This window comes from Pseudophryne corroboree, chromosome 1 (genome assembly GCF_028390025.1).
Source record: "Pseudophryne corroboree isolate aPseCor3 chromosome 1, aPseCor3.hap2, whole genome shotgun sequence".
NCBI classification, from domain to species: Eukaryota; Metazoa; Chordata; class Amphibia; order Anura; family Myobatrachidae; genus Pseudophryne; species Pseudophryne corroboree.
Window position 1 is genome coordinate 640,455,037 of NC_086444.1, and position 144,179 is coordinate 640,599,215.

Below are 144,179 nucleotides of genomic sequence, written 5' to 3' on the forward strand. Positions count from 1 at the left end.
AGATGATGCTTCAACTCCGGGTCCAGGGGGTCAATGTGGTACCTTATCTGGACGATCTTCTGATAAAGGCAAGATCCAGGGAGCTTTTGTTGCTCCATATCGACCACACCATCCATCTTCTGTCAGACCATGGGTGGATCCTCAACTTACAGAAGTCCCACCTGGAGCCAACTCAGAGGCTCCCATTCCTGGGGATGTTGCTGGATACTGTGGCCCAGAAGGTGTTTCTGCCAGAGGAAAAGGCAAAAACACTTCAGGAGATGGTCCGCATGATGCTCCAACCTACTCAAGTGTCCGTACATCTTTGCATAAGATTGTTAGGAAAGATGGTTGCCTCATACGAGGCGATCCAGTATGGGAGGTTCCATGCAGAACGTTTCAGTTGGATCTCCTGAGCAAGTAGTCTGGCTCACATCTACAGATGCACCGGATGATTCAGCTGTCACCTTAGGCCACGATTTCCCTCATGTGGTGGCTACAGTCCTCCAGTCTCCTGGAAGGCCGGAGTTTTGGGATCCAAGATTGGACCCTCCTCACGACGGATTAAAGTCAGAGGATGGGGAGCTGTCATCCAAGGGGCGCAGTACCAGGGCAGGTGGTCAGCCCACGAAAGGTTCCTTCCTATCAACATTATGGATCTTCTGGCGATCTACAATACTCTGCGTGAAACCTCTCCTCTGCTCAAGGATTACGCAATCCAGGTACAGTTGGACAATGCCACGGCAGTGGCGTATATCAATCGACAAGGAGGGACAAAAAGCAAAGCCTGCATGCATGAGGTGTCAAAGATACTCCTCTGGGTGGAAAGAAATGCAAGAGCCATATCAGCAATCTTCATTCTGGGCGTGGACAACTGGGAGACGGACTTCCTGAGTCATCAAAATCTCCACCCAGGGGAGTGGGGGCTCCACCATCTGGTGTTCCAACAGATCATCGACCGGTGGGGTTTCCACAAATAGACATGATTGCTACTTGCCTCAACAAGAAACTTCCCTGGTATTGCTAACGAACCAGGGACCCTCAGGCGAGGGCAGTAGACGCACTGGCATCGCCTTGGCAATACCGGCTAGTCTACCTGTTTCCTCCAATCCCATTGCTCCCAAGGGTGTTAAAGCGAATCAGGAATCAAGGTGTCCAGGCAATTCTGATTACCCCGGATTGGCCTTTTAGGGCATGGTAAGCGGAGCTTCTGGACCTGTCCGTCGAAGACCCTTGGTCTCTACCACTCAGAAGAGATCTTCTTCAACAAGGACCGTTCATATACACGGACTTACTAGACATGCTACCATGGCTTAGGCCAGGAAACCTGTGACGTCAAAACACTATCATCATACTGTATCTGGAGGAGATATGTTTCTTGGTGCGAGGAATGCATGTATCCACCTGCAGAGTTTCACTTGGAACGTTTCTTACATTTTCTGCAGGCTGGTGTGGGTAAGGGCTTACGTCTGGGTTCCATTAAGGTACAGATTTCAGCTCTCTCAATTTTCTTTTAGAAGAAATTGGCAGTGTTGCCAGAAGTTCAGACCTTCTTGCAAGGGGTACTCCACATACAACCTCCTATTGTGCCGCCTATGGCACCTTGAGATTTGGATGTAGTATTGGAATTTCTACAGTCCTCCTGGTTTGAACCTCTGATGACGGTAGAAGACAAGTACCACATGTGGAAGACTGTGATGTTACTGGCCCTGGCTTCTGCTCGACGTGTCTCGGAATTGGGGGCCTTATCGTGTAAAAGTCCGTACTTCGTCTTTTACGAGGACAGAGCGGAGCTCCAGACTAGACAGCAATTCCTGCTGAAGGTTGTCTCCATGTTTCACCTGAATCAACCTATTGTAATTCCATCCAGTTCTGATGCTTCTGCTCCTCCGGAATCATTGGATGCTGTGCGTGCCTTGAGGATCTATCTCCAGCACACGGCTTGGGTCAGAAAAATGGATTCCTCGTTCATGCTCTATGATGCGCAGAAAAAGGGTTGCCCAGCTTCAAAGCAGTCCATTGCTCGTTGGATTAGGCTTACTATCCAACAGGCCTATGTGTCTGCAGCCTTACCTGTTCCTAAGTCTCTGAAGGCCCACTCTAAAAGATCAGTGGGCTCTTCCTGGGCGGCTGCCCATTGAGTCTCGGCCTTGCAACTATGCCGAGCTGCCACCTGGTCGGGGAAGACCACCTTTGTGAAGTTCTACAAGTTTGATACCCTGGCCAAAGAGGATACCCAGTTTGGGCAGTCTCCGCACATTCCCGCCCGTTCTGGAAGCTTTGGGACATCCCGATTGTACCAATTTCCCCCAATATCCCTTATGGATGCTAGAGAAAATAGGATTTTCATACCTACCAGTAAATCCTTTTCTCATAGTCCATAAGGGATATTAGGTACCCGCCTCAGTGCATTGACTTTTCTGCAGGTTCTTGTTGTATAGTTCAGCTGTTGCTGTTGTTGATGCCAGCCGTTGCTGGTTGTTCTATATTAGTGGTGTGCTGGTATGTAAATCTCACCACCTTTTGTTATCATGTTCCTTCTCTCATATATGTCCTTTCTCCTTCGGGCACGTTTTTACCTATAACTTCCTGTGGGAGGGGGCATAGAGGAGCCAGCACACCCAGTTGAAGAAATTTAAAGTGCACTGGCTCCTTTGGTCCCCATCTATACCCCACTGTACTAGTTTCCCCAAATATCCCTTATGGACTATGAGAGAATTTTAATACCTACCGGTAAATCCTTTTATTTTTTTTAGGGGAGCTGTTTTTGATCCTTACAAGAATACTTTATTATTCCCTCATCTAAAATGTAAGTTTGATTGGGAAAGTTATAAATAGGATAAGTATCTGTTATTTGTATTAAGGATAATACATTGTAGATATAAATTTTGTTTAACCTACCAAGCACACATAATAACCTTTTAGACTAATTAATTGTCTTATTTTTTATGTTACATAGACGCCTATGTGATATAAACCAGCACTTCTTAACACACATATGTTTCTGTTTTTTGCAGTGGCACTTATAAATGACAGACTTATTGGGTGAAAAAGAAAGTGATGATAGAATTATATCACAACACATTTACATAACTTTGTCACTTTCTACTGGATCATACTGTATATAAAACTTTCTAAATAAAACGATACACACAACACTAGCTCTTTAATATACATTATCACAACATTATTATTACAGTAACTTGTAGTTATATTTTCAGATTTATTTTTATTTCTCTGTCTTTATTATATATATATATATATATATATATATATATATATAAATCTCGAAATCTTCCGGCACTCCAGACAGAATAACTTGCTCCGGTGCCCTCCTCTGGGGCTATAGACCCTGGTATGTAGAAATCCAAATGGAGTAGGTGGCACTCGGAGACTGATAACCACAGGTAAGCGTGAAAAAAAGCCCCTTGGGGCCTGCTTTATTGTGACGTTTCGGGGATGCTACCCCTTCTTCAGACAAAGTGTGAGTGAACAGTGAAACAATTTAAATACCTAAAGAGGACTTACCCCTCCCCGTCCGGGTGCACACCGTGACGGACGGGGAGGGGTAAGTCCATTTTAGGTATTTAAATTGTTTCACTATTCACTCACACTTTGTCTGAAGAAGGGGTAGCATCCCCGAAACGTCACAATAAAGCAGGCCCCAAGGGGCTTTTTTTCACGCTTACCTGTGGTTATCAGTCTCCGAGTGCCGCCTACTCCATTTGGAGTTCTATATATATATATATATATAATATATATATATTTTAATATCCATGCATGTGATAGTGGCACTCACTGTCCCTTTAGCGACCACCGGGGTGCCCTCCTTCCAAGGTATAGCCAATTCAGGTTCTCTGGGGCGGATTGCTGCTCCACTCCTCCATGCAAAAAGAACCAGGCGGCACTCCGTGGAGTGCCGCCTGGTTCTTTTTGCATGGAGGAGTGGAGCAGCAATCCGCCCCAGAGAACCTGAATTGGCTATATATTTTAATAATTATCTATTTTTTTACTATTAGCTCATGTATTACACAGCTACACGTATACATATTTAGTTTAATGTCACATTCATTCACATCACTTAATGTTTAGAACTCATTTCATATATAGATACAAAATTTAATATATGGTTACAATTTATATACAATTAATATTTCCATTTATAATACACATCTCACACTATTCATGACTCTAACAAGGGATAAATCTAGAAATCGAAAATAATAAGAAATGTATTGACATCAGAATAATACAAACACTTTAGAACATGCAGATGTACAAAATAGTAACAATAATGTGACTAATTAAAGTTACATAGTGAAGACGCACAGAATTGTTAAAGAACAGACTGCTATTGCCGGGAGCTAGTCGGCTTTCTGGTAGTCAGCAAAGGATCAGTAAGCAAGGCGGCCACCGTATTAACACAGCCAATTAAGGTGTGACGATCCTCATATAAATCAATGTAAGCTGGCCCAATGGACATTGGCACTGATTTGGATTTGAATAGTCTGCGGGAGAAGATGATTGGAAGCGGACCATATAAATAGATTCCACATCCTCCGCCTCGGGTTACCTAGAAACATCTATTTGCGAAACGTACATAGGACCCGCTGGGCGTCCCACATGTCTGTCTTTATACCTGAACACATGTATACTATAATGTTTGTGGTCATGCTGCACATGACAAAATAGACATTGGAATATATGATATTTTGACATTAAGCGGTACTTACATACCCTGATTAGGTGATACTAATTTAAATCAGTACAATATAGCCGTGGATACACGGTATATCCTCATTATAAAATCTCCTATATATGCACATAATAGCACTGACGCTTCCTTCTATCTGGATGCAATTAACTGCGCCAAGATATAGGTAGTAGTGCACTGATAATTATATGATCTTATAAATGTGGATTTAGAGATACTGATTAACTTATAATTTATGCTTTACCCACAATCATAAACTTATTTTAAGGCCACAGACTATATCATGGCAATTTGTGTGGGTTGATAATACATAATATAAACCACATGGATATAAATTTATTGGTACTCATTAGTGTGGTCTGACATGATTTTGTTTAAAGCACTAGATGAAATTTCGTGTTCAAAGTATCTACGCAATTACTGTATACTGTATATAACAGACGAGATTCTGGTACATATTGTCGTGTATACAGAATAAAAAATATAGTTTGTGTATTCCATAAACAGTAAAACAGCTATACAGATAGATTATTGATATTTGGATACTCTAGATTTGTTTATTAGATCATATTATTTCATAAACTACTTGCTGTAATTAACGCAAATAACAGCCCATTTGCTGAACACCTATTCACTATTTTGAGTACTTAGGCAACAAATTCATTAGTACTGAGTATCAAATACACCAATCTCATCAAATATAATAACAAGTAATGATATTTTTATATATATATATATATATATATATATATATACCAGGTATCCGAGACCAAAGAGATCTCAAAAGAGGGCACTCACGGGGGCGTGGCTTGGACGCTGTGCTTTGCAGTCACCTCGGGCTAGAGCTCCTGCAAATAAGGAACTCAAAACACCCACAAAGCATCTAATATACCCTCTATTGGCCCCTGACTTATACCCCAGGGAGCTGCTGACAGCGTTGGGCTCTCTGGAGAGAAGTCCCGCACCGCTGAGAGTCTATTTCCGCCGCTACGAGCTTGCGGCCTATACCACTTCCAGAAGCCGGGGCCTCGAGTTAGGAAGCATCCCGGCGACGAGCTCCGGGACCCGTTCGTGGCCGCGGCGGGACCCGGCGGACCTACTGCGGGCGCTCCACACATCCCCTGGCCAGCGGAGACACTCCCCAGACCCCCAGGTACCTGCAGGGGGCTGAAGGCTCCTCTCCTGTGCCTGGATTAGCAGGTAGAAGGAGAGACTCCTTGCTGGCACTTCTGGCGGTGGCCATCTTGAAAAGCATCCCACAGATTTTGTCACCACAAGCAGCATAACACAGGGACACTGCACAGCAGCTCTGTAGCAGCATTTCCATTCACAAACCCTGCCTGCTATATATATACAAGTGGCCTAAACCTATTGAAGACATATAATACACTGCTGGCTGCAGTACGTTTGGCTATCTAATCGTGCCCTCTCATACTAATCTGAGACTGCTCTCAAGTGCTGTCTAGTGCTTCCATACCATCACTATCGGGTTTGAGATGACCCTCGCCTCTACACTCCTACAGCCCGTCGCGATGTGACCTCTAATATGTGACCTCCCCACCCAGAGTCTTACCGTTTAACATGGAATTACGTTTGAAAACCAGTATCCTGTCTACTTTATAACGCACCAGCCTAGAGGGATCAGTCTGCTGCAACACTCTCAGATCATTCATTTATTTTTTCTCCATTGTGTCTTCTATCTCATTATGGCGCCTAAAAAAGCAAAAGGCACACTACCTCCTCAGGTATCTCTCCCGATCCGGAAACAACATCAGGCGTCCCCGCCATCTCGAGGAGTGTCAGCCCCTTCTACGAAAAGCCCCTCTTCATCTGTTCTGACCAGCTCGCTTTCAGTATCGGGCGTGGATCCGAATTCTGATGCTCCCCTTACTGTGAAGACCCTTTGCCAGGTCTTGACGGCCTTTAAATCGGACTTAACTCATGACCTCACAGCTGCCATACGTGAAGTCAAGGTCGAGCTGACAGCCGTTGGGGATAGAACCGACACCCTGGAGCGCAAATTGGAAGAACTGGTGACGTCACATAATGATCTCATTACAGCTCATGACCAACAACAAAACGAGTTGGACACATTTAAAAACAAAATGGCAGATATGGAGGATCGTTCCAGACGGAACAATATTAAAATACGAGGAATACCCGATTCAGTCGATAACTCGGATCTGACGGAATATGCCATGGCCCTGTTCCGTAAACTGCTACCTGGAGTACCCGATGCGGAACTGTTAATTGACCGAATCCATCGCATTCCTAAACCTCGGTTTCTCTCCAACTCCTCACCTAGAGATACGTTACTCCGGGTACATTTCTTCACCGTCAAAGAACGTATTCTCCAAGCTACTCGAGATGCAGAGAACTCTGATACTCTAGGAGGATTGCAATTGTTCCCGGACTTTTCCGCACTCACTCTCTCTAAGAGACGCAGTTTAGCTCCGATCACCTCCGCCCTCCGGGCCCAAGATATCCGATATAGGTGGGGCTTTCCAGTGAAGCTGATTGTATTTTATGACGGCTCTTCATTTACTATATCGGAGCTGGAAGCCGGAGTGAAGCTACTCGAAGACTGGGACATCTCAGTGAAACTGCCATCTTCTCACGAAAGACGTCCTCCACCTCGTTCGGAATGGTCCACTGAGTGAACGCACTACGTAATTAATGAATGTTCTAACATGCCTTTCTATATTTCGTTAGAGATATTAACTTTACTATAATTCTGTTTATTGCTGCTCTTATGGTTATTGAATCCCTCTAGGTCCGTTACATTTTCTCCTTGCTGGATTTCATACTGCATACTCTCCTACTTAAAAGTGGCTGTTCAGTTCATGCCCCAGTTTACCTGTTTATCTGTTTAAATGGCCTATCTTTACAGTACACGCTGATTACAGCAGTCGGATGTATTTCCGCTAGTAAGATATGCCATACCATTTTGTGCTGCATTTGTGTTTCTTTAATAGATGTTTGTTCCCCATGTGCCACTTTTGTTTGGAGGGAGATGTGCATTTATTCTCCCTACACTTTAGCTATCTGTTTTCTCAATGACTCTGGGTGGATTGAAGAGTCCGCCTGCCCCTCGTTTATCTGCTGCATTCATTTTCCCCTGCAGTAGCTATGCAGACCCGATGTACTGGGTCAGTTTACTTTTCCTTCCCCTTTGTTTTATTGCTTTTGAATCTATCGCCCCTTCTCCGTGTTTTTTATATCCCTCCCCCCCCCCCCCCCCCCATCCGGATGGGATGTCGTCACTTGCATTGTATTTTTACTAAATAAGTATGGTTGGTATTCTCTCATTAAATGTTAAGGGTTTAAACTCCCCCAACAAACGTAGATTAGCTTTATCCTCGTTTCATAAATACAAAGCTGATATAGTCGCCTTACAAGAAACTCACTTTTCTTCCCATAATCCCCCTGTGTTGAAAGACCACAGGTTCCCTATAGGATATTTCGCTAACGGCCCCTTTAAAAGAAATGGAGTAGCTCTGTTGTTTAGAGATAATGTTCCTTTTACTCTCCACTCACAAATTGCAGATAAAGCAGGCCGATACTTGATCCTCACGGGTGTTTTGGAAAGTAAACCTGTTACTATAGTCTCTCTATACGCACCTAACTCAAACCAGGTTGCCTTTATTCGGAAGCTCTTATCCAAAAGGTCCGGGTCGGCTCCCTAATCCTCCTAGGAGACTTTAACTTAGTATTAGATCCCAAACTAGATAAATCGTCCCAACCCTCTTCAACTACATCTAAATCCCGCCCTGACCCCTCATTAGCGCTACGTAATGTGTTAGCAGAGTTCGACTTATATGACATCTGGCGCATTCACAACCCCTCAGGTAGAGACTACACGTTCTTTTCACCGGTTCACAATTCATATTCACGAATTGACCTTGTGTTATGTGATAAATGGACCTTACAGGATTCTGGTGCGGTCGATATCCTACCTATCACCTGGTCCGACCACGCACCGCTATATTGGAAATGGCACATTAACTCTGCTCCCGTGCCCCCCAGACCATGGCGATTATCTCCCCACCTATTGCACGACCCGCTGGCCAAAAAAATTATCTCCGATTGCATGTCCCTGTATACAGACACTAATTCCCCTTCGGACACCTCCTTGCCAAATTACTGGTGTGCGTTAAAAGTGGTTGTCCGCGGTTCTGCTATCCAGGCTGGAGCTACGCTTAAAAAGCAAGCCAAACAACTCCAACTAGACCTAGAACAGAGACTTAACATAGCTGAAGATAAGAATAAGAAACACCCCACCCGGCTCTTGCGTAAGGAACTATCTGACATTCGCAGCCAACTACAAAAACTGTTGGTTTTTAGGACCCAAGCAGCCCTCAATAGATTACGACAGAAATTCTATTTAGTAGGTAATAGACCCGGCAAAATGCTTGCTCGCAGACTTCGTGTTCATCGAGCTCGCAATAGAATTAAACTTATTCTCTCCTCTACAGGCTCTAAGCTTGCAAACCCTCTAGATATTGCTAACCAATTCGCAGACTACTATACTAAATTGTACAATTTACACTCTGACCCACTCACATTCCAGCCTACTCCTGACTCTATACAAGCGTTTCTTTCTTCTGTCAACCTTCCTACCTTAACCCCTGGTCAGTTAGATGCCTTAATTGACCCTTGGACCGCACTAGAGGTCGAATCTACGATTAAATCCCTCCCTAAGGACAAGGCCCCTGGCCCCGATGGGTTTATTAACGACTTTTATGCTTCCTTTACGGACCGTCTCTCCCCCATTTTGACTGCTCTGTTTAATGATATAACCAGTACTGGTACCATCCCTAAGGAAATGCTGGAGGCCCAGGTGGTAGCTATCCCCAAACCTGGGAAAGACCCTACCCATTGCCACAATTACAGACCAATCGCATTGCTTAATAGTGATGTTAAGCTCTATGCTAAAATGATAGCATCCCGACTTAGTGCCTATTTACCATTGTTGATTCACCCTGACCAGGTTGGATTTGTATCTGGAAGACAGGCCTCGGACAACACCCGTAGGGTCTTCAACTTGATAGACAGGGCCCCCGGCACCGAGGGATTTTTATTACTCTCATTGGATGCTGAGAAGGCGTTCGACAGATTAAATTGGCTGTATATGCGTACTGTTTTAGTTAAATTTGGCTTTTCAGCCCAGATCCTGACGTCAATCTTAGCATTATACACTCTACCGTCAGCAAGAGTATTTAGCAATGGATTCTTGTCGGACGCCTTCCCAATCACTAATGGAACACGCCAAGGTTGCCCTCTCTCACCTTTGATATATGCCCTTGGCATTGAACCCCTGGCGGCTAAAATCAGAGCGGATGCTGCATTCCCCGGCCTGACCCATGGGAGACTCTCCCATAAGTTGTGTCTTTGCCGACGACGTTCTTCTCTTTGTATCTCGACCCTCCTCCTCTCTCCCGCATCTACATTCGATACTACATAGCTTCAGTGAGGCCTCATACTACAAACTGAACACAACCAAAACTGACGCTTTACCCGTCCACTTACCCGATACACTCACGGCGGCTTTACGATCTCAATACCCATACAACTGGAAACTCGACTCACTTACATACCTCGGGATACATATTCCTCCTATCTCCTCTACTGTTTTTGATTTAAATCTCCCTCCCCTGATACTCACTCTCCAGACCCTGACATCCTCGTGGCTTTTGTATGAGATATCCTGGCTGGGTCGTTTATCTGCCTTTAAAATGTCCCTTTTACCCAAACTTATGTATTTATTTCGCACTATACCTTATACTTTCCCCAAACCATATCTTGATAAATGCAGAATTGTCCTGACGAAATATTTGTGGAAATCGCACCCCCCAAAATTGGCACATGCTAGAATGATACTTCCTCGACACAGAGGAGGTCTCGTGTTACCTGACCTGAGTATGTATCAGGAGGCATGTGTACTTGCCCAACTGAAATCCTGGAACCCCTCCAATCCTGTATCCTTGTGGGCCCATATCGAAGATGTTAGTTGCATAGGATACCCCTTAGCAGATCTGCTGTGGACTCCCAAAGCCCTACGTCCCAACGACTTGACCATCCTTCCATCTACGGCTTCTTCTTTACGAATATGGGATAGTTTGATGAGTAGGCTCCCTGGCATTACTACCCCCTACAAGGCCCTTTCACTTAAAGCAGTGAGTAAGTTAATTCCCAACCTACATATCTCTGCGTGGAATGCTTGTAATATTCATACCATTGGAGACTTACTAGAGGGAACCGCCTTTCTTTCATTCGCCCAATTGCACGATAAATTCTCCCTCCCGAGTACTGAACTATTTCACTACTTTCAAATCAGACATTGGTTTAAGGGTCTACCCATCGTACAAACTCCCCCCAACTCTCTAGTTCAGTCTATCCTATCCCGCATGGTATTACCTACATCAACTAAAGATATTACTTATTGGTACAATGCGCTCATCTCATTGGTCCCATACCACAAGTCAAATGCTCAGCGGCGATGGGAGGGGGACTTGGGTATTCCCATAGCAGAGTCACAATGGCAGAAACTATACTGTTTAACATTCCGCATGTCACGCTGTTTAAACCATTCAGAAATGCATGTTAAATTACTGAATAGATTATACCTGACCCCGGACAGACTGCACACATTCTGGCCTTCCTGCTCACCACTCTGTTGGAGAAACTGCGGAGAAACAGGACATCTGTACCACATTTTCTGGTCATGTCCCCTTCTCCATGCTTTCTGGGCAGAAGTATTTACGCTGATAAATAAAGTTTTATGTCTATCTTTAACCCCATCCCCAGCTTTAGCTCTCCTACATATGTATCCCCTAGAGGTCTCGGCCTCCCAAAGGTACTTATTGGGACACATTTGTATAGCAGCAAGGGCAACCTTGGCCCAAGCTTGGAAACAAGCGGTAGTCCCTCCTGTTCTAAAAGTGTTTCATAAAGTTCACTTCCATTATACCATGGAAACTGAGTATGTGCCTTATTCCTCCTCTGCTTCTTCTCCCATTGTAAAATGGTTCCAATGGCATGAATACGTCACGGAGGGGGAAGGATCTGCTCTCATAACACACCCAGCGAAGACTTCCCCATTACAATTTAGCCTAAATGAGGAATCTACCACTTCTTAAGTGCTTCATCTCCCAAGCTTTCCCTTTTCGTTTATACTAGCCGTTACGTCTATAATGCTATCAAGTGCTTACACCCTATTGCTGGGGGCGGAGTAGATAAACCCTATTGAACTAGATCTGCACACTTCCCTCTGTTAATTTGACTAGGATACCTGAATACCTGCTTAGTGCTATGTTATCTGTCTTATATGTATGTTGTATTATATTGATGTGTACATCCCTCCCCACCCTGTTTTCTTTTTTTTCTGTACCCCCCCCCCTTTTTCTTTTTGCATTTGACATAAAATCCAATAAAAACTATTGATGTTAAAAGAGGGCACTCACCAATCCAATAAATTAAAAGGCTTTTATTAGTTCATCGCAGTCATCAATAAATAGTCGACGTTTCGACCTATAAGGTCTTTTTCAAGACAGTCACCGCAGACATCCAGTCAGCATGCCAGCTAACAGTATGCTGTGCATAGGAACAATTATTCTGGGCACTATGCCAAGTGCCTTGGATCAAGCTTAATGGCAACATTTAGATTAGATTTCAGGTATAATTGAAACACTGTTTGAAATAAGATATTTTGTATTATATATATATATATATATATATATATATTTATAAAACACAGTGACACTCAAATGTTTAAAAACAGCTATTATATTCTTTATTCTTTTCCCTCTACTATTCACAGTATTGTCATCTCTTACACTCTTTCATGTGTGTGTTTTTTTTATATTTTGCATAGAGTTTATTCCTAAGATTTGTGACAATTAATGGATAGTTTCTATTAATAAATAAATAAAAGTTATATTTTAAGCTTAGTGCATCGGAAACAGATCCTTTTTTCTCTCTTGTTTTTTCTCTACAACAATATGATCTGTGGTAGCACCCCCAATAGTTGAATTTATATTTGATACATCAGTTTGTTAAAGCAGATTATTTATCTTATATAATACCCTTTATGAGGTCTAAGAACACTGTACGCTATCTACGTATGAAGTACCGTAAGGGTACGCTAGTTGCGTAACAATCGCTTTGCCGTGATCGAGACGCTCAAGCGTCAAGTTCACTCACGGCCAAGAGATCACAGGCAGGCACGTTATTGGCTGTTGACTAACGTAATGATTCGCTATAGCGTAGCGGACGCTCGGGACCACGAGGAGATCACCAGCGGCGCTGACGCTCACTATATTAAACCTTTGTATCTAAACCATAAACAGTGTATTGTACAGTAAAACCTTAGTGTAATGTTAGAGTGTAAATGCAACACAGTATAACCTTATTACCTTAAAAGCTGTTTGAGCGTCACCGACGCTCTGAGAATACTTAATACTATAAGAAACACACAGATACCGTGCTCAGGGTCCAACGCCTAAAATATATATATTTTGAATGATATACTTGCAAAAGAATTAATACAAATACAAATCATACACTACAATATAACATAGACTACCTAACCAGGTAACTACACAGTAAATACAATACAATTAAGTTTAAGAGAAAAATTAGAGAAAGAGAAGAGAGAGAAAGATATGGCCCATAATAACAAGAGAGAAACAGTATGATTACGGAGAAAAACTTACGCACAAAGGAAACGATCGCATGCGCCTCTGGACATCCAGCTCCCGATTTTCAGCAATGATAACCGTTGAAGAGTGAGAGCTGGATGTGATCGGCCTTCCTATGTATGCCCCACACACAATACAATTCAATGGTCCCTACAATCTCATTGTTCATTGGACACAGGAATTCGGCTTCGCATTATAACAAAAGGTCATAGGTTGATTCATACAGGTGGGCTGTGACTGCTTCCAACTGTTCAGGTGGGTGGGATACTGAGTTTCCCGCCGCATGACTAAATAAGAACAAATAATAGTAAATGGACATAAACTTCTTATGTCCATAACTATTCGCACGAGCGATTAATCCGCTCCAAACCAACACCGGAATATTGCTATTTAAATACTCTTCCGATGGGTACCAAACACCACTGTATGACCCCTGTTAGACCCTTCGTACAATACAAAGAGGGATCTCTCTGTTCAGGAACATGCTATGTTAACTAAACTTTCAGAATCTATCAAAGGGACCATGATCTACAAAATACATTATTACTGAAAATATGTAACGATTGAGTCGCACGCTACGATCACATAAACTCTACCGTAAATACGCATACCGTGCGCCTGCGGGTGCCCGCGACTGTGAGTATGCGCACGCACGGGAGAGCGCACGCATGCGCAGCGTGGACCAGAATGAGGTGCAAATATGGCAGTGTGTATAGAGATATTTTTCTGACTTTGACAGTCCACCCTTTGGCAGTCAATAATAACTGCCACCTTTAAAACATTTCAAAAGAGAAAAATATGTCAGGGGTTAATACATTTACATGGTTGGGTAGGGGAGGAGAGGAGAAGGTAGGAAAAGGGTATGACCTAGTGAGATAGCAGAAGCATGTGTGTATGAATCCGTGCTTGGGGGTCATGTATCATCGTGCCGTACGTGTTTTAAATCAAGCTTCGAGGTATTGCGAAGTATACATTTGAATTCCTTCTTATCCCGTGGTACGGGTCTGTGGATTGGCTGTCAAACTTTACCGAGCTCTTTTCGGCTTTGGTTGTAACAAAATGGGGGAGCACATTTTAGTTGATGATACATGAATGGGGGAGATATGTGATTGCTGATATCTGTGCCTGTATTCCCTATCGACTATGTGTGTCATTACCTGAGGGTTGTAGAAATGAAGAAAAGACATAATTACGGTAAATGCGGTGGTATTCTATGTCAGGTAAATGTACATTCGTCGATTGAGGTCTTGTTTGGTGTCTGTTGAATGCAGTCTTCTTTGTGCTTTTGCTCATAAGGTGCGAGCAAAAGCTGTCAATGTCCATAGATTTACAAAAGTGTTGGGCTAGCGTAATTTTAAAATTTCTAGGGAAACTGGGGATCCATGGCATAGTTCATCAAAATCTGTGTATCAGGTTGTCAAAACTTCTTCTTTAATCTCTCTGTTGTCTGTATATCGGCTCATCAAATTCCTCGTCCAAGTGGGTCTTTTTACCTTGGAGGAAACGGAAAAACAGGTGAAAGAAACGGACCGTAGAAATCGCATTTTCATCACATCATTGTTTCTACATTTGGGTCATAAATCAAGTCCATTGGAATTACAGTTTCCTCACTCCTTAAACTCATTACCCTTGTACGATGTTTGCACTTCATTAAAGCCTGACCGCATCTAAATATCAATCCAATCGATATGACAACACCTAAGATACATAGGAGAAACTTCCCAACATCCATTATAACTCCTTGGGCCCATTCTCCTAAACCGGAGAACCAATTTCGCGGGTTCAACCATGACACCCAACCAGTCAGCTCATTACTCACAGCAGCAAGGGTGAGATTGTGTCTTCTGCGAAATTCCCACTTCAGTTGGAGAATATCGTCCATCTTTTGGTCTATGACCTCGACCGGGTCCTCGGTGCTATTCGTAATATATGTGCAACATTTCACGCCGTATTGTGTTGCCAGTGTGACACAATATCCGCCTGTTACTGCTGTGAGGTAATTAAGAACCATTCTATGCTGGACTAGTTCTGTTTTGTAAGCCTGAAGTTCCCTTCCAGTATACCTAAATGTGTCATCATACATTTCAGTGATATTATCTAACAAATTGGCGAGCGCAGATATGTATTTATAATTCAGCACTCCTCTAGCGGTGCGGGTGAAATCTAACGCGATTAAGAATTGAATCCCGGTGGATTCACTTATCAGATCAGAGGCCGGATGCTCTGTCTTCTCTATCAGGTGCCTCTTAACAACGTGCTCGTAATGGGTGTGAGTATAAGGAGCTTGGGCACCACGGTGTATGTCTTTCATTTTGTCATGTGATACAGTCATTACTTCAGGCAGTACTTTTCCAATATAACACAATCCTTCAGAGTTTGGGGCAAGCCACTTGTACGCCTTTCTCCCGCATATGAAATATGCATCATCGGGGAGAACATATGGGACGGAGTAGGACATAACCATATTACACACCTTCCATGTGAAATCTCCTAACCCTAATTCTTCCATCTGCTTAGTACACGTATCAGGTTGTACGATATGTGCACAGTATCCTGGTGATACCTCTCCAACTCTAGTAATCCTATTTCCTAAGGTATACCTATACCGGAAAGATTTTCCTCTACTGGCTATGTGGCGTACAAGCTCTGTATCTGTAGGCATTCTATCTGCTCTATGCGAAAAGGTCATGGTTTGGTTACTCCATGACACTTCCCAATTTCCCGGCTTTCGGGGATTGGAGATGTTGAAACATAATAGGGACCTATCCACATGGTATTGGTGGAGCTTCAAACTAGGAGGACTGGAGATATTAAACCTTCTGTCCACCGGTCTCCCACCACTTAACTCAAGTACCTCCCCTATCGTTAAAGGAAATGGTACTAGCCCTGATTTGCTATGACCTTGAGGTACTTGAGAGCATACCCAACAATCTGTTTTATTTAACACACTACCCACTAAAGAGTGATAGTCACTCAAGGGATGCCGGTCCATATGGATATTAAAACTGGATTGGCATTTCTTTATGCACCCATCCTCAATGACATTGTTACAAAGCCGACAGATACAGTTTTCTTCAGCTAACAATCCTTCACAATTCCTTCTATGGTCAATGCTATCGGATCGTTTTCTGATACTCGCCTTTACTTGTTGGTTAAGTTGTTCTTGGAAAACTACGCCTCCATCTTTATCATCAGAACCCATTCCAGAACCTCTCTCGACCTCCATGGTACTCTCGCCGGAACAGACTGCTCTGGTCAACATCATGGTCAACAGGAAAATCCGGATCACAGTCTCTTGGGGCAAGTCCATCTTGTAGGAGGAAACGGAGAAGAATGAGAAGGGGGAAAAAAAATAATTTGGGGGAGAGGGGATGGGAAGTTGGAGAAAAACAATAAAAGGGAACAGGGGATCGACAACTGCTTTTGGTCTTGTGATTTTCAATGCTCAGGTGCCGCCTCAATCTTCCTGGAACAGACACTCCAGTGATACAACCTCTACCGTCTGTTCCTTATCACGGGACCTCTCAACCTTTTTACAGTGGGACGAATGAACCCAAGTCTCTCTCTCAGCAACCTTCAATGCTGTAGTGCTAGTCAATAAGACCTGGTATGGTCCTTCCCATCTGTCAATAAGGCAACCTGAGCGTAGAAAATTCCGTATCATTACATAATCCCCAGGTTCAATGTCATGACAATTACTATCTGGTAAGTCAGGAATCACTAACTTCAGATTATCATTTTGATTCCTTAACTGTTTACTCATGTTAATCAAGTATTTTACAGTCACTTCATTGTTACACTTCAAATCATCCTGAGGGTTAATCATAACATGCGGTTGTCGACCAAACAAGATTTCAAAGGGAGACAGATTAAGAGGGGACCTGGGAGTGGTTCTGATGCTGTACAGTACAATGGGTAAAGCTTCTGGCCATGTCAATCCTGTCTCTGCCATCACTTTACTCAGTTTATTTTTAATAGTGCTGTTCACTCTTTCCACTTTCGCACTCGCCTGTGGACGGTATGGAGTGTGCAGCTTGCTATCAATTCCCATCAATTTACACATTCCTTGAAAGACATCACCTGTAAAATGGGTACCCCTATCACTTTCGATAATTCTAGGGATACCATATCTACATACAAATTCCTGCACAATTTTCTTAGCAGTAAACATAGCGGTATTTGTGGCCGCCGGAAATGCTTCGACCCAATTTGAGAAAACATCTATACAAACAAGTACATATTTCAAATTTCGACAAGGGGGTAATTGAATGAAGTCAATCTGTATTACCTGGAAAGGGCCGCCGGCAGGTGGGATATGGGATGGTTCTGTAGGTATTGCCTTTCCAATATTCTTTCTCAAACAGGTAAGGCATGACATGGCTCTTTTACTCGCATGAGAGGAGAATCCTGGGGCGCACCAATATGCTCTTACCAACTTGCACATCCCTTCCTTGCCTAGATGAGTCAGCCCGTGAGCTGCTTCAGCCAAACATGGAAGATATGCTCTGGGGGCCACTGGTTTACCATGTCCATCCGTCCAGAGTCCTGAGGACTCCTGGCCATATCCCTTTGCCTTCCAGACTGCCTTTTCCTGTGTGGAACACAAATTTTGCATTTCACACAACTTCTGTGTGTTGATGGTATTAAATACCATCAGTTGTGTGGTGTCTGTCTGTCTGGGGGTAGCAGCTGCTAATTTAGCAGCTTCGTCTGCTCGGCTGTTACCAAGTGATACTGGGTCTTGGCTATATGTATGTGCTTTACATTTGATAACAGCCACTCTGTCGGGTTCCTGTATCGCTGTTAGAAGCCTTTTTATGTGAGCTGCATGCGCTACCGGTGTACCAGCTGCCGTCATGAAATTTCTAAGGCGCCATAGGGCTCCGAAATCATGGACTACCCCGAATGCGTATCTAGAATCGGTGTAGATATTGGCTGATTTGCCCTTAGCCAATTCACATGCTCTGGTTAGGGCGACCAGTTCAGCAACCTGGGCTGAGTGAGGTGGGCCTAGCGGTTCCGCTTCTATGGTGCCTTGGTCATCTACGACTGCGTATCCAGTACACAAGTCTCCCGAGTCTGACTGTCTATGACAACTACCGTCCGTGTAGAACGTAAGTTCTACATCTTCTAGTGGGTTGTCACTGATGTCAGGCCTTGCGGTAAAATTTTGGGTCAAATATTCCATACAATCATGAGTGTCTTCCTTTGTATTAAATCCTCCTTCCCCAGTACTCTCATCCTCCACCCTTTGGGTCTGTCCAGACACACCTGGGAGATATGTTGCAGGATTTAATGCACTGCATCTCCTTATGGTGATGTTTACGGGGGCCATTAGTGCCAATTCCCATCTTGTAAACCGCGCTGATGAGACGTGCCTGGTTTGGGCAGAATTTAACAAGGCTGACACTGCATGTGGTGTATGAATTGTGAGGTTGTGACCTAGCACGACGTCTTCGCTTTTCGTTACTAGCAATGCTATCGCAGCAACGCTTCGCAAGCATGTGGGGAGGGATCGCGCTACCGTGTCTAGCTGAGCGCTGTAATATGCTACTGGCCTGCTGGCATCACCGTGCTTTTGGGTTAGTACGCCTGCCGCGCAACCAGCACTTTCTGTTCCGTATAGTTCAAAGGGTTTCCCATAGTCCGGCATACCTAATGCTGGTGCCTGCGTTAGGCACTGTTTAAGTCTCTCAAATGCTGCCTCAGACTCGTCTGTATGCGAAATCCGATCAGGTTTGTTTGAGGAGACCATCTCCTGCAAAGGTAACGCTAAAATGGAAAACCCTGGGATCCAATTACGGCAATACCCACACATTCCTAAAAATGTTCTGATCTGTTGCTGGGTTTGTGGCAGAGTTATGTCTCTAATTGCTTGAATTCTATCAGCAGTCAGGTGTCTCAGTCCTTGTGTTAAACAGTGTCCCAAATATTTTACCTTAGTTTGGCATAATTGCAACTTGTCTTTGGAAACCTTGTATCCTGTGTCTGAAAGATGAAACAGGAGCTGTTTCGTATCCTTCAGGGATGCTTCCAATGAATCAGAACACAGTAGTAGATCATCCACGTACTGTATTAATACTGATCCACTCACTGGTTGGAAAGACTGTAAACAATCATGCAAAGCCTGAGAAAATATACTTGGACTATCTATGAATCCTTGTGGTAATCGAGTCCATGTGTATTGGACTCCTCTGTATGTGAATGCAAACAAATATTGACTGTCAGGGTGCAGAGGTACCGAAAAGAAAGCGGAGCAGAGGTCAATAACAGTGAAAAATTTCGCAGTGGGAGGGATTTGCATTAGGATGACAGCTGGATTTGGCACTACGGGAACTGACTCTCAACTATTTTGTTAATCCCCCTTAGATCCTGCACTAGCCTGTAACCCCTCCCCCCACTCTTTTTCACAGGGAAGATGGGACTATTAGCAGTGCTGGACGTTCTTACCAGAATGCCCTGTTGTAGCAAACGCTCTATTACTGGGTAAACTCCTAACTCCACCTCTGGCTTCAGAGGGTACTGTGGGATTTTTGGAGCTATTCTACCATCTTTTACTTGTACAACTACCGGAGCTACGTTTGCCATTAATCCAGTGTCCTGTCCATCTTTAGTCCAAAGTGACTCTGGTATCTGAGATGTCATTTCTTCTACTTGGGAGGGAGTCCTATTTGTCATAATGGTATGTGACATTAATTTTGACGGGGAGTCTAACATGTCTCGCACTTCCTGAGCGTGATTCTCAGGTATGTCCAAGAATACACCTTCAGGAGTACAATAAATGACGCACCCCATTTTACACAGTAAGTCTCTACCCAGGAGATTGGTCGGTGCCGATGCAGCCAGCAGAAAGGAATGCTTGGTATGTAAAGGCCCTATTGTAATCTCTGCTGGTTTGCTAACAGGGTAATGCTGGACTACTCCTGTTACTCCCACGGCTGGAATTGTCCTACCAGTGGTCCTCATGCCCACTGTCGAATTGATCACTGATTTGGCCGCCCCCGTATCTACAAGAAAGTTTAATGATTTACCAGCTACATTGATTGCAATTTCTGGTTCACTTCCAAGACTTGCAATCAATTTTACTGGCTGCAGATTACAGGTATGGCCACACCCCTATTGGGTATGGTGACCTCCCTGAATCCCGCTGGCAGCAACTACTTGTGATGGAGTTAATTGGGAGCTACCAGAGGCTTGCCAGTCTCTGTTCGGGGGGTATCTTTTTGTTTCCCCTGTATGTGGCTCATAACTCCGTTTCTGCGGACCCTGATCCCAATGTCGTGTGTCGTGTCGTTGTCTAGGGGGTTGGTATAAGTTTCGTGAATTCTTCATTCTACAATCTCGTGCCATGTGTCCCTGTTTATGACAAGAATAACAAGTAACCACACTTGACTTACCCACAGGGTTTGGTGATACAAACAAAGGCTGCCTTGTGGTCAGGGCCTGTATACTTACTGCCATTAACTTATCACTTTGTTGTTCCCTGTGTCTGGTGATGTTCCTATCGTGATCAATAGCAGCCTCTCTCAAAGTAGCCACAGACAGACCTCGCCAACATGGTTGTGTGGTCTGTACCCTAGTCTTTAATGATTCTTTTAAACCATCCATCAGTACCGATACTGCTACTTCTCGATGGTTTGTGTTTGTTTTAATGTCCTCTATGCCTGTGTATTTTGCCATTTCTGATAATGCTCTGTGAAAATACTCTGCAGCTGTCTCTGACTCCTTCTGTTTAATGGAGAATATCTTGTTCCATCTGACTACCGCTGGGAAATACTCTTTTAACTGTAAGCTTATTCTTTTTACATTATCTTTGTTGTACACATCTGTAAGAGGTACATCCTGATCTAATCCGCAATCAGCTAAAAATTGAGTTGCGTCAACATTGGAGGGTAAACATGCTCTCAGCAATATCTGCCAGTCTTTATTGTTGGGCTCTACAGTGTTACCTAAGTCTCTGATGTATTTTTGACTGGCAACTAAGTCTTTTCTAGGGTCAGGGAATTCAGACACTATGGTCCTTAATTCCATTCGGGAAAATGGGGTGTACATGGCAATGTTTCTAATGGGAGTGGCTCCTGATGTGTCTGTTTTCCCATTTGGCACTGCTATTACTCTAACGGGATTAATTCTAACAACCTCATTCTGTGTAGATTCTACAGGCTGTGGTGAAATAGTTTCAGCATAGTGTATGGTGCCGTACTTACCTGTTGATACGACCTCACCTATCCCTCCGCTAAGGGCTTTCGTTACTAATCTCGGGGGTGGAGCTGTGCCTACAGTGGTCTCTGCTATGGTGGCTGCTAGAGAGAGCGCTGAAATTGTTGCCGATTCGTCCTCTTGATCACACTCCTGAGGAAAGTTCAAAACAGGGTACAACTTGCACGGGTTAATACTTGCATTGGTTAATTGGTTAACATTATCTTTAACATTTACACAGTTGCTAAGTGTTTGTGTGTTACACCTTAGTGCGTCATTCTCCGCAACCAATTTCTCTCCCGATATATATGGTGGCGGTGGGGCCGTGGCTATCAGTTTTCTGATTGAGCCAGATCCCGCCGCCTGAGCCAATCCTCTCTGTATGTCACCCTCCTGTTGCCACAACTGCAAATAATCATAATGCTTGATTCGTCTCTTGGCTGATTTAATGAGACATATCCTTCTCCTTAAATTTTGTAACACTTCTGAGCTGAAGCTACCTACTCTTGGGAATTTCTCCCCGTCATGTACTGTCATTCTCTCCCATTCATCACATAAAGCTTCTGTGTGACTTCCGTATTTCTCACACATTACATACCTTGCCGACCCAATTGGTCGGTTCACTGAATCAACCCGAACCGAGGTTGATCGCCCCCTACCTGAACAAGTGGCCCCCATAGTTCGAAAGTGTTGCTTTATCCAGCCAACCCTTACGCAAACCAAATGTCCAAAATAGGCTGACGGTGGCGGTTTACCGAGTACCCCACTCACTCGCCCACGCCGACCAATACGACCTGATCACACCGATATGGTGCTGGCGTACTCGACCTAGGGCCCCTGCGACCTGAACCTCTATTTACTGGAACCTGTGAGGGTGCTCCGAAGAACACTTACTCTTTCCAGTAACTATTGGTTGCTGGATAGTTCCTGAGTGAGCAGCGAACCTCCCTTAAAATAAAAAAATTTACACAAATCACGTTAGAATGTACAAATAGCGTTTATGACCTTCGTACACAAATAGTACCGGTCAGGTTTACTAATGCACACAATTACGTGCGGTACAATCGTTTAGTACACAAGCAACTAATCTTATGTACTGAGCGACCAACGGAATCGAAAATTTCGGCTGCGAATTCCTTCAGCCAGAGCTTATATGGCCTATATGGGTGTTGCACCAACCCTTTCTTGGTGTTGTGCCTGTGGACTGTATAGCGGACTTCCTTGTCTGCTGTACCTGAACCTGCTGGTCTGTTATGACCTCCTGGTCTGTTACAGTATGACCTCCTGGTCTGCTACACTCTAATGCTCAAATTGTATATTTAACCAGGGATGCCTCCCTAGCCACCGTGTACGTCACTTACACGCATGTACCTCACGAGTACTCGACTTTTCTTGTGGTTCAACCTTTAAAATTGTAAAAACAAACACTCATTCACCGCATATACACTTTTGTTTCTATTTCTATTTCTGCGCAGAAATTTTTCTTTAGACCAGATGTGTTACCAATTAGGAGAAGGATCTGTTAATTTAAATTTGGAATGTAAAAAAAAATTTGCGCGATTTATCGCCTGGCGTTATTTACCGCGTGGCGCTACTTATCGCGTTGAGAGGAGAGAAAAAAAAAACTTGTGATTTGAGTTACGTGGGCGTACCCGTACGCTCCGTTGCGTAATATACGCTGCGTGCGTCGGCCCTTGGATTGCGTACGCAAGTCTCAGTCTTTTGTTAGAGACACGTGTACGCAAAGCAAAGATCCACCGTAACACAATTTATATGTTTATCAATGTAGATGATCCTTGATCATCTACCGCACACCACACTGACTTCGCCTTATCTCCCAGGCAAAACTGTGTGTTTGTCTATACTTTAACTATGTTATCTTTACTCTTAAACTATGAAATAGTGACAAATCTCTCTAAGCACGTTTATCAACTATAGAACTGGCAAACAGGAGAGTGACATACGAAAATACACCAATGAAAAGGAAATGCAGATATATATGTGTGCGTGCGTGTGTACGCAAGACAGAAAAATAAACAGTTTTAAAAAGACACTATTGTTTTGTTCTTACCTCCGGTTCCCGGATTCCTTCAGCACCCTTTACTAAGAGAAGCAGACGCTTATCCCGACAGCACCACGAGGAATACAACCTCCCGCCCTTTGCTGATGGATAATGTCTGCTGTATCTACCTAGTGCAGATATGTGAAGGACAGGACGAGCCCGCAATTGTTAAAGCAGATTATTTATCTTATATAATACCCTTTATGAGGTCTAAGAACACTGTACGCTATCTACGTATGAAGTACCGTAAGGGTACGCTAGTTGCGTAACAATCGCTTTGCCGTGATCGAGACGCTCAAGCGTCAAGTTCACTCACGGCCAAGAGATCACAGGCAGGCACGTTATTGGCTGTTGACTAACGTAATGATTCGCTATAGCGTAGCGGACGCTCGGGACCACGAGGAGATCACCAGCGGCGCTGACGCTCACTATATTAAACCTTTGTATCTAAACCATAAACAGTGTATTGTACAGTAAAACCTTAGTGTAATGTTAGAGTGTAAATGCAACACAGTATAACCTTATTACCTTAAAAGCTGTTTGAGCGTCACCGACGCTCTGAGAATACTTAATACTATAAGAAACACACAGATACCGTGCTCAGGGTCCAACGCCTAAAATATATATATTTTGAATGATATACTTGCAAAAGAATTAATACAAATACAAATCATACACTACAATATAACATAGACTACCTAACCAGGTAACTACACAGTAAATACAATACAATTAAGTTTAAGAGAAAAATGAGAGAAAGAGGAGAGAAAGATATGGCCCATAATAACAAGAGAGAAACAGTATGATTACGGAGAAAAACTTACGCACAAAGGAAACGATCGCATGCGCCTCTGGACATCCAGCTCCCGATTTTCAGCAATGATAACCGTTGAAGAGTGAGAGCTGGATGTGATCGGCCTTCCTATTTATGCCCCACACACAATACAATTCAATGGTCCCTACAATCTCATTGTTCATTGGACACAGGAATTCGGCTTCGCATTATAACAAAAGGTCATAGGTTGATTCATACAGGTGGGCTGTGACTGCTTCCAACTGTTCAGGTGGGTGGGATACTGAGTTTCCCGCCGCATGACTAAATAAGAACAAATAATAGTAAATGGACATAAACTTCTTATGTCCATAACTATTCGCACGAGCGATTAATCCGCTCCAAACCAACACCGGAATATTGCTATTTAAATACTCTTCCGATGGGTACCAAACACCACTGTATGACCCCTGTTAGACCCTTCGTACAATACAAAGAGGGATCTCTCTGTTCAGGAACATGCTATGTTAACTAAACTTTCAGAATCTATCAAAGGGACCATGATCTACAAAATACATTATTACTGAAAATATGTAACGATTGAGTCGCACGCTACGATCACATAAACTCTACCGTAAATACGCATACCGTGCGCCTGCGGGTGCCCGCGACTGTGAGTATGCGCACGCACGGGAGAGCGCACGCATGCGCAGCGCGGACCAGAATGAGGTGCAAATATGGCAGTGTGTATAGAGATATTTTTCTGACTTTGACAAGTTACATTAGGAACCTATATCAAACATTTCATTTCATAATAAAGTTAGAATTTCCTGTGCAACAGCTATCCCTTTTTCCCTTTATTGCAATCATCCCAGTATACATCCAGGGACTGCAGCTGCGAGGAAAGGGATCTAGGAGTCACTATTTCAGGTGACTTAAAGGCAGGTAAGCAATGTAACAAAGCAATGAGGAAGGCTAGTCAGATGCTTGGCTGCATTGGGAGAGGACTCAGCAGCAGAAAGAAAGAAGTAATAATTAGTGATGAGCGGGTTCGGTTCCTCGGAAACCGAACCCCCCCGAACTTCACCCATTTTACACGGGTCCGAGGCATACTCGGACTCTCCCGTATGGCTCGGTTAACCCGAGCGCGCCCGAACGTCATCATCCCGCTGTCGGATTCTCGCGAGATTCGGATTCTATATAAGCAGCCGCGCGTCGCCGCCATTTTCACTCGTGCATTGGAAATGTTAGGGAGAGGACGTGGCTGGCGTCCTCTCCGTTTATTGTTGAACTTGATTGTGCTTTATTGCTTAATTGTGGGGAGGACTGGGGAGCAGCTGTATAATATAGGAGGAGTACAGTGCAGAGTTTTGCTGATCAGTGACCACCAGTTTTATCCGTTCTCTGCCTGAAAAAAATGCTCCTTATCTGTGCTCAGTGTGCTGCATATATCTGTGCTCACACTGCTTAATTGTGGGGAGTAGGGAGCAGCTGTATTATATAGGAGGAGTACAGTGCAGAGTTTTGCTGACAGTGACCACCAGTATACGTTGTCTGCCTGAAAAAAACGCTCCTTATCTGTGCTCAGTGTGCTGCATATATCTGTGCTCACACTGCTTTATTGTGGGCACTGGGGACCACAAGTATATTATATAGGAGGAGTACAGTGCAGAGTTTTGCTGACCAGTGACCACCAGTATACGTTGTCTGCCTGAAAAACACTCCATATCTCTGCTGCATTGTAGTATATAGTAGGAGTACTGTGCATAATTTTGCTGACCACCAGTATATAATATATAGGAGTATGGTACAGAAGGCCACTGCTGTACCTACCTCTGTGTCGTCAAGTATACTATCCATCCATACCTGTGGTGCATTTCAGTTTTGCACAGTTTGCTGACCACCAGCATATAATATATATAGCAGTACGGTACAGTAGGCCACTGCTGTACCTACCTCTGTGTCGTCAAGTATACTATCCATCCATACCTGTGGTGCATTTCAGTTTTGCACAGTTTGCTGACCACCAGTATATAATATATATAGCAGTACGGTACAGTAGGCCACGGCTGTACCTACCTCTGTGTCGTCAAGTATACTATCCATCCATACCTGTGGTGCATTTCAGTTTTGCACAGTTTGCTGACCACCAGTATATAATATATATAGCAGTACGGTACAGTAGGCCACTGCTGTACCTACCTCTGTGTCGTCAAGTATACTATCCATCCATACCTGTGGTGCATTTCAGTTTTGCACAGTTTGCTGACCACCAATATATAATATATATAGCAGTACGGTACAGTAGGCCACTGCTGTACCTACCTCTGTGTCGTCAAGTATACTATCCATCCATACCTGTGGTGCATTTCAGTTTTGCACAGTTTGCTGACCACCAGTATATAATATATATAGCAGTACAGTACAGTAGGCCACTGCTGTACCTACCCCTGTGTCGTCAAGTATACTATCCATCCATACCTGTGGTGCATTTCAGTTTTGCACAGTTTGCTGACCACCAGTTTATAATATATATAGCAGTACGGTACAGTAGGCCACTGCTGTACCTACCTCTGTGTCGTCAAGTATACTATCCATCCATACCTGTGGTGCATTTCAGTTTTGCACAGTTTGCTGACCACCAGTATATAATATATATAGCAGTACGGTACAGTAGGCCACGGCTGTACCTACCTCTGTGTCGTCAAGTATACTATCCATCCATACCTGTGGTGCATTTCAGTTTTGCACAGTTTGCTGACCACCAGTATATAATATATATATAGCAGTACAGTACAGTAGGCCACTGCTGTACCTATCTCTGTGTCGTCAAGTATACTATCCATCCATACCTGTGGTGCATTTCAGTTTTGCACAGTTTGCTGACCACCAGTATATAATATATATAGCAGTACGGTACAGTAGGCCACTGCTGTACCTACCTTTGTGTCGTCAAGTATACTATCCATCCATACCTGTGGTGCATTTCAGTTGTGCGCAGTATATATAGTAGTAGGCCATTGCTATTGATACTGGCATATAATTCCACACATTAAAAAATGGAGAACAAAAATGTGGAGGATAAAATAGGGAAAGATCAAGATCCACTTCCACCTCGTGCTGAAGCTGCTGCCACTAGTCATGGCCGAGACGATGAAATGCCATCAACGTCGTCTGCCAAGGCCAATGCCCAATGTCATAGTAGAGAGCATGTAAAATCCAAAAAACAAAAGTTCAGTAAAATGACCCAAAAATCAAAATTGAAAGCGTCTGATGAGAAGCGTAAACTTGCCAATATGCCATTTACGACACGGAGTGGCAAGGAACGGCTGAGGCCCTGGCCTATGTTCATAGCTAGTGGTTCAGATTCACATGAGGATGGAAGCACCCATCCTCTCGCTAGAAAAATGAAAAGACTTAAGCTGGCAAAAGCACAGCAAAGAACTGTGCGTTCTTCTAAATCACAAATCCCCAAGGAGAGTCCAATTGTGTCGGTTGCGGTGCCTGACCTTCCCAACACTGGACGGGAAGAGCTTGCGCCTTCCACCATTTGCACGCCCCCTGCAAGTGCTGGAAGGAGCACCTGCAGTCCAGTTCCTGATAGTCAAATTGAAGATGTCACTGTTGAAGTACACCAGGATGAGGATATGGGTGTTGCTGGCGCTGGGGAGGAAATTGACAAGGAGGATTCTGATGGTGAGGTGGTTTGTTTAAGTCAGGCACCCGGGGAGACACCTGTTGTCCGTGGGACGAATATGGCCATTGACATGCCTGGTCAAAATACAAAAAAAATCAGCTCTTCGGTGTGGAATTATTTCAACACAAATGCGGACAACAGATGTCAAGCCGTGTGTTGCCTTTGTCAAGCTGTAATAAGTAGGGGTAAGGACGTTAAACACCTAGGAACATCCTCCCTTATACGTCACCTGGACCGCATTCATCAGAAGTCAGTGACAAGTTCAAAAACTTTGGGTGACAGCGGAAGGAGTCCACTGACAACTAAATCCCTTCCTCTTGTGCTCCTGCAAACCACACCACCAACTCCCTCAGTGTCAATTTCCTCCTTACCCAGGAAAGCCAATAGTCCTGCAGGCCATGTCACTGTCAAGTCTGACGAGTCCTCTCCTGCCTGGGATTCCTCCAATGCATCCTTGAGTGTAACGCCTACTGCTGCTGGCGCTGCTGTTGTTGCTGCTGGGAGTCGATCGTCATCCCAGAGGGGAAGTCGGAAGACCACTTGTACTACTTCCAGTAAGCAATTGACTGTCCAACAGTCCTTTGCGAGGAAGATGAAATATCACAGCAGTCATCCTGCTGCAAAGCAGATAACTCAGGCCTTGGCAGCCTGGGCGGTGAGAAACGTGGTTCCGGTATCCACCGTTAATTCAGAGGCAACTAGAGACTTGATTGAGGTACTGTGTCCCCGGTACCAAATACCATCTAGGTTCCATTTCTCTAGGCAGGCGATACCGAAAATGTACACAGACCTCAGAAAAAGAGTCATCAGTGTCCTAAAAAATGCAGTTGTACCCAATGTCCACTTAACCATGGACATGTGGACAAGTGGAGCAGGGCAGACTCAGGACTATATGACTGTGACAGACCACTGGGTAGATGTATTGCCTCCCGCAGCAAGAACAGCAGCGGCGGCACCAGTAGCAGCATCTCGCAAACGCCAACTCGTTCCTAGGCAGGCTACGCTTTGCATCACCGCTTTCCAGAAGAGGCACACAGCTGACAACCTCTTACGGAAACTGAGGAACATCATCGCAGAATGGCTTACCCCAAATGGACTCTCCTGGGGATTTGTGACATCGGACAACGCCAGCAATATTGTGCGTGCATTACATCTGGGCAAATTCCAGCACGTCCCATGTTTTGCACATACATTGAATTTGGTGGTGCAGAATTATTTAAAAAACGACAGGGGCGTGAAAGAGATGCTGTCGGTGGCCCGAAGAATTGCGGGCCACTTTCGGCATTCAGCCACCGCGTGCCGAAGACTGGAGCACCACCAAACATTCCTGAACCTGCCCTGCCATCAACTGAAGCAAGAGGTGGTAACGAGGTGGAATTCAACCCTCTATACATCTGCCCACGATATAGGCAAAGGAGGGGGAATGCACCTGACTCAAGCGCAGTGGAGAATGATTTCAACGTTGTGCAAGGTTCTGCAACCCTTTGAACTTGCCACACGTGAAGTCAGTTCAGACACTGCCAGCCTGAGTCAGGTCATTCCCCTCATCAGGCTTTTGCAGAAGAAGCTGGAGACATTGAAGGAGGAGCTAAAACAGAGCGATTCCGCTAGGCATGTGGGACTTGTGGATGGAGCCCTTAATTCGCTTAACCAGGATTCACGGGTGGTCAATCTGTTGAAATCAGAGCACTACATTTTGGCCACCGTGCTCGATCCTAGATTTAAAACCTACGTTGTATCTCTCTTTCCGGCAGACACAAGTCTGCAGAGGTTCAAAGACCTGCTGGTGAGAAAATTGTCAAGTCAAGCGGAACGTGACCCGTCAACAGCTGCTCCTTCACATTCTCCCGCAACTGGGGGTGCGAGGAAAAGGCTAAGAATACCGAGCCCACCCGCTGGCGGTGATGCAGGGCAGTCTGGAGCGAGTGCTGACATCTGGTCCGGACTGAAGGACCTGCCAACGATTACTGACATGTCGTCTACTGTCACTGCATATGATTCTCTCACCATTGAAAGAATGGTGGAGGATTATATGAGTGACCGCATCCAAGTAGGCACGTATACTGGCAGGAAAAAGAGGCAATTTGGAGGCCCTTGCACAAACTGGCTTTATTCTACCTAAGTTGCCCTCCCTCCAGTGTGTACTCCGAAAGAGTGTTTAGTGCAGCCGCTCACCTTGTCAGCAATCGGCGTACGAGGTTACTTCCAGAAAATGTGGAGAAGATGATGTTCATCAAAATGAATTATAATCAATTCCTCCGTGGAGACATTCACCAGCAGCAATTGCCTCCAGAAAGTACACAGGGACCTGAGATGGTGGATTCCAGTGGGGACGAATTAATAATCTGTGAGGAGGGGGATGTACACAGTGAAAGGGGTGAGGAATCGGAGGATGATGATGAGGTGGACATCTTGCCTCTGTAGAGTCAGTTTGTGCAAGGAGAGATTGATTGCTTCTTTTTTTGGTGGGGGCCCAAACCAACCAGTCATTTCAGTCACAGTCGTGTGGCAGACCCTGTCGCTGAAATGATGGGTTCGTTAAAGTGTGCATGTCCTGTTTATACAACATAAGGCTGGGTGGGAGGGCCCAAGGACAATTCCATCTTGCACCTCTTTTTTCTTTCATTTTTCTTTGCATCATGTACTGTTTGGGGACAATTTTTTTGAAGTGCCATCCTGCCTGACACTGCAGTGCCACTCCTAGATGGGCCAGGTGTTTGTGTCGGCCACTTGTGTCGCTTAGCTTAGTCACACAGCGACCTTGGTGCGCCTCTTTCATTTTTCTTTGCATCATGTGCTGTTTGGGGACAATTTTTTTGAAGTGCCATCCTGCCTGACACTGCAGTGCCACTCCTAGATGGGCCAGGTGTTTGTGTCGGCCACTTGGGTCGCTTAGCTTAGCCATCCAGCGACCTCGGTGCAAATTTTAGGACTAAAAATAATATTGTGAGGTGTGAGGTGTTCAGAATAGACTGAAAATGAGTGGAAATTATGGTTATTGAGGTTAATAATACTATGTGATCAAAATGACCCCCAAATTCTATGATTTAAGCTGTTTTTGAGGTTTTTTTGTAAAAAAAAAAAACGAATCCAAAACGCACCCGAATCCGACAAAAAATTTTCAGGGAGGTTTTGCCAAAACGCGTCCGAATCCAAAACACGGCCGCGGAACCGAATCCAAAACCAAAACTTGAAAAATGTCCGGTGCACATTACTAGTAATAATGCCACTGTATAGGTCATTGGTACGGCCTCATCTAGAATACTGCGTTCAATTCTGGAGGCCATATCTTCAAAAGGATATTAATACACATTAGAGACTGTACAAAGAAGGGCAACTAAAATGGTGCATGGCCTACATCACAAAACATACCCAGAAAGACTAAAAAATCTCAATATGTATAGTTTGGAGCAGAGAAGGGAAAGGGGGGACATGATAGAAACTTTCAAATACATCAAGGGTTTTAACAAAGTCCAGGAGGGAAAAATTCTCCATATGACGAGAAGACATAGGACACGAGGACATGCACTGGAGAAATATGAGGAAAAATTACTTCTCAGAAAGGGTAGTGGACAAGTGGAATAGCCTCCCATCAGAGGTGGTAGAGGCTAAGACAGTAGAGCAATTTAAACATGCGAGGGTTAGACATAAGGATATCCTTACAAGGAAATAAGGATCAAATAATTTTTAAGATAAAAATATGGTTAAAAAAAGGGCAGACTAGATGGCCCAAGTGGTTCTTATCTGCCGACAAATTCTATGTATCTATGTTTCTATGTCCATCTAGGGGTGTTCTGTCAGTCCACCCAAAATACAAGACATCTTTTTTTTATATTTTGTGCTTTATCCTCCCAGAATACATCCAGGCGTGCTCTGTCCATTTCAGTGTGTGGTGTCTATAGCTCCTATTCTTATTATAACTTATTGTCCTATTATCATAACTCTTCTTATCACTACATTGTAATTAATTAAAATTAATATCATTAATAATAAATTAGATTAATTTAAATTAAATGAATATAAATAAACTCTCCACACTCATATAGTGAACTTTCTGCATATCGAAGATATCGTTGAGGAAATTTGCCATAATTATCTTTCTGTGAGCTGAAATCTTGAGCCTTGCCTAATGCATCTTTTCTTAAATATATTCTTTTTTTTTTATATTTTGTCCTCCAAGTATATACATCCAAGGGCTGCTGCTGCTCCATCCAGCTACCTTGGTGCAACCTTTTGGCCTAAACTGGATAAAAAATATTGTGATCTGTGAGGTGTTCAGAATAGTCTTGAAATGAATGTTATTGGGATTAATAATACTGTAGGAACAAAAACACCACCAAATTCTGTTATTTTAGATGTTTTGATAATTTTTTCGAAAAAAAATCCAGATCCAAAACCCACAAGTGTGGTTTTGGCAAAACCAGTCCAGATCCAAAATTAAAACCCCAAACCCCAAAAATGGCCCAGTGCACACCCCTATAAAATGGCCACTAATTTGATAGCCCCAGCGTTAAACCCAAGACAAGCACCCTTTTTCACCTGCATTAAATTACCATATCTAATTGAATTCCCCCCTTAATCTGCAACCCAAACTAAAAAAGTGTATAATTTCACTGGTACCCTGCACATTTTAGTCTGTATATTGGGGCTAATTCAGTTGTATTGCAAATTGCGATCCAACTGGAATTATTACAATCGCCCTGCGGGCGCATGCGCAGTGCCCATACTGCACATGCGCCCATCCTTTCTGCTTGGGGGTGTCACAGAAAATGCGATCGCCTTTACCTGTCAATCAGACGGGGGGGGGGGCGGGGGGCAACGCTCCATTACCAGGGCAGAGATGGAGCATGACGGGGGCAGTTTGGAACAAACGGGCGGCGGAGGCATGTCGCGGACATGATCATGGCAGCTGTATGATGCCACACAGCCGCAGCGATTGAGAACATGGTAGCAGGCCTCCTGCGGGCGCAGCTGAGCTGCACCAGCAGGAGCCATCCTCAGTTTCTGCTAACAAGCAGAAATAGCGATGAGTTCACTATTTCTGTTTGTTAAACTGGGGGAGGCGCCGTCAGCATGCTGGGTGGCCTTGCCCTGTGATGGGTGGCCTCCAGCATGCGATCCAAAGGATTGCAAATTCTGCTTACTGAAATAGGCCCATTATCTTTATTTCTAAATCAAATGTAAGGCTGCTGAACTGCATTGTAAGGCATATACAGAACATAGGAAAAAGACACCTTGCAAAAGCCAAATGTCGGATGCACATGGAACAGCAAGTTATGTAACTCTAACTTTGTTGACTATGCTGTCATTTTTTGGTACTGAAAATTAAACAATGTCTTCTTTCTCTTCACAGAAATGTGTCCTGAAAGATTAAAGCCAAGCCAGCATGGGGTAATTCAGTTGTCAAACTGCAGGTCAAAAAAATAAAATAGTCTCCCCAATAGAGATGATGCGTTGGTTGCCAAGGCTGAACTGACAGCTCAGGTGAAGAATGGTCTGAATTCCTCATAAATGAGAGAACAACGAATCAGCAGATAGGAAACTCTGGATTAATACAGATGTGGCCCCTTTATGTTTATTCAACTGCTTCAAAAATAACCAATTTATCCACCATTTCCACCATAAATAACTGGAATCCAAAAGCCTTTGGAGAAACCAGCCTAGAGACATGACTAGGATAGCACGTGTCAGAGTCTTCCTCAGCAAATACACCATATAATGTACTGTACATTCATATTTATATGAGTGAGCTGATCTGCACCCATACGGCATGTTAAAGGTATGGACAGTCTTGGGACAAGTTCTTTAAAGTCCAGGGTACAAAAATAACATAATTGGCACTGAAATACTTAATCATAATGCCAAATGGCGAGACCCCCAATACTTTGATGGGCCTGTTAATGGCATTAATATTTTAAAAATGGTAACCATTATATTAGCTAAAGTCAAAAAGGCATACACAGTCATGGAAGGCTTATTGTATTATTAATGATCAAGTATGATTATTACTCATAATTAACATCTCTGTATAGATTCCAGGCAGACATTGAGCAGAGCATCTATGTAATAGTGAAGAAATAAAACGGAGTTCTCTACCCCAAGACAAGGCTTGCCAAATCATCTGAGATATCATGCCAGACATGGTCAGAGACAGGATTGGCGTCAGTACCCTACAAACAACAGTAGAGAGAGGGAAATCGTATGTGGTGCACATAGGGTGATAACATAAAATATACATTTTATTCTTTCCTTTTAATATAATGATAAAACCAGCGCAAATAAAATTCAAAGTGTGTGCAAAAAGAAAAGGTGGTAAATGCTGTACACAGTCTGCCTGCTACTGTATTTCTATATTAAATATACTCTTGTAGAAAACAGTGTCCTGCGTGGTTTTTATATAAATAATGATGTTATAATGGGGAAACTCATTTTGTTTCTCCAAAGGAAATAATAGTTCTAGTTAATATAATGGTGAGCTTTTCTCAAACAATATAACAGTCAGACAAAAGAGGTCCAATAATGCCTCAGCTGGAGGGTCTATGCGGGGGTAAAGGAATAAAGAAGTTATTATTGGGGTTATGCTACAGGCCGCCTGGTATTAATGTGTCTGAAGAGAAATTGTTACTGAATCAAATTGAAAGAGTAGCATGAGTAGGAGACATAGTAGTGATGGGAGACTTTAACTATCCCGAGATAAACTGGAAAAACGATTCATGTGATACTGCTAGGGGCAATATGTTTTTAAACATGCTAAATGATAACTACTTAGTTCAATTAATCAAGGAGCCCACCAGGTACAATGCAATGTTAGGATACAAAGAATGGAAGAAATCCTACCGCGCCCTCTGGATTGATGCGATGGGTGTGTAGAGGGGGATGTCACACAATCTCCAAAAGGACATGTACAAGAGAGAAAGTACTACCACCAATACGCGCTATCCAACACAATACATGAATTATGCAGTGAAAGATGTACAAACAATGTAATGTCAATGGTAAATATCCCAAATGGTGTGAAAATATACTATGTAATCCTGTGGGATGGGTAATCCAAAGGAGAATGTCCTTGAGAGCAAGAAAAAGTTCCACGGGGTACACACCGTACTCACGTTGGCACAAGATGATCAATGCTCATAAGGGTTTCTTTTTCAGTCGAGATTTCGTTTGATAGATGTCCGTTGAATGGGGCCTCTTCAAACTGGTATACAAAGTCTCTGGACTTTGAAACAAAATGGTTTCATTAAAGTACAAATTTCCTAAATACACCATCTACCCTCCATAGCTTAGGCCCCTATTCTTTGCCTTTAAGGTTCAGCCATCACTGTGTCCACTCAGGCTTGCCAATACTCTCTTGGTTTAAACATTCTTTATCCGTTTTTACACCATGAAATATAGGTGAAACAATATACTTCACGCTCCAGTTTATGTTTCTCGGTGCATCCTCATTACACTGATATCAAGGTTAATATATCACAAACAGTTTATTTATTTTTTATATTTTATATTTTATTTTTTACAAATTCATTGCTTGTATACTTCTTTAATAACACCCCTTGTTCTATGTCAATGTTAATTAACCCTATATCTCCTCCATGGACACTCCTGTTTCATTGTGTAATGCAAGCACCATCACTACAGGGTGCCCATGTAATATGTATATAACTCTTCCTCCGGACATAACGTAACTTCAATTTTTTTATAAAAAGTTTTTGCATATATTCCTCCATAAATCCCCTGCTGTGCATTCATCATATTTTTTTATTGTCTTTGTTCATATGTTTGGAATGCTAGTAATATTTGTATTGCGGGACATCCGGGCTTTTGGAACGCACCCTCTAGTCTTTGCGGAACTTCCGGGTCTTTGCAACGCACACGTCACCTCGTCCTGGAGTGCGCTGTACGTCACATGTACAGAACGCGCGGGACGTATCACCGAGCACGGCCCCCTCCCACTCTCCTCCTCCATTCACGTCACGTGTTGGTGTCGTAAACGATAACCCTTCTGTTGTCTTCCTGAAACGCAGGCTTCTTCCTGCCTTTTTGACCCATGTCCAGGGACTTCCGGGACCTTATAAGGTCAGGACCGGATATCCACCGGAAGTAGTTTGCGTTCCAAAGGGCCGGAAATTGAAATTATCAATTAATGTTTTTAATGTGTTTTAACAATACTGTACAGTTTAATATTTAGTATTATATGTATAAGTATACAGCATCACCTTCATTATTAATATGTATATCTACACCATTGATATCCCAGCACAAGGGATATTTATATCTTTTTTTGGAATTAATAATCCCAGTCCATCCCCATTAAGGGGCGGAGGAGGGTAATTAAGGTATATAAGGACAGTATTTACAATAGACACTTACCTTGACAAAGACTGCATGTCGAAACGCGTTGGTTTTATTTGGAAGACACTTGTTTACATGGGGTTTAAGTCCCTAGGAGCATGACAGTCCGGACATCATCACTATCCAGGTTCTGTTTCATTTCATCTGGCCCCCAAGTCACTTGTGTTTCCTTTTATATATATATCACTCTGGATGTATTTTTAATGTTTCAACATTAAAACTTATTTTATGTACATTTTTGGGTCACCCCCTCCTGATTCTCTCAACTGAGATTTAAAGTGTACATTTAATAAGGAGGGAGTATATCCTCCATATACCTTGAAACCTGATACTGGCCAGTGAACACCGACCATTGGTTCTTTGTTTCTGCTTGCTTTTGTGGTTATCGTGAGAAAAAGCGGAAAAGAGGGGACCACTGGAGGAAGATACCCTGCTGGAGAACCAGGCTGGTTCCGGAAGTACAGAATCTTTGAGGGAAAAACCATTAAAAGATACCTTTACGAGTATGAGTATCCATCATTTTCGTAACGTGAGTTGGGTACGCTTTACCTAAAGTTACCTCCTTTTTCCCTTTTCATCTCCTTCACCTGTTAAAGATACCTTTATATACATACGTGCTTACATAAGTCCGGTATGTTGGGAATTTTCCAACTACTCATATAGGGGTATATGCAATTAGCTGCGAATCGCGGCAAATTATCGCCGTTTTTTAATTCGACACAATTCGACAGGTGAATTCCGGCAGGTGGCTTCCGGAATTCACCATATTCAATGAAAAACGGATTCGACAGTCCTGCGGGCGAAAAACGGACGATTTGCCGGATTTTGCCGCGATTTTAAAAAACGGGAAAAACCCGGAAAAAAATGGCGTGGGGTCCCCCCTCCAAAGCATAACCAGCCTCGGGCTCTTCGAGCTGGTCCTGGTTCTAAAAATGCGGGGAAAAAATTGACATGGGATCCCCCGTATTTTTAAAACCAGCACCGGGCTCTGCGCCTGATGCTGGTGCAAAAAATACGGGGGACAAAAAGAGTAGGGGTCCCCCGTATTTTATACACCAGCATCGGGCTCCACTAGCTGGACAGATAATGCCACAGCCGGGGTTCACTTTTATACAGCGCCCTGCGGCCGTGGCATTAAATATCCAACTAGTCACCCCTGGCCGGGGTACCCTGGGGGAGTGGGGACCCCTTCAATCAAGGGGTCCCCCCCCAGCCACCCAAGGGCCAGGAGTGAAGCCCGAGGCTGTCCCCCCCCATCCATTGGCTGCGGATGGGAGGCTGATAGCCTTGAGTAAAATGACAGAATATTGTTTTTTCCAATAGTACTACAAGTCCCAGCAAGCCTCCCCCGCAAGCTGGTACTTGGAGAACCACAAGTACCAGCATTCGGGTGAAAAACGGGCCCGCTGGTACCTGTAGTACTACTGGAAAAAAAATACCCAAATAAAAACAGGAGACACACACCGTGACAAGTACAACTTTATTACACACTGCCAACACACACATACTTACCTATGTTGACACGCCAACTGCCACAGTCTCCGACGATCCGAGGGTACCTGTGAAAAAAATTATACTCACCTGCCAGTATCCAGAGATAAATCCACGTCCAGAGATCAAATCCTCGTACTTGGCAAAATAAAAACACGCACACCCGTACCAACGGACTGAAAGGGGTCCCATGTTGACACATGGGATCCCTTTCCACGAATGCCGGGACCCCACGTGACTCCTGTCACTGAGGTCCCTTCAGCCAATCAGGAAGCGCTACTTCGTGGCGCTCACCTGATTGGCTGTCTCGCGTCTGAGGTCAGACAGCGCATCGCAAAGCCTCTCCATTACTTTCAATGGTGGGAACTTTGCCGTCAGCGGTGGGGTTACCCGCGGTCAGCTGCTGACCGCGGGTGACCCCACCACTAGCCGCAAAGTTCCCACCATTGAATATAATGGAGAGGCTTTGCGAGGCGCTGTCTGACAGCTCTCAAGCGCAGCCAATCAGCAGAGTGCAAGGACGTTGCGCTCGCTGATTGGCAAAAGAGACCTTTCAGTGAAAGCAGTCACGGGGGGGGTCTCTCTGCATTCGTGGAAAGGGGTCCCATGTGTCAACATGGGACCCCTTTCAGTCCGCTGGTACGGGTGTGCGTGTTTTTATTTTGCCAAGTACGAGGATTTGATCTCTGGACGTGGATTTATCTCTGGACACTGGCAGGTGAGTACAATTTTTTTCACAGGTACCCTCGGATCGTCGGAGACTGTGGCAGTCGGCGTGTCAACATAGGTAAGTATGTGTGTGTCGGCAGTGTGTAATAAAGTTGTACTTGTCACGGTGTGTGTCTCCTGTTTTTATTTGGGTATTTTTTTTCCAGTAGTACTACAGGTACCAGCGGGCCCGTTTTTCTCCCGCATGCTGGTACTTGTGGTTCTCCAAGTACCAGCTTGCGGGGGAGGCTTGCTGGGACTTGTAGTACTACTGGAAAAAACAATATTCTGTCATTTTCCTCAAGGCTATCAGCCTCCCATCCGCAGCCCTTGGATGGGGGGGACAGCCTCGGGCTTCACCCCTGGCCCTTGGGTGGCTGGGGGGGGGACCTCTTGATTGAAGGGGTCCCCACTCCCCCAGGGTACCCCGGCCAGGGGTGACTAGTTGGATATTTAATGCCACGGCCGCAAGGCACTGTATAAAAGTGACCCCCGGCTGTGGCATTATCTGTCCAGCTAGTGGAGCCCGATGCTGGTGTATAAAATACGGGGGACCCCTACTCTTTTTGTCCCCCGTATTTTTTGCACCAGCATCAGGCGCAGAGCCCGGTGCTGGTTTTAAAAATACGGGGGATCCCATGTCAATTTTCCCCCCGCATTTTTAGAACCAGGACCAGCTCGATGAGCCCGAGGCTGGTTATGCTTTGGAGGGGGGACCCCACGCCATTTTTTCCCGGGACTTTAACATTCCATTTAAAAAAATATATATATATATTATTTTTAAAATATATAAATAATACTTGTGCCTCCAAAAAAGACAAACCAAGTACCTAATCCCTTCTAATATAAATAGATATGCTATTATCAATAAAAAAAACACAAAAAAAAACATGTTTTAAATTTTTTTTATTAGTTTCACCCACCAAAGTGTGGCGGATTGAAAAAGTCGAATTTACTGTCTAAAAGCACTGTTGTCGAATTTCCAAACTTCAATTGAATATACTTTGGTCGAATTGCAGCACTTGTATCATTGCAGAAAAGTCGAATTTGACAAAAGTCGAATTTCGAAAAGTCGAATTTTGAAAGTCCGTTTTTTGGACGGAAAGTACTGAATTGCATTGACGATTTTTTTTTTTTGGGCGAAAAAGTCCCGAAATTCAACAATTTCGGGAATTCGACCGCAATTGCATATACCCCATAATCTCTATTTCCTCTCGCCACCCATCTTTCATACACTGGTTGAGATATAAGCAGTAAAGAGACCAATAGTGTAGTATATTTCCGGTTTCACATGGGAGAGTATATACCAGTATGAAGAGGTCCCACCCAAGGGATATCAACTAGATGAACTCTCGACTGGAAAAAGAAACCTTTATGAGCTTCAATCATTCTGCATCAACGTGAGTACGGTGTGTACCCCATGGAAACTTTTTCTTGCTCCTAAGGATATTCCCTTTTGATTATCTACTCTTTTCACCTGTTAAAGATGCCTTTATTTAAGGATCCACATACGTGCCTACGTAAATTTGGTACGTTGGGAATTTTCCAACTGCTCAGAATATTTTAGTTTCCCTCACCACCTATTTCTTACACACTGGTTGAGACATACTACACTATTTGGTCTCTTTACTGTTTGTATTTCCGGGAGATGTATACCAGTTTGAAGAGGCCCCATTCAACGGACATCTATCAAACGAAATCTTGACTGAAAAAGAAACCCTTATGAGCATTGATCATCTTGTGTCAACGTGAGTACCCCGTGTAACTTTTTCTTGCTCTCAAGGACATTCTCCTTTGGATTACCCATCCCACAGGATTACATAGTATATTTTCACACCATTTGGGATATTTACCATTGACATTACATTGTTTGTACATCTTCACTGCATAATTCATGTATTGTGTTGAATAGCGTGTATTGGTAGTAGTACTTTCTCTCTTGTACAATGCAATCTTAGTCCTGGTATTAACTAACAATGGGGAATGGTATCAAATATTATAGTACGGGAGCCCATAGGAAACAGTGACCACAATATGGTCACTTTCAATATAAGTTTTCAGAAACAATCCTATACTGGCTCAACTTGAACTCTAAACTTTAGCAAAGCCAACTTTGACATGATGAGGGAAGCGTTAAGGGATATTGAATGGGAAATTCTGTTTCAGGAAAAAAATACTACAGAGAAATGGGATGTATTAAAATCACTGCTAGTTAAAAATACTCTCAAATGTATTCCCACAAGTAGCAAAAAAAGGAATAAAAATCCCAAACCAATGTGGCTTAACAAAAATATAAAGGAACTAATGGGCACAAAAAGATAAGCATTTAAAAAATACAAATCTGAGGGGGGATGCAGAGTCATTTCAGCACTATGATGATTGTAACAAAATATGCAAAAAAGGAATAAGCGCGGCTAAAGTAGAAACTAAAAAAAAATTGGGATTTGCTTTGCTTTCCTTTGCCACTAGTTTTTCAAACACATCAACAGCAAGAAATTAAATAAGGAGAGTATAGGTCCTTTAGAATACAAGTTGGGAGTCTTAATCAAAAATGATAATGGCATAGCGAACAAACTAAATGAGTTTTTTTCAACTGTATTTACCAGAGAGGGTCTAACACACAATCTCAACAAAGATAATGTCCCACCGCTAAATACTTATTTTAGTGAGGAGGTAGTCTGTGACCGATTAAAAAAATTAAAGATTAATAAGTCACCTGGTTCCAGTGGAATTCACCCAAGGGTTCTTATGGAGCTGCACGCTGAACTAGCAAGACCACTATTTTTGATCTTCATGGATTCAGTTAAATCAGGTATGGTTTCCAAAGACTGGCGTATAGCAGAGGTAGTGCCGATATTCAAAAAGGGGAGCAAAGCTGAACCGGGTAATTATAGACCAGTTAGTCTTACATCTATAGTGGGGAAAGTATTGGAAGGTATTCTAAGGGATAGTATTCAGAAGTTCCTTGAAGCCAATAAGGTCATTAAAAGGAACCAACATGGATTTGTGAAGGACAGATCATGTCAAACCAACTTACTAGGCTTTTGTGAAACAGTAAGTGCGAACCTTGATCAGGGTAAGGAGGTGGATGTAATTTTTTTAGACTTTGCCAAAGCTTTCGACACAGTACCACACATGCGACTTATCTATAAGCTACAAGAAATAGGGCTAGGGAGCACAATATGCACTTGGGTCAGTAATTGGTTAGATAATAGGGAGCAGCGTTGTGGTTAATGGATCATTTTCAAATTGGACTCAAAATTGGACTAAAGTGCTAAGTGGTGTGTCACAAGGGTCTGTACTTGGACCACTATTGTTCAACATCTTCATTAACGACCTAACAGAAGGTCTAGAGAGCATGGTGTTAATTTTTGCTGACGATACCAAATTGTGTAAGGTTATAAATATGGATGGGGATGCTGAGTCTCTTCAGAATGACTTTGTATTGAATCTCATTCTCCATTTTGCTGCCCATGCTTCTAGTTTAACAGACAAGTGTAAGGTAATGCACTGTGGTAGCAAGACCAAAAATAACACCTACATACTAAATGGAGTAATATTAGGGGATTCTGTACTTGAAAAAGACTTAGGTGTTCACATAGATAACAAACTAAGCAGCAGTACCCAAAGTAGAATGGCAGCAAAAAAGGCTAATAAGATATTAGCATGCATAAAACGGGTAATTGATGCAAGGGACGAGAGTGTTATACTCCCAATATATAAATCACTAGTGAGGCCACATCTTGAATACTATGTGCAATTTTGGACACCATATTACAAAAAGGATATCCTGGAGCTAGAAAAGGTTCAGAGGCAGGCAACCAAACTAATTAAGGGCATGGAGATGCTGGAATACGAGGAAAGGCTTGCAAGGCTAGGCATGGTTACATTGGAAAAGAGGAGACTAAGAGGGGACATGATCAACATCTACAAATATATAAGGGGACAATACACAGAGCTTGGGAGGGACCTGTTTTCTATAAGATCAGCACAGAGGACACGTGGTCGCTCGCTTAGGTTAGAGGAGAAGAGTTTCCACACAATGGGCCTAATTCTGAGTTGATCGCAGCATCAAATTTGTTAGCTAATGGGCAAAACCATGTGCACTGCAGGGGGGGCAGATGTAACATGTGCAGAGAGAGTTAGATTTGGGTGGGGTGGCAGAAGTGACTCATGGGGAGCTTGCTGGAGTGACATAGGGAGCTGGCTGGAGTGACACAGCAGGGTGCTGGCTGGAGTGAAAGGAGGATGTTGGCTGGAGTGACACATGGGGGAGCTGAAGTGTATTATGTGAATCTGGCATTTTCAATGTATTTTATACCAGGGGTATGGTCTAGCAGGCACAAGGCCACACCCCATTTTTGCATGCACGCCTTCACCTCGATGTCGGCTCTTTGATGTACCCAACTAGATTTTTTGGCTCTTTGTCTGTAACTAGTTGGCCACCCCTGCTCTAGGAAGCCGTGATTTTAAAAAAGTTTGGGAACCACTGGTCTATGAGTTCGTGTCTTATATTCCACACTGTTTAATGGTGTCTGGGTAACCTAAATAGAATAGAATAGTTATAGGTTGACAGTCATTAATCTAATAATGATGATACTCATCCATATGTGAGTTTCTGCAATGACTCATCCATATATGAGTTTCTGCAATGGTTCAGAGTTTCAGTTGCAACTCATTATTGCAAATATCACCATCATTAATAAATTACCCGATGATAACATCATCAATGATCAAGTCATTCATCACTGCTAGTAGCTATGAGTAAGGAGAGATGTAAAAATTATTCTACTTATTGTTATTGTTACCCTATGTGCACCACATATGACTACTCTTTCCCTCTCTATACTTTAATCATTTACAGTTACCATGTAAGCATCCACTATTGATATTGATCAGTAAGAAAGAAAAAACTTTATGCAGAAAGGATTTCTTTTGGATACTATTCCGTGAACATATATTCTATGCAATTGGTTGGAATTTGTATATATATATATATATATATATATATACCTAATTTTACCACAAAGACCTGGGAAAACTTATTGACTCGAGTATAAGCCGAGGGTGGGAAATGCAGCTCTAGCCGTACACAGTGCCAGATATGCCCCACAGTGCCAGATATGCCCCACAGTGCCAGATGTGCCAGATATGCCCCACAGTGCCAGATTTGCCAGATATGCCCCACAGTGCCAGATATGCCCCACAGTGCCAGATGTGCCAGATATGCCCCACAGTGCCAGATGTGCCAGATATGCCCCACAATGCCAGATGTGCCCCACAGTGTCAGATGTGCCCCACAGTGCCAGATGTGCCAGATATGCCCCACAGTACCAGATGTGCCAGATATGCCCCACAGTGCCAGATGTGCCAGATATGCCCTACAGTGCCAGATGTGCCCCACAGTGCCAGATGTGCCCCACAGTGCCAGATGTGCCAGATATGCCCCACAGTACCAGATGTGCCAGATATGCCCCACAGTGCCAGATGTGCCAGATATGCCCCACAGTGCCAGATATGCCCCACAGTGCCAGATGTGCCCCACAGTGCCAGATGTGCCATATATGCCCCACAGTGCCAGATATGCCCCACAGTGCCAGATGTGCCAGATATGCCCCACAGTGCCAGATGTGCCCCACAGTGCCAGATATGCCCCACAGTGCCAGATATGCCCCACAGTGCCAGATGTGCCAGATATGCCCCACAGTGCCAGATATGCCCCACAGGGCCAGATGTGCCCCACAGGGCCAGATGTGCCCCACAGTGCCAGATATGCCCCACAGTGCCAGATGTGACAGATATGCCCCACAGTGCCAGATGTGCCAGATATGCCCCACAGTGCCAGATGTGCCCCAAAGTGCCAGATATGCCCCACAGTGCCAGATATGCCCCACAGTGCCAGATATGCCCCACAGTGCCCCACAGTGCTAGATACTTACCCTCCATCGCTCCCGCGCTGTCTTCTGAAGGAGGGACACGGAGAGCGCAGCGCGCGGCTCTCCTGTATCCCTCCTGCGTCTCCGGTGGCAGCGGCGTGTGTTAAAGGAAGTGCTGGTTCGTGCACTTCCTTTAACACACACACGCCGCTGCCACCGGAGATGCAGGAGGGACACAGGAGAGCCGCGTGCTGTGCTCTCCGTGTCCCTCCTAACGCTGACTTAAGTATAAGCCGAGGTGGCTTTTTCAGCACAAAAAAAAGTGCTGAAAAAGTCTGCTTATACTCGAGTATATACGGTATATATATATATATATATATATATATATATATATATAGTAAAGCAAGGAGATATTCGGCACTCCAATATAGTAAATAGAAAATCAACTTGCTCCGGTGCCCTGCTAGCCAGATAGCATATAGTAAAAAAGGAACGGCCGGCACTCGTGGAGACTGAGAAATAACTTGACACAGCACAGCAGCTACAGTCAACGTTTCAGGACAGAATCCTTTTATCAAGACCAACTGCATAATGAAAATACAAACATATAAATACGTTACCAAACACCACGTGAAGACGCCGTCCTCCGCTCTCCGGGACTCTCAGTGACGTCATTGGCGCACGCCGGCGCCGGCGACCTGCATCCACGGGGGGCGGAACCATTGTGAAGTGTACCCATCACCATGGAAACCCGGCTGTAGAATGCCTAATAATAAGAATGCATTGTGTGTTAATCTAACATCTAGGCGGGTACATGAGACAACTAGTACAGGAACAAACTGGATAAATTGGTCAACATGTATAATGTAAATGTACTAGGGAGATGTAAGAAGAAACTAGCATAAACCACTAAACCGGGGATGTAAAAACATGTATCCAAAAGACTATGGGCAATCCCGGGCACCGAAAGGAGCGCTCGGAGACCTGATAGATACAGCCTGTCACTATAATTATAGCAGCATAAAAGGTGTAGTCAGACGTCACAAAAAACAAGAATATGAGAGAATCTCATTCAAACCCAAAGGTTTGACAGTTTGTAGGGTGTAGATCCAGCGTGCTTCTTTCTGTAATAAGATTTTGCCCCGATCTCCGCACCTTATGGATTCTGGCACACCATCAATAATTTTGTAGCGAATTGATGCAAGATTGTGGTGGCAGTCCTTAAAGTGGCGAGCCACTGGTTGATCGGAACCTTTACCTTCCAAAGCAGCTCTAATGCTAGAGCGATGGAGGGCTATCCTCTCCTTAAACTGGCGGATAGTTTTCCCAACATAAAAGAGTCCGCATGGGCATTTAATATAATAAATAACAAAACGGCTAGAGCACGTGTAGGGCGCTTTGATGGTGAATTTCTTGCCCGATCTCGGGTGATAAAAAAACTGGCCCGTTTCCAGGCAACTGCAGGTGGTGCAGCCCAAACACCTATAGTTACCGGGTTTTCGTGTAAGGAAGTGTGTTGAAATTGTTCTCTCCATGAACCGCAATGACCTCCTTCAAAAAAGAACACCTACGGCTTCTATGGATCGTATAGTGTGGCCGCAAGACTTTTCCACTAACAGTGTGCATACGGTCAGCTTAGCCAAGCGCATTTGGCCTATTATATCTACTGATAAAGCGCTACCGATGTTCAAAGAAGCGTCCATCCTCCCATCCTTCCGTCGGGGCAGAAATATCAAGGACACTATTGTACACAATGACATCTCCAACTTTAACAAGACGATTTCAACACACTTCCTTACACGAAAACCCGGTAACTATAGGTGTTTGGGCTGCACCACCTGCAGTTGCCTGGAAACGGGCCAGTTTTTTTTATCACCCGAGATCGGGCAAGAAATTCACCATCAAAGCGCCCTACACGTGCTCTAGCCGTTTTGTTATTTATTATATTAAATGCCCATGCGGACTCTTTTATGTTGGGAAAACTATCCGCCAGTTTAAGGAGAGGATAGCCCTCCATCGCTCTAGCATTAGAGCTGCTTTGGAAGGTAAAGGTTCCGATCAACCAGTGGCTCGCCACTTTAAGGACTGCCACCACAATCTTGCATCAATTTACTATAAATATATATATATATATATATATATAAATAAATAAAAATCAGCCCTACAAACAACAGGCTGTTACAGCTAAATGCAACCTCCACTGTGGAATCAAAACGGGACTGACCACAGCTGTATGTAGAGATGGTGCTGGGGATAGAGAGATGAGCAGTAACCCAATGGATCCAGGCAAAGACTAGTATACCTCTAGAGTCCTCGTTTCTCTTACAATACAGCTGAGCAAATCAGTGGTGCATCATCTACAAAATATTTTACCCTCATGGGTATTCTGGGGTAAAAGCGTTTGACACCCACCTCACTTGTTGTCATATCAGCTGATGTGGAAAGCTAGCATCTAAATTTTGCCATGGGAGAAGTCAGAACCATTGAAGTATACAAGAGTGCATTGGTAGCAACCAGAAGCCCTCAAAACAGGAACTGGAGCAGAAGGGAAACCAAACATTCTGCTTGGCACAATCCCACAGAACAACTTCTCCTGAAGTGAGGAGGATAAACAGATCACACTATAGTAACCACACTCACTTCTTTGAACAGGGTGGTCCATAAGTGTGGAAATACCTTTAAAAAAATAGAGTTGCATCCAAGATGGCGGACTTCAAGATGGCCACCATACTGGTGACATGACATAAAAAGTTTTTCCCCACTCCCATATCATATGTGTAGACACTGGATTAATATTTCTTTACTCATTTCCTTTTTATAAGGGCGTTTCCACACTTATGGACCACCCTGTATGTTGTGTGAGTATGCATAGTCGGCAGTGCAATTGATAAACTTAAAGATAGGAGCTGAATCTCGTCAATAGCCCGGGTAAACATCTTACTTCTGCACTATTATTTCCAGAAGTAGAATAATAAGTAGTAAAGTATGCCATTAATCAGAATATAAGGGAAAGTTAAGTATAATTTGCATCAGATATAGGGTAATATTTATCACAATTCACATTTTAAATATGATTTTAATGTTTTACTATCTAATAGCACTGCATTGAGATATTCATTATTATCACTTGGATGAACTATTGATAAGGTGCTGGGACACACACTGCACATGCCCAGTAAGGTAATACAGAGTGTGGAGATGGAGCTGTGTCTGATAGAACACTGGTTTCATGCATAAAGAAAATAAACAGTTATAAAAGAAAATAAATAGAAATAAACTTACCTCCACCCAAGGATCTCTGATTGGTGATCCGCTTCAGTAACCTGATCAGCTGGTACTTTTACTGCACCTCAGCTGGCCACCAATTTCAGCTGATCGGGTTACAATAGCAGCCCATTGACCAGAGATCCCTGATTGCGGTAACTTTTATTTATTTTGTATTATAACTATTTTCTTTCTTATGCATGCTCAGCCTGTCTATTAGACACAGGCTGATCAGAATGGTCATCTCTGTGCATGCTGACAGGCAGAGCACAGCCCTAAGGGCAAAGCAGTTGTAGGGGAAACTTATCAAAGCCTCTAATAATGCCAACTGAAGATGGCGTTATTTTGTGACCCCCCCAGAATTTTTTTTTTCACAATTTGAACTTAGTGTTTCCCATATCTGTAATGTGGAATGCGATCAGCTCAAATTTACTATCAGGATTGTAATTATATGCTAGTTTTAGGGCATGGAGATATGTGAAATCTCCAAAAGCCCTTTAATACATTTCAGTGAAACTAAACTAATATGTAAAATGTGTGAAAACACTTGTTCACATTTTTTTAGCAAAAAAAATTGATACATACAGTAGGTCCCATTGTAACATAATGAAGGAGAGTACATATTTGAATTTGATCACTATGGGGTATATTAATTTTCTGTTAGATCCTTTCCGACGGAAAGGATACGACAGGTCAGTATTCAATGACTCGGCCAAACTCGACAGGTTTTGGCTGTTCCGACAATGTCAATCCGCTTGTTTTTTAAAGTCGGATTGACATTGTCGGAAATGGGGCTAAAACGTGTCGAGATTGGCCGCGCTTCTGACAAGATATGGGGATTTCGACAATCCACATGTTTTCTGACAAGTCGGAAATTCCCAACTTGTCGGAAAAAAGGAGCCGGCATTGAATGGGTCGGAACCCTTTCCGACCTAAAACAGTCAGAAACTGCCGTCTTTCCAACAAGTCGGCAGTTTCCGACTTCAATTGAATACCCCCCTATGGATCACGTAGAACCATGGCTAATGGTCAAGTTTTTTAAGTATTTTAGAACAGCCAATTAAAGGAGAAGAGATCATACACAGAATTAAAATAGATAAATGTTCACATAACATAAAGCTTGCCTGACACATACAGTATGTGCTGACCATGATATTTGATCATTGCAATATTGACCAGACATATAGAATTATTTGTAAAACTTAAATAAAGTCTAATATTGTTTTATACTGTAATTATAATGCACTTTGGTGAGATATATTTTTGTACAGACTACAATACATCACATGTGATATGTAAAACCTGCATTACACACAAGCTTACACTATCTATGAAGCAGCTGCATGATGCTGATAGTGGTGGATCCTTCATGCCAATAGGCCCTGCCCATCGCAACATAATAAATTGATTCATGGCATATTAGCCCTCTCCATAGACCTGCAAATCACACTGAGGGGCGTGGCTTTGCTCATCATATCATGGGCATGCCTCCATTGTGAAAAAAAAATAGTGTCAGGGCAGGGGTTTCTACTGTAGGTCCTCATGAAATCCCTCCTGTGTACACCACTGCTATCCGCATTTTCACTTTGGGTGTCATTCCGAGTTGATCGTAGCTGTGCTAAATTTAGCACAGCTACGATCATCTTCCCAGACATGCGTGGGGACGCCCCACATGTCAGTCTGGCGCCCCCCTGCACAAGTACAAAAAGCATCGCACAGCGGCGATTATTTTGTACTTGAAGAGTAACTCCCGGCCAGCACAGCTCCTGCGGCTGGCCGGGAGTTACTCGTTGCTGCCCCGGGTCGCAGCGGCTGCATGTGACATCACGCAGCCACTGCGGCCTGCCCCCGCACGGTTTGGCCACGCCTGCATTCGCCGGACCGTGCCCCAAAAACGGCGGCTAAATGCAACCGTGCCGCCTCCTCTTGCCCAGCGAATGTCACTGACTGTCAATCAGGCAGAGGTGATCGCTGGATAATAACGGCCTTCGGCTGTCTGGCATGCGCCGGCGCATGCACAGTTCCGATCTGATCGCTGCGCTGTGAACAACTGCAGCGTGTGATTGGGTTGGAATGACCCCCTTTATTAACAAGCTATTTACTGCACTCAGCCACATTTCCCTTATTACATTCATGCTACTTTTAGGAATATATCCACAAGGGAATTGCACTATATTTCCCAGTTTGTAAACTTTAAATGGTGCTTTCAATTTAATTAGCCTTCTAGCTTTTAGTACTTAGTACATGTCACAGTCATAATACTTTGTCAAACACAGAGTTAATGTGTTAATCTTCTAGTCACTGAGATAACAGCTTGTTTTACTAATTATATACATGGCAGGCAGGGGTGAGATTGGCTCCTGGCCCTGTTACTTGGCAGCACATCTCCTTCTGTAGTTTTTTTCTATTCTCTGTTTTGATGATATTGCCTGATGGGGATATATTGCATCCTGAGATGATTTTCAATTTAGATTTGGATGGGTCTGTTTTACCTGGTTTCTTAATGCCTCAACTTCATTTTTTATTTAATTATCTTCTGTTGGACAAGTTAAACAAAAATAAAAGTCTATATACATTTTAAGCTAAGATAATTTCCCTATTTATTACTGTGCCTAGTGAGATGACATGAGAGAAACTGAATAAAAGAGAATAATATTTTGTGGGCAAATATATTATGTATGAAGTGTTTAATGTTAGTTTTTTTGTAGGTATTGTACACACTAGCGCTTTCCATATGCCAAAGGGTACAGTTACTTTTACTGATAAGTGGCACTGCAAGTAAGGATCATTGAGCTTGAAGGATTAGCTCAAAAAATAAGTGAACATGTTGCATAAATGCCCAGCTTTTACTAGGTGCACTATCTAGAATAAAAGCTAAAAATAGCATTTCACTGAAAGTGTTGGCAATACACCTTTGGGCTACCATTGGTTCATTTATACTGTGACTCAATATGCCTTTTTAATATCCAGTTTTTACCTGGAGAAGTAGACCCAAATACTCTGAACTTATTATTTTGGAACCAACTCCATTTGAGTCTCCATTCACAATCAGTCTTTACTTACCCCTGAAGAAGTCCTATGGATGAAATGCGTAGGGTTTTTCAAATCGTTACAAATTGTCCGGTTTTGTGAGGACCCCCCCTTTTTGAGCTCACACCTGAATAAGGTAAAGGTGGGGTTTTATAACATCTCTCCTATATGGGCATTGGTTGATTAACTTTATGCATTTGGATACAATCTGTGTATTTTACTGTTTAATGTATTTTTAATTGATAATTAAATATTATATCATTTTACTAATTTTTATTTTGTTAATAACATATATAATGATTTGCAGTTTCCGGCACTCCCATATTCAGTCATGCAACAGCTTACTCCGGTGCCAGACTTGGAAACATGTAACTTGCATACAGCTGGACTGCACTTCAGCTGTATGCAAGTATATATATATATATATATATATATATATATACACAGAGGGAGAGAAAAAAGAACCGGCACTCCGCGCAGTATAAATCTTCAGATGGGTGCCTTCAGTGAGTTAGCATACAAAAACAAAGAAGAACTGCGGCACACCAGTATGGTGAAAGAGGTTATTATTAAGTTACGTACATGTACAAAAATGCACTCAGGGCCAACGTTTCGGTGCCTAAAGCACCGTTTTCAAGGCTGGCATAAAAGACATAAAACAATCTGAGACAAGGTCACCAACTTACCTAAATAGGTAGAAGACATCACACTGTGGGAGAGCCAGGTCCGGATCGCTCTTCTGCCTGCCGGGGCTTGCAGGGCGTCACATCTGGTTGCATCTAACAACTTCCGCCGGGATATCCATGGCAACGCATCATACATGCCTCGTTGCCTGGTAACTCCCGTGGAGATCCCGACGGAAGTTGTCAGATGCGACGCCCCTCAAGCCCCGGCAGGCAAAAGCGCGATCTGGACCCGGCTCTCCCGCGGTGTGATGTCTCCTACCTATTTAGGTAAGTTGGTGACCTCGTCTCAGATTGTTTTATATCCTTTATGCCAGCCTTGAAAACGGTGCTTTAGGCACTGAAACGTCGGCCTTGAGTGCATTTTTGTACATGCATGCAACTTAATAATAACTTATTTCACCATACTGGAGTGCCGCAGTTCTTCTTTGTTTATATATATATATATATATATATACAGTATATATATATATATATATACATACACAAAAAAATTCTTTAAACTTGCGCTCAAATCACCAGCAGCAATTAGGAGAGAGCCCCTGTTAGTGGATCCCCGCAAAACAAATCATACAAACAGAAACCAATTGCGCTCAGTGTATAGCCTTATGGAAATGCTTGAATTTTATTTTCCATCCTCATATATGTTCAATGAATGTTCCTTCACGGTGTGGGTTCTTACATATAATGTCACCTGTAAGCAAACCCTCACACCAAAATACATCCAAAAAATGGCCAAATAGCCTAGAGATGATGCCAAAATGTTTTTATTTAAAAGAAACCATGATAAAATTGTGAGCTTAATAGGGTGTGATAGTTATGGTCTCTTGATCAGTTCACCAATTTAACCCAATGCATTTAGTCAGAATGACCTCCTCAGGGTTTATATATGGTATAACTATAAAATAAAAATAAAACAAGTGATCAAATAATTAATTAGGATTTCGTAATCTAAAGAAGTTCTTATAGAAGAGGTAAACATCCATATTCCATATATAGTAGAGACCTTTATTAGAGATTAAATGGTCCACCAAAAATTATTATAGCATAGTGGAACCTATAAATATTAATATTAAAAATAGCTCCCAGTAAAAATATGTTCTGTTACTATCAGATACGGTGTCTTTTGAATAGTTTTATACAGGGCCGGCTCCAGCGGGTTTCTGGGTGCTCGGAAATCCCCCCTGGGTGCGCCACTGACCCTGAGCGAGAAAATTTCAAAGCGCCCCCTCCCATCCTCTATGTGCGTGCTCCTGGAAAAGTGGGTGTGGCCTCCTGGGAAAGTGGGCATGGCCTCGCAACTTCATACTATCAAACTATAAATAAATATATTTTCACACCCCCTCTACGCACACAATTAGCAGCGTTACACATAACAGCCACAGTAGTGTTCCTTACACACAATGTCTCCAGTGTAGTGCCAGCTAAACATAATGTCTACAGTAGTGCAGTGCCAGATAGACATGATATGCCCCCCAGCAGTGCCAGATAGACATGACATGCCCCGCAGCAGTGCCAGCTACACATGACATGCCCCGAGCAGTGCCAGCTACACATGACATGCCCCCTCAGCAGTGCCAGCTACACATGATATGCCCCCCAGCAGTGCCAGCTACACATGATAGTGTTCACTCTAGGTGTTTTTTTTTGGGCAGGGTGCTGATCACAGGGAGGGCACATTTTGCATTCGAGAGGGCACATTTTTAAGTTAGAAGGGCAAAATTTTGTACATACCGTAATGCTTGGTGCTACCCTGGCGAAATTATGGACAGTGCGTGCCGAAGGCGCACAGCAAAAATATAGGGGCGTTGCTTCGTGGGGAAGGGGCGTGGCCACATAATAGTGGCAATTCGCATTACACCACACAGTAGTGCAGCTAATACACATTGCACCAGGTAGAACCTCCTATACACACTGCGACAGGTAGAGCACATTATACACTTTGCACCAGGCAGAGAACGTTATACACTTTGCGCCAGGTAGAGCATTGCGACACATTGCACCAGGTATTGCACTGAGACACAGGAACACTACATGATATGCCCCCCAGCCGTGCCAGCTACACATGATATGCCCCCCAGAAGTGCCAGATAGACATGATATGCCCCCCAGCAGTCCAGCTACACATGATATGCCCCCAGCAGTGCCAGATGCACGACATCCCCCCCAGTAGTGCCAGATACACATGACATGCCCCCAGCAGTGCCAGATGCACATGACATGCCCCCCAGCAGTGCCAGATACATAAATGCCCCCAAAGTGCCAGATACATAAATGCCCCCACAGTGCCAGATAGATAAATGCCCCCACAGTTCCAGATAAATAAATGCCCACACAGTGCCAGATATGCCCCCACAGTACCAGATACATTAATGCCCCCCACAGTGCCAGATACATTAATGCACCCAGTTCCAGATATGCCCCCACAGTGACAAATGCATTAATGCCCCCCACAGTGCCAAATACATTAATGCCCCCCAGTGCCAGATATGCCCCCACAGTGCCAGATAGATAAATGACCCCACAGTGCCAGATATGCCCCCAAAGTGCCAAATACATTAATGCCCCGCACAGTGCCAAATACATTAATGCCCCGCACAGTGCCAGATACATTAATGCCCCCCACAGTTCCAGATACATTAATGCCCCCCACAGTGCCAGATACTGTATGCCCCCACAGTGCCAGATACATTAATACCCCCCACAGTGCCAGATACATTAATGCCCCCACAGTACCAGATATGCCCCCACAGTGCCAGATACATAAATGCCCCCAGTGCCAGATACATAAATAGCCCCACAGTGCCAGATACATTAATGCCCCACACAGTGCCAGATACATTAATGCCCCCAGTGCCAGATATGCCCCCACAGTGCCCGATACATTAATGCCCCCCACAGTGCCAGATATGCCCACACAGTGCCAGATACATAAATGCCCCCAGTGCCAGATACATAAATGCCCCCAGTGCCAGATACATAAATAGCCCCACAGTGCCAGATACATTAATGCCCCACACAGTGCCAGATACATTAATGCCCCCACAGTACCAGATATGCCCCACAGTACCAGATATGCCCCACAGTGCCAGATACATTAATGCCCCTGACAGTGCCAGATATGTTAATGCCCCCACAGTGCCACATATGCCCCCAGTGTACCTGCTGTGCCGGCGATGAGGGAGGGGGAGTGCTGTGGTAGGCAGTTCTATGCTAAAGTGATCTGTGCGTGCTGTGTGGCACCGGTGCCTGTAAGTGATCTGTGCGTGCTGTGCGGCGCCGGTGTCTGACATCAGACGCCGGCGCCACACAGCACGCACAGATCACTTTAGCATAGGACAGGGCCGACTCCAGGCTCCAACATGGCAGCGCCAGCGTGCGACGCCCTGCAAGGGCGCTCGAGTTGAGCATGCCTGGAGCCAGCCCGGTTTTATACATACCAAGCATAACAAAACTTTCTTTATTCAACTCTTTACACTGGGCTGATCATAATTTCTGCAATCACAGAAATCCTTTCTGGACAAGATCCTTATACTGAGCCCTAAATGAGTATTCAACAAATTTTGCTCTTATTATACATCAACTATTATACATACAGTCACAACATAATAGAATACTGTATTTGTTATTATCATAGTATGAGATCTAAATTCAGCTTATAGTGCATCATTTTAAATTAGTGCAGTTCTAAATATCAAATTTGACTAAATATTTGTAATATCTTTCACACATAGTGATTAATAGTATTTTATAATACAAAAAGAGTGAAATATACAAAAAAGTGCTTATAACCCCAGTCTAAACATTATGTATTTTAACATGATTACCATGATACACTTTTAATTTAAAGTGAATTTTAAGCCATGCATTCAAAGTCAAAAAAATGTACTTACTGTAGCAATCAGAAAAAACACATACAGCAACCAGGTTCAGAGTACTCAAACAAGAACCTGGAGCTGATATTTATTCATCCAAGTCTTGACCTCACTTACTGTAATTAGGAGTCTATTTACAATACTCCCCTACAGAAAATATTCTTAATGGGACCTATCTCGATTTCCAAAGAACACATTTGATATTTACTTATTAAAATAAAAGTCTACTTTAAAGTAATGGACCATTTTACTAAACAGAACCTCTTAAATATCCCTTAAATAATCCACAGGTGTGTGGAAACCTGTTTCCTGTAAGCATTCCATGTGGAATCTGGAATGTAATTAAAGCTGCAATTTCAAGAATTGTTCTCTTCAAATTAACTTACCATATAGATTGCAATAAGTGGTCCATTACATCTTGAGTGTGGGAGGCAGTGTATCCTAGCACTGCAGCAGAGCCTCCTGCAGCCCATTCATTTCTATGGGCAGCGTGCTGCAGCACTCACATCTATGTGTAGCAGGAGCATAGCTTGGCCTCTGGTCTATATGTACAGGTACCGGGAGCATCGGTCCCTGCGATGGCTGTGTGGTGTCCTAAGCTCGGGGTACTATATGTTATGCCGCAACTTGTAGCTCACGATGCAAACGCATCCTGGGCCACAAAGTCAGAAGAGAACACATCTGTATACCCAGTATGAAAACTACTAAGGATTCATTAGTGCTCAATATTTATTTTCCCAGAGTACAGGAATACCATTTTATTGGCTAACAGTTGTTACCTAGAATCACTTAAACATGTATTACTATTTCATCATTCATTTGATTAAATGAGTTGGAACATTGCTGTCTACCATGGACAGCATTCTATTGTAATACTTAACTGCTACTTTCTACTCCTAGGAGTAAATTTACTAAAGATCAATTTAAAATTGATCAACATTGAGGTTATGTTTCAGAGTTTTTAATTATGTTTTATTATATAATCTCCACATGTACAAAATTGATTGAGTTATAATAGATACCGGTGGAGGTAGATAAAGACACTAAAATTGATACTGTATGTGTATTTAAAGCAAATGTTAGGTAGATGCTCATAAAAGCATTGTACCAGTTGGGTCACTACATTTTAGCTGGTTTAACTGGTTTTAAATTATATACTTGTGCCTTTTTCACATATCATTCATATTTTAGTTGCTGTTGAGTGACGGATCACCAGAGGATCCAAAGATAGATGAGCATACTTTGATTTACTCTTTGGAACTAAGATTTAGATTTTTTAATGCACCATTGTTAATTGTATGTTTTCACCTTAAGGGAGGTCTTTGGCACTATTTTATGATAGGTTGATACTGTACGTACAGTATATATATATATTTTACATAAAGTAGTGGAAGGTTTTCTCAGGACTTCAAAAGCTTTGATAAAATATATGTATGTAATATTCTAAGTCCTATGAGTGCCTTTCATTATTTTGCACATTTTCAGCATCTTCTCTGTAGTTTTGATACTGTAGTGCACCTGAGGCATATGTAATTGAGTCCAAATTTACTAGAGGTGCGGGATACCGGGCGATCTCTGATTATTTATTTTTAAGCGGCAATCATTTACAAGGCAAAAACATGCCTTGTAAATGATTGCAGCTTTAAAAAAAAGCCTAATATCGGCCGGCATCCCGCACCTCCGGCAATCTCGGACCCTATTACATATGCCCCATGGTCAGTATTTCTTTTAATTGTATTACTGGTCTCTATCTAATCTATCTAATCTATCTATCTATCTATCTATCTATCTATCTATCTATCTATCTATCTATCCATCCATCCATCCATCCATCCATCCATCCATCCATCCCAGTATGCAACTGAGCAAACAAGACACCAAATAATATGTAGTATTTTTTAGAGGAATTTAGTGCTGAGTGCAAGTGAACAAACCTATAGAATAATCTTGTACCAAATGTAAACTGAAAACATGCTTATCTTTGTATCTGGAACTTCAGTAGCAAAGTAACTGTTTTTAATCTTTCAATCTGTGCCTTTCATCCTAATGGAGTTGTGTAAAACATTAAGCCAAGCCAATAGCTTTATATGCAAAACACAGGCTTATTTAGGCAAAACATTCTAATATAAATTAGAACAGTTCATTTAGTGGTGAACCAAGCGATGGATCAAAGATAAATTCCAAGGAAAATCTCCACAGACCCCAACATGTGTTAAGGGGGGTACTCACGGGAGAGATGTGTGCTGAGCGATCTTAACACAGACCGCTCAGCACACATCTCTCACCCCGCTTAGCACAGCGCGATGTGCTGAGCGAAGGGGAAAGCCGACGGGGGGGGGGGGCGCTCACTTCACACAACGGTGAAGTGAGCGACCCGCTAGATTGAGCCTGCATGCAGGCTCAATCTAGCATCGGCGATAGCGATGCGCGGGGCCGCGCATCGCTACTGCTGGAGGGCATACACACGGCAGATCCGTGCTTAAAATCTAAGCAATCTAGCAAGATTGCTTAAATTTTAAGCATGGATCTCTCCGTGTGTACCCCCCTTAAGTTTAGAAGGTAAAGAGATCACTGGCTTTCCATTTAATAGTTTAGTTGGATAAGAGATGTCCAACCAGCACTATCTCACATGAAACTTTATTTAGTGTTAGATATTAGCTCTATGTTGTACATATTAGCTCTAAGCATTTAACACTAGAATGCCCAAGAGAGTCATTTTAACTCTGCATGAACCTTTTTAGTCATCTAATTTATTTTCTAATTTGTTTTGTGGAATGCCTTCTGGTGACTTTTATTTATTTTTATGACTTAACAGAACGAGAGCACTGGAATTAGTGTTTGTCTAATTTTATGCTGTATTTTTCATTATCACCTTCAATGCCCAAGGAAATACTATTGTCTCTTTGTTATACAGTATCATCACACATCTCTCAGTCATTTGAATGAATTACAGTATGCCAGTGTACATTGTCAAAGATATACACAAACCAATAAATAAAATTAACTCTGCCATAACACTAGTAAAATAAAGAAATAATAATCATGATAAGCAATGAGTGACCCGTAATCCCACTCTAGTCTACACACTGCGTAGGTTGGGGGAAGGATGGTTTTTCTTTCCATTTCCGATACTGTGGCATAAATGCTATTAAATGTATGTTGCTTTGTGTGTGATAGAATTGACTATGAATAAAAAGAGCTGTGATTGTTGTTGTAGCAATATTGGTTGAATAGTTTTTATTAAGGCAGTAGACTAACAGATATAACAACATGTTCAAACGACAAGAAACAATTGCAGTATAAGCATACGAATACTTTTTATTTTTATTTTCCTTTTTGTCTTATGATAATATCCAAAAATACAATTGATCTATTTTGACAACTATACAAATATACAGCCAAAAAACATAGTATCAAAACAGTTGAAAAAGAGATATGGAGAGAAAGGAAGAAGAGAAGAATAAGAGAAATAGAAGAAGAAAGAAAGAAAGAAAGGATATCCCTAGTGAAAGACAGGACAGTGAGCATCGTAAACAATTGTTCTTTTTATAAATTGTATTTTTCATGTGAATTTGGAGCAATTTCTGTGATTTTCCCATGGAAAGAAAGAATTGAAGATTCCACGTGGACATATGTGATGTATAAATTTTATTTGTTTATTTTAGCTATCAGTTCTTTTTGAATTTGTGGCGCCTTTGATCTAGTCTCAATTCATCCATATCTCATTGTTTTCTAATATCTGAATTTTGGGCAGATATTCTGAGACTTTAGATTGGGCAGACATCTAATTGTGCCAGAATATACACTATTTTGTTATATTGTTCAACTTTAAGGAGAGTAGGTAGCCAGGGGATAATTTCAATATAATGTGGGAGGCAGCCCTCTTCCAATAACACCCATTGTTTGCAGTCTTTAGCACGCAACAATTCCAAAATTCTATTTAGTAGCACTGCATTGTAATAGCTAGGAATGTGTGGAAGTTGTTGGCCTCCTTGATGTTTTCTCATAAATAAAATATCATGTTTAAAACGTGGTGTGTTGCGACCCGATACAAATGTCAGAATTAGATTCTGAATGGAACGAAACCACGAGAGAGGGATATGTATAGGGAGAGTTTGTAGAAAAAACAATATTCTGGGCAGGGAGTTCATTTTGACCAATTTTTTTCTACCAAACCATGATAAACGTAGTCGCCTCCACCTCTGAAAATCTAAGTGGAGTGTTTTCAGTAATGGGGTAACATTTAAGGCAAACAGTTTAGTCAAATCATTGGAGATCTGAACACATAGATTTTTCAAATTATAATCATGCCATGTAAAAGGGAATGAGTATTTCAAACTAGCAATTATGGTGGGAGGGGTAGTTAAGTTCATAGCGATGGATTTGGAGTAATTTATCTTATATTTGGAGCTCTCTCCAACTTTATTAAATTCCTAAATCAAATTTGTAAGGCAAATCGTCTGGTTTGAGATTAGGGCAAGCAGATCATCAGCGTAGAGAGCCAATTTATATTCCTTTCCTTTAACAAACAGACCGGAAATATTTTGATTGGCTCTAATGCCTCTAGCCAAAGCTTCTATGCATAGTACAAATAACAGGGGGGAAAGAGGGCACCCTTGTCTCAGGCCATTAGAAATTGTAAAAGGTTCAGACAAGGAGCCATTGATTTTAATTCGAGCGAACGGAGAGGTATAGAGGGATAGGATTCTATAGAGACAGGCATTACCCAGTCCTAGATGTCTTAGGATGCCAGGCATAAAACCCCAATCCACCCTATCAAATGCTTTTTCAGCATCTGTCAATATTACAATAGAGGAGTATGGGGATAGGGTTGCATAATGGATCATATTGATCACTTTGGAGGTATTGTCCCTAGCATCTAGACCCAAGACAAAGCCCACCTGGTCTCCATGAATCAAATTTGGCAACAATAATTTAAAGGGATTTGCAATCAATTTAGCAAACATTTTAATATCTATATTCAGGAGTGAAATCGGTCAGTAACTTGAACATAAACTGGGGTCTTTACCTTCTTTTGACAGCACCATGATATGTGCCTCGAGATTGTACCGAAAATAGGACTCATCCGAAATGGCATAAAGTGCCCTTGGGAGAAGAGGGGCCAGTTTCCCTTTAAAGGCTTTATAATAGGCAATAGAGAACCCATCAGGGCCTGGGCTTTTACCATTGGGTGAGGAGTCAATAACTTTCATAACCTCCTCAGTAGAGAAGGGGTCATCTAAAGAGTCTGCGTCTTCTTTCGACAAGGTAGGGAAATTTAAAGATTTTAGATAATCAGATACAGCGGCCTGATGGGATATAGTATCCACCCTCCCATTTGGGCCTGAGAGGTTATATAAATTAGAGTAATAGGCCTGAAAGGCCTTGGCAATATTTAGTGTTTTGTGATGTGTTTGATCATGATCATCCTTTATAGTATGAATAAAGGTGATTGCTCTTTGTTCCCTAAGGGTCTTTATTACCCCATTGGTAGTATCGGCCGCGGCACTTACGATATGAAAATGTAACATTATCAGAGATGAGTTTATTCAAAGCGGCTCAAGCCTTTTCAAGGTCAGAGTAATGTTGAGGGGACTGAGATTTCTTATGTATGGTTTCTAGGATTTGTATCTTGGTTAGTCATTCCTCTGCTTCATCTTTTGCTTTTTCTGGTAAGAACCTATCTGGATGCAAACACCCCGCAAGACGCACTTACGTGCCTACCTTATCAAAATCTTAGAAGTGTCAACATGGTCATTATCGCTAATATAGGAGTCTATGGCGGAATCTAATTGGGCACTACAGGATGTGTCTTGGTGGAGGGTATCATTGTAATGCCACAACCACTGCCCTCGCGTTTGTTTGGGAAGGCGTATTGTAAGATTGACAGGGGCGTGATCAGACCAAATAATTTGCCCTATTGAAGTGTCAGATGGAGGTGCCGGTGACTTAAAAACAAACAGTCTATTCTGGAGTATGTATGATGGGGATGTGAAAAATAAGAATAATCAGTGTCTGAGGGGTGAGATAATCTTCAAGTGTCGATCAGCTGGTAGTTAAGCAAGGTGCACCTCGCCCTCCTATACTCTTTCTCTGGTCTTTAGAAAGCTTTTTTTGTGGTATCATGGAGAGGATCAAGAGTCCAACTTAAGTCACCAGCTAGCACCACTACCCCTTCAAGGAGAGGCTCAACTTTTTCTAAGACAGAAGATAGAAAAGAAGGCTGCTTCATGTTGGGAGCATAAACATTTAAAAAGGAAAAACGTTGGTTATCAATATCACATTTAACTAATAAGCCTCTGCCCTCCAATATTCTATGAGAAGTGACATTGAGAATTATGTGTTGTGCTAATAAAATTGCCACTCCTAACATCTTCCTAGAGGGGTTATTTGCTGTAAAAACATGAGGATAATGGTGACATTTAAGCAACAGCACATTACCGATCCTAAAATGCATTTCCTGAATGAAGGCAACATCCACTTTCTCATCTCTAAGCCACTTAAGGAGTTTGGATTGCTTCTCAGGAATATTTAGGCCTTTTACATTAAGGGTAGTTACATGCAAATCCTCAAATCCCATTAGAGGTCTAACCAGAGAGAATTCTTATTTGTCACTGAACCCATAAAACAGCAGCGAAATGGAGGCCTCTGATCAAAATGTCTAACATGAAGAGCTGAGAAAGGGAGTTCAGAAGAGGTACCAGGGATAAACAGTAGAAGTGAAAAGAAATTAGAGAAAGAGAGAGAGAGAAGACTGTTGTACAAAGAGATGTACAACAGAGTACATGGATGTAGTATAAAGCAAACAACATAAAAGAAAGGACAGCTGCAAATGGATCAGGAGTGGAAACCTGCCGACTCTCATCCCAAAGAAACAGTGTATGCAGCTTAATGGTGGCTCTAACAGGGGGCCAAGGACAGCGACCACCCGCGCTATGAGATCAACAACTGTAAAAGTTACCAAGAAGTAGAAACTAGCAAAGTATGGCGTGAATGAAGTTGACTATGAAAAAATAAGTGGTTGTATTTGGAAAATGGACTTCATTGTAAACGAACAAGAGAATCATTCTAACAATAGCAAGCTACACCTAAAATGTGTAATATAAACCGACATTATACAACCAATAGCAAAGTTAGGAAGAGAATGAAAATCGGAGCATATGTCAGCAAAAACAGGAATTATCTCACCAACATGATGTATAACATAGTAATCAAGGCGGCTCAGAGGATTGCGAGCCTGTAGGATGTTTCCCCCGCTTCCGTGGGGACCGTACTTGTTGCCACATATCATCATGAAGATCAACGGAGGGAAGTTCAGGTAGGCGGTGGAATAAGTCCCAATCTGGTAGCAGTAGAGGCTGTATACCGAGGGCGGTGAAAAAAGCTGGTAGATCCGACGGTTTGGAGAGTGTAGCTGATTTGCTGTTATGAGAAACCTTAAGAGAGAATGGAAAGCCCCAACAATATTTCGGTTCATGTTTCCGAAGGGCATCAGTAAGGGGCTTCAGAGCCCTGCACTGCTGTAGAGTCGACCAGGCCAAATCTGGAAACATTTGTATCTTGTCTCCTTGGAAATCAGTTCCGTCCAGCTGATGAGCCTTCCGCAGTGTCTCCCCTTTTTGGGTATAATAATGTAGCCTGCAGATCACATCTCGTGGATGGTCCGATGGCAAACCTCTAGGTCTGAGGCCTCGATGTGCCCTATCAAATACAATGTCACTGTTGGGATCTAGATCAATAATTTTCCCAAATATTTTTATAAGAGTGTCCATTGGGTCAGCATGCTGGACATCCTCAGGCAGGCCTCTGACCCTAATATTGTTCCATGATTATCCATATCCTCGATGCGGGATTTAAGGAAGGAAATGTCGGTCGTCTGTTTGCGAAAACACCTCTCTAAATTTAGCTAGAGTGTCCACAGCAGTTGTTTCATGATGTTCCAGCGTGTCGATTCAAGTCGCAAGTTGAGACATGTCCTTTTGGATGATGGACACCTCATGTTTAATAGTGGATAACAAGCGAGTCTCTAAAACCAGAAAGTCCTGTTTTGTGGGCAGTGATTTAACATGTGACAGAATCTTGCTTATTTCCGTGGTTAGGGAAGAGTCCGTCTGAGGCTGTGTGTCACCAGATGAGTGTTAGGCGCGGCGGTGCTCGCCCGCTCTCTGACAGAGCAGCGGTCACGGCCGCCGCGCCTCTCTCCCTGTCTGTCTCCGCACGGCGCCTAGCAACGCCGGGCGCGCCATAGCCGCCTGCTCCCTGGCAACGCTAGGACGCTGTGCGTTCAGGGCCGTCGGGTCCATAGCAACGGGGACGCCACAGGCGGACCGCGTTCCCCATTGCATTAATGAAGCATTCACACCTGTGTTTCCCCTGCTCGTGCAGCAAGGCAGCTGCACGACATTTGTTAATTAGGCTCTGTATTCCTATTGGAGGGTTCCCTGTTATATGCCTCCTCAGTGCCTCACACAAACGCCGGTGATAGCTTCCTGTTTGCTGTTTATGTCTGGTGAATGTCTGTTCCTGGTCTGCTGTATCCGGTCCGTCCTGCTCCCTGTGTCCTTGTATCCAGGAATTCTTTAGCCGGTCCCGGGAATCCTTCTGGTCCTCGTGAACCTGTGACTGTCGTTTGGGGTTCTCGCCCGGTTTCGTGAGTGGCGGCTTTGCCGCGTGTTGCGGCCTAGCCCGCTTTAGTATTGCATTATTTTGTACTGGTGCATTTGCGGAGGGGTTTCCGCTTCCACTGTTCCCCCCGGAACTCGGCGGTGCCGTGTAGGGGAGTGGACAGTGGTATCTTTTTGGTTGTTCTTTTCCTTTGGCGGCAAGCCGCGCATACATTTAGTTTTAGGCTAGTCAGTAGCCCCTGGCTTTGGTTGTTTCAGTTAGAGGGCCCCTTGTTATTACCCTGTCTCAGTTCATGCTTTGTCTCTCTTTAAGACCTGAGGGGGCATCGGAGTTGGGCAGACCTAATCCGCCCTTCAAACGTGGCTGCCATGGGCCCAAGAAACCATAGTCCTGCAAGAGTGAATTGACAACACGGGTAAAACAACGGAGGTAGGGTGCCAGGGGCTATTCCCGTTCTATTTCACCAAATCCAGCATTGCGTCCTGGTGCTCTGAACTCACTTCATAACATCTTCCGTGTTCCGAGCGCCAGGGATCGTAACAATGAGGACATTCCGTCGGACGATGTAGACAAAGTGGGGGAAACAGGGACTACTGTGGCAGAAGACGGATCCACATTGGGTGTTATTAAGAACTGACGTAGATCAGACGAATGACGGTCCGCAGATCTCGGACTCCCATCTGGCTTGTTTTTTTTTATTGCCTCTCACCATGAGATCGATCGTTAGAAGATCCGCTTAGTGGCCGAATGGCAGGACAGACTTCACTTTGCTAGCTTCGGTATTATGAAAATGCGTGGGTCATCACTGTGCGGTGGCCCCCCATGTGGCTCTATGTGGCCATCAGCAGTTAGATTTTGGCATTATGGGAGCAGGGAGTAGGGCTCTTCCCATTTGCAATGGGAGGTTATGTGATTTGAGGGTACGATGCGGCTGCACACTTCAGATAATATATGCAAAACATGTGTCGCAAAGGCTGGAAATGGAGTAGGTGGAGAATCAGTGCAGCAGGGTAGAGCAGATCACAAACAGTACCAGTTACCTTGGGTTGCTAATCTGGTCACATGGAATGGTATCTGCAGGTAGAAATCCGGCTAGATAATGTGTCCACCTTGTCAAAGTTGCAGGCTACTTGCTGGGGTTCAGTATACAGGTGAATGTCTGCCCAGGGAAAAGTATATCTCTAGCCAGGGACAGAGACAATTCAGCTGGAGGGTCTAGATGATAAAAAGCCCCAGGCACACCGTCTCACCTAGCCTGTTGTGCAGCCCCTGCAGTGACCAGAGTAAAGATGGCTGCCGCTGCTCTCCCAGCCAGGCCTTCAAGCTGCTCCCTACACTCTCACCTCTGTTAAGCTGCTCTGCCCTTTACTGCACAGCTCCGCATTTGCTGCATGCGCTGGGGAGAGCTGGCGTCTGCTCCCGGTCACCTCCTGCCCGCTGCCGGACCTCCGGCTCGGTGGATGTGGACAGGCCGCAATCTGCAGGAGAGCATGGACACGCTCCCCGATTCCGTGGACCCGCTCCACAGTTGCAGGACAGGGGACAGTGCAGGCAATGCAGGGAGGGCTCCAAAGGGGCTAATTCTGGGTTAAATTGCTCCAAAATCCCGGAGCTCAGAACAGGCACTGCTACTCAGTATGGTGTCCAAGCCACGCCCCCGGTTAAATAGTTTTGACTCTGAAGCAAATACTTGCAGCTTTGCAAGATACCTAAAATGAACCAGTCTTTTAGGGACTATGAACAAAGTAAGACGAGATGTTCCTGCGCAATTAAAACCTATGAAAGAACCGCTATATTCGACAAAAGTATATAAAATTATGACATGACTTGCTGTCTATCAGGGCAAAGCAAAGAAAGATGTTGTTATTCTGAGTACCATTCATTCAGATGTACAGGTATGACATTATTGATCAGATGGCATGGAAATATATGGTTCTGACAAGCATTAGGTGATGGCCTATTCAGTCTTTTTAAACACAAATAATCAAGGTGTTTATACCAGATAAGTAAAGTATGTAATATCAGAGAGAATTTCTTATAGAGTTTTCCTGCAATGGTTAGCTGAAGAACTTGCAGAATATGAGGTCTAGAAATGTGCTTCTATCTCCAGAGTCTAATCAAGAATCTGGTCAGGAACCTACACAGATTTCTATATACTGTCAGGTCAAGGTACAGTGCAAACAAAAAAAACAGAACAGTGGGAACATGTATTACCTGTAAAAAGTATGCATGTGGCACTTGCACAGGTAAAACTGAATGATATTGCAGGAACTGTACAGAAATACAGTATAAGACAAAATAATATAGTATTACAGTTTTTTTAAATAAATATGTTGAATAATATTATCGCAGTATTTTTTTGTTAATAAATGTGTTTAACACTAGGGAGGCCAATCCCGTGCCATTTTTTCAATCCCGGGTATCGGGATTAAAAAATGGTCAATCCCCAGGATCCCTGGGATTGGCGTTTCCCTGTGTGGTCACCCCCCTCACCCTGCCTGCCCCGCAAACATAACTCACCATACACCAGGGGCGGGCGGGTGGCAATCATCAGCTGCTCTCTCCCGGCAGCTCTCAGCGGCATGTGACGACGCAGCGTGACCTCTCACTGCACGTCATGCTGCGCTGGGGAGCCGGGAAGAGGAAGTCGGGACTGGAGCTTCATTTTTGGGCCTAAATCCCGGGATTCCACTGATCCCAGGATTGGCCTCCCTATTTAACACTGTTTTGCGTTATCATTTCATATAAACCAATACAAATATATCATTATTTTAGGCAAGTACTATGGGAGTCTATTTGTCTCTTTGCCCAATACTAACAACCCCCTTAGATGCCCAGTCTAGTGTTAAACAGTAACAATTTGGATCGCTGTGTGCCTTGATTTGTGCCTAGTTTTCTGCTGAGGTGCATGGTCTTAAAAAATAAGATAGAAGCATTTACTAAGGAGATGTAAAGTATGCACAGTAAAGGGAGAACAGCTGAGTAGACTGAAAGTAAAAAAGGTATACTGGGGGCACAATGTTGCACCTCATTTAGGGGTATATGCAATTGCGGTCGAAGTCCCGAAAGTCCCGAAAATGTCGAAAAACGGGACATTTTCGCAAAAAAAAAAAAAAATCGATAATGCAATTCAGTACTTTCCGTTAAAGAAACGGACTTTCCAAATTCGACTTTTTGAAATTCGACATTTGGCAAATTCGACATTTCTGCAATGGTACAAATGCGGCAATTCGCCAAAAGTATATTTAATTGAAGTTTGGAAATTCGACAACAGTGCTTTTAGACAGTAAATTCGTCATTTTCAATCCGCCACACTTTGTTGGCGGAATCTAATAAAATTTTTAAAAAACATGTTTTTTTTTGGTGTTTTTTTTATTGGTAATAGCATATCTATTTATATTAGAAGGGATTAGGTACTTGGTTTGTCTATTTTGGAGGCACAAGTATTATTTATATATTTTTAAAAATATTATTATTATTTTATTTTTTATTTTTTTAAATGGAATGGTAATAATCAGAAAAAAAATTGCGTGGGGTCCCCCCTCCTAAGCATAACCAGCCTCGGGCTCTTCGAGCCGGTCCTGGTTCTAAAAATCCGGGGGGAAAATGACAGGGGATCCCCCGTATTTTTAAAACCAGCACCGGGCTCTGCGCCTGGTGCTGGTGCAAAAAATACGGGGGACAAAAAGAGTAGGGGTTCCCCATATTTTTTACACCAGCATCGGGCTCCACTAGCTGGACAGATAATGCCACAGCCGGGGGTCACTTTTATACAGCGCACTGCGGCCGTGGCATTAAATATCCAACTAGTCACCCCTTCAATCAAGGGGTCCCCCTCCCAGCCACCCAAGGGCCAGGGGTGAAGCCCGAGGCTGTCCCCCCATCCAAGGGCTGCGGATGGGGGGCTGATAGCCTTGAGAAAATTGAAAGAATATTGTTTTTTTCCAGTAGTACTACAAGTCCCAGCAAGCCTCCCCCGCAAGCTGGTACTTGGAGAACCACAAGTACCAGCATGCAGGAGAAAAACGGGCCTGCTGGTACCTGTAGTTCTACTGGAAAAAAAATACCCAAATAAAAACAGGACACGCACACCGTGAGAGTAAAACTTTATTTCACACATGTCGACACACACATAATTACCTATGTTCACACGCCGACCTCTGTCCACTTGTCCAAGTAGAATCCACGTGTACCTGTGAATAAAATTATACTCGCCTGATCCAGTGTCCAGATTATAATCCACGTACTTGGCAAAAAAAAAAACGAACACCCGGACCAAACGGACTGAAAGGGGTCCCATGTTTACACATGGGACCCCTTTCCCCGAATGCAGAGACCCCCCCGTGACTGCTGTCACAGAAAGGTCCCTTCAGCCAATCAGCGAGTGCAACATCCTGGCACTCTGCTGATTGGCTATGCGCGTCTGAGCTGTCAGACAACGCATCGCAAAGCCTCTCCATTATATTCAATGGTGGGAACTTTGCGGTCAGCGGTGAGGTCACCCGCGGTCAGCGGCTGCCAGCAGACGCGCATACAGCCAATCAGAAGAGTGCCACGAAGTAGCGCTTCCTGATTGGCTGAAGGGACCTTTCTGTGACAGCAGTCACGTGGGGTCCCGGCATTCGTGGAAAGGGGTCCCATGTGTAAACATGGGACCCCTTTCAGTCCGTTTGGTCCGGGTGTTCATTTTGTTGTTTTGCCAAGTACGAGGATTATTTTAAAAGATCCGGACACTGGATTGAGGTGAGTATAATTGTATTCACAGGTACACCGTGGATTCTACTTGGACAAGTGGACCGAACGTCGTGTCAACATAGGTAAGTATGTGTGTGTCGACATGTATGTAATAAAGTTGTACTTTCAAGGTGTGCGTGTCCTGTTTTTATTTGGGTATTTTTTTTCCAGTAGAACTACAGGTACACATTTTTTCCCCGCATGCTGGTACTTGTGGTTCTCCAAGTACCAGCTTGCTGGGACTTGTAGTACTACTGGAAAAAACAATATTCTTTCAATTTTCTCAAGGCTATCAGCCCCCATCCGCAGCCCTTGGATGGGGGGACAGCCTCGGGCTTCACCCCTGGCCCTTGGGTGGCTGGGGGGGGACCCCTTGATTGAAGGGGTCCCCACTCCCCCAGGGTACCCCGGCCAGGGGTGACTAGTTGGATATTTAATGCCACGGCCGCAGAACGCTGTATAAAAGTGACCCCCGGCTTTGGCATTATCTGTCCAGCTACTGGAGCCCGATGCTGGTGTAAAAAATACGGGGGACCCCTACTCTTTTTGTCCCCCGTATTTTTTGCACCAGCACCAGAGCCCGGTGCTGGTTTTAAAAATACGGGGGATCCCCTGTCATTTCCCCCCCCCCGGATTTTTAGAACCAGGACCGGCTCAAAGAGCCCGAGGCTCATTATGCTTTGGAGGGGGGACCCCACGCATTTTTTTTCCGGGTTTTTTACCGTTTTTTTCAGGTTTTTTTAAATCGGATCAAAATCCATCAAATCGGCCGTTTTCGACAGTGGGACTGACTGTCGAATCCGTTTTTTATTGAATATGTTGAATTCCGGCACCCACTTGCCGGAATTCGACGGTCGAATTGTGTCGAATTAAAAAACGGGCGAAAAATTGCCGCGATTCGCCGGTAATTGCATATACCCCTTAGTGAAGCAATACAGAAACAAATCCTATTGTTGAATGAGATTTTTCCAATGCAGCAAAGTAGATTAGGGGCAAGATATTTCCACAATAGCTGTGTTATTCAAGTTTTAGCCTATACTCTAATAGGACCCATTTGCAAATGCACTATTGGCAATGTAATATAATGTTTCACACACAGCACTCATCCCAATATGCCCCACAGACCTCTCATTTGCTCCAAAATTGCTACCCACATGTCCTCAGATTTCACATGTGCTTCGAAACTTTTTACATACCATTTAGGCTACACAGACCCTTCACATGTCATGCCAACTGCACATATGCCATGTACACTTCCATTGATGTTACGCCTACCTAGCCATATTGACCAAAACACATGCCACTCAGACATCCATCTACACTACTTAGGCCACTCCACATGCCACACAGACAACTTCACATGCCACACAGACCTTTCCACTTGTCCATTGCCACTCATACTTTACCTTATGCCACTCATACTGTGCCTCTACAAAAGTCACTCAGACTTCCATACATGTATGTAGCCCTGCTTACATAACATACAGACTTATTCACATGCCATTGAAAACTTTTAGCAAATTATTTTATGATATGGGCACCAATTAGAAAGCTTTTCACCCATCATTAAAAAAAAACCCATTGTTAAACACAAATTAAAAATCAGTATTTCCCCTTTTAAATAATTAATAAATAATATTGCTCTAATAATAAAATGAAACTATAAATTACCCCTGAATATATTAATATAGTATTTATTCCAAAATACAATTATCAGTGTTATAGGCTTACTTATTCAATACATAATGATTGCCATTATACTGTAAGCGTATTATGATTCCTCTGCTTCTGAGCTGTCTCACCTGTCACAAGCACATCATTTTTATAACTAGTTTGCCAGTGGGTTTTCATTGGTGTCTATGGGTCTTATTCAGGGTTGTTAGCAAACTACAAAAGCACACTAGTACCGCTTTCAGATCGCAAATGCCCAGTCGCACCTGGGAATTGGAAACGGGTCCCTCCTGGGTGTTACCCAGCATTAGACCCTGAGAACTGGCTGCAGGGTCAGGTAGCCATTGGAGGCAGAGACTGCGGGACCATCGGAGGCGGGTGCAGAGGTGGTGCTGGGAGATGAGATCATCTCCCTGCCACCTCTCCCTATGCTGTGAACGGGTACAGAGTAGAGATGAGTGGGTTTGGTTCTCAGAGTACCGAAACCCCCCCACCCCCCCCCCCACCCCCGAACATCCCGTTCCAAGCCCGGATCCGAGTCTGGTTCCGGACTTCCCACCAGACTCAGAAACCAGAACGAGGCAAAATGTCATCATCCCGCTGTCGGATTGTCACGGGCTTTGGATTCCATATATACAGCTGTGCGTCACCACCATTTTCACTCCAGACTTGGAGAGTGAGGGAGACAGACCTCTGTCTCTCTGTGGGTGGCGGTGTCGGGTGGGGTTAGTGTGTGCTCTGTATGGGTGCTGATGTAGTCACTGTAGTGTACCTGTGCTGTGTTAGGGGTGCTGTCCTGGCTATCACTGTTTCTGTTTCATGTGCTGTTACTGGTGCTGCAGCTGTACATGGGTGTAGCTGTCCTCCTGTATGCTGTAAAATATAGGGGTGCTGCTGTTAAAATAACATTACACTGGCCCTGTATGCTGTTTAAAATTTTAACAAATGCACCCTTGAATTTTAACAGCATACAGGGCCAGTGTAATATTATTTTAACAGCAGCACCCCTATATTTTTTACAGCATACAGGAGCAGTGTGCTTTAAATTTTTAACAAATGCACCCCTGAATTTTAAGCACACTGCTCCTGTATGCTGTAAAAAATATAGGGGTGCTGCTGTTAAAATAATATTACACTGTCCCTGTATGCTGTAAAAATTCAGGGGTTCAGTAAAATCAATGTACACTGGCCCTGTCTTGTATGTTGTAAAAATTCTGGGGTGCAGTGAAAATAAATGTACACTGGCCCTGTATGCTGTAAAAATTCTGGCGTGCAGTGAAAATAAATGTACACTGGCCCTGTTTTGTATGCTGTAATAATTCTAGGATGCAGTGAAATTCAATGTACACTGGCCCTGTTTTATATGCTGTAATTATTCTAGGGTGCAGTGAAAATCAATGTACACTGGCCCTGTCTTGTATGCTTTAAAAATTCAGGGGTGCAGTGAAAATAAATGTACACTGGCCCTGTATGCTGTAAAAATTCAGGGATGCTTGGGATGCTGTTGTTAAAATAAAAGTACACTGGTCCTGTATGCTGTAAAAATACAGGGTTGCAGTGAAAATAAATGTACACTGTTCAGGGGTGCTGTTGCCTGTCTGCTGTGCTGTGTAATTCTCCAGGGGTGCTGCCTATGCTGTATAAGTCGAGGGGTGCTGCCGTATAATTCCAGGGGTGCTGCTGTACTTGATTCTAGGTTTAAATGAAAGCCTAGAGCAGATATGATACAAGCGTCAACATCACAAACAGATTTGTGAAAACTAGCCGCAAAGATGGAAATAGAAATTGCTGAAGTGTTTTTAAATAAAGTGGGGAGAGACCACATTTGTGACCAAAGTCAGTGTGACTCAGAAGAGACTGAATCATAATCCAGCACAACTGCCGGAGAGGTAAAAGTGATATTTTCTGCTGGAGCATTAGAGAGAGATTCTTCTCAATTATTTCATGTTAGGGACTCACTCAAATGAATGGCTCCAATTAGTCAACCTTAATTTTGATTTATTATTGATGTTTCACATTTTTTGATTATTTATTTAAAAGATGCGCATTTGTTGTATGGGGATCTTCTTTTCCTAAGGGCTGTGTAGGGTTATCGTAAAACCTCGCAGTGTTAGAAGACTTTCAGTGATCTTGCATTGCATCAGCTTTCCATTGAACTGCAGCACTAGATGGGCCAGGAGCTCCTGTGAGGCACAGTTACTGAATAAGGCCCAGTATGGAATATCATGTGGCTTACAGCCAGAAAGATATCTGGCTTGCCAGGCTGAGGCATGCTGTGGGCACAGAGGTTAGCATTGCTTCCTCCCACAGTCCTACTTATAGTATGAAATGAGTTTGGACTGTAGAGTGGTAAGCTCCACTAGGGAAGGGGCTCAATAACAAAAAAAATTACTGCACAGTCATGCTTAGTACTTTACTGAACCCACCCGAACTCAACATGCCCCATCCGGGGCTGCTGTGGGGGCTCAGGAGGGGCTGCTAAAACATCTGAGGGGCTGTTTTATTTAAAAATAAAATATGAATAAAATAAACAAGACACACAGGTATGCTCACATGCGTGTAACTGGGAGCTGTGTAAATCAAAAATAAGGAATCTGCCACAAAATATGTAAATAAAAATGCAATGAAAAAAATGGAAAAAAAAGAAACCCACGAGATTTTCACAAAATAAGTCTCCAGACTCCATGGTGGTGAAAATATCCAATCTTGATCCTGTGGTATACACCAGTTTATTTGCATCCCAGCATTAAATCCGAGATTATCTTAATCCCTGAAAATGGAGAAGTGGGTACAAATTTGGAGGCTTTGGCCCCTAGATTTTCAGTTTGTCCAGTAATGTGGTAATTATAGATTTGCTTGGTTGAAGTCCTTTCTTTTCCACACCAATATAGGAGTGGAGGTGAAAGCCTGTGTGTTGTTCCTGATTGCGTGTGCCTCTCTAATTTTTAATCAACTTCTTGACACTGTCCTCTTCCTCTTGCCTCTTCTCATAATGTGAAAAGTCATCAAATATGGAGGTGGTATGTTGTAGCTAGCTATGATTCAGAAAACTTGGCAAGCTCTTTTCAGGGGGACTACCTGTCGCTAAAATAATGGGTTTATTAAACTGTGCATGTCCTGTTTTAACAACATAAGGATGGGAGGGAGGGCCCAAGACAATTCCATCTTGCACCTCTCTTTCTTCTTTGCATCATGTGCTCTTTGGGGCCTATTTTTTTAAACTGCCATCCTGTCTGCCACTGCAGTGCCACTCCTAGATGGGCCAGGTGTTTGTGCCGCCCACTTGTGTCGCTTAGCTTAGTCATCCAGCTTCCTCGGTGCAACCTTATCGCCTAAAAACAATATGTTGAGGTGTAAGATGTTCAGAATAGACTGGAAATGAGTGGAAATAAATGTTATTGAGGTTAATAATACCGTAGGATCAAAATTACCCCCAAATTCTGTGATTTTAGCTGTTTTATGGGTTTTTTTAAATCTTTCAGATCCAAAACCAAAGCCAGATCCAAAACACGAGCAGGGATCCAGATCCAAAACACAAAACCTGAAAAGTGTCCGCCGCACATTTCTAGTACCGAGTAGCATAGACCCATCTAACACGTTCACACTGCACCTGACCCGGGAATTTACCCTTCTTTATTCCCAGTTGAATTACCAGGTCAGGCGACCTGGGAATTCTGGAGTGACCCTTTCAGACTGCACAGCGACCTGCGTCAACCCGGCAATATACCAGGTCGATACCGGATTATTTGTGCAGTCTGAAAGGGGTATAATGGGCAAAACCATGTTGCACTACAGGTGGTGCAGATGTAACATGTGCAGAGAGATTATATTTGGGTAGAGCGTGTTCAAACTGAAATCTAAATTGCAGTGTAAAATAAATCAGCCAGTAATTACCATGTACAGAAACAATGTAACCCACCAAAATCTAACTCTCTGTGCACATGTTACACCTGCCCTGCAGTGCAACGTGGTTTTGTCCATTAGTGTGCTTTTTTGACTTGCTAAAAATTCTTAATATCCCCCTAAAACCACTGATTAGTAAATACTTCTAACAGTAAAATTATCAATTGTGCTCTGATGTTCTGTTGCATACATAAGTGCGGCTTTTATGCAATTTTCCATTGGTTTGGGCATTAGTAAATCAACGGGATGCAATCCTGCAGCTAAACCATTGGAAATGCAAAACCAACACTTACTAAATATTCCCCCATGATTTTTTGATGCAAAATGTATGATGTCTTCTTGATTTTAATTTGTTATTGCTTTTAGTACTAGTTCAATAATGATCTATCTCATTTACAACAAATGTGTCAACAGCAATTCTGTAACATTTGCTACATTTTGCTACCACTAACACGCCTATTGTATTTTTAGAATTTATTGTCTGTCAAATAGAAATAATTAAACTTTTCTTTAGAAGATTCATACTGAAGATGTCTCTTAATTTGTGCTACTTGACACAATACATAATAAACTAGTAACGTTTTTGTGATAAATGCCATGTAAATGGCGCATTTGTATATTTATCATCACAAAAAGAAAACAAAGCTGTTAAGAAAGTTTGGCCAAAAGAGAAACATAGTTTGGCTTAGTGTCTAACAGCCATTATGTTACATCTGCTAATCATTAACATATTGATGTTTGTTTTGTAAAGGTTTCATAATTGCATAGTAAAATAATGTGGCCCAATAAATAGAACTTTTCATGATGTGCTAATCAGATAATTAAAACTTTATTCCTTGAGTTCCAATTCCAAAATAATTTAATATTTGGATAAAATATGCTGGCTATGGGGGTCATTCCGAGTTGTTCGCTCGTTATTTTTTTTCGTTACGGAGCGATTAGTCGCAAACTGCGCATGCGCAATGTACGCAGCCCGCCTGCGCCAAGTAAATTAGCACAAAAGTTTGGTATTTTACTCATGGCATAACGAAGTTTTTTCATCGTTCTGCTGATCGTAGTGTGATTGACAGGCAGTGGGTGTTTCTGGGCGGAAACTGGCCGTTTTCTGGGAGTGTGCGGAAAAACGCAGGCGTTTCAGGGAAAAACGCGGGAGTGGCTGGAGAAATGGGGGAGTGGCTGGGCGAACGCTGGGTGTGTTTGTGACGGCAAACCAGGAACGAAAAGGACTGAGCTGGTCGCAATGGCAGAGTAAGTCTGGAGCTACTCAGAAACTGCGGGGTAATCGTTACGAGAAAATTAGCGAATCTTTCGTTCGCAATTCTGCTATGCTAAGATACACTCCCAGAGGGCGGCGGCTTAGCATGTGCAATGCTGCTAAAAGCAGCTAGCGAGCGAACAACTCGGAATCACCCCCTATACGTATTGCTTTTTATCACCATGATCGTCAATCAAATAATTTTCTGGCTGATTTGCCCATATATATATAGAAGGCAAAATGGAAAGCTACAGCCATTTGGTTGTCTTCCAGCAAAAGGCACAGATGAATATAGACCACAATTGTTTTCTTGTCACCCCCTTGTGTAGTAAATCATCAGCTGATTTTTGTTACAACCAGTATTTCAGAGAATTGTTGTTTATATTTATTTTATTTATTTATTTATTTATTCTTTTTTTCTCTAAAATAGGCACGTGTGACTATCTTAATTCTTCATCAGCTTTTTCTGGAAGCTATTCTGTCAGAATGTATGTACAGAGGCCCTCATTCCGAGTTGTTCGCTCGCTAGCTGCTTTTAGCAGCATTGCACACGCTAGGCCGCCGCCCTCTGGGAGTGTATCTTAGCTTAGCAGAATAGCGAACGGAAGATTAGCAGAATTGCTACTAAATTATTCCCTGCAGTTTCTGAGTAGCTCCAGACCTACTCCTAGACTGCGATCACCTCAGTCCGTTTAGTTCCTGGTTTGATGTCACAAACATGCCCTGCGTTCGGCCAGCCACTCCCCCATTTCTCCAGCCACTCCTGCGTTTTTACCTGGCACGCCTGCGTTTTTTAGCACACTACCTGAAAATGGCCAGTTTCCCCCCAGAAACACCCACTTCCTGTCAATCACACTACGATCATTCAAACCATGAAAAAAGGTCGCTCGAGCTTGTGTAAATCTACAAAATTTTGTGTGAAAGTACTTAGAACATGCACGCTGCGTACCATACGCATGCGCATTTTTGCCGTTTTTTACTTGATCGCTGAACTGCGAAAATCGGCAGCGGGCGATCAACTTGGAATGACCACCAGAGTTAGTTGCAGATTCCATTCCCAGTCTCCTGTCTGCTGTGCCTGGCAGGAAGAGTGCCGAGAGGTATCTTTGCAGATCCGTCCCCCATTATTTCTGTTGTGCCTGGAAAGAAGGCAAAGGAGAGGGATCTTTGCAGATCCCTCCCCCATTCTACCCTGCCATAACACACAAGCACACTAGCATATCTTTAATGGGTGCACTGTATGCGGTGCACATGGGCCCCCTGAGTCTAGGGGAGCTCACACCGCACATGCTACACCTATTTCTGTAATACTCACCTCTCCGGAGTCCCCATTGGTGGCAGCAATAATGCACAAATCCTCGGGGAAAGGGCATAGTGGCATTTTCCCAGCTATTTGTGCCTGTGCAGTAGACAAATCACCAGGAGAATTGCCACTACACCATTTTCCAGATATCTGGGTATGTGCATTAGAGTCTGAGCTATTAGAGCTCAGACTCTACTCAGCACTGCCAGCTAGAGAGGAGGGGACCAAGACAGAGGTTGCCCATGGGCCTCCTCCTCTCTTACGATGCCCCTGCGCAGGCACAGTACACCTGCTGATAGTACAAATCCTGTGATTGAGCTACAAACAGCTCTGCCTCCATCCTGTGTGATGCTGATGCTAGCTCATATGGGGTGTAGAATGTTATGCTGGCGATCGGGCTCCCGGCAACCAGCATACCAGCACCGGAATACCGACCGCTGGCATACCAACAGCTGGGCGAGCGCAAATGAGCCCCTTGCGGGCTCGCTGCGCTCGCCCCGCTGCAGGCACGGTGGCGCACGTATTCTCCCTCCAGGGGGGTCATGGACCCCCAAGATGGAGAAAAACTGTTGGTATGCTGGCGGTCGGGATTCCGGCACCGGTATACTGGTCACCGGGAGCCTGACCACTGGCAAAGTGAAGACCACCCCTCATATGGGGCAGCTCTCCTGCTGGGCATGCCCGGTGTAATAGAGGAGCATGCGAAGAAAGATTGCCAGTTTTTGAGAAATCCTTCATCGGCAAAGTACAAGTGCCGAGAGGTGATTTTCTTGTGGTAAAATGTGCCCCTTCTATCAATGCAAGAAACCTCTCCCCAAGTGCATTTCATATATGGATTGTGAAAATTTCACCCACCAGTTTAAAAAGAAAGCAAAAGATACCACCCTGTTGTGTAGTCACCAGACCACTACGAGAGCAGAACAATGAGATGCGTTTCTCCGCCCGTAGCACTCGGCGGCTTCCTCAGTCATATCTGACTGAGGAAGCCGCCGATTGCTACAGGCGGAGAAACGCGTCTCATTGGTTCCTACTTACCTACAATCATCATACCACAAGTTGGCCTCATTAAGCTGGGAAAAATCTAAAGACCTCCGGATAAGGCTCTTATAAAGGCACTTGAGCACCAGAGCCGGGAGTGAAAAAGAACTTGAACCCAGGAGGAAAGGTGGTAACTATCTTCACAAAACATGGCCATGTTTTAAATATCAGCTGAGATGCTTCTATTTCTGCACGCTAATCTATGAGCAATCAACTTGTTGCTGCTATATACTAAATTAAGTTTTAAAATATCAGCTGAGTTGCATAAACTTTTATTATTGCTTTGAGTGAAGCATATATCTGTCTCTGCACGCTAATCTACGAGCAAATTAATCTACTGCTGCTGTGTACCAAATCAGTGATACTCTCCAAATGGAAAGGAGCAGTTATTGAGACTGTGCACACGGTTCTAATTTACCTGGAAGTTAAGTTCATTGCGGTCTATAGAAGTGTGGACTTGGGAATATTAGTATACATCTTGAATGAGAAACTGTGTAACAGTCATTTTCCAACACAGTAACAAATCATGAAAGTTTCCAGCACAGGCTGAGTGAGTAATCTTGTATCAATCCTGAGGCTGGAGACCTTGTAATACTGAAAGTAAAAAGTGTAATCTTTGCTCTGTGTGGAAGAATAAACAGTTAGAGTATTGTATTGTACTATTAATGTGTTATTATTGCTTTTTATGGTTGCCAGATTTTTTAGATAACTATATATAAAAATAAAAATTCTGTAATGTGAAATTAGATATATAGGTAAGAAAAGGAGCTATTTTTTATAAGCTAAGAAAAATTAAAATAAAGTAAAAGTATTTTAATAAAAAAAAGAAAGAACAGACAGCGCTAGTACATTTCTTATGTGCATTGTGGTGAGGGGGCAGAGAAGTCCCCCTATTTACAGTGAGCTGCTTGTAAAAATTTTTAAACGAATTTTGAGAGAAAAAAACGCTATAGAACATATACACGTATTAATTATAAATTATCAATTAGCGCCAGGGGGTCAATTCATTGTGTTTTTTTCCAAACTATTTTTATTATAATCTCACACCATACAGAGTAGATATACAGCATTTCGAGACACAGAATGGAATATATAGTTAGCATTGTATAACATAATATGCATTATACATAAACCTCTTGACAAGAGACAGGGAGTCATAGATTATTCGGTCTCATATAAAACCTGGTAGAGATCAAAACATATTTTCAAACTTTTCTTCACATAAAACCTTTATACCCTTCCAAGAAAGGGAACATATGTATAACTAATGATATCAGGGAATTTAGGATGTGCTTTAATTACCAAAGTGGAGCAGACTATAGATGAAAAGGGGTGGATCAAATATCGGTTCTCCGCCAGCATGGACAAATTATTTTAAAATCCCTAAACATATACATAATACCTAAAACATAAGAAAATAAACTAACATGTAATGCCTACTATGGGACACGGGCCGTCGATCCATCCACAGAACAATCTTCCCAGATCGGGGGTCTATATTTCCAGTCAACCCGGTAGACGATTGAATATAGAAGGGAGTGGAGGAGGGGTCCAGAAAAATGAAAGGAGAGAGGGTAAGTCAGATGTTCAAGGGGTTAGGTTGGGTTAAAGTGTGGAGGAGGTACCATGTGGTAGATTGAAAGCATTTGTCAATGGCTTGTTTAGTGTGTAAGGGGAGTGTCAAAATGTAGGTGTCCCAACATTGGAACAAGGCAGGGGTGAGCCTCTCTTTATGGATAGAGGCCTCCAGCCAGTCCATGGTGAATAGAAAAAATAGTCTAGAGGTCACCATCGAAAGATTAGGAGGTATGTTGTGGATCCACTGTTGTAGGATTGCCTTCCTGCCAGCCGCTGATAATATCATAAGCAGTTTTTTGTTAGACCTAGGGATGTCTGGCTGGTCAGTCAAACATCCGAACAATGCCCAGGAAACAGTGCAACTAAAGGATATGCCTAAGGACGTGGTTCCATAATGATGTACCTCATGCCAAAACTGTGACACCAAAGCGCAGTCCCAGAAGCAATGGAAGAGGTCGGCCCCCTCCATTAGGCATTTAGTGCATTTACTGTCGTCTGAGATGCCCATTAAAGATCGGCGATTAGGTGAGATGTATGCCCTATGGAGCATTTTATAGGCCATCTCTTGATAGGAGCTTGCAGGGATCAGTTTTAGGGTTAGTTGAAAGTGATTTAGGAGGGAGACAGGGGTGACCGTTGAGATGTGGGAGGACCACTGGGACAGCTCCGGAAGGTCCGTGTCAGGGATAAGTTCATGACGAATACGTGTATAGATGGTTGATATAGAGTAGCATGTTGATTGGAGTAATGTATCTAGAGAGTTAAGAAAGTCGTTCCCCGTCAATTTAGATAGTACATTTTTAAGATAGTGCATTGCCTGGAAATAGGCAAACTCGTGGTGGGGAGGCAGGCCATATTTTTCTCGTGCCTCTGCGAAGGACAGCGGGACGCGAGAGGAATTAAGCAAGTTGCGCAGGTTGCGGATACCAAGAGAGTGCCAGGCAATGAAGGGCTGTAGAGCCTCTCCCTCCTGAAACTCCAGGTTACCTATAAGGGGCAGTGAGAGTGAGTATAGATATTGAAGTTTGAGAGATTTCCTCGCCATTTTCCACGCCTGTATTATGGGGAGTAGTAACGAATTAGTGGTGATATGTAACGCCAACTTGGAGGGCTTGGCATGGAGAAGATAACTGAGGGACAAGGGAGCGCAAAGTTGAGAGTCTAGGCTGGAATCCGTGTAATAATTATTGTCTCCAAGCCAATCCATAGCAATGCGGAGGAGGCACGCAAGATTGTACTGTTTAACATCAGGTAGGTTGATTCCCCCTCTAGGTACCGTCTGGGATAATTTTTTCATGCTAATCCTTGGGCGTTTACCAGCCCAGATGTATCTGGAGATAGAGGTATTCAGAGAAGATAGATCCGACTTGGATAATAAAAGGGGGGTCATCTGTAAAACATAGAGGAGTTTTGGGAAGCTGGCCATCTTAAATAGGTTACATCTCCCTAGCATGTTAAGGGGGAGGGATTGCCAGAGACCAAGTTCGGTTCTAATCCTATGGAGGACCGGAGTGATATTAAGCCTATATAGGTGGCAGGGGTGAGCAGGGAGTGCAACGCCTAGATAGGTAATATGTGTATTCGCCCATTTAAAGGGAAAGGTGGTCCCCCAACCTAGTCTCGCCTGTCCATATATGGCTAGCGCCTCCGACTTACTGTAATTAATGGAAAACCCTGCAAAAGAGGAAAAACGATCAATCACAGCAGTAAGCTGCGGGATCGTACGGTGAGGGTCTGATATAAAAAGGAGGAGGTCATCTGCGAATGCCACCACCCTTAATTCCTGTGTACCCACCTCGATGCCCCTATAGTTCTTGTGTAACAGAATATGGCGTATAAGAGGTTCCAGTGCTAAATCAAAAAGGAGGGGAGATAGAGGGCATCCTTGTCTAGTGCCTCTTTCCAACGTGAAGGATGGAGATGTCACATTGTTGACTAAGACCTGTGCCACTGGGTTATTATATAGGGTCTGTACCAAGTTGCAAAACGCTGCGCCGAATCCCTGGTGAGCGAGTACTCGAGATAGGTGAGGCCAGGCAATTTTATCAAATGCCTTCTCTGCGTCCAAATTTACAATGATGTTGTTTTTGGCCTGACTGAAGCGGGTGTGAGATATCGCAGTCAGGGCCGCCCGCACTCCTCGTGTGGATTGTCTACCCTTGACAAATCCCATCTGCGCGGGTGAGATAAGACGGGGTAGGTAGGCTTGCAACCTATTAGCTATGATTTTGGTCAAGATTTTAAAGTCCTGATTGAGGAGTGAAATGGGGCGATATGACCCTACCTGGGCAGGATCTTTACCCGGTTTTGCGAGCACTATAAGCTTGGCTTCGTTAAAATGAAGGGGAGTCTCCCCTGTTGTTAGGATGTGATTATATAATCGTGTTAATGTAGGGAGTATATCGGCATCTAGCATCTTATAAAATTCGGCGCTGAAGCCGTCAGGGCCAGGGCTCTTTCCATTGGGGAGGGACTTAATGGTGGCCCGCACTTCATCGTCAGTTATGGGAGCATCCAGCGAGTCCCTTTCCTCCACCTCCAGCCTCGGTAACTGCGCCTTATCCAGGAATAATTGACCATCAGTTGTGTTATCAATGTCGGCAGTATATAAGGACTTATAGAACCTCATAAAAGCCGAGCAGATGTCAGTGGGATCAGAAAGAACACCTCCAGAGCTGTGCAATGAGTCAACCCATGTTTTGTTTCGGGGCCCCCTAACTAAGTTGGCCAAGAGTCTGCCGGACTTATTCCCCCACCTATGAAACCTGTTCCTGCCGTAATCATAGCTGATCTGGGCCTGTTCGGTGAGAAAGGTATCATAAATTTGTTTTGCCATGAGGTACGTTTCTCTATGAGTAGGATTGTCGCATTGTTTGTAAGTGCGATATGCAAGTGTGAGAGCCGCGCTAAGTTCCTGCAATTTTGTGTTGAATTTCTTACGCTTAGAATTAACATAGGAAATAATATGGCCTCGAAGGCTGCCTTAGAGGCCCCCCAAAAGAGTGGAGTGTTAGATACTTGATCCAGGTTGTCAGTAGTATAATTATGCCAGGAGTGTTTGAGATGTAATAAGAAATCCTCTGAGTGTATGAGATATGCTGGGAATCTCCAACATTTAGATATGTTCTGGGGCAGGGACAAATGTAGGGACAGGGTGATGGGGGCGTGGTCCGAAATAATTATGTCCTTAATTGAGGTGTGGGTGACTTTAAAGAAAAGGTGTTTAGATAGAAATAGATAGTCAATGCGAGAGTGAGTAGAGTGTGGGTGTGAATAAAAAGAATAATCTCGTTGAAGGGGATGGTGTGTACGCCAAGGGTCCAGTAGGGTAAGTTGAGAGCAAAGAGAGGAAAGCAGAGTAGAAGAGGATCCGGGTTTTTTGGTACTCACCCCCGACCTGTCCATGGATGGATCAACGACCGTGTTGAAATCTCCCCCTAGGATTAAGTTTTGGCCGCCCCAGGACAGAACTCTCTGAAGGATATCTGCAAAAAAGAGATTGTTAGATCCAGTGGGTGCATATAAATTCAAAAAGGTATATATCACATTGTCAATGGAGACATCTAGGAGGATAAATCTGCCCTCGGGGTCGATATATTTTTTAAGGATGGAGAATTGAAGATTCCTATGAAAGAGGATGGCAACCCCTCTGGTTTTATTGGTGTAAGGAGCAGATATACATTCCCCAATCCAAGGGGCTTTTAGTGACACAGGGGAATTATGCACCCAGTGTGTTTCTTGTAGGAACACGACTTGAGGGGACAAGCGAGAGAGATGGGCAGTCACCTTCTTGCTTTTAATGGGGCTATTGAGACCCTCCACATTCCAAGAAACTATATTAAAATCTAAAAGTGGGGTTGTCACCGGGGTTGAGGTCTGAGAAGCAGCATGGTCAGCCATGCTATCCTACCCCCATAGATGGAGAGCAGAATATCAAAATCGTATAGGTGAAATGGTGCCTCCCCCCGTCCCAATGAGCAAGGAGGGGCCAACCCATGGAGGATCGAGACACATTATCCCAGCAGGCAGAACGAGCAGACAAACAAACAGACAAAAACATCAAACTAACAAACATGAAACAATGGGAGGTGGAGCCTCCAGCATGCGCAAATAGCATGCCTATATCATATCCCGGACACTGTGTGACCTACTAATCAAGGCAAGTGTAAAGATAGGCAAACGTTAAGTAATGGTGGACAGTCAAGTGTCAGGGTGTGCAAAATGGGTCTTTGCCGCTATCGGATCGTCAAAGAAGCATGGTTTTCCATTGACAAAGACCCGAAGACGGGCAGGGTATAATAGTGAGAACTTGACGTTGTCTTCAAACAGCCGCTTGCATATCGGAGCAAACTCTCTGCGCTTGTTGGCGACATGAGTGGAGAAGTCCTGGAAGATAAGCAGCCTTTCTACCTTATAGAGGAGATTCTCTGACTTTCGGTAGTGGTCTAAGAGCTTGGCTTTATCCGCTTAGTTTAGAATCCGTAGGATAACAGGTCTAGGGCGTCCAGCGGAGTCTCTGCGTTCAGGGCCAATCCTGTGTGTCCTTTCAATGGCCAATGGTGAGCCCTGAAGGTCCATACCTAATTTGTCAGGCAGCCAGTTGGATAAAAGGTCCAGCAGTGCGTGGCCCCTCACCGACTCCGGGATGCCCACCACCCTCAGGTTGTTTCGACGGCTCCGATTCTCCAAATCATCGAGTTTTTCGGTGAGGCCTTTAATTTCTGTGGTCTGGGACTTTATAGTAGACTGTGCGGCTTGTAGATCATCCTCCAATGTTGAGACCCTCTGCTCGACTTCATCCAAACGGCCACTGTGTTGAGTCAGCTGGGCTAAGGTGGAATCAATGGCTTCTTTGATGCCCGCTAGTTTTTTGTCTAGGAGAGGTCCAAGAACCGCAGCAATGTCAGTGGGTTTCATCTTAGGCTGCTTAGTAATCGTAGTGTTAGTACGTTTTCTTTGGGATCGAGATCGGGTGGTGGAGCAATCGGAGTCAGAAGAATTTCTGTGGGATGTGTCCTCGCGTGCGCCTGAAACAAGACTAGTCGAGGACATTGGAGTGGACACCAGGAACTTTTCCATATGAGGTCGCTAGAAATAGATATGTAGAATAGAAATAATGTAGGGCGCAGAGAGTAATTTAATGAGGGTCACATCAGTGTAGGGGAGACCTTGGAAAGTTACATTGCTATGAAGATAGCAGGCATGTCAGGGCATTGCGGAGCAGATTTACAAGAAATAACATGTTAGAGGTGTCACAGTGTGACACTCCAAAATGCCACAGCAATGTGATGTATATGTCAAAAGGTTCGAGGTGACGTGGTAGGAGCTAGACATCCACCTCAGTGAGTCTACAACTTCAGGACACAGCAGATTGCGACAGGGTTGTTGAGGTATCACACCTGTTGTTTCAAGATGAAATATAATGATTCCCCTCCGGCTGTCAAATAGGAGACATGGGGACAGGCAAGATTATAGGAATAAATGTGTAGCAGCTGCAAATCTGGAAGTTACCACCAGAGGGAGCTCGTGTTACAGTCTATCTCCAGCCATGAAGCAGGATGAGTGCCATGCCAACCATAAGATGGCCGCCGTCAGTCGATGAGACCAGGTCCCTCCGGAGGTCTCCTGGCTGTCAGCTCCCGCCAGCGGGGGGGGGGGGATCCATCGGACGGGGGCGCGTGAGGCGGGGGTCGGATGTCAGGCGTCCGGAGAGGCCGGGGATCGGCGAGGCAACGCAGATGATGAAGTCCAGGCGGCGCCAGCCACAAGATGGCCGCTAGCCGCCAGTCCCATGCGTCCCGGCCACTACCTCCTGCAGGCCGCCCGGTCTCCGGTCTTCCGTGAGGTTTAGGGTCTGATGGGCGAGGTATCCGACCTCAGGAGCGCCGTTTAGGTGGAGGGGGAGGTCCGCACAGTCGTCGCACCGGGCTCGATGAATCGTCGTCCTCACCCCAAAATCGAGGCCCCGGCTTCTGGAGCAGAGGTAGGCCGCAATCCGCAGGGGGCAGCGCAGGGCCCCCCCGATTCCGCAGCCTCGACCTCCGAGTGCAGGGTGGTTCAGCAGGGCTTAGGGGTCTGTGTCACTGTATATGGGCCCTCAAATCCAGGTCAGGGGATTATTTTAAGATGTTGCTGGCCGGAGCTCTGTAGGAACTCGACCTCTCCTGATGCCAGCCAGGCCACGCCCCCTTCATTGTGTTTTTGTGTTTGTACTGGCGTATAAGTCCAGTGATACTGCCATATAAATCTAGTCCAGTGGTACTGCAGTATAAATCCAGTGATACTGCTGTATAATTCCAGTGAAACTGCCGTATAATTCCAGTGGTACTGGCGTATGATTCCAGTGATACTGCGTTATAAATCCAGTCCAGTGGTACTGCCATATAAATCCACTGGTACTGCCGTATAAATCCAGTGGTACTGTCATATAATTCCAGTGATACTGCCGTATAAGTCCAGTCCAGTGGTGCTGCCATATAAGTTCAGTGGTGCTGTCCTGTGCTGTATATTATTTACTCCAAATAAAGGGGTTATTAATATTTAATCCAAATAATTTTCACAGAGTTTGTGTGGTGTAGAGGTATGCTCTCCTGTACTGCATATTGTTATAGAACTCCAGAAAAATAATGGAAAACAAAAATTTGGAGGATAAAATAAGAAAAGATCAAGAACCACTTCCTCCTAGTTCTGAAGCTGCTGCCACTAGTCATGACATAGATGATGAAATGCCATCAACGTCGTCTGTCAAGGCCGATGCCCAATGTGATAGAGGGCATGTAAAATCCAAAAAAGCCAAAGTTCAGTAAAAAGACCCAAAAAAATAAATTTAAATGGTTTGAGGAGAAACAAAAACTTGCCAATATGCCATTTACGACACGGAGTGGCAAGGAACGGTTAAGGCCCTGGCCCATGTACATGACTAGTGGTTCAGCTTCACATGACGATGGAAGTCCTCATCCTCCTGCTAGAAAAATGAGAAGAGTTAAGCTGTCAAAAGCACAGCAAAGAACTGTGCGTTCTAAGATGGTATCACAAATCCCCAAGGAAAGTCCAAGTGTGTCGGCGGTTGCGATGCCTGATCTTCCCAACACTGGACGTGTAGAGGTGGCTCCTTCCACCATTTGAACGTCATCTGCAAGTGCTGGAAGTAGCACCCACAGTCCAGTTTCTGATATCCAAATTAAAGATGTCACTGTTGAAGTACACCAGGATGATGATATGGGTGTTGCTGATTTGAGTTGACAATGAGGATTCTGATTGTGATGTTGTTTGTTTAAATCAGGCACCGGGGAAGACACCTGTTGTCCGTGGGATGAATAAGCCCATTGTGATGCCTGAGCAAAATACCAAAAAAAAAAAATCTCTTCGGTGTGGAATTATTTCTCCCCAAATACGGACAACAGGTGTCAAGCTGTGTGTTGCCTCTGTCAATCTGTAATAAGTAGAGGTAAGGACGTTAACCACCTAGGAACATCCTCCCTTATACGTCACCTGCTGCACATTCACCAGAAGTCAGTGTCAAGTTTGAAACTTTTGGTAAGAGCGTAAGCAGTCCACTGACACCTAAATCCCTTCTTCCTCTTGTACCCAAGCTCCTGCAAGCCACAACACCAACTCCCTCAACGTCAACTTCCTCCTCAGTCAGGAACATCAGTAGTCCTGCAGGCCATGTCACTGGCAAGACTGAGGAGTCCTCTCCTAACTGGGATTCCTCTGGAGGATCCTTGAGTGGTGCGCCTACTGCTGCTGTTGCTGCCGCTGCTGTTGTTGCTGCTGGGAGTTGCTTGTCATCCCAGAAGGGAAGTTGGAAGACTACTTGTACTACTTCCAGTAAGCAATTGACTGTCCAACAGTCGTTTGTGAGGAAGATTAAATATGACAGCAGTCATTCTGTTGCAAAGCGGATAACTGAGACAGCTATGTTGGTGTTAGACGTGCATCCGGTATCCACCATTAGTTCAGTGGGACTTAGAGAATTGATGGAGGTAGTGTCCCCCCGGTACCAAATCCCATCTAGGTTCCACTTCACTAGGCAGGCGATACCGAGAATATATGGAGACATCAAAAAAAGTGTCCTCAGTGTTCTAAAAAATGCAGTTGTACCCACTGTCCACTTAACCACAGACATCTGGATAAGTGGAACAGGGCAGACTAAGGACTATATGACTGTGACAGCCCACTGGGTAGATGTATGGCCTCCCGCAGCAACAACAGCAGATGTACCAGTATCTAGCAAATGCCAATTCGTTCCTAGGCAGGCTACGCTATGTATCACCACTCCTGAACCTGCCCCGCCATCACCTGAAGCAAGAGGTGGTAACAAGGTGGAATTCAACACTCTATATGCTTCAGAGGATGGAGGAGCAGCAAAAGGCCATTCAAGCCTATACATTCAACTATGATATAGGCAATGGAGGGGGCATGCACCTGACTCAGTGGAGAATGATTTCCGTCTTGTGCAAGGTTCTCCAACCCTTCGAACTTGCCACACGTGAAGTCAGTTCAGACACTGCCAGTTTGAGCCAGTTTGAGTCAGGTCATTCCCCTCATCAGGCTTTTGCAGAAGCAGCTGGAGAAATTGAAGGAGAAGCTAAGACAGAGCGATTCCGCTAAGTATGTGGGACTTGTGGATGAAGGCCTTCGTTCGCTTTGCCAGGATTCAAGGGTGGTCAATCTGTTGAAATCAGAGCACTACATTTTGGCCACCATGCTCGATCCTAGGTTTAAAGCCTACGTTGTATCTCTCTTTCCAGCAGACACAAGTCTGCAGAGGTTCAGAGACTTGCTGGTGAGAAAATTGTCAACTCAAGTGGAACTCAAGTGGAACGTGATCCATCAACAGCTCCTCCTTCAATTTCTCCTGCAACTGGGGCTGCGAGGAAAAGGATAAGATTTCCGAGCCCACCCGCTGGCGGTGATGCAGGGCAGTCAGGACCGAGTGCTGACATCTAGTCCGGACTGAAGGACCTGCCAACAATTACTGACATGTCTACTGTCACTGCATATGATTCTGTCACCATTGAAAGAATGGTGGAGGATTATATGAGTGACAGCATTCAAGTAGGCATGTCAGACAGTCCGTATGCATACTGGCAGGAAAAAGAGGCAATTTGGATGCCCTTGCAAAAACTGGCTTTATTTTACCTAAGTTGCTCCAGTGTGTACTCCGAAAGAGTGTTTAGTGCAGCCGATAACCTTGTCAGTGATCGAAGTAGGAGGTTACTTCCACAAAATGTGGAGAAGACCTTGACCAGCAATTGCCTCCTGAAAGTACACAGGGACCTGTGATGGTGGATTCCAGTGGAAACTAATTAATACTCTGTGAGGAGGAGGATGTACACACTGAAAGGGGTGAGTAATCGGAGGATAAGGTGGACATCTTGCCTCTGTAGAGCCAGTTTGTGCAAGGAGAGATTGCTTCTTTTTTGGTGGGGGCCCAAACAAACCAGTCATTTCATCCACAGTCGTGTGGCAGACCCTGTTGCTGAAATGATTGGTTTGTTAAAGTGTGCCTGTACTGTTTATACAATGTAAGGATGGGTGGCAGGGCCCAAGGACAATTCCATCTTGCACCTATTTTCTTCTTTGCATCATGTGCTGTTTGGGGACTAGTATGGCAGTGTCAGACAGGATGGCACTTTAAAAAACAAGTCCAGAGGTACTGCCGTATAAGTCCAGTCCAGTGGTGCTGTCTTGTGCTGCATCAGTCCAGTGGTGCTGTCTGTTGCTGCCATAAATCCAGTGGTGGTGTCCTGTGCTGTATATTATTTACTCCAAATAAAAGGGTTATATAAATTACTTATATTATTATCCAAATAATTTTTACAGTGTTTGCCCTGTGTGGTGTAGGGGTACGCTCGCCTGTGCTGCATATTATTATAATAGTTCCATATAAAATAGTTATTATTATCCAAATTAATTTTACAGGCTTTGCCGTGTGTGTGTTGTTTAGGGGTACGCTCTCCTGTGCCACCAATATTGTGCATGTATTACATATGGGCAAATTCCAGCACGTCCCATGTTGTTTGTGCCGCACACTTGTGTCGCTTAGCTTAGCCATCCAGCTACCTCATTGCACCTTTTTTTCTTCTTTGCATAATGTGCTGTTTGGGGCCTATTTTTTTAAATCTGCCATCCTGTCTGACACTGCAGTGCCACTCCTAGATGGGCTAGGTGTTTGTGCCGCACACTTGTGTCGCTTAGCTTAGTCATCCAGCCACCTCGGTGCAACCTTTTGGCCTAATAAAAAATATTGTGAGGTGTTCAGAATAGACTGGAAATGAGTGGAAACTAACGTTATTGAGGTTAATAATACCATAGGATCAAATTTACCCCCAAAATCTGTGATTTTAGCTGTTTTTGGTGGTTTTGGTAAAACCAATCCAGATACAAAACAAGAGCATGGAACCAAAACAAAAACACAAAACACGAAAAGTTCCCACTGCACATCTCTAGCAAAAACCAATGAGTATAATTTGTGTATATTAAAATGTATTTCTTAGATTATATTGGTTCAATATAAATTGTTTTAAACAATTAAAATAAGTAATTCCTAGTATTATTTATTAAAAATGTAATTCTGTTGTTTCAGGTTAAAAAATTTTCATGATAATATAGATCTTACATTTGTTAAGGTTACATTTTTTATATGAAAGAAACTTCAATGTTTTCAAGAGAAAAGTTTTTTTTATTCACTAACTCTAAAGTGCATATGCTTTATTTACTATTGTTTCCATTAGTTCTTGGACAGTAGCGGCTCTTGCCACGAGCAAGCAGGACTTTTGCCCGGTACGCCGCTACTAACTAGGATGGCGGTGGCGGTGGTTATTAAAAGGTCCTCTCCGCGAATGGAATCTAGACGCGCAGTGAGGTAGCATCTAGTTTCCCTTTGCGGAGAGGACCTTTTTGTGCAGCACTATGGGAGAGACATTATGACATCTCTCCCATAGATTAGAGGAGCAGCGCTGATGGCGGAGACAGAGTGCAGTGGTCAGGAAGCAGGAACTGGGCTGGTAAGTATTTTTTAAAGGAAACTTTCGCCCTGGGTGCCACAAGGTCTAGAACCGGCCCTGTTCTTGGATTTGTTATAGACCAAGTCAGTTTATTAATAAAAAAAATTGTGAGCAATAAATTTGGTGTTTATTTTATTTATACAAAATTAATTAATATTACTTATATATATTTCACTTGCATTAGGTAAATTAAATTTCGCAGGTATTTCTGATAGCAAAGAGTGACATCCTGTTGACACCTCCACACGTGTTTATGTCACCTTGATGTGAAATGCACTCACTCACCTACATGCATCAGCATGTCACAGCCAATCTAGTAAGTGAAGAAAAGCAACAGCTGGGCTTAACACAGAATGAATTACCAACACTGTTGGTGGTTTCAAATAAAAATTTCTGTATAAACACCACATAAAATAGGGTTCAGTTATCTATAAAATGTTAATTCAGATAATTGAATTAATTAGCAGTCATTGAATTATTTTGTGTGAACTTTAAGAAAAAACAAATAAAAAAATAACAATACAAAGTATATATATAAAAATTAACAATATTGTTTTCAAGATCGCCAAGTTTAATATTTTTGTGAAAAATTCAAAATTATGAAAAATAATTATCAGTAAAATTTGGACACCATTGATTTCCTTGGGTGGTCTTCAGGTTTAAATGGAAAAGGAGGGTTTTTGATCCTGCACCAACCTAGATTCAAAGTACATAGGTAATCATATAGAAGCCAGAGATGGACAATGTATTGGAAATTCCTATCTGTCCGTATGGCGGTGCGCCCAGAGTCAAAGGAAAGCAAAACAGCAGTATATGCACAAGGAGAAAAGTATGACTCTTGTTTGGGCGCACTCTTATTGTATTATCTAAGTATTGGTTAAGTGATATGCCTAACAGTTAGTAATGTAGTCTTTATTTCTACTCTCAAAATACAAGGGAACTCAAATGAACAAATTATACATAAATGGCCATTTATGTATAATTTGTTCATTTGAGTTCCCTTGTATTTTGAGAGTAGAAATAAACAAATTATACATAAATGGCCATTTATGTATAATTTGTTCATTTGAGTTCCCTTGTATTTTGAGAGTAGAAATAAAGACTACATTACTAACTGTTAGGCATATCACTTAACCAATACTTAGATAATACAATAAGAGTGCGCCCAAACAGGAGTCATACTTTTCTCCTTGTGCATATACTGTGGTCTTCAGGTTGCCGGCTGTCGGGATCTCGGCGCACAGTATACTGGTGCCGGAATCCCGATAGCCGCATACCGACACTTTTTCTCCCTCATGGGGGTCCACGACCCCCCTGGAGGGAGAATAGATAGCATGGCGGGGGCTCATTTGCACTTGCCACACTGTCGGTATGCCGGCGGTCGGGCTTCCGACGCCGGTATGCTGGTCGCCGGGAGCTCGGCCGCCGGAATACCTTACTACACCCGATTTCCTTGTATGGTACCGAAATAATTTTCCTCACTGACATTGGAATGATTTTGTTCAGTATAAAAATATATTTACTTCCCAAACCATATTGTACTGCAGAGCTCCTCCCGATTTGGATAAAAACCTGAACCTGCTGTTTAACAAACCATTACCTGCATTCCGAGTTGATCGCTAGCTGCCGTTGTTCGCTGCGTAGCGATCAGTTAAATAAATGGCAAAACTGCGCATGCATATGCATCGCAATGTGCACGCGCGGGGTACGGGTACAAAGAGGATCGTGGTTTTGCACAGGTTCTAGCGACGCTTTCAGTCGCACAGCCGATCGCAAGGAGATTGACAGGAAGTGTAAGTTTCTGGGTGTCAACTGACCGTTTTCTGCGAGTGTTTGGAAAAATGCAGGTGTGGCCGGGCGTTTGCTGGGCGGGTATCTGACGTCATTACCGTGTCATTCATCGCAGCAATCATCGCACAGAATAAGTAACTACATGGCTGGTCTTGTTCTGCACAAAATGTGTTTGTACCGCTCGGCTGCACAAGCATTCAAAGTGAAAATACACTCCTCCATATGCGGCGACTACCTGATCGCAGTGCTGCAAAAAGTAGCTAGCGAGCGATCAACTCGAAATGAGGTCCCATGACAAGACCTCTGGGGGTAATTCAGAGTTGATTGCAGCAGCAAATTTGTTAGCAGTTGGGCAAAACCACATGCACTGCAGGGGGGCATCTTCGGACATTGGGGGTAATTCTGAGTTGATCGCAGCAGGAACTTTGTTAGCAGTTGGGCAAAACCATGTGCACTGCAGGGGGGGCAGATATAACATGTGCAGAGAGAGTTAGATTTGGGTGGGGTGTGTTCAATCTGAAATCTAAATTGCAGTGTAAAAATAAACCAGCCAGTATTTACCCTGCACAGAAACAATATAACCCACCCAAATCTATCTCTCTCTGCAAATGTTATATCTGGCTCCCCTGCAGTGCACATGGGAGTTTATTCCGAGTTGATCGCTTGCAAGCTAGTTTTAGCAGCCGTGCAAGCACTATGCCGCCGCCCACTGGGGAGTGTATTTTAGCTTAGCAGAAGTGCGAGCCGAGCTCTGCAAAAACAGTTTGTGCAGTTTCAGAGTAGCTCTGAACCTACTCAGCACTTGCGATCACTTCAGCCTATTCGTGTCTGTTTTACGTCATACACCCGCCCAGTGAACGCCCGACCACACCTGCGTTTTTTCGGGTACGCCTGCGTTTTTGCAAACACTCCCTGAAAACAGTCAGTTGACACCTAGTAACGCCCCCTTCCTGTCAATCTTCTAGCAGCTGCCAGTGCGAAGAAAAACTTCGCTAGAACCTGAGCACAACCACAAAGGGCTTTGTACCCGTACGTCGCACGTGTGCATTGCGGGGCATACGCATGCGCAGAAATGCTGTTTTTTCACCTGATCGCTGCGCTGCCAAAATCGGCATTGAGTGATCAACTCGGAATGACCCCCTTGGTTTTGCCCAACTGCTAACAAATTTGCTGCTGCGATCAACTCTGAATTACCCCCTCTATGACACCACATGTTGCTTTATGTGACTTATTATATTTTTTTGAGACTGTCCCCTTGGTTGTAAGAAGCCAATGTCGACAGCCATATCCAGAATCACCTAAGAGAAAAAAAAATTTTTTTTTATTTTTTTAAAGAAAATTTGGTTTACCATACTTCTACATTTAATTTTTTTAAAGGACTTTAATTACCAAAACTATACAAACAAATTAGCTGTTCATACATGTTTTGGGTAAATTAATGCTAATTTATATTTTAATTTCCTTCTTTCCATGTTAGTTTATAATTATAGTTAAGTTCATTTATTAATCCTTAGGCATAATAATCTTAATGATCTTTTTCTAAACCAAATTGGTACATTTCCCTTTACAATGGTTCACCAGGCTACTCAATGAGCACACTCTGTAGAACAAGTCACATTGACTTGCCCATGTGATATAAAGACCTCAGTCAAGTCAATCCGTGTCAACAATGCCACACTTGTGATGGAGACAATATAAAGTTACTGTCTACATGGTTTTTGAGCCTCTCCTATCTCATTGATCATAGTAAACCAATGGCTATGAAGGTACTCAACATAGCTGTAGTAGTTTTGCCCCTTCACTGTCATAGAACATGATGGAGAAGTCCTCCCAGTATACACCACATGCTTATTGATTACATCACGCACCTTTGTAGACAATAGCTAAGTGTCATACATGAGATTTGAGAGAGTCTAAAAAAGGCAGATGACAAACACCTGTGATATAGACAATGTAGTGAGGCACCTTATTTTTTTAAATATTAATAATAATAATTTTATTTATAGAGCTCTTTCTCCAACAGGACTCAAGGCGCTTTACAGACATCAAAAGTAATGCACATAATAAATAAGATTTATGTAATACAGCAATAGACAAGCCACACAGTTATAAAAAGAAAATGTAGAGTTACAAATAAGCACAATGCAGGTTTGGTGCAGGCATTTTGGCCAATAATTTCCATGGGTTGTATAGTCCACTCTCACAAGTTACCAGGTGAAGTAGCCATCTTGGGTGCACTGCATAGGATTACCCTGGGTGGAATAGGTTATCCCTAGAAGAGATGACACAAAATGGGGTGATGCCTAACACTAAGAGTAGGGTCCCAATAAAACTGTCAGGGCCATGTATTGTTCATATCATCCACAAGCATACCAAATGAGATAGCCATGTTGGGCACACTACGAAGGTTACATTGTGGAAGGTGAGTCATCAAAGGACCCAAGGCATATATGGGGAAACTGACACTTGTGTCAGTAGTATGATACACCCTGCACTGAACATCCACATGAAGTACATACTGCCCGCGGATGAACCATTTAAGACAACCATCTGGGGTGCACTGCATAGGTTGCTGCTGGTAGTATGTACAATCAGTGGAGGTAGACATTACAGGAATATCACATGGTGAGGCCAGAGGTATGCTGTAAGAAAGAAAAAAACAACATGGTTTCCTGAAAATGTGTTTTTACCAACGGAACGGAAGACGGAAAATTGAAATATGTATTTTAATCACAATTATATGCTACTGTATGAATGTCCTGGTCTCATGGGAGCAGTACAGGTGGGTGTGAGAATGTTTGTAGCAACTTATGTCCATTAGAAATGTCCCTGCTGGTCCTGGTGCTCTCCCTCCACTGCTCCCTGCTCACTTTGGGGGGTATGCCTGGTAGCAGTCCTGATGTTCTAAGCAAGAGAGCTAGTAGGTCTGGTCCCAGTGTTCTCATGGCAGATGTGAGAAGAAGCCACATAATGATCCTGAGCTGCAGTGTTTGAAAAATTGTTTCATTCATGATTCTAGAATAGTTTAAAGTCCAAATGCAGATCAAACTCCAGTTATAACTCTGTATCCTTGAAATGCCATCCTTTGAGTGCAGTCTATCTGAGTTCAGACCAAGGACCTTGGAAATAGTTATCTTAAATACAACACACTGTCAGCTGGCATAGGGGGAGATGTGTTGTTCAGAAACCTAATTAACAGAGAGGGTGTTGCATTTCAGTCAGAATCACCATTGCAGACAGTCAAACTTTTGTGGGGTGTGTAAAGTGTAGCCAGTGAGATGAAGAACTCAGATATATCAATTTGAAGATGTTTTTTACCTGTGAAGAAAGAAGAGATGGATAAAGTCATAACTCTGCGTCCTTGAAATGCCATCCTTTGAATGCAGTCTTCCAGACGATATTAAATAACCCCTGAATGTATGTAGGAGGGACTGCAGCTGATATCTCTGATTTCTTGGCTGCAGTCCCTCCTCCAGCAGCCACATCACCAATAGGTTTTTATGAGGGTTATGATGTTGCCAAATTCACAAACTTTCCAAATTGTGAAGCACCCCGAAGATTGAGTAAAAGCAGCAACTGCCATCTGAGGATACTGGTATCCCATCGAAGCCAAAGGGGTACACTTTGCATACCTAGCTGGCAGTATATTCCATGGGGGGGAGGGGACAACTTTGGACTGCATATCTCATAATGAGAGGTGCTATATTGCTGAGACTTGTAGTTCCACACAGTAAGAACAAATGTAGATGCACATTCTATAGCACCAAAAACTACTAATCAGAATAATTCTAATAAACTCTGCAATCTAACAGAGAAAAATTTAGGTGCTTTGCATACTTTTTGGCCAAAAAATATGGGTGTACTGACCAATGTCCACGGGACCTCATCTGCTGGGTTCCTAACACTAAGGTTCAAGTCCAGGGCAAGGGATAAAACTCAGTCAGCCAAGGCCAGCCTCTTAAAGGCACCAAACTGGTGAAAGTAGATTAATTCAGAATCTTCCACGGAAGTGCCCGCAGAGCATTTGTGGTCATCAGGACTGTTCATGCATATAAGCCACAGCAAGCCATCATGTTACATTGTAGGGACTGGATTCTTTCAGAGTCTCTGTCTTTGTGAGTGCACCATGATACTGGTGCCAATGTGGTCACACATTATTGCAATGCGATACTGGCCGCTAATGCAGCCAGATCATATTGAATCTTAGTTTAATGATAAATGGGCCCATTAGTCCAGGAGTTTGTGCTGGGCATTTCTAGGTAAGTAAGGGCATTGGTTTTTAACTTTACAAATTTCCAGATGGATGGCTGTTAGGTGTTTTCAAGTTTCTGAAAAATGTTGGAATGCCTTAAAATATATGCATCATAAATAGAGCCTGAAAATGCTTCAAATATATTTAGGAATCCATATTTATAATGAAACATTGCTTGAAAGTTTTATCGAATGTTTCCAATTTCTACAAATATATCTTTTATCCCTTCACTTGATAAGAAATACATGTGTGCATGTGCAATCTATGGCCCTGACAATATTAGGAAATATTGTTATTTTAAAAAATTCCTTTTTTTAAATCAATCCAATCACTTATTGACTTTAGGGAAAATATGTACTCTTGTTATGTTTAAGAATTGCATCCAAAACGTTTACCCAAAAAATGCCTAAAATCCAACTGGCTCACACCACTTTTTGTAGAAACAGAATACTGAAATAACCTGAAGTGGGGCCAATAATTAAGACCAGAAAGTGCCCGACTCCATTTGGTACTTGAGGAAATACTGTATCACTTTTAATTTTAGTAAAAAGGTCTATGGCAGTACTTGGCAATCTGAGCAACTACTTTGCTCTCATGCGATCCTGTAAAATTGATCCTGGATTTTATCTCCTCTGTCAAAGAATTCTTCTAGAAATGTGTCTACTTTCATTTTATTTATAACTAATATTAGAGCCTGTTCTTGCTGAAATCACTGCAATTATTATTTGTTAAATATTTAAACTTAATTCCATCTGAAATAAAAACTTAACAATTCAGATTTCTGCTTGATAAACAATAAAGAACTTTTTATTAATACAACCAAGACAGTACCTAAAACTTGCTCTGGAAAGCAGAGACTAGTGTTGACATTCATCATGTCCTTGTGCATATGATTTCCACCCAGAGCTAGCACCTTTGCTAAGGTGAGGGTGGGATCTATTCTAGCATTTGTACCCTGACATGTACCTGTATATGGATTCATTGGTGTTATGTAAAACAAAATAATTTAAAAAACATAGATTAAGTAAAGAAATATGTATTTTAGCAAATATGTATATCTGATTCATTTTCTTTTATCTGGGTGATTTCTTTGGTGAGAGAGTCTATCGTAGGGTATATTGCATCCGACCCATTGAACAAGAAAACCCTGATGGGCTAAACATTGAACTGGTCTACTGTGGCACCACTGAACTGAATCTACAGTCCTGTACATACTGTACATACATATGCACAGAGAAATTGTTTGTATTTTTATGATTATTCTAGGTAGCCACTAACAGTGGCTCCATCTCAAGTGCAGGTTTTAGTTCAGCGCAAAATAAGAGTAAAATCACCATTATATATATATATATATATATATATATATATATACACAGCATGTAAATATATACATATATATATATTATGTATGTACTATGTATATAATTAATACAGCATATATACTACAAGGGCATGCAAGGGTTAAGGGGGCATAGCCCCTCACGACAGTGTGAACAGCACCCGTAGGGTGCGATGAATCACCTAGTGTGTGTATATGTATATATATATATATATATATATATACACACACACAACATGCAGTATCTCCACTATGTGGAAAAGACAGCACTCTCCAGATTAAATTTTCAAAAATCAAAAAAGTGGATATTTATTATAAAGTCTATCTCACAGTTTCCAGGAAATGTCCAACGTTTCGGTCCACACCGGGACCTTTTTCAAGGTATACAGCAACAAAACATGCTACACTGCTGTACTGGATAAGTCAAATCAAGTAGGGAAACTGGAGCACCGAATGGGCCTCACAGCCCCCTATTATATACCCTGGAAATGGCGCCATTCCCGCCTCCAATGTCACTGGAGGCGTGGTGGAACGCATGGTGGAACGCAAACATCACTTCCGGTAACACAGGAAGTGAGTCGCGCTATATTGATAAAACATACATGCTCTTTAAATGTCTTTATGTACCCATGGTGTGGAGCAGAATACTCAAAAGTACCCGGAGCCCAAGGAGGAGCTACTCTTGGTAGCACCCTCGCGCCGGGGCCGGGTGATGTGTCCGGCGGAATGCATGCTGAGACGCAGGCGTCACTTCCGGTATTGACCGGAAGTGAGCCGCGCTAGCAGCCGGACAGTGGGGTTTAACTTATCAGAATGGGGCATCATAAGGGGACATGTATTGGGTACACAACAAGGATGATGTATAATATTAAAGTGACGCCATTTACATTGAGCTAAAGAAAAACCATAGTGGACCGCAGATGTTATTTCCGGCGATACCGGAAGCGGGCTGCGTCATACTAGGTGTAGCAAGAGTAAATGTCCAGATTGCATTTACTTCTTAATAGGCAGTGGGCTTAGAGATCCATATGTGTTTACCCATTAATAATGGGTCTCCCAGTGGGGTCAATATGGATAGGGTATATATAGAGACCTGTGAGATCACTTCAGGATAAAACTTGCGTATATAGTGCTATAGCAAAAAAGTGCACATAATTACAAAAGTGATGTTAAACTAATCATACTAAACATACTGGAAACATAATGTGTGTCCACAAGGGTACAATGAATGGGGTATTAATGAACATTAAGGTTCAAGGTTATTTAAAAAAAATTGACAACGGATTATTTTCATTCATGCCCCTAGGGGCAATAGTGTCCAATCTGTAGATCCATGAACTTTCTCTCTTCTTGAGCAGCAGGGTACGGTCTCCCCCTTGAGGTGGTGGGGGTATCCAGTCTATAAGCTTCGATCTGAGGTCCGATACCTGATGAGAGCGTAAGGCCCTTACTACGTTAAAGAAAGATACTAGCATTGTGATTAGACCAGTCGACAAGGGTGGTGCGGTGGTGGTGCAAGATTGGGATGATTACAACTCAGAAATAGTGAGACAGTTGTCCGATGAAGTGACCTACACCTGCCTCCAGGGCAACCCCATTCCTAACATAAAAACCAAGGTGGATGACTTACTATACCTAGGGTTCCAATCATCACATATCGACAAACGCACATACGAATTCTTAAGTGTTGACTTTCCAGTGTGCCCTATCATCTACACCATTCCCAATATCCACAAAACCCTGCTACACCCACCAGGCAGACCAATCATCTCAGCTAGAAACTCGCTTTTACAACCACTGGCCATGTATCTAGACACTTTCTTACAACCCATAGTACAACTCAGTAGTAGCTATGTGCGGGACACCTCGGATTTTCTGCAGAAATTATCCAATCTACCTCCAGATTTGGATAATATTCTACTGGCGACAATGGATGTGTGTTCCCCATATACCATCATCCCTCATGATCAAGGACTCCAAGGACTGGAAAGAGCATTATTACGTCAACCTCCCACCGGACCACCAGTGGGATTCCTCTTGGATCTAGCTAGTCTAGTCCTCAAACAGAATAATTTCTTGTATCGAGGAAAATACTATCTACAACGTGAGGGGACCGCCATGGGATCCAATCTGGCACCGGCTTATGCGAACATTTTCATGACCGAATATGAGCAATCATACATCCTGTCCAACTATGGGACTGAGATATTATTTTATAAACATTTCATAGATGACATTTTTTTAATATGGAAAGGTAGCAAAGACACATTTAACCAGATGGTGGGCTCCTTGAATGGTCTTGAAAGGCCGGTTAAATTCACCTGTCAGAGTGACCTGCATAGCATCAATTTTTTGGACATAACTGTCACCTTGGTTGAGGGCCGTATTATCACTAGTCTGTATAGAAAGCCCACAGACAGAAATACTCTGTTGGCTACTAGAGAGTAGCATCCACCAGCCTTAAAAAACAACCTCCCAGTTTCGCAATTCCTCAGGGTGATGCGGAACAATTCAGAAAAGGACACCATGGAGAGCCAACTATCCGAGATGACCACGCGATTTATACAACGAGGCTACAAGAAGGAAATAGTATCCGGGTGCCTGTTGAAAGCCAGGAAGAAATTTGCCGAGCCGACTACCAACACACAGGGCACAGCAACTGCAAATTGGATGGTATTTACTACCACATACAGTAATCAATCAAACAAGATCGCCAGGTCCATCCGTAGACATTGGCCGATCCTCACAACAGATGACCACCTTAAACTGAAAAAAAGTACTCCCCCGATGATGGCCTATCGCAGAGCATCAAACCTGAAACAGCTACTGATGAGACCCTTGATTGAACACAGTCCCTCCATGACACATACATGGCTTCATGAACAACGCCCAGGTTGCTTCAAATGTACAGGCTGCACTACCTGCAGAGGTATGCTCACAGGATCATCTTTTCCGCATCCCCATTCTGGACGACCGATAGCGATTAAATACAGACTACACTGTTTGATGGACCACCTCATCTATATCCTAACCTGCCCGTGTGGACTCTACTATGTTGGGATGACCTCCAGGCGATTCAGAGATAGGATGGCCAACCACAGAACCTCCATCCACCAAGCAATCACAACTGACACAGCTACATTGCCAGTAGCCCGGCATTTTATGACATCACGACATCAGGTATCGGATCTCAGATCGAAGCTTATAGACTGGATAGCCCCACCACCTCGAGGGGGAGACCGTACCCTGCTGCTCAAGAAGAGAGAAAGTTCATGGATCTACAGATTGGACACTATTGCCCCTAGGGGCATGAATGAAAATAATCCGTTGTCAATTTTTTTGAAATAACCTTGAACCTTAATGTTCATTAATACCCCATTCATTGTACCCTTGTGGACACACATTATGTTTCCAGTATGTTTAGTATGATTAGTTTAACATCACTTTTGTAATTATGTGCACTTTTTTGCTATAGCACTATATACGCAAGTTTTATCCTGAAGTGATCTCACAGGTCTCTTTATATACCCTATCCATATTGACCCCACTGGGAGACCCATTATTAATGGGTAAACACATATGGATCTCTAAGCCCACTGCCTATTAAGAAGTAAATGCATTCTGGACATTTACTCTTGCTACACCTAGTATGACGCAGCCCGCTTTAGGTATCGCCGGAAATAACGTCTGCGGTCCACTATGGTTTTTCTTTAGCTCAATGTAAATGGCGTCACTTTAATATTATACATCACCCTTGTTGTGTACCCAATACATGTCCCCTTATGATGCCCCATTCTGATAAGTTAAACCCCACTGTCCGGCTGCTAGCGCGGCTCACTTCCGGTCAATACCGGAAGTGACGCCTGCGTCTCAGCATGCGTTCCGCCGGACACATCACCCGGCCCCGGCGCGAGGGTGCTACCAAGAGTAGCTCCCCCTTGGGCTCCGGGTACTTTTGAGCATTCTGCTCCACACCATGGGTACATAAAGACATTTAAAGAGCATGTATGTTTTATCAATATAGCGCGACTCACTTCCTGTGTTACCGGAAGTGATGTTTGCGTTCCACCATGCATTCCACCACGCCTCCAGTGACATTGGAGGCGGGAATGGCGCCATTTCCAGGGTATATAATAGGGGCCTGTGAGGCCCATTCGGTGCTCCAGTTTCCCTACTTGATTTGACTTATGCTACACTGCTGTACTGGATGTTTTGTTGCTCTATACCTTGAAAAAGGTCCCGGTGTGGACCGAAACGTTGGACATTTCCTGGAAAATGTGAGATAGACTTTATAATAAATATCCACTTTTTTGATTTTTGAAAATTTAATCTGGAGAGTGCTGTCTTTTCCACATAGTGGAGATACTGCATGTTGTACTATGGGCCCCATCTTTCACGAGATTGGACCCTGATTGGCACCCCAGTAATTGTCTGTATTATGTGAGAGTGCAGGGATTCCCACTGTGTGTATATATATATATATATATATATATATATATATTATTGTGAATGAAGACCTCCAGTGCTTACTCGTGGTACACATTAAAGTGCAAGCAATGCACTTCAGACCATATGCTGATCCGTGTAATACGTATCATAAGAGATGGATAAAAGCAAAATATGCTAAAACCATTGTGTGTATTTCCTATACTATGTGTGTATCCTTACTCAAAAGTAGTTTCATAGGAATTATTTATAGCGTAGGCAAACCTACACCCTTAGAGTAAGATACTCCAACTTTGCTTTATATTAAAAGCATTTTAATAGAATATAAAAAGTGAAAAGCAAAAATAAATTCTTCAGCAATGGCTAGTAGCACACGCGTATCAAACTAATTTTTTTAAAAGCTTATCTGTCCAATATTGGAGTCAGAGGACATCAGGGTAAGTAGTTCTTCCCAATGTGTTGACTTCATCAAGGGAAGTTTACACCATAGATGAAACGACCCTGTCTGAGTAACATGGGTTAGCACTAGAAAGGAATGATATTGGAGGATATTGGACTTGCACTGACGATAAAGAATATTGAACTTGCACTGATGGTAGAGAATATCAGACTTGCACCAATAGTAGAGAAAATCAGACTTGCACTGATGGTAGAGAATATCGGACTTGCACCGAAGATAGAGGCTATTGGACTTGCATCATTGATGGAGAATATGCACCGATGGTTGAGAATATTAGACTTGCACTGATGGTAGTGGAGAGCGGACTTGCACCGATGGTAAAGAATATCGGACTTGCACCGATGGTAGATAAAACACTGGAATATACTTAGAGAGAAACTATGCTAGGATCATGATCCCCCGGACCTGGATAGGATTGCTGGAGATCACAGAGATGATACTGCGCAGAGCTGTGTGACTTATGGCACTGAGAACGTTGGACTCGCAAACCAGGATGCTTTATATCCAAGGGTTCTCTATTGGCTGGAAAATGGCGACTCCCATGCCGCTGGTCTGGCGGGAACTGCACCATATGGAACACCACAGTGTGCCCTGAACCCCACTCTGCACATACACGGGCATCATGCGAGGCAATCCTGGAATCCTTCTCTGTACACCCCAGTGCAGCATTCATGGAACAACTGGACCTGGCTGCAGAAGCGATCACCACTGCACGAATCCTGCACCTTCTGGCTGTTATCACATGCTGGCGCCTGACCAGGTAAGAATTATGGATGGGCTTTGGGAGCATTACTCTTGGCCGTAACAGTGGCTATATACACTGCTCAAAAAAATAAAGGGAACACTTAAACAACACATCCTAGATCTGAATGAATGAATGAAATATTCTTATTAAATACTTTGTTCTTTACATAGTTGAATGTGCTGACAACAAAATCACACAAAAATTATCAATGGAAATCAAATTTATTAACCCATGGAGGTCTGGATTTGGAGTCACACTCAAAATGAAAGTGGAAAAACACACTACAGGCTGATCCAACTTTGATGTAATGTCTTTAAAACAAGTCAAAATGAGGCTCAGTATTGTATGTGGCCTCCACGTACCTGTATGACCTCCATACAATGCCTGGGCATGCTCCTGATGAGGTGGCGGATGGTCTCCTGAGGGATCTCCTCCCAGACCTGTACTAAAGCATCCGCCAACTCCTGGACAGTCTGTGTTGGTGGATGGAGCGAGACATGATGTCCCAGATGTGCTCAATTGGATTCAGGTCTGGGGAATGGGCGGACCAGTCCATAGCATCAATGCCTTCATCTTGCAGGAACTGCTGACACAATCCAGCCACATGAGGTCTAGCATTGTCTTGCATTAGGAGGAACCCAGGGCCAGCATATGGTCTCACAAGAGGTCTGAGGATCTCATCTCGGTACCTAATGGCAGTCAGGCTACCTCTGGTGAGCACATGGAGGGCTGTGCGCCCACCCAAAGAAATGCCACCCCACACCATTACTGACCACTGCCAAACCGGTCATGCTGGAGGATGTTGCAGGCAGCAGAATGTTCTCCTTGGTGTCTCCAGACTCTGTCACGTCTGTCACATGTGCTCAGTGAGAACCTGCTTTCATCTGTGAAGAGCACAGGGCGCCAGTGGCGAATTTGCCAATCTTGGTGTTCTCTGGCAAATGGCAAACGTCCTGCATGGTGTTGGGCTGTAAGCACAACCCCCACCTGTGGACATCGGGCCCTCATACCAGCCTCATGGAGTCTGTTTCTGATCATTTGAGTAGACAAATGCACATTTGTGGCTTGCTGGAGGTCATTTTGCAGGGCTCTGGCAGTGCTCCTCCTGTTCCTCCTTGCACAAAGGCGGAGGTAGCGGTCCTGCTGCTGGGTTGTTGCCCCCCTACGGCCTCCTCCACGTCTCCTGATGTACTGGCCGGTCTCCTGGTAGCGCCTCCATGCTCTGGCACTACGCTGACAGATACAGAAAACCTTCTTGCCACAGCTCGCATTGATGTGCCATCCTGGATGAGCTGCACTACCTGAGCCACTTGTGTGGTTTGTAGACTCCATCTCATGCTACCACTAGAGTAAAAGCACTGCCAGCTTTCAAAAGTGACCAAAACATCAGCCAGAAAGCATAGGAGCTGAGAAGTGGTCTGTGGTCACCACCTGCAGAACAACTCCTTTATTGGGGGTGTCTTGCTAATTGCCTATAATTTCCAGCTGTTGTCTATTCCATTTGCACAACAGCATGTGAAATTGATTGTCAATCAGTGTTGCTTCCTAAGTGGACAGTTTGATTTCACAGAAGTGTGATTGACTTGGAGTTACATTGTGTTGTTTAAGTGTTCCCTTTATTTTTTTGAGCAGTGTATATATATTCTATATATATATATATATATATATATATATATATATAAAAGAACAGAGTGCGCTAACAAACTATGATGTTTGAGTGATAATCAATTCATCCACATATAGTAGGTTATCTTGGGGTCTATTCCTCTCAGAGTCTTCCCAGTTGGGGCCTACAGAGAAACCCACTCACCAGAAATAATCACCCAACAGAGAATAACAGATTAATAACAGAACTTTTTGTTAAAATATTATTTTAATACAAAATTACATACAATGTAATCATTTAATTACATAAAATATTCTGACCAATTGGACACATATCAAATTGCTGTGATGTTAAACCAGGAATGGCCCCCTCACCTAATGGTGTGAGCTCTAGGAGGACACTTGAAGCAGAGATAGTATACAATGATCGATGAACCCTACGCGTTTTGTCCTAAGCGGACTTCTTCAGGGGATAAAAAACTGTCTGGGTGAAGAGAAATATAAGTTTTATGAAAGGAAGGGAATATAAGGAGGTAAGGATTTCAATGAAATCTTTAAAAGTGATATTGTTAGGTTTCTGGTGCTCAGAACAAGGGAGATGTTGCGTAGTGAGTCCAGAGCACCAGAACGTGACGCTGAAATAAGGTGTGGTGTGGAAATAGCCCCTAGCATCCTACCTCCATTGTTTCACCCGTGTGGTCAGTTCACGCCTGAGTGACTATGGTTTCTTGGGCCCACGGCAGCCGCGTTTGAAGGGCGGATTAGGTCTGCCTAACTCCGACGCCCCCAGATCTTAGAGTGAGACAAGGCGTGAACCGAGACAGGATAATAACAAGGGGACCTCTAACTAAAGCAAACAGAAGGCTAGGGGCTACTAACAACCCTAAAACTAAATAAATGTGCGGCACGCCGCCAAAGGAAAAGAACAACAAAGGAAATGCTGTCCACACGCCGACACAATACTGTTGTGTACCGGCGGTGACAGCATAAGCAGAACCCTCTGCAAAACACCAGTAACAAAATATAACCAAAGAATACTGCGGCCTAGGCCGACGGACGCGGCAAAGCCGCTACTCACGGAACCTGTACAAATACTGGCAAACGGACAGGAACCCCCAATGCAGTCGACACAGTCTCTCAGAACTGGAGGACAGGCAGAATCCCAAACGACAGACCGGTGGACACCAAGAAGCCAGACACTCGACCAGGCACAGACAAAGCCACAGGACTTCTGGACAGGAACGCTTCACGGCAGGACACGGGATCAGACACTGGAACCGACATTGGAACCGACACTGGAACCGACACTGGAAGCAGCTAGACAGACACTGCTAGACAGGAGCTCAGGAACTGGCAGGGACTAGCTCAGAACTCAGGAACTCTGGAACTATCACCAGCGTCTGTGTATTGCACTGAGCCAGAATATAACAGAGAGTCCTAATTAATTATGTCGTGCAGCTGCCCTGCTGCACAACTGAGAGGTGCAATTAACAGACAGGTGAGGCTGAACACATGGGAACAAGCTGCAATTACACAGACTCACCACCGGCAGCAAACAAGAGTCTTCTTAAACCAGAGCAACGGGAAATCCTGGCCTGCAAGACAACTATAAACATAAAATATGGAAAACAGGAATGAACCACTACCTGTGGTTCATAACAGTACCCTCTCCTTAAGGGTGAGCTCCGAACACCCCATGACACCCACGAGGAACATAAACAGAAGTATAACATAAAATACATAACCAAAATGCAAAACAGGAATGAGCCACAGCCGTGGCTCATAACAGTACCCCCCCCCCCCCGCCCTTGAGGAGGGGTCAAAGGACCCCAAAATTCAGGTTTTCCAAAACAAGGTATACGTTAATAAACCTGACACTGGAACAAACAGACAAAGACAAGAAACAGAAACAAGCTGTGGCAACAGCTTGTAACAGTGCCCCCCTCTTGACGGTGGCCACTGGACACAAGACAAGGGAAAAAAAATCTTTTTTTTTTAATATATATCAAGGCAAGAGTCAATAATTATTTCTTTTTCTTCTTCTTATTTTTACAAAGTTCTTAAAGTCTGACCAAGGTAATTCCCCAAACATTGTCTGAACTGATGGTACCTCCCAGCAAGGCTGGGTTCAAATCAGAGATTGGTTTCTTAACCTTGGGAGCTGAACTTTCAGGCAAAGTACTACTATTAGAAGAAGACAGAAAAGCACATCCTGCAGTCAAAACAACGGGCTGAGACTCTTGTGCCGAGTTTACAGTATACGGTGAACTCTCAGCAGATAAGACGGGTGACCTAGAGGAACCTGAACCAATTTCTTTGGAACCATATCTTTTAATAACTGCATCACTGAATGCTGGGGGATCCTGAAGAATGGGATCTTCAGTTTTCATTAAATTGGATGCCCACTCAAAAGGCTCCCCTCTAAGGGAATATATCAGATAGAGCACAAGGTTCTCTGAAGTGATGCCCAGAAATGGTCTAGACAACATAATGATGTAATAGTGTTTGTAAAGCACCAGAAATTGGACTAAGTCCCCATCAAAGATTATAGATGTTGAGATATCAACAGAGTCAGGATCTGCTTCCTTCCCATCTGACTGACTAGAGTGCTTTGCTAGGACCTGGTCACTATTGACCTTACTCGAGGCTGAGACTTTCTGAACCCCACCTGGGGCAGTGACTTTCTGAACCCCACCTGGGGCAGTGGCCCTCGGAACCCCACCTGGGGCAGTGGCCCTCGGAACCCCACCCGGGGTAGTGACTTTCTGAACCCCACCCGGGGCAGTGACTTTCTGAACCCCACCCGGGGCAGTGGCCTTCGGGAACCCCGCTGGGGGCAGCACCTCGGATTCTTTTACTGGGACCGGGCCGTCAGCCTCCCTCTCTGGGACCGGGCCGTCAGCCTCCCTCTCTGGGACCGGGCCGTCAGCCTCCCTCTCTGGGACCGGGCCGTCAGCCTCCCTCTCCGAGTCGATAATTATCGAAACTTCTCCCGGGACAACGACTTCCGAGACTTTTGCTGAAGCTATAACCTTCAGAACTTCCACTAACGCTATGCCTCTTGAGTCCTTTCCTGGGGAAGCGACTTCTAGACCCTTCTCTGGGGCTGTGTCTCTCGAGACCCCACTTGGGGATATTACTTCAAAGATCCCTTCTGGGGTTTTGCTTCTCGAGTTCCCTTCTAGAACTATGGTTTTAGACACCTTCTCTGGAGTTGCGCTTTTCAAGTCTCTACCTGGGGTAACAGCTTCTGAGACCCCTTCTGGTATTGACACCTGAGCTATAATATTCGATGTCCTTCTATGACCCAGGGCATCGGGTACCGCTCCAGGACTCTGGGCATCGGGTACCGCTCCAGGACTCTGGGCATCGGGTACCGCTCCAGGACTCTGGGCATCGGGTACCGCTCCAGGACTCTGGGCATCGGGTACTGCTCCAGGACCCTGGGCATCGGGCACTGCTCCAGGACCCTGGGCATCGGGCACTGCTCCAGGACCCTGGGCATCGGGCACCACTTCAGGACCCTGGGCATCGGGCACCGCTCCAGGACCCTGGGCATCGGGCACCGCTCCAGGACCCCGGGCATCGGGCACCGCTCCAGGACCCCAGGCATCGGGCACCGCTCCAGGATCCCGGGCATCGGGCACCGCTCCAGGGGTTTGCAACTCTGCTTCAACAGGAAAATCAAGAGAGGAGAGAAACATTCTCCTTTGGATCCTGAATCTATAATGGGGCTCCCTAGCCCAAGGACCCCAATTATAGGACAGAGTGCTTTTTAGTGTGGGTTGTGTGACAAGTACCTCTGCCACAGTAGAGACAGGAGTAGGTCTTGTATCCTGACTCAACTTGGCCAGAGGGCAGGACTTGTCGCCACACTTTGGCTTGCGCAACTCACAGGTCTGCAGATAGTGGCCTAAACCCCCACAATATAGGCATAAATTTAAGTTTCTGCGACGCAGACGCTCCTCTTCTGAGAGCCTGGGCCGCAGAAAACTTTTAAACTTTTTCTCTCCAACTGAACCTGAGGATTCTCTTGTCACCATATTGTGAGCAAGAGTCTCTTTAGAGGTAGATGAACTCTCAACGACTTCTGGCAAGATAAGCAAAATTTTAGTCAGAAGGTTTTGCAGTTGCTTTAAGGATTGCTGCAAAACTTCCAGTCGCTCAGGTTTCAAAGCACTGAAAGCAGAGTTCAGGGCTGGGAGAGACGCCTGCAGGGCTTGCATAGTTGGCATAGGAGGATTTTAAACTAGACAAGACAAGACTAAGCTAAACTAGACAAGACAAAACTGGACTGGATTTTTTTTTTTAAACTAGACAAGACAAGACTGGATTCTGCACACCGGACTGGATTCTGCACACTGGACTGGATTCTGCACACTTAATTCTAGACAGGACTGGATTATAAACATCGGACTGGATTCTGCACACTGAATTCTAGACAGGACTGGATTCTAAACACTGAATTCTAGACAAGACACTGGACCAAAAAAGAAAAAACTACTATTTAGCTTTGTTTCTTTTTTGTTGTATGGCTGGTGATAATGTTAGGTTCCTGGTGCTCAGAACAAGGGAGATGTTGCGTAGTGAGTCCAGAGCACCAGAACGTGACGCTGAAATAAGGTGTGGTGTGGAAATAGCCCCTAGTACCCTACCTCCATTGTTTCACCCGTGTGGTCAGTTCACGCCTGATTGACTATGGTTTCTTGGGCCCACGGCAGCCGCGTTTGAAGGGCGGATTAGGTCTGGCCAACTCCGATGCCCCCAGGTCTTAGAGTGAGACAAGGCGTGAACCGAGACAGGATAATAACAAGGGGACCTCTAACTAAAGCAAACAGAAGGCTAGGGGCTACTAACAACCCTAAAACTAAATATATGTGCGGCACGCCGCCAAAGGAAAAGAACAACAAAGGAAATGCTGTCCACACACCGACACAATACTGTTGTGTACCGGCGGTGACAGCATAAGCAGAACCCTCTGCAAAACACCAGTAACAAAATATAACCAAAGAATACTGCGGCCTAGGCCGACGGACGCGGCAAAGCCGCTACTCACGGAACCGGTACAAATACTGGCAAACGGACAGGAACCCCCAATGCAGCCGACACAGACTCTCAGAACCGGAGGACAGGCAGAATCCCAAACGACAGACCGGTGGACACCAAGAAGCCAGACACTCGACCAGGCACAGACAAAGCCACAGGACTTCTGGACAGGAACGCTTCATGGCAGGACATGGGATCAGACACTGGAACCAACACAGGAACCGACACTGGAAGCAGCTAGACAGACACTGCTAGACAGGAGCTCAGGAACTGGCAGGGACTAGCTCAGAACTCAAGAACTCTGGAACTATCACCAGCGTCTGTGTATTGCACTGAGCCAGAATATAACAGAGAGTCCTAATTAATTATGTCGTGCAGCTGCCCTGCTGCACAACTGAGAGGTGCAATTAACAGACAGGTGAGGCTGAACACATGGGAACAAGCTGCAATTACACAGACTCACCACCGGCAGCAAACAAGAGTCTTCTTAAACCAGAGCAACGGGAAATCCTGGCCTGCAAGACAACTATAAACATAAAATACGGAAAACAGGAATGAACCACTACCTGTGGTTCATAACAGTACCCTCTCCTTAAGGGTGAGCTCCGAACACCCCATGACACCCACGGGGGACATAAACAGAAGTATAACATAAAATACATAACCAAAATGCAAAACAGGAATGAGCCACAGCCGTGGCTCATAACAGATATAAGTTTTATGAAAGGAAGGGAATATAAGTAGGTAAGGATTTCAATGGAATCTTTTAAAGTGGGTACCCACCTAGCAGCGTTTGGCCGGCTGGTATCCACTTATAGAGCTATCAGAAGATTTTTAAAAGTGATGGGGAACCTATAACCGAGGGTAATCAACAACATATTTGTAAATGAATGACAATAAAATATTTTATATTAATTCTTTGTGAGAAATTTAATGAATTAACTGACCTATAAATTCAGGTGTATTGGCTATGTGATCCTAATTGAAGTTAATAGTGAATAACTCCCCTATTAAAGGACAATTGATATTAGTCTTATATATCTGAGGGGAATTAGTATTATTCACACCGTGATATATCAACTTAGTGGGGATTAGTCGGATCTGATATGATCCAATATCTTATGTATCATATGTGCATCATTCTCTACTAGAAAGGGTAAATAAAATAAATATAAGGTGAGCTAAATTAAAAGCTACTAATTAATTAAAATATTGATTTAAATATTACCTATAATGGTCTTTAGAACCGTTTAGGCTTTTATAAACCACTTTGCAAAATGGGTCTGTGCTTTTTGGAACAGCTGTCGCCTCTAGTTATTAAGACAAGAATTAGTGAGAGAAAGTGAATTTTTAAAATGTGCATTTAAAGTGTAAAAATTTAGAGTATTACTTAATAATTATTACCTATATAGGATCCCTATTCGGTTATCTTCAAACATGAGTCAGAACTCTGACAGAGTGGGGAATTGAAAACTTCTTTACTAAAAGAAAAAAATAATTATTATTATTCGTGAGAAAAATAATTGCTAAATGAAATTCTCACTAAAATGCAAATAATTAAAAGAACTTTCCTTACCAATATACAATCCAAAGACTATACCGGTATTCAAAATAAAATAGACCCCAAAAATTGGTTAGAAAAACATCTCTCTTCTCTAAAAAGGAAAAATAAGCATAGGTTTATCGATCTATTACACACTAGTGTACAGAAACCAATATACAATGTATATAACATACATACCACAGCGTAAATAACAGATGTATTTAAAAATCTTCTGATAGCTCTATAAGTGGATACCAGCTGGCCAAACGCTGCTAGGTGGGTACCCACTTTTAAAGATTTCATTGAAATCCTTACCTCCTTATATTCCCTTCCTTTCATAAAACTTATATCACTTTTAAAGATTTCATTGAAATCCTTACCTCCTTATATTCCCTTCCTTTCATAAAACTTATATTTCTCTTCACCCAGACAGTTTTTTATCCCCCGAAGAATTAGGACAAAACGCGTAGGGTTAATCGATCATTGTACACTATCTCTGCTTCAAGTGTCCTCCTAGAGCTCACACCGTTAGGTGAGGGGGCCATTCCTGGTTTAACATCACAGCAATTTGATATGTGTCCAATTGGTCAGAATATTTTATGTAATTAAATGATTACATTGTATGTAATTTTGTATTGAAATAATATTTTAACAAAAAGTTCTGTTATTAATCTGTTATTCTCTGTTGGGTGATTATTTCTGGTGAGTGGGTTTCTCTGTAGGCCCCAACTGGGAAGACTCTGAGAGGAATAGACCCCAAGAGAACCTACTATATGTGGATGAATTGATTATCACTCAAACATCATAGTTTGTTAGCGCACTCTGTTCTTTTTGTGTTTCTATTGCTAAGTCCCTATTAGCAGGGGGGGCTTTCAGTTGTGCTGCTCATTTGTAAGAGCAGGAAAGGTATTGAATTTTTTGGTATATATATATATATATATATATATAAAGAACTCTGACACCAATACAAGTTTATTCTCTGTGATAAATACTACAGATTTAAAGTTATATTGAGACTAGACAGCAGAAACAAGAAGCTGCAATAGCACTATTAACATATATCAGTATATTGCTGTAATAATATAAGCAGACATGATAGACTTGAATAATATAAATAAACTATAAAATAACAATTTTGCATGCTGGAAGAGGCAAGAAAAAACACATCTGTCAGGGAAACTACCATGTACGCTAATGGTACATTTGAGAGAATAGCACCAATGGACAGAAGTTCCTGTGCGAAAGTATTGTAGAAATGAAGGAAATGCGGAATCCTATTTTTGGCCTGTTCCCATCATGCCCACATCCTCAATCCCTTATCATCAGGCACCCCCCTCTGCCTTCAAGCATGCCCTTGTCTCCCCATTCATAAAAATGATACTAACATTCCTACCAACTACCGACCCATCTCTCTCCTCTTGCCTCCAAACTCCTTGAGCGTATTGTCTACAACTGCCTATCCACCTTTCTTTCCTGCCTTACCACCTTTCTTTCCTCCCACTCTGCTGAAACTTCTCTCACAAAAGTCAACATTGATCTCCTTGCTGCTAAATCCAAGGACAACTACTTTCTACTCATTCTCCTTAGCCTCGCTGCTGCTTTTGACACTGGACAACCCTCTCCTCCTGCAAATCCTTCACTCCCTTGGTTTGCCTGATACTGCTCTCTCCTGGCTGTCTTCCTACCTCTCTGACCATTCCTTCTCTGTCTCCTCTCATGACTCCACTGTCCACCAAGGTTCCCTGGGAGGGTGCGTGACGTCAGCTCCGGACCCGATCAGCCTGTTATCTTCGCACTGTAGAAGTAGGTCCTGGGTTGCGCACAGACTGCACACACTGGAAAAACCATTAGATGGTGAGTGAGTTGTGAACAGATTTGCAGCTGTCCGCTGACTGAGGGACTTTTCGCAAGGCGTACACATGTGATCACACACTTGCATGGGCTGAATTTACAATACCCCTTGGGCAGCGACTATCTGATCGCAGGATAACAAAATTAGCAGCACAGCGATCAGGTCTGAATTAGGTCCTCTGATGTAACCACATTCAGGATCTACTGTAATTTAATGTTGACTCCACTTCACATGTTTGTTTCTGTATGAGGATTATTTAAGTCATGCACTCCTTTACCAGAAGGGCAATTTCTTCTCCTATGGTGTGTTTGGTTATGTTTTGTTGCTGTCTCAACACAAATTATTCTCTTCCATCCCCCATTTGTGTAGGTATGTCCTCCTCTGTGCTGTCATCTGAAAAACACTAAAGGATCTTTGGGAGAAGATATGTGTTACTACTAGATTGTGTTTTTTTTTTATCAGTCCCTAACTAAATTGCAATGCAAGGTCTACTATACATATTGCAGTACTGGATATCTGCTCCTCTTCTTGGTGTTTCTTCTATCAGGGAGTGTTACATTTTTCTCCTTTATAACATCTATGTATAGTCTCTGTCAATGTGTGAAACATGGCTATTGTTAGTATAATAAGGCTCATTACACTCATGTGTGTACTGTACCTGTAATTTCTTATGTTAGCTCTCTATCCACACTACCATCCCCAGTGGCCTCGGCATCTTGGCTTTCAGTGAATCTTTGACTTTGCCTCTGTTCTTCGGCCATTTGTTGTTCTAAAAATACACCAGTAAGCATACAGTATATCTTTACATGTAATGGTGGTGTTGTGCTTAGTAATAGAAGGTGGAAATGTACTTCTGATTCATCTCCTAATGCTGACAAATTTAGACTTCTCCTTTCTTTTGAGGTCCGACAGTCTTTTTGGGATTAGGTCCTTCTGGTGTCTGTGTCCATATTTTGTTTATAGTACAGTGTCTCAATCAGACACAGCATGATTTTGCTTTTATGTAGATTCACTCTCTTGTAGTATTTTTGGACACAATCATAGCAGCAGAAACATAAACCATGGTTGAAACTTCGATAGATGGTACTGTCATTGGTATGGCTCTGGTTCCAGCATTTTCTCCAGAATCATCTGTGGCAGTATTCTTAGACCTGTCCTTTTGCTCTTCCATGATCACTGTAGCTGTGATGTTCTTGCTCCATACAAGTTGGTTGGCACCTTGCCCAGATGAGCCTTTAGCCTCTGCCATGATGAGGTGTAACTGCAGAGCTGTTTTGGCACCAGTCATCTGCGGTATGGTGTAAGCGGGCTTTCTCTCTTAAAACATCATCACTAATTAATGATTGTTTGTGGGGGAACATGACAGAGAGAGACCGACCAGTGTGGCATTTGTTTGTGCCAACACTCTGGTGTATCTTTGACCGACTGCCTCTGAGGATTCAGACTACTGCTTGTGCAACCATTCTGTTGTATCTCTGACTGACTGCCTCTAAGGATTCTGTCAACTGCTCATGTTGACAGTCTTGGGGACCTTCAGATGACTTTTCGGCAGGTACTTCAAACTTATACCATTTTTTTCATCAGCTGTTTATACTATGACACCCCAAATGAGCAGTATTTTCTGTCTTTTGGGGTGACCTATCAGTGTTGTGTGTTTGTGTTCTCTACATAGTGGTTTATTCTGTTTTTAATTGTGTTGTATTACTTGTTATAAACTGTCAGCACCTATTTTTCAGCACAATATATACAGACTGTAAATTTATCATCTTTTCTCCTTCCACCATCACCATTTTGTCATAAAAACAGGTGTGGTGATTGAGTGAACTTCAACTACAATGTGAGTGCACACTCAAGCATGGCTTGCAAATTGTTGCTATTTGGCTGGGTATGCATGTCTTCTTTGTCATGCTGTTTTGTGTATTTCTACAGCAGGTGTAAGTTTCATTGATTTTCTTTTCTTTCTTTTTTTTCAATCAAGTATTTTTAGAATTTACAACCATTGTTCCATTAACGTGGACTGTCATTTTTCATGAATTATTTGTGGCACCTTATATTTCAGTACACGACAACTAAAGTACAAAATAATATAGTAAATAAACATGTGGGTAGTTTGTGTTTAATGTGATGTAATACAAATGAAACACCAAAGTAGTTTAAAAGTGACCCTAAAACATTTTCCTCTTGTCAGTCATATATGTGTTTTTAATAAATGTTACTTGTAGAGTTGGGCATGAGTGTATGTAGTATCGATGGCCACCATTGATGGTGTTACAAAATGTATCCAATAATGGCAAATGTATTGAAGACTTACCCTACACCATCGATGGGTAACTATTATTGATGGCCTATGCCCGTCCCTACTGGATAGGCATCTTGAGTGACAGGTAATGTGTGCAGCTGCCCTGGCTTCAAAAAATGTTTCATCACAACAGAAAGCAAACAACAATGTCTGCAGAGAGAAATAAAGACTTTATCAGACAATTTATTGAAATATACCAACAACATCACTGTTTGTGGCTGAACAAGTCTGCAGTTTCTTTAAATAAGCAGAAAATGGCTGCTACATATGAAGCCCTCATGCATGTATGCATACCATACCACCACATTGCCAATGTGTAACTTGTAAATAACAAGATTGCAAACTTGCACATACAGTAGTTTCTGAAAAGGAACTGGAAAAAAAGTGCAGAAGTCCAAAAGGTCTGGAGACCCTATGCCTTTGGAACTATGACATGCTAGCTTTTACAGCAGACCAGCAATTGCCAAGCACAATAATCTTCAACCTAGATGAAACACAATACATATTGGAGAGCCCACTAAATTTTCAGAACGCATAGACATATCTGGAATGGTAAGTAGCTGCAAAAATGACACAACACACTCCACTTTAACATTAATATATTTTAATGCTCATGAATTGACATAAATATGAAGTTTCAAGTGTATAATGCAACAAATAGATGGTCAGCATAACACACTTTGGCAAAATGACCTTTAACTTTAATCAACTGCCCCCTCACCATAAAGAAAAACAAATATGTGTTTCTATTTTGTTTAGCTTCTTCAGAGAAATTTCAGGTCTCCACTGACTTGAAGTACTGCAGTACAGTATATTAATGTGTAACCTTCTCTTTTCACACCCCACAGTTTTCAGAGACGAGCCTCCAGTAACACAATCTACAGCAGGGAAGGAAACAACCATATCAATACCCAGGCATCTAACCATGGGGGTGATTCAGACCTGACCGCTGGGCTGCTAATTTTGCTGTCCTGCGTTTAGATAGTCGCTGCCCAAGGGGAGTGTAAATTCGCAGTGCAAGAGTGCGATCCTATGTGTACACCATGCTACAAATATCCCTCAGTCAGTGGACAGCTGCAAATCCATTCGCACCTCACTTACCATTGAATGATTTTACCACTGTGTGCAGTGTGTGCGCAACCCAGGACTTACTCCTACAGTGCGATGAGAACGGACTGATCGGGTCTGGAGCTGATGTCACACACCCTTCCTGAAAATGCTTGGGAACACCCGCATTTTTCCAGACACATCCTGTAAATGGTCAGTTACATCCCACAAATTTTCACTCCAGCATGTTGCTGTTCAGCGATGCGTGTGCACATTGCAGTGCATACACATGCGCAGTCTGTCGATAATCGTCCACTGTACGAAAACGCACACCTGCGATCAGGTCTGAATCGGGCCCCATGACCACTAAAGTGCGAAAACATGGCCGCACATCTGGGGGAAGCCATGCTGTGATTCATAATTAAAATATTGCAGAAACATCAGGTCAGTACAATGGAAAAATAGATTTTTATTAATAACCTTTTTATATTTATCCACCGCCCTCCATATTGTGGCCTTTTTTTAATAAATTCATTATTTTCAAATAAAAAGTTCACAGTATACTAATGCAATTTTGATACTTTAATAAAAAATGCATGAACAACAATGTTATTTCATTAAGTAACATGGAACACACAAAAAGAGCAAGTTTGACATGAAACCTGTGTATACTAGATACAGTAGATTGCAAAAACACGAGCAAAGATTATAGCGATCACTGACAAATGTACTGTATAGTAGGGAAAGAATGACATACCAGGACCTGTGGTCATATATATTTACAGTTGCAAGTAAATGAAATTCCAAAATGCAATATTTGCTTATTAATTGAATAAAGTAAATAATGTTTTCTTATATATATATATATATATATATATATATTATATATATACACATATATATATGTCTGTGTATATATATATATATATATATATATATATATATACACAGTATATATATATATATATATATATATATATATATATACTATCTCTCCTATATATTTGCCCAAGTCTGTGACTCTGTGCCCGTAACGCTGGGCGGAGTCACAGGCACAGATCTGGCCAGGAACAGTCCCCTCCCTCTCTCCGCCCAGTCCCCTCCCCATCTCCGCTCAGTCCCCTGTCTCCCTTCTCCCCGTACACTCTCTCTGGTGACACCGCAGCCGCTGACTGTGAGCGGAACTCACGCTACCCGCCTCACAGACTAGCGGCTGCTGCAGAGTTCAGGGGGACATGCTGAGCACTGGCAGCTGCTCTCGCTCCCTCTCCCACCCGCGGCATCCACCCGTCACTTACCCGCGGTCGCGGGTGAAAATGGGGCGTGGCTTCGCGGAAGGGGGCGTGGCTTCTCATCCCGACCCCCGTTTTCGGCACAACTCGCCCCCCCTCCCACCCGCGGCAACCACCCGCATCTGCCTCCCACCCGCGGCATCCACCCGACACTTACCCGCGGTCGCGGGTGAAAAGGGGGCGTGGCTTCGCAGAAAGGGGCGTGGCTTTGCGTCCCGACCCCCCGTTTTCGGCACATCGTGGGTCGGGGCATACGGCCTTCACCCGGACACTGCTGAATCTGCAGTGCTGGCTTCTGCACTGTGACAGGAGCCGGCACTTTGGTGTCACCCCTCAGAGGGTAACACCCGGGTGCGGCACGCACCCACGTTGTGGCGCCACTGCTCCCGCCCCCACCCGTAGCACAAACACCCGCCGCATCCACCCACCACCCGCGGCACTCCCGTCCCCTCCCCCAGGGCCGTTTCTAGACAATTTGGCTCCCAGTGCGAGATTTCAAAATGCGCCCCCCCCCCCATTGCTATAAAAAAAAAATTGCGTGCCCCCCCCATATAGCCAGAAAAAAAGCATGCGCGCGCGCTCCCGACAAGGCTGTGTGGCCTGATTGAAATGGGCGTGGTCTCATTACAGCGGGCGTGGCCTCATCTGATATTACACCCACCACAGGGGGAAAAAATAAAAATAAAAAAGTCCCCTTTTTACACATTACACCAGGCAAGTGTCCCCATTTTACAAAGCGCGGCAGGCAGGTGTCCCCATTTTACAAAGTGCGGCAGGCAGGTGTCCCCATTTTACAAAGTGCGGCAGGCAGGTGTCCCCATTTTACAAAGTGCGGCAGGCAGGTGTCCCCATTTTACACAGTGCGGCAGGCAGGTGTCCCCATTTTACACAGTGCGGCAGGCAGGTGTCCCCATTTTACACAGTGCGGCAGGTATCCCCATTTTACACAGTGCGGCAGGTGCCCCCATTTCACACAGTGCGGCAGGTGCCCCCATTTTACACAGTGCGGCAGGTGCCCCCATTTTACACAGTGCGGCAGGTGCCCCCATTTTACACAGTGCGGAAGGTGCCCCCATTTTACACAGTGCGGCAGGTATCCCCATTTTACACAGTGCGGCAGGTATCCCCATTTTACACAGTGCGGCAGGTATCCCCATTTTACACAGTGCGGCAGGTGCCCCCATTTTACACAGTGCGGCAGGTACCCCCATTTTACACAGTGCGGCAGGTGCCCCCATTTTACACAGTGCGGCAGGTGCCCCCATTTTACACAGTGCGGAAGGTGCCCCCATTTTACACAGTGCGGCAGGTGTCCCCATTTTACACAGTGCGGCAGGTATCCCCATTTACACAGTGCGGCAGGTGCCCCCATTTTACACAGTGCGGAAGGTATCCCCATTTTACACAGTGCGGCAGGTATCCCCATTTTACACAGTGCGGCAGGTATCCCCATTTTACACAGTGCAGCAGGTGTCAAGTGGGGGGAGGGAGGGGGAGAGAGAGAGAGAGAATGAATACTTACAACTTGCCGCTCTTCGGGTCCCGCGCGCCGGCCGCCTCCTCTGTCGATGGTTATTTCCAGTCCTCCTCTCCTCCCTCTCTCTCCCCCCGAGCGCTCCTGCTCGGGGGGCGGGGCTTCGCGAAATGACGCGTTTGCGTCGTGACGTCACGACGCAAACGCGTCATTCCGCGAAGCCCCGCCCCCCGAGCAGGAGCGCTCGGGGGGAGAGAGAGGGAGGAGAGCAGTGGTCACAAAGTGCCGCGGCGGGCGTCCCGTGCGGTTGCACGGCTCGCCCGCCGCTAGAAACGGCACTGCGCCTCACAATCAGACTGCTGGCTTGCTGTGTTTTTTTTTTCAGGGAGAATTTGTGTCTTTCCAGGGGTAGGTGTGGGGGGGGGAGGTAGGTAAATGGAGGCTATAAATAGGAGCCTGCAATTTATCCCCCCTCCACCCAAAAAAAAGGGTGGAGAAATACATTGCAGGCTCCTATCTATAGCCTTCATTTACCTACACCCCCCCCCCCCCCCCCCCATCCTCCCTGGAAAAAGACACACTGCTGGCTTGCTGGGTTTTTTCTTAGGATGGATTTGTGACTGTGAGGCGCCCCCCAGAGCAACATGGAATCCCATAATTTTTTTTTATTTCCTCTCTCTCCTCTCTCCTCCTCCTCCTCCTCTCCCCCCCCCCCCCCACACACACAAAGACACAAACCCAGCAGTCTGACTGTGACTGGGTGAGACTGACTCACTGACCGCGCTTATTCTGCAGCCAACAGTCTCTCACAGTGAGAGACTGCTGGCTGCAGAATAAGCGTGGTCAGTGAGTCTGTCAGTGCTACGCTACCTTTGAAATGCGGCCTACAGCTAATCCTCCGCAGCCGCTCCACCATCAGCACACAGCCACTGCCAGCCAAATTACCGTCCTCAGCTCAGCTTGCCCCTGGCGCCTGACGGACTTACAATGGCGCCCACCCGCTCTTCCGCGGCGACTACCTAAACCGCCGGCGTTTCGCGTCATGACGTCACGGCATCATGACGTCGGGACGCAATCGCGTCACAATGCATAGCTCCGCCCAGCGAGCGGAGTAAAACGGAGGGGAGGGGGGTATCAAAATACTGAATGCAGCTGCTGGCAGCATGAGCCGCAGTGGGCGCCCCGTGCAAATGCACGGCTCGCACGCCTGTAGAAACGGCCCTGCCCTCCCCCACCCAGAGCACAAACACCCGCGCCACCCACCCGCGGAACTCCCGCCCCCTCCCCCACCGGTAGCACCAACACCCGAGGCAAACCAACCGCATTCGCCCCCCACCTGCGGCACTCCCACCCGCAGCACCAACACCCGCGCCACCCACCGCATCTACCCTCCACCCGTGGCACTCCACCCCCTCCCCCACCCGCAGCACCAACACCCGCACCACCCGTGGCAATCTGCCCCCTCCCCCACCCACAGCACCAACACCCGCTGGCCCCCCCTGCGGCACCCAACGCATCCCCCACATCCGCTCCCACCCGCGGCACTCACGCCCCCACCCGTAGCTCCCACACTTGCAGCACCCCCCGCCCCTCCCCCATACCCACCTCTCCTCCCTGCTGCACCCTTCACCCAACCCGCACCACCACCGCAACTGCCCCATCCTGCACCCACCCCTCCTGCACCCACCCCTCCCCCACCCGCACCACCTCCCCAACCCTCGGAACCCCAGCAGCTGCCTCCCACCACCCAACTGCACCACCACTGCTCCAGCCCCTGCCCCCCCTCCGCACCTGTCCCCCACCCACAGCACCTCCCCCACCCCCATCATCTACAGAAACCTCCCCCACCCCCAGCACTTCTACAAACCATCACCCAACCTCCCCCTCTGCAACCCCAACTCCCCCTACATCGCCCCTCCCCCACACACAGCACCTCCAGACCCCCTCCTTCATCCACAGCCTCCTGCACCTGCCCCTCCACCACCAGCATCTACAGACCCCATCCACACCCCCTCCCGCCCCCCCCCCCCAACCCACCCGCAGCATCCTCACACCCGCCCCTTCCCCACCGCTGCACCCCCTCCCCTGCCCCTCCCCTACCCGCCGCAGCTGCACCAACCGCCCTACCCCAACTGCGGTATCCCTGCACCGGCACCCTCCCCCACCCACTGCAGCAGCACACCTGGCCCACTACAACCGCCGTAACCCCACACCCACCACTCACTCATACACTGCGCCCACGGACCCCCTCCCCCATCCATGCCATCCCCGCACCCGCCCCTCCCCTAGCTACCGCACATCCACATCACCTACCCCATCCAGATCACGTACCCCACCCGCAACACCCCCGCCACTCCCACAACCACAGCACCTACTCGCCCGCATTATCTACAGGCACCCTCCACATCTGCGGACCTCCCACACCTGCCCCTCCCCTACCCGCAACACCTCTGGACCACCACCCGAACCACCTCCGGACTCCCTCCCCCATCCACAGCTCCCCCGCATCCACCCCTCCCCCATCCACAACATCTACATCCCCCATCCGTGCCATCCCACACCTCCCCCACCCACAGCACTTCTGAAACCCATCACCTAAGCTCACCCCCCCTGCACCTCCAAACGCACACCCCTACATCGCCCCTCCCACACACACATCACCTCCATACCCCCTCCTTCATCCACAGTCCCCCTCCCCCACCCCTCCCCCACCAACAGCAACTACACTCCCCATCCGCGCCCCCTCTACACCTCCCCCATCCACAGGACCTCTGCACCCTTTACGCCATCCATGCCCCTGCACCCACCCCTCCGCCACCCACAACACCTCTGGACCCCCTCCCACACCCAACCCTCCACCACATGTAGCACCTCGAATCACCATCCACAGCCGCTACAAGTGATTCCCACGGATAGGAACCTTACTGAACCCACCCCCTTTCCAAACCCCCCAAACTTTTGTGAGTATAGTTGCTACCAATGGACATTGGATTAATTAGAAACACTAATACTGTGGCCATTATGTGTATAAGCAACACTGCTACCTGTGCCCATTGTGTATAAGTGGCGCTGCTACCTGTGCACACTGTGTGTATAAGCGGCTCTGCTACCTGTGGTCACTGTGTGTATAAGCGGCTTTGCTACCTGTGGGTATTGTGTGTATACGCCGCTCTGCTACCTGTGGGTATTGTGTGTACACGTGGCTCTGCTACCTGTGCCCATTGTGTGTATAAGCACCTCTGCTACCTGTGGGCACTGTGTATAAGCGCCTCTGCTACCTGGGAGTATTGTGTGTATAAGCGGCTCAGCTAGCTGTGGGCACTGTGTGTATAAGCGTCTCTGCCCCCTGTGGGTATTGTGTGTATAAGCGGTTCTGCTACCTGTGGGTAATGTGTGTACATGTGGCTCTGCTACCTGTGCCCATTGTGTGTATAAGCCCCTCTGCTACCTGTGGTCACTGTGTGTATAAGCGCCTCTGCCCCTGTGGGTATTGTGTGTATAAGCGGTTCTGCTACCTGTAGGTAATGTGTGTATAAGTGGCTCTGCTACCTGTGGGTATTGTGTGTATAAGCGGTTCTGCTACCTGTGGGTATTGTGTGTATAAGCGGCTCTGCTACCTGTGGGCATTGTGTGTATAAGCGGCTCTGCTACCTGTGGCCACTGTGTGTATAAGCGCCTCTGCTGTGGGTATTGTGTGTATAAGCGGCTCTGCTACCTGTGGCCATTGTGTGTATAAGCGGCTCTGCTACCTGTGGGTATTGTGTGTATAAGCGCCTCTGCCCCCTGTGGGTATTGTGTGTATAAGCGGCTCTGCTACCTGTGGGCACTGTGTGTATAAGCGCCTCTGCCCCCTGTGGGTATTGTGTGTATAAGCGGTTCTGCTACCTGTGGGTATTGTGTGTATAAGCGGTTCTGCTACCTGTGGGTATTGTGTGTATAAGCGGCTCTGCTATCTGTGGGCACTGTGTGTATAAGCGCCTCTGCCCCCTGTGGGTATTGTGTGTATAAGCGGTTCTGCTACCTGTGGGTATTGTGTGTATAAGCGGTTCTGCTACCTGTGAGTATTGTGTGTATAAGCGGCTCTGCTATCTGTGGGCACTGTGTGTATAAGCGCCTCTGCCCCCTGTGGGTATTGTGTGTATAAGCAGCTCTGCTACCTGTGGCCACTGTGTGTATAAGCGGCTCTGCTACCTGTGGCCATTGTGTGTATAAGCGGTTCTGCTACCTGTGGGTATTGAGTGTATAAGCGGCTCTGCTACCTGTGGCCATTGTGTGTATAAGCGGCTCTGCTACCTGTGGCCACAGCACCTTCGTATCTTATCTACAGTGCATTGCTGTTACTCATCTGGTACTTCATAATGCAGACACTAGCAATATATACTACACTCTACACTATGTTATTCATTGTGCCCTGCGGCCACTCTGCACGCCCTCACAAAGGCCTACGCCCCCTTGACAATCGCACGCCCTCCTCCCTTACAATATTTACCCACTGCCATTAAAAAAAAACCAGGTAATACTCCATATAATAACAATTATAGCACAGCTGAAGCCCGTGCAGGGGATAATGAATCGTAGCCCCTTGCAACGGTATTTTCTGTCTAACACCTTCCCTCTCTTTATCCTCTCCATACCACCCTGCCTCTCCCTATCCTTTACCGATCGCACAGCGTTTCTGTACATTCCCTTTCTCTCCCCCTACGCCTCTCTATCTTATCTCAACCGGAACCTATTTCTGTATGTCCTCTATACTGCCCTGCGTTTCTGATTCTGTTATCTACCGCCCTGCGTATGTTCAAAGGCGTGCAGAGGTTAACGGGGCGTAGCCCCTAACGACGGTGTGAAGAGCGCCCGTAGGGCGCGATGAATCACCTAGTATATATATATAATCCAAAAACGTGTAGGTGGCACTCATGGGTCTATTACAGTAAATAAAAACACACTGCTCACCACCGCAGGTCTATCGACGTTTCAGATTTTACTACTTCAGCAGGATGCAAAAAAATATTGACACAATCTTACCTTAAATAGCTACCAAGTAGTGAGAGAAGTGCAGCTCACTGCGGTCAGACTCCAGGCTAGGGACTTTGATCACGGTGTGCTGCACTCTCACTACTTGGTAGCTATTTAAGGTAAGACTTTGTCAAAAAATGTTTGCATCCTGGTGAAAGAGTAAAATCTGAAATGTCGATAGACCTGTGGTGGTGAACAGTGTGTTTTTCTTCACTGTGTTAGACCTGTGAGTGCCGCCTACATGTTTTTGGATTAAGTCAAAAAAATTTAAGGAGGGCACCGAGGCACTTAAATTATCTGCTATTTGGAGTTCTGGTTCAAACGTTCTATGTATATATATATATATATATATATATATATATACTAGTTATAATATCTCTTTAATCTTGGACACCTACTGTATAATTTACACAGGTTCTGTGGATAATTAAAACCAGGTGAAGTACAGGCTTGAATTGGCCTGTCACAGAACCTGTGTGAATCGTAGGTGTCCTGGATTAAAGGGATTTTTTGGTAAATCTATGAATATATACTGTATGGAACATTTTTATAGCTATATCTAGCTGAGTAAAGCTAGATATAGTCACAGCACTAACTTCAGAAAATAATCAATGGAATTTGTCATTATATTATACACGAATCATAAAAAGAAAATCTATTTAATCAACAAAAACAAAAATAATTAAATTAATTTATTATCATAATAAAGGTGTTTCATCAAAATTGTACATAGAATGTCATGTGTATTTAGTTCTTATATTCAAATGTATCACTGGAGGATTAATCCAATAATTACAAAACAATAAATATAAACAGTTTCCAATATGAGGTGAGTATAGCACCATCTTCTCTACATAACTAGATCGATGCTAGATGCCACTATGTGATTCTAACTATTAAATCTTTTATAATAAAATATTATAATAAATGACATGTTTAAATAATGTGTGGACATTTAATTAATATACTTGTACAGATATATATATGATTTTGTTTTACATTTTGTAATGTACCAATTTGTCTTATGGCTTATGGAATTAAACAGTTTTTCACTGTTATTCTTGTCTTTACATATTGGGGTAAAGTTAAATTTTGTATTTTTTTTTTACATTTGATTTATATTGATTGAAATCAAATCAAATCGACATTATTTTCACTCATCAAATCCAACATTTCATAAGATTCAATTTTGAAATCAATTTAAAAATCAATTTCGATGTTCACTTTTTACTAGTGATTTTGTGTTCAGTTTAGAATATCCATTTTAAAATCACCTATAAAATCAACTATAAAATCGAATTCGTATTGGTCCAAATATATCACATGCAAGAGGCTGCTGTGGCTCCTCTAATTCTGGTGCATCTGCCTGTTATGCGCATGTGTAGAATAGGTCCGGTGCCATTGCACACAGTGACCAATAAGCCCCAGCCTATCACCATTTTGGGGGTGCAGAATCCAAAGATGCAGGAGTGATGTGCACTACACCCATCTCTGAATGAAGCCCATAATTCCTATGGCCACAGCAAACTACGTTTGCGACCCATTTTATTAGAGATGTGCACAAAACTTTAATTGTTTCTTGATTTGTTTTAAAATTCACAAAAACATCTAAAATTATGTAATCTGGACCTGTCATACAGAGTCTTTACAGTATTATTAATATCTGGTATAATTCATTGACAGAAGCTATGGTGATTGCAGCTTCAATTGTGCACATTGAGGATGCATGAAATTATTTAGAAAACAGCAGCCTTGAAAAGCTCAGTGGAGACATCACAAAGGCACAGCAACCGTGTACTTATTTCCAGAGCACATGCACATCCTTCGATAATCGGCAACTCAATTAAATCAATGGCCACGTAGCGTGGCATCCTAAACAGAGACGCCAGAGGCACGCTGCTTAAGTATGAATTTGCAAGGGCATCCAGGATCACGCCCCAAAAATGAGCAGGACACACCTCAGTTTTGCCACCACTCCCCCATCAATGCCCACTAAATGTCAATGGATTTTACTAAACCTGTAAGAAATAATCCCACAGGAAAAAAGGAAGCGCTTGCTCAATTAATATATTTATTAGGTTTGAAACCAACTAAAATAGCACCTGAGCACATCATATAAAACATAATAAAAATACTTTTTCTGTGTATATGCTGAACCGAATATATGTGTTATACATATACTGTATCTAAAGTAGCATGATATTTTAATAAAAAGATTGAATTTGGCTGTTTGAATCCTTATATTGTGGCCACAATTATTGCCACTCTTTACTATAGAATTTGGAAGTGGCTTATAAATTCCTCTAATAAGATAGAAAGTTCACAAAGTGTACTCCTTAACCACTTAACTGATGATTTTTTTTTTTTTAATGATTGAATTAGGTTAAGAATATTTAAATAAAGATAGTCCAAAATGATTTTCTTAAAAAAAACCCCAAAACATTTAAAAAAAATGAATTGGTGCAAACATCAATGGTCGAAAACATCACAACCATTGATGATCGGAACATTGCAACCATCACGACTTCCGTTTTAGTCCTCAGTTTCTCTCAGCAGCCCCAAAAGCACTGCAGGAAGGTGTGGGGCTGTGTTTTTTTTTTTACATTTCCCCAGTGTCTGCTAATGTCTGCATCCGTTGGGTGAGGGGTGCTACTGGGATGACCAAACAGCAGTGAATGGCAAAACGGCAGGCACTGGGGGGGGGGGGGGGGGCAGGAAGCACAGTGAGCTTTCTGACTGGTCGCATCAGATGTAACCATGTCAGGGAAACCCAGCTTGGTGTGTTCGCATCTGATGTGACCATGCCAGGCAAGTGGTTAATTGAGGCAGCTGTTGAGATCATACAACTCTTTCTATACTCATAGGCCAGTATTTTCCAGGGAATTGCAGTCCCGCACAATTGCTGCTGCTTGGATTATTTGGTTGCAGCCTATTTATGCAGTCCCATGCAACCATCTAGATCAGAGGTTAGCATGTATTGTATCATCCACGCTAACACTTGTATATGCATCTGAGGAAACTACTGATATCGTTGGTTTACAGGTAGAGAAACACATTATTTCACTATCCCTTACCAGCGGGAGGAATACATCAAAACCATACAATGGGGTATATTTACTAATGTTCGATTTTGGGGTTTTATCTTTTTTGAAAAAACATAATAAGCACTTAGGCTACTTCCAGGAAGTAATAATATTCTGTTTTATAATTGTAGTTAATTAATTAATTCATTATTATTGTATTGTAATGATATTAACTTGTTATAACATGAGTAACAGAATGCATTATCTTGTTTCCCTACACGCAGACGCATTATTTGAGTTCCTTAATAATACGTGTATAGAATGATACATTTGAACACACATTATTAAGGATACTTACAATAGCTTTAAAAATATCTATAATTTCATACACATCGTTGTTTCATAATATGTTGAGATATTGTCTGTATGGGGCTGGTTCTGAGTTGAGAGCAAAGCAAAAAAAAAGTCACTTTGTATCTGAAGAAGCTATGTTGCAATATAAGGGATGAAAATATATTGATTATTTTTGCATGCATGGTAAATACTGGCTGCTTTTGCATGTAGACCTCAAATACAGGACAGATTTATTTTTACATGCAATTAAGATTTGAATTTGGATAGACCTTTTTAAAATCAGAGGGGTGAATTCAGTTGGGTGCAAAAAATGTTGAAAGTTGACAAAACTGGTAGCAGGGTTTTCAGCTCTGAGAACACCAAGGCATGAATAAAAAAAAATAAAAAAGATACCTGCCCAATGGTTTCCCTTCCATCTTCCCACTGGGGAGGGGGCTGCTGGGTGGCTCCAGGTCAGCTAAGAGATGTAGCTCTCCATGCTGCTGCCTCCAGAGGAGGAATACACTAAACAGGGGGGTCACATACACTGGGAGTCACCAACACATACTATTACATGCTCACAGACAGACACCTCACATACTCACCCTGCTGCAGAAGACCCAGATCCTGACACTGGAGAAGACAGCACTTTGGAAGGTGAGTAATTACAGACTAATTAGGCTCATTGGAAAATTCTAATTGCTAAATTCATCCTCAGAGGAGGTGCTGCCAGGGTCCCCAGAGCAAGTTCTGCTGCTTTTTCTAAAATTACTGATTTTTTTACGAAAAATCAGATTTGCTCTTAAGGTTCGAGAAAAAAGATGCAGAGATTTCTATAATAACCACATCCCAATTTATGTCCTCTAATTGAATAGCAAAACACAGCAGATTCAGATTTTTTTACATTTTGCACTGACAATTGAATTCCCTCTTAAATCTCTCTGCACATTTACTATCACAGCTATTCACAGCAGTATGAAATTACAGATTGCCCTGATGTACTATTAATCACTTCCAGGGACAGGCGCTCTGGGATGCAATTAATATATCAGCTGTCGGGATCACAGCATTCAGGAGACCGACACCTTATTCCCGACAGATGGTGAAATGCCGCTGGCCAGAATCCCAACAAATGTGGGGTATTCCCACTCGTTCGTGGGTCCACACTCCAACTGAGTGGGAATATAACCTGTGGCAAGCAAATGTAAGCCACTGGGCCCATATCGTACCGAGCGCAGCGAGCCTGCAAGGGGACTCGCTGCCGAGATTCTGATGGATGGGATGCTGCTGTTAGTATAGTGACTGCCAGTATCCCATCTGCCGGTAAATCCCATGTATTCCGGTGCTCCAACAGGAGTCCATCCCTGTGATGTGTAAAAAGTTAAATGATTGCAAAAGCAATCATTTCACTTCCCCCTTGGGAACCGTTCCATGCAGGTGCAGTCTGCTGACCACATGTGCAGTAATTTTTGAAAAATTTAGTTAATTGGCTACAGCAGCTAATGTCATCTTCAGATGGCATTAGCTGCCAGGGCAAAACTTGGTAAATCTACGGAGGCTGTGGCTGCTGTAGGAAATGGAAGGCTGCAGCAGATATGGAGATATTGGCCGCAGTCTCTCCTTCATACACTCGGGGAATCGTGAATATTTATGGGATATGTGGCAAATATTTTTTGAAAAAATATGCCACTGAGGGGCAGAGAGTGATAAAGTTGAAAGAAATAATTTGTGTTTGATAAAATGAGTTAAGAGCAGATGGTTGGCAGATTATTGAATCTACCCCCTTTCTTTTGTGTTATCATTAACAGGATCTTTTACAGACAATCCAATATAACCAATTTCTATGTCTATCAAACCTGTGAAACTCTACAACGTGATATTCACTCCAACTATATCCGTGAGTTGGCAATAGACCGGATAGGTCTTGACTGTAACACTTGTACATTGGGTCCAAAGGATTCAGAATAAACTGGTACAAACCTTAGATATCTGTACAAATCTGATGGACCATAGACGTAAAAAGTTTTAAACTATATGTGTTGCTTTGTTGTTTGTTTGTCTTATTGGATACACCTTAATCATCTTTTTTAAGTGATACCTAATAAAGCTTATTGATTTTAATCTCACTCATGACCTAACTACTTCTAACTAGTTTCAAGAGTGCGCGCACACAAGAGTCTTCGTTTTCTCTTTGACCATATGTGTTTGAAAAATGCAGTTAAGAGCTGGTTGGCTGGTCATTTATCACTCCTAATACATCTCAGATGTATCTCTTATTAAGGCTTCATACATTTGAGCCATTGTTCCAGCGTTCCTCACTGCCACTATTGAACTCTTACACAATTATGTACAATCTCTCTGGAACATTAATTTCCATAACACCAATTTACACCAGCAATTTAAACAAAACTTGTTATTTAGAAAAGTAAATAGCGCTCCATGTATATTAATTACCAATTCATTAATGGATTAATCTTTTTGTTACTTGGGGCATGAATGACAAACTACAGTACAGTAACTTATCAAAGGTCATAAGTAGTGGCTTCATGTTGACTTCTATACTGTATATATCAAATTCGGTCCCCCTTTTAAAGAAACACATTTTCTTAGTCAAAGTGGTCACAAAAGAAACAGGAAACACTTAAATAAAAGTTTCTGCAATAATAATAATAATAATAATAATATTACTACTTAATAAGACTTCGAGCAGAAAAATGACAAGACAATAACAAGAATGTTGTTATTATAATGGATTGTGAGCCAGAATATGACTGTTGCTAGCTATTGAAGGCTGCCATCATCACAGCTTTTCCTTTGCAAGCCATAGAGGTGAATAGAAATATCTGCATTGGTACTGTACTGTAATTTTTGCCAACGTTTGCATTCATGCACATTACAGAGAATTGAGTTGTCATCAGGTGATCTAATATTTCATAGCTGGGTTCAGGAGTCTTTAAGAACCCAAGTTCCATTTTTCTAGTAAAAGCAAGAGTTGTTATCTGGCATGTGATAAATATATAGACATGCTTTCCATATATTACAGTAGCATTTTAAGGGCACTTTTTGTCCTAAAAACCATGTGAATCATGTTGTTGGTGCTGAAAGTGGAGTGTGCTGCTGCACAGACTGCGTGTTGCTACTCCTCCAGGGAAACTTCATTCCCTGTATCAAGATAACTACTGATGCTATTACTGAGCATGTACGGAGCCATCTTGAGATTGTGTGAGAGTCTGACAGCGAGAGACAGTAGAGATGCTGAACTGTATGACACCCCCCTCCGCTCAAGCTCGGCTCCATCTACCAGTGTGTATAAGAGTTGTACCTGCTTTATCTTCAATAAAACCAGATAACACTAGAATGGCCAATACTAACGACCCCCTCAGATGCCCAAATGGAGTCAAATAAACTCCCATAATACTTGGCTAAAATAATTATATTTTTGTATTGGTTTATTTGAAATGATAACACAAAACGTTGTTAAACATATTTATTAATAAACACAGGCCCTCATTCCGAGTTGTTCGCTCGCTAGCTGCTTTTAGCAGCAGCACACATGCTAAGCCGCCGCCCTCTGGGAGTGTATCTTAGCTTAGCAGAAGTGCGAACGAAAGGATCGCAGCGCTGCTACAAAAAAAGATTGTGCAGTTTCAGAGTAGCTGCAGACCTACTCCTAGCTTGTGATCACTTCAGACTGTTTAGTTCCTGTTTTGATGTCACAAACACGCCCTGCATTCGGCCAGCCACTCCCCCGTTTCTCCAGCCACTCCTGCGTTTTTATCCGGCACGCCTGCGTTTTTTCACACACACCCCGAAAATGGTCAGTTACCACCCAGAAACACCCACTTCCTGTCAATCACTCAACGATCAGCAGTGCGATTGCAAAGCGTCGCTAGACCTTGTGTAAAACTACATCGGATTTTGTGTAAGTACGTCGCGCGTGCGCAGTGTGCACCATACGCATGCTCAGAAGTGCCGATTTTTAGCCTGATCGCTGCGCTGCGAACAACGGCAGCTAGCGATCAACTCGGAATGACCCCCCATATTGCAATAATATTATGAAACATATTTTTTTTTAAAAATGCAATACTATATTATTATGTATTATATTTCTGTACAATTCTTGCAATATCATTCAATTTTACTTTAAGTGCCACATACAGACTTTTTGCAGGTAATACATGTTCCCACTGTTCTTCTTTTTTTTTTGGGGGGGGGGGGAGGAGGGGGTTTGCACTGTACCTTGACTTGGCAGTATATCTGTGTATATTCCTGACCAGATTCTTGATTATAATCTGGAGAAGGAGGCACATTTCTAGACCTCATATTTGGTCCTGCAAGTTCTTCAGCTAACCGTTGCAGGAACACTCTACAGGTTCATTCTCTCTGACGTTACATCCTTGTATATGATCCGGGCATTTATACCAGCTAAATTAAGAGTGTTTTGAAATAAGTGAATAAGTCATCGTCTAATGCATGACCGAACCATATATTTCCATGTCATTTGATCAATAATGTCAACTCCGTACATAGTCTCATTATATAATTTATCACTTTCAGGTGTTTTCTTTGCAGTATCACTGATTGTCACATCTGAATGAAGGGTACTCAGAATAACATCATCTTTCGTTGCTTTGCCATGATAGACGGTGAGAGTCATGTCATCATTTTTATATACTTTTGTCGAGTATAAGGTTTCTTTCATAGATTTTTATTTGCGCAGGCACATCTCGTCTTACTTTGTTCATAGTCCCTAAATGACTGGTCCCATTCTTTTTTAGTTTTGCAAGTGTGACAGATGTGAAATAATTATCAGTAGCTCAAGGGGTAATTCAGACCTGATCGCTAGGGTGCATTTTTTGCAGCCCTGCAATCAGATAGTCACCGCCTACAGGGGGAGGGGGATAGGTCTGTGCAGGTGTGCATATGCATTTGTAGCAGAGCTGCACAAGCATCAGTTTGTGCAGTCTCTGCTCAGCCCAGGACTTACTCTTTCTTTGCGATGTAATCCTGCTGATTGGGGCCGGAGCTGACGTCAGACACCCTCCCTGAAAATGGCTGGTCCCGCCTACGTTTTTCTGGACACTCCTGTAAAACAGTCAGTTGCCACCCACAAATGGTCTCTTCCCAGGGGTCATTCAGACCCGATCACACGCTAGCTTTTTTTGCAGCATCTGAACTGCGCATGTGTATGCTCCGCAATGCGCAGGCACGTCGGCCACTACTGACAGGGGTCGCTGGACAGCAACGGCTTTAACGAAGAATGTTATCGCACCGGCAATCTCAAGAAGATTGACAGGAAGAGGCCATTTGTGGGTGTCAACTGACCGTTTCTAGGGAGTGTCCGGAAAAACGCAGGCGTGCCCAGCTGTTTAGAGGGAGGATTCCTAACGTCAGCTCCTGGCCGGATCATTGCAGCAGCTGAGTAAGTCCCGAGCTGTGCAGAGACTGCACAAACTTTTGTTTGTGCAGCTCTCTGCACAAGCGATCGCACCCATGCACAGCAATTACCCCCTCCCCCTTTAGGCAGCAACTACCTGATCGCAGAACTGCAAAAAACTGCCTGCGTGCGATCAGGTCTGAATCAGGTCTGCTTTACATATGGTAAAAACATGGGGGGTCATTCCGAGTTGTTCGCTCGTTATTTTTTTGTCGCAATGGAGCAAATAGTCGCTAATGCGCATGCGCAATGTCCGCAGTGCGACTGCGCCAAGTAAATTTGCTATGCAGTTAGGAATTTTACTCACGGCATTACAAGGTTTTTTCTTCGTTCTGGTGATCGTAATGTGATTGACAGGAAGTGGGTGTTTCTGGGCGGAAACTGGCCATTTTATGGGAGTGTGCGAAAAAACTTTACCGTTTCTGGGAAAAACGCGGGAGTGGCTGGAGAAACGGAGGAGTGTCTGGGCGAACGCTGGGTGTGTTTGTGACGTCAAACCAGGAACGACAAGCACTGAACTGATCGCACTGGCAGAGTAAGTCTCGAGCTACTCAGAAACTGCTAAGAAGTGTCTGTTCGCAATTCTGCTAATCTTTCGTTCGCAATTTTGATAAGCTAAGAATCACTCCCAGTAGGCGGCGGCTTAGCGTGTGCAAAGCTGCTAAAAGCAGCTTGCGAGCGAACAACTCGGAATGACCCCCCATGGTACATAGTACAAAGGCATTAGAATTACATCAAATTGAAAAACATTCAGATAAAATTAAGAACAATTAAACCTAGAGAGCACAATAAGCATACAGCAGTTTTGGTACAGACATTCTAAGTAATAACTTATAGGGATTATATATTCTACCCATGAAAGGTACCAGATGAAGCACTATCTAGAATTATCCTGGATGGAATAGGTCATAACCAGAAGATGATGTAAAATGGGTGGTTGAAGCGTCCTTCCTATAGGGGTAGTGGTGGTCATTCCGAGTTGTTCGCTCGCTAGCAGTTTTTAGCAGCCGTGCAAACGCTGGGAGTGTATTTTAGCTTTGCAGAAGTGCGAACGCGGCGGCAAACTTTTTTCGTGCAGTTTTAGAGTAGCTCAATACCTACTCAGCGCTTGCGATCACATCAGACTGTTTAGTTCCTGTTATGACGTCACGAACATGCCCTGCGTTCACCCAGCCACACCTGCGTTATTCCTGGCATGCCTGCGTTTTTCCGTACACTCCCTGAAAACGGTCAGTTGACACCCAGAAATGCCCTCTTACTGTCAATCACTCTGTGGCTAGCAGTGCGACTGAAAAGCTTTGCTAGACCTTGTGTGAAACTACATCATTCGTTGCTATTGTACGACGCGCGTGCGCATTGCGCCGCATACGCATGAGCAGAAGTGCTGATTTTTTGCCTCATCGCTTCACAGCGAACGAATGCAGCTAGCGATCAACTCGGAATGACACCCAGTGTCCCATCATAACTGTCATATCTATGTCATTTTTCATTCTACCCACGAGAATACCAGATGAGGTAGCCATGTTGGGCTCACTATGAATGTTATGTGTCTGTATAAGCTTATCTCCAACAACATATGGGAAAACTGATGTGTATAATAGTATGCAATACCTTGTATGAGTAGATCCATATGTTGTACATACCACCCACGGAACTCTAATCCGAGGCAGCATCTGGGGCGCACTGTGTAGGTTGCTGCTGGCAGGGTGTAAAACTAGTGGAGGTACAGCATGGAGTGGTGAAGCAAGTTCAGTACAAGTAAAAAATATGGTGAAGAAACAGTGAACAGCAAAGTAATGCATAGCTTTCACCAGCTCAGAGACAGAGAAAAGAAACAAATAATAATACTGTAACACATATTGGGGTGTATTCACTAAGAATCGTGTTTCTGCCGATGTCAGTCGAGATCACTCTTGGCTGACATCGGCCATTTGATATTGCAACGTTTTTTGGAAAAAACAGTAATTTACTAAACTACCGTCTTTTTTTTTTTTTCAATTTGAACTCACCGATGTCTATGTCCTTCGTATTTTCCAGCAGTGTTTTACAGGAGAGATTAGTAAAACACTGCCAGACATCATACAATGAAACCCAGCCGGATCAGTGAGATTCATGCAGGGCTTTATTGTGTACAGTATTTAAATAGTTAAAAGTAAAAAAAAAAAAATTCCGTGGGGTTCCTGCTCTAAGTATAACCAGCCCTGGGCTCTTTGAGCCGGTCCTAGTTGTTTAAATACCATGGGAAAATTGCACAGGGGTTCCACGTATTTTAACAACCAGCACCCGGCTCTTGGACCAGTCTTGTTTCCAAAAATACGGGCAACAAAAGATGTAGGGTGCCACATAATGCCACAGCAGGGGGACACATTTATGTAGGTCCCTGAAGCCGTGGTATTACCCCCCCCCCCCCAATTAGTCACCCCTGGCCAGGATTCCCAGGGGGAGTGGTGACCTCCCCAATAAAGAGGTCCCCCCTCCAGGCACCCAAGGGCCAGGGATGAAGCCCAGGGCTGTCCCTGCCATCTGAGGGCTGTGGATGGCAGGCTGATAGCCCATGTTTTAAAAAAGATTGAATATTGTCTTTTACCTGTGGAACTACAGATCCCAGCACACGTCCCCCGCATGCTGGTACTTGGAGAACCACAAGTACCAGCATGCGGGGCATTACAGGGCCCGCTAGTACCTGTAGTTCCACCTGTAAAAGAAATATTACAATAAAAACAGTACACACACACCATGAAAGTACAACTTTAATTACACATACATACATACATACATGCATACTTACACATGCACACATACTTACCTAGTGTCCCACGCAGTCCCTCGGTCCCCTTGTCCATGTAGAATCCATTAAGGCACCTGTAAAAAAAATCAACAATACACTCACCTAAAATCCGGTGTAGATCAGTCCTCTTCAATCCATGTAGGCATCCATAGGGTTGCCTAAATGGACGTTTTCAACACAAGCACGGGGATTGGCAGCTATTCCGCCGATCCACGTGCTTTTCGACAAGTCAAATTCCTCAACTTGACAAATAATTTGGGGTTAGATTGAATAGGTCGGAACCCCTTCCGACCTAAAAAAGTTAAAAACTGCCATCTTTTTGACAGACGGCAGCTTTCGACTTCAATTGAATATACCCCATTATCTCCGTGGCTAGTGGAGCCCGGTGCTGTTTAAAAAAATAAGGGGTACCCTATTACTTTTTCCCCTGCATTTTTGGAACCAGGACCAGTCCAAGAGCCCGGTGCTAGTTGTTTAAATATGGTGAACCCCTGTGCAATTTTTTCACAACATTTTAACAACCAGGACCGGCTTAAAGAGCCCAGGGCTGGTTATGCTTAGGAGGGGGTGTTAAGTTTTAACTCTTTCACACTTTCTCACTGATCCATGCATGATTCCCCAAACATGCCAGCCAAAAGCAGGTCTATTTGAAAGTTCTATTTCTGTATGAATTTCATACTTTTACGGCAGTATTTGGCTATTGTTGGCAGTGATAGAGAACACAAATTCTTAGTAAATTCCCATGTTATATGAGGTGTATGTGAACAAACAACTGCGTTTGACCAATTGTCTATTCATTTGTATTTGTGTAGTTAGCCATGAAAATCAATACAAATGGGCCAAACACTGCCAAGTTTACCGTTTACTAAATTACTGAGATGCCACTTCGAAAATTAACCCAACTCGAATGGATTCAGAACCTTAGTAAATATACCCCATTGTGAGTGGGCCCAAGTCCAAATCCAGTTCCAAACTCCAATCATAACTCCATGCTACAGATTACATGCTTAAAATGCAGGCTTTATTTATTTATTTACTTACAGATTCTTATATAGCGCAGCATATTCCGTTGCGCTTTACAATTGGAATCACAGTGATAAGACAAACTGGGTAATAACAGACAGACATAGAGGTAGGAAGGCCCTGCTCGCAAGCTTATAATCTATAGGGAAATAGGAAGGATACACAAGGATAGGCTCTATCTATAGCAAATCAGTCACCAGATTGCAAAAACAGTCCTGACGGGATGTAATTAGATATGAATGCTTCTAAAGGTTAAGTGGGCGGTTCAGGAATTTGATAGGCTCACCTGAATAGATTAGTTTTCAGGGAACACTTGAAAGTTGGAGGATAGAGGAGAGTCTTATTGTGCATGGGAGGGCATTCCATAGGGTGGGTGCTGCCCAAAGAAAGTCTCATAATTGTTTATGTGAGATGAGAGGCACAGATCTTGTGCAGAACGGTCGAGTTGGGAGATATTTTGAGATAAGCGAAGAGATATATGTTGATGTAGTTTGGTTAATAGCTTTATATGAGTAGAAGTATTTTATATTGAATACGTGAGAATATGGGCAACCAATGGAGGGACTGACAGAGAGGATCAGCAGATGATGAACGTCTTGCTAGGAAGAGTAGCCTTGCAGCTGCATTCAAAATGGATTGTAGTGGTAAGAGTCTTTTCTTGGGAAGACTAGTAAGGAGACTATTGCAATAATCAATGCGGGAGATAATGAGAGTATGGATTAGAGTTTTTGCAGTGTCTTGTGTAAGATAAGGGCATATTTTGAATATGCATGTAACATGATTTAGAAACAGAATGAATGTGTGGAACAAGGGACAGTTTAGAGTCAAGGATGACACCTATGCAGCGAGCTTGTGGTGTAGGGTGGATAGTCGCATTGTCAACAGTTAGGACAATATCAGGTTGGTAGCTACTCTTGGCTGGTGGGAATATAGTTAATTCTGTTTTGGAAATGTTGACTTTGAGGTGGCGAGATGACTTCCAAGATGAAATGGCAGACAGGGGAGGATAGGTAGATTTGAGTATCATCCGCCTGCAAATGATACTGAAATCTGAAGGTGCTGATTTGTTTACCAAGAGATGAGGTTTAGATTGAGAAAAGAAGAGGACCTAAGACTGAGCCTTGCGGTACTCCAACTGATAGAGGTAGCAAAGAGGAGGTGGAATCAGAGAAGTGAACACTGAAAGAGCGATTAGATAGGTAGGATGAGAACCCATAAAGGGCTGTGTCCTGAAGACAGGAATTTTAGTGTTTGTATGAGAAGAGAGTGGGCAACAGTATCAAAAGCAGCAGAGAGATCTAGAAGAATAAGAAGTGAGTAATGGCCTTTCAATCTAGCAGTCATCAGATTGTTCAGTACTTTGGTCAGTGCTGTCTCTGTGGAGTGTTGGGTATGAAAGCCTGACTGAAGTTGGTCCAGTAAGCTGTGGGAGTTAAGAAAGTGTGTGAGGCAAGTGTAGGCAAGTCTCTTAAGTAGCTTGGAGAGACTTGGGAGCTGAGAGATGGGACGGAAATTAGAGAGAGTGGGTCAGAATTGTGTTTTTTCAGAATGGGAGTAATCACTTCATGCTTGAACAGAGAAGGAAAGATACCAGTAGAGAGAGAGAGATTACAGATTTTAGTTAAGGTTGGGATAAGCAAAGGAGACAAAGTTTTACTGACTTCTGAGGGTACAGAATCAAGAGGAGAGGTAGTGGAGTAGGAGGATGAGAAGAGTGTTGATACTTCATCTTCACTTGTGGGATCAAATGAAGAGAACGTACCAAAGAGTTTAGGTACGGAATTGAGCAGATCACTGGCTGAGTTAGAGCATACCATTTCATCTCAGATTTTATCATACATATCCTTGAAGTAGGAAGCAAGTTCTTGTGCACTGACAGTAGCTAGTGGGGGGGAGGGGGTGTCAGGGAGGGTAAAGAAGTGATTTAAATGTATTAAAAATTCACTTGGGGTGGTGGCATAAGAGATGAGAGATTGGAAATATGTTTGTTTGGGCGTGTCGAGGGCCTGACGATAGGAGTGGTAGGTGGTCTTATATGTGAGAAAGTTTCAGGGATTTACACCACTGACGTTCTACTTTACGTGACAGTATTTGTAGGTCTCTTGTTGATTTAGAGTGCCTCGGTTGGCATCTAAGTGTACGTGTAGTGTGAAGGGTAGCTGGAGCCACTTCATCAAGGGCTCTCTCTAGGGTCTGGTTCAGGTGGGATACAGCAGTCTCAGGAGAGGTGAATGTAGAAATTGGTGAGAGCAGTTGTTGCAGAGAGATGGAAAATTGTTGAAAATTTATATTGTTAGTATTTTTGTGGGTTAGAGGAGGCTTGCTTGGTTTTAGTGTCATAGGCTTTAAGATGGCAGGTAAACCTGTGTGACAGAAAAGTGAATGATTTGGAAGCCTATGTCAGCTGGTAACAGGGGAGTGGTGTTTAAGTAAATTTTGAACAAGCTAATTAATGGTGGGAGATGTTTCAGCCTCACAATTGCAAAACGAACTTTCAAAACAAACTATTCTTGCAATAAAAAGCATCCTGTTTGGAAGGTGGAATGAATGTACTTGTGAATAGATGAGATTTTTTTTTTTAAACTTTAGTCCCATCATAACCATACTTCAGATGACATGCTTAAGATGCAGGCTTTAAGATGGCAGGCAAGTGGCATTTACGCCACAGCAGCGGAAGAGGGAAAAAAAATATTCCATCTCTCACCCTGGACAACTGTTTGGAGTGGGATTACGGATCACTCATTGTTTATCATGATTATTATTTCTTTATTGTACTAATATTATGATGGAGTAAAAGTTTTAATGTTTGCATATATGTTTGACGATGTACACTAAGATAATTCATCCAAATTACAAGGATACAGTATGTATAATGATATAATAAAGAGTCAATAGAACTCTCTTGGGCATTGAAGGTGATAAAAACTAAAGCATAAAATTCTAGTAACTCTAAAGGGCCCTACACACTACCCGATCCCTGCCGACGCCGATATTGGTTGCAGTGGTGACCCGGCGGGGGGGGCGGCATCGGCAAGTGCATACACACTTGTCGATGCAGCCGGGACAGGCAGCGACGGTGGGAGGTGGCGGGGGGGAACGACAGCTGCAGCATGGCTGTTGTTAACGAGGACCTCCCTCGTCCATACATGTTCGGACAAGGGAGGGGGTCGTTAATGATGTGCGGGAGAGCACATCGTTAACGACATTTATTGTACACACTGGACTAGGTTGTCCATTCTGAGCGAGATCTTTAAAAATCTTGTCTAGTGTGTATGTCAGTGCTTTTGTTGTGTTAAGTCATACAAATAAATAAAAGTCACCAGAAGTTATTCTGCAAAAGGAATTAGAAAATAAATTAGATGACAAAAAAGGTTTGCACAGAGAAAAAATTACTCTGTTGGGCATTCTAGTGTTAAGTAATTGGGCTTTTCATAGTTGTAAGGCATCCGATGGTGTGTACAGAAACTCTGCTACATCCTCAACCTGTGCACACAGTTGGAAAAACTGCATATGGTTTTGTTTTAGGATGTTCTAAGGTATGTATTCAGTTTAATTTTTTCCTATAAACAATGGATTTCATGGCACTGGCATATTTATAATGGGTGCAGTTTATACAGTGCACACGGAGCCCACACAGCACACCCTACACTCATTATTCATAATACTTACCCTCCGTAGTCCTGCGGCGAAGCAGTAGCACTGCAGAAATCACTAGGAACATGGCACAGCGCCATTTTCCCAGTGTTTTGCACATGCACAGTAGGAAAATCACTGGGAAAATGGCCACCGCGCTCTGGGACAGCGCTAGGGATCCTAGTGCCCAGAGCCACTTTGCTGCCGCCGGCTAGAAAGGAGGGGCGCAGACAGAGCCTGCACTTGGGCCTCCTCCTCTCTAGATACGCCCCTGTTTCATAGATTATAAACTAGTAAATATAGCATTTTGCAGGACTACTAAATTATTGAACAAGGAAGCACACTACAACAAATCACGTCCTGTTCTTTAGACCTGTCACACTGTATCCCGTAGCTTGTCACAACACATTTGCATGGTAACCTCAGACTTCTCTCCCACTCCTAAGTAAAACCCCATTCAAAGCTGTGCCCATCTGCAACTGGTACATACATTGAAGGGGCATCACTCAGTGGAACATATCTCCCAATTGCCCCCAGATAATTAGTACTGTTTCTAATAAAAACAACCCAAACGCAATGTTTTATAATCTGCAAATGGGGTCAATTCTATTGTTTGCAAAGGGTGCTGTTGCAGTGGCATTTCAATGCACCCCTCGTGGGCTGATTTCAGCCCAAACTCACACAAAATTGCTCAAGCACTTTTGTGTGAATTCAGACCACTGCAAAGTGCAGCTGCTGCAGCGATGGATCGTGGGTGCAAGTTTATCACATATAATTGTATTGACCCCTTTGTGTAGAAAACCCCCTAATTATATATCAAACCAAAGAATGGGGGTATATGCGACCAATGATGTTTCGGACCAACAAATATACATAAGGTACCCAGTATATAAAAAATATTTGACAGTTTATTTCAGAAGACTATGTATATATACAAGAAGGGGTTATTTGATACAAATATGGGATAAAAAGCTTATAAAAATATATAAATATAAAATAGTAATAAAAATATCAAACTTAATAAAAATACAGTACTTAAGCAAAACAAGTAAAAACTTAAGCAAAACAATCTTATCTGATTTAGAGGACAGTACAGGCTTGCCCAATGCATTTCGTCACACTGACTTCATCAAGGGGTGAGGACAGAATGAACATGAATGTCTATTTATACTAGTAGTGATTGGACACATGTAATGACTATAGATATAATTAGTGTCCTCAGGTATTATCCAGTTTAATTACTGAACAGGATGTGATGTCATAATAGATTAATGGCATGTCTAATCACTACTAGTATTTTTATTAAGTCTGATATTTTTATTATAAATAAATAAATATATATATATATATATATATATATATATAAAGATTTTTATCCCATTTTTGTATTAAATAACCCCTTCTTTTATTGTCTTCTGAAATAAACTTTCAAATATTTTTTATATACTCGGTATCTTATGTTTATTTGCTGGACCGGGACACCATTGGTCGCATATACCCCCATTCTTTGGTTTGATATTTGATTGTATAGGGATTTACCATCCCTTTCTCTTTGGGGGGCTGCAGACACCCTATACAGGTTTTGGGGAGTGTCCATATTACAAATCTGTTATTTAATAGTATTTATATATATTATCCTTCTGAGATACTGATTCTTCTTTTGTCTGTGGCGCAGTATTGCTCAACTGTTCATATATATATATATATATATATATATATATATATGTAATGATGTTATATAATGATGTTATATAATTATTATTATTATTATTATTATTATTACTACACAATTTAATGGCATGTTTCTATTGTTTCTTGTGAGTCATAACATGTTGTTGACTATTAAACAGAAAGACTACAATTAAAAGTGGATGGAACATGTAATATGTTCTGATTGTGTTTCAGGGGTGGTACAATCATAATTAGTGGATCACTAGATTGTTTTTTATGGTCCAAATAAATATTCTGTCAATCAGGCAGAGGCGTTCATGAGGCGGCAACGTTCCGTTTCCTAGATGGAGCGTTACAGGGGTGCTGTAAAGGAAATGGAGGCATGGTGGGGCAAACAGGAGGTGTGGCATGGACGTGATTGGGGCGGCTTCGTGACATCACACGCAGCCGCTACTATCGAAAAGATGGCAGGGGGCCTCCTGCCATCGCTGGCCAGGCTGTGCCGGCAGGAGGCATCCACAATTTCTGTGAACACACCAAAACTGCAGCACAACTGCAATTTCAACTTTGTCGCAGAGGGGGGGCAGTAGTTAGCCTGCTGGGCAGCCTTGCCCTGCGATGGGCGGCACGCCACATGCTTGCAAAAAGATTGCAAATTCTGCTAAAAAGTCTTACTGAATAGGGTCCTATGTTGAAGCACATGGTTCAAATAAATATACTTGCATACACAGTAAATATTAATTTATTTTGCAAAGGATCAGTACTGTATGTCATCTCAACACTCCGAATGGCGACAATGAGAAAGGGGACAGAATTTTGCCAAATACGTTAGTAATGTGAATACATCATAGTAATGCAATTGTAATACATTGTAATTATTCTGGCTTTAAACTTGCTAAACTATCATGTTCAAAGTTCTAAAGTTCTAAAGCAGGTATGCTTACAATGCTGTACATGGTATACAATGTTGGCATGCTGTCTTCAACAGGACACTGTCCTTTTTCTCACTGTCAAAATAATTGTGACTTCACACCATTCTCAGTTAAGTCACATTGATGCACTGATGCCAATTTATAAATATGCCTGCAGGATACTGCATTGTGGTATTGTAATCTTGCTGTGACTGAAGACTCTTCTGTAATAATGGAATTCCAAGAAAAACAATTTATAAGGCATTCCGGCTAATATATATCTGTGGGGAGACTGGGCAATTATATACATTACATACAAATGTAAAGAATAAATATGGAACATAGAATTCCTAGACTCAAATGGTTAAATAATCCAAGGATGTGGGGTAATTCAGGAGGAAATTGCAACAAAAAAATGTGTTTAGGCATTACTCATGTCAGTAGCTTTCAATTATTATAATTAGTTATGATATTTCTGTGTAAAGAAAAAAGTGTAAGGGATTCAACAGCTATCCTAAGACAATTTATGTTCACCTGGAATTTGTAGGTGAGTTTTGGTACTTCATGCCACTATTGTTCATTGATGAGAAAAAAAGTGGAGTTGTTCCGCACTGGTAAATGATAACAGACAAGACC